At 51.8% G+C, this 143,879-nt stretch overlaps 3 protein-coding genes across 6 annotated transcripts; 2 read left to right on the top strand and 1 right to left on the bottom strand.

The window, feature by feature from the left end:
• The first annotated feature begins 45,448 nt into the window (after window positions 1-45,448).
• Window positions 45,449-58,773, top strand: PREB (prolactin regulatory element binding). 3 transcript variants are annotated; one of them, XM_073557761.1, is made up of 10 exons: window positions 45,449-45,603; window positions 47,090-47,242; window positions 47,329-47,515; window positions 49,525-49,745; window positions 53,829-53,909; window positions 53,999-54,123; window positions 55,784-55,957; window positions 56,151-56,223; window positions 57,633-57,792; window positions 58,152-58,773. In XM_073557761.1, exons 2-10 carry the CDS (start codon window positions 47,105-47,107, stop codon window positions 58,244-58,246), a joined length of 1,254 nt encoding a protein of 417 aa, XP_073413862.1. In that variant the 5' UTR covers window positions 45,449-45,603; window positions 47,090-47,104; the 3' UTR covers window positions 58,247-58,773. The 3 variants fall into 3 exon arrangements, with proteins under 3 accessions (XP_073413862.1, XP_073413863.1, XP_073413864.1); XM_073557762.1 differs by having other exon boundaries at window positions 45,471-45,608; XM_073557763.1 differs by lacking the exon at window positions 45,449-45,603 and adding an exon at window positions 46,386-46,395.
• Window positions 57,624-81,191, bottom strand: ABHD1 (abhydrolase domain containing 1). Of its 2 annotated transcripts, none has more exons than XM_073557764.1 (10): window positions 81,098-81,191; window positions 68,823-68,940; window positions 67,173-67,333; window positions 66,897-67,079; window positions 66,768-66,813; window positions 66,586-66,698; window positions 64,123-64,296; window positions 63,281-63,329; window positions 62,583-62,748; window positions 57,624-60,631 (listed from the first exon to the last, which is right to left on the bottom strand). In XM_073557764.1, the coding sequence occupies exons 2-10, from the start codon at window positions 68,925-68,927 to the stop codon at window positions 60,432-60,434; spliced, it is 1,197 nt and encodes a 398-aa protein (XP_073413865.1). In that variant the 5' UTR covers window positions 68,928-68,940; window positions 81,098-81,191; the 3' UTR covers window positions 57,624-60,431. The 2 variants fall into 2 exon arrangements, with proteins under 2 accessions (XP_073413865.1, XP_073413866.1); XM_073557765.1 differs by having other exon boundaries at window positions 81,087-81,187.
• Window positions 81,192-89,911: 8,720 nt separating this feature from the next.
• Window positions 89,912-124,117, top strand: CGREF1 (cell growth regulator with EF-hand domain 1). The gene is made up of 6 exons (XM_073557760.1): window positions 89,912-89,984; window positions 95,782-95,868; window positions 101,315-101,377; window positions 116,365-116,435; window positions 118,153-118,277; window positions 123,224-124,117. The coding sequence occupies exons 2-6, from the start codon at window positions 95,792-95,794 to the stop codon at window positions 123,644-123,646; spliced, it is 759 nt and encodes a 252-aa protein (XP_073413861.1). The 5' UTR covers window positions 89,912-89,984; window positions 95,782-95,791; the 3' UTR covers window positions 123,647-124,117.
• Window positions 124,118-143,879: the final 19,762 nt, after the last annotated feature.

Raw genomic sequence — 143,879 nt, 5'->3', positions numbered from 1 at the left:
CTCTGTCACTAGGGATTAGCGGATGTGTGACAGGACCCGCTCCTCTGTCACTAGGGAATAGAAGCTGTGTGACAGGACCCACTCCTCTGTCACTAGGGAATAGCGGCTGTGTGACAGGACCCGCTCCTCTGTCACTAGGGAATAGTGGCTGTGTGATAGGACTGACTCCTCTGTCACTAGGGAATAGCGGCTGTGAGAAAGGATCGGCTCCTCTGTCACTAGGGAATAGCGGCTGTGTGACAGGACCCGCTACTCTGTCACTAGGGAATAGCGGCTGTGTGACAGGACCCGCTCCTCTGTCACTAGGGAATAGCGGCTGTGTGATAGGACCGGCTCATCTGTCACTAGGGAATAGAGGCTGTGTGACAGAACCCGCTCCTCTGTCACTAGGGAATAGCGGCTGTGAGAAAGGATCCGCTCCTCTGTCACTAGGGAATAGCGGCTGTGTGACAGGACCCACTCCTCTGTCACTAGGGAATAGCGGCTGTGTGACAGGACCAGCTCCTCTGTCACTAGGGAATAGCGGCTGTGTGACAGGACCCGCTCCTCTGTCACTAGGGAATAGCGGCTGTGTGACAGGACCCGCTCCTCTGTCACTAGGGAATAGAGGCTGTGTGACAGGACCCAATCCTCTGGCCCTAGGGAGTAGCGGCTGTGTGACAGGACCCGCTCCTCTGTCACTAGGGAATAGCGGCTGTGACAGGACCCGCTCCTCTGTCACTAGGGAATAGCGGCTGTGTAAGGACCCACTCCTCTGTCACTAGGGAATAGCGGTTGTGTGACAGGACCCGCTCCTCTGTCACTAGGGAATAGCGGCTGTGTGACAGGACCCGCTCCTCTGTCACAAGGGAATAGCGGCTGTGTGAGAGGACCCGCTCCTCTGTCACTAGGGAATAGCGGCTATGTGACAGGACCCGTTATTCTATCACTAGGGAATAGCGGCTGTGTGACAGGACCCGCTCCTCTGTCACTAGGGAATTTCGGCTGTGTGACAGGACCCACTCCTCTGTCACTAGGGAATAGCGGCTGTGTGACAGGACCCGCTCCTCTGTCACTAGGGAATAGAAGCTGTGTGACAGGACCCACTCCTCTCTCACAAGGGAATAGCGGCTGTGTGACAGGACCCACTCATCTGTCACTAGGGAATAGCGGCTGTGTGATAGGACCGGCTCCTCTGTCACTAGGGAATAGCGACTGTGTGATAGGACCCGCTCCTCTGTCACTAGGGAATAGCGGCTGTGAGAAAGGACCCGCTCCTCTGTCACTAGGGAATAGCGGCTGTGTGACAGGACCCGCTCCTCTGTCACTAGGGAATAGCCGCTGTGTGACAGGACCCGCTCCTCTGTCACTAGGGAATAGCGGCTGTGTGACAGGACCCGCTCCTCTGTCACTAGGGAATAGAGGCTGTGTGACAGGATCCGCTCCTCTGTCACTAGGGAATAGCGGCTGTGTGACAGGACCCGCTCATCTGTCACTAGGGAATAGCGGCTGTGTGACAGGACCCGCTCCTCTGTCACTAGGGAATAGCGGCTGTGTGACAGGACCCGCTCCTGTCACTAGGGAATAGAGGCTGTGTGACAGGACCCGCTCCTATGTCACTAGGGAATAGCGGCTGTGTGACAGGTCCTGGTCCTCTGTCACTAGGGCATAGCGGCTGTGAGACAGGACCCGCTCCTCTGTCACTAGGGAATAGCGGCTGTGACAGGACCCGCTCCTTTGTCACTAGGGAATAGCGGCTGTGACAGGACCCGCTCCTCTGTCACTAGGGAATTTCAGCTGTGTGACAGGACCCACTCCTCTGTCACTAGGGATTAGCGGATGTGTGACAGGACCCGCTCCTCTGTCACTAGGGAATAGAAGCTGTGTGACAGGACCCACTCCTCTGTCACTAGGGAATAGCGGCTGTGTGACAGGACCCGCTCCTCTGTCACTAGGGAATAGCGGATGTGTGATAGGACTGGCTCCTCTGTCACTAGGGAATAGTGGCTGTGAGAAAGGATCGGCTCCTCTGTCACTAGGGAATAGCGGCTGTGTGACAGGACCCGCTACTCTGTCACTAGGGAATAGCGGCTGTGTGACAGGACCCGCTCCTCTGTCACTAGGGAATAGCGGCTGTGTGATAGGAACGGCTCCTCTGTCACTAGGGAATAGAGGCTGTGTGACAGGACCCGCTCCTCTGTCACTAGTGAATAGCGGCTGTGAGAAAGGATCCACTCCTCTGTCACTAGGGAATAGCGGCTGTGTGACAGGACCCACTCCTCTGTCACTAGGGAATAGCGGCTGTGTGACAGGACCCGCTCCTCTGTCACTAGGGAATAGCGGCTGTGTGACAGGACCCGCTCCTCTGTCACTAGGGAATAGCGGCTGTGTGACAGGACCCGCTCCTCTGTCACTAGGGAATAGAGGCTGTGTGACAGGACCCAATCCTCTGGCCCTAGGGAGTAGCGGCTGTGTGACAGGACCCGCTCCTCTGTCACTAGGGAATAGCGGCTGTGTGACAGGACCCGCTCCTTTGTCACTAGGGAATAGCGGCTGTGACAGGACCCGCTCCTCTGTCACTAGGGAATTTCAGCTGTGTGACAGGACCCACTCCTCTGTCACTAGGGAATAGAAGCTGTGTGACAGGACCCACTCCTCTGTCACTAGGGAATAGCGGCTGTGTGACAGGACCGCTCCTCTGTCACTAGGGAATAGCAGCTGTGTGATAGGACTGGCTCCTCTGTCACTAGGGAATAGCGGCTGTGAGAAAGGATCGGCTCCTCTGTCACTAGGGAATAGCGGCTGTGTGACAGGACCCGCTCCTCTGTCACTAGGGAATAGCGGCTGTGTGACAGGACCCGCTCCTCTGTCATTAGGGAATAGCGGCTGTGTGATAGGACTGGCTCTTCTGTCACTAGGGATTAGCGGCTGTGTGACAGGACCCACTCCTCTGTCACTAGGGAATAGCGGCTGTGAGAAAGGACCCGCTCATCTGTCACTAGGGAATAGCGGCTGTGAGAAAGGACCCGCTCCTCTGTCACTAGGGAATAGCGGCTGTGTGACAGGACCCACTCCTCTGTCACTAGGGAATAGCGGCTGTGTGACAGGACCCGCTCCTCTGTCACTAGGGAAAAGCCGCTGTGTGACAGGACCCGCTCCTCTGTCACTAGGGAATAGCGGCTGTGTGACAGGACCCGCTCCTCTGTCACTAGGGAATAGAGGCTGTGCGACAGGACCCGCTCCTCTGTCACTAGGGAATAGCGGCTGTGTGACAGGACCCGCTCATCTGTCACTAGGGAATAGCGGCTGTGTGACAGGACCCGCTCCTCTGTCACTAGGGAATAGCGGCTGTGTGACAGGACCCGCTCCTCTGTCACTAGGGAATAGCGGCTTTGTGACAGGACCGGCTCCTCTGTCACTAGGGCATAGCGGCTGTGAGACAGGACCCGCTCCTCTGTCACTAGGGAATAGCGGCTGTGACAGGACCCGCTCCTTTGTCACTAGGGAATAGCGGCTGTGACAGGACCCGCTCCTCTGTCACTAGGGAATTTCAGCTGTGTGACAGGACCCACTCCTCTGTCACTAGGGATTAGCGGATGTGTGACAGGACCCGCTCCTCTGTCACTAGGGAATAGAAGCTGTGTGACAGGACCCACTCCTCTGTCACTAGGGAATAGCGGCTGTGTGACTGGACCCGCTCCTCTGTCACTAGGGAATAGCGGCTGTGTGATAGGACTGGCTCCTCTGTCACTAGGGAATAGCGGCTGTGAGAAAGGATCGGCTCCTCTGTCACTAGGGAATAGCGGCTGTGTGACAGGACCCGCTACTCTGTCACTAGGGAATAGCGGCTGTGTGACAGGACCCGCTCCTCTGTCACTAGGGAATAGCGGCTGTGTGATAGGACCGGCTCCTCTGTCACTAGGGAATAGAGGCTGTGTGACAGGACCCGCTCCTCTGTCCCTAGGGAATAGCGGCTGTGAGAAAGGATCCGCTCCTCTGTCACTAGGGAATAGCGGCTGTGTGACAGGACCCACTCCTCTGTCACTAGGGAATAGCGGCTGTGTGACAGGACCCGCTCCTCTGTCACTAGGGAATAGCGGCTGTGTGACAGGACCCGCTCCTCTGTCACTAGGGAATAGCGGCTGTGTGACAGGACCGGCTCCTCTGTCACTAGGGAATAGAGGCTGTGTGATAGGACCGGCTCCTCTGTCACTAGGGAATAGAGGCTGTGTGACAGGACCCAATCCTCTGGCCCTAGGGAGTAGCGGCTGTGTGACAGGACCCGCTCCTCTGTCACTAGGGAATAGCGGCTGTGTGATAGGACCGGCTCCTCTGTCACTAGGAAATAGAGGCTGTGTGACAGGACCCAATCCTCTGGCCCTAGGGAGTAGCGGCTGTGTGACAGGACCCGCTCCTCTGTCACTAGGGAATAGCGGCTGTGACAGGACCCGCTCCTCTGTCACTAGGGAATAGCGGCTGTGTGACAGGACCCGCTCCTCTGTCACTAGGGAATAGAGGCTGTGTGACAGGACCCGCTCCTCTGTCACTAGGGAATAGAGGCTGTGTGTCAGGACCCGCTCTTCTGTCACTAGGGAATAGCTTCTGTGTGACAGGACCCGCTCCTCTGTCACTAGGGAATAGCGGCTGTGTGACAGGATCGGCTCCTCTGTCACTAGGGGATAGCGGCTGTGAAAGGACCCGCTCATCTGTCACTAGGGAATAGCGGCTGTGTGATAGGACCCTCTCCTCTCTCACTAGGGAATAGCGGCTATGTGACAGGACCCGTTATTCTGTCACTAGGGAATAGCGGCTGTGTGACAGGACCCGCTCCTCTGTCACTAGGGAATAGCGGCTGTGTGATAGGACCGGCTCCTCTGTCACTAGGGAATAGCGGCTGTGTGATAGGACCCGCTCCTCTGTCACTAGGGAATAGCGGCTGTGTGACAGGACCCGCTCCTCTGTCACTAGGGAATAGAGGCTCTGTGACAGGACCCGCTCCTCTGGCCCTAGGGAGTAGCGGCTGTGTGACAGGACCCGCTCCTCTGTCACTAGGGAATATCGGCTGTGTGATAGGACCGGCTCCTCTGTCACTAGGGAATAGAAGCTGTGTGACAGGACCCGCTCCTCTGTCACTAGGGAATAGCGGCTGTGAGAAAGGACCCGCTCCTCTGTCACTAGGGAGTAGCGGCTGTGTGACAGGACCCACTCCTCTGTCACTAGCTAATAGCGGCTGTGTGACAGGACCCGCTCCTCTGTCACTAGGGAATAGCGGCTGTGTGACAGGACCCACTCCTCTGTCACTAGGGAATAGCGGCTGTGTGACAGGACCCGCTCCTCTGTCACTAGGGAATAGAAGCTGTGTGACAGGACCCACTCCTCCCTCACAAGGGAATAGCGGCTGTGTGACAGGACCCGCTCATCTGTCACTAGGGAATAGCGGCTGTGTGATAGGACCCGCTCCTCTGTCACTAGGGAATAGCGGCTGTGTGACAGGACCCGCTACTCTGTCACTAGGGAATAGAGGCTCTGTGACAGGACCCGCTCCTCTGGCCCTAGGGAGTAGCGGCTGTGTGACAGGACCCGCTCCTCTGTCACTAGGGAATAGCGGCTGTGTGATAGGACCGGCTCCTCTGTCACTAGGGAATAGAAGCTGTGTGACAGGACCCGCTCCTCTGTCACTAGGGAATAGCGGCTGTGAGAAAGGACCCGTTCCTCTGTCACTAGGGAGTAGCAGCTGTGTGACAGGACCCGCTCCTCTGTCACTAGGGAATAGCGGCTGTGAGAAAGGACCCGTTCCTCTGTCACTAGGGAGTAGCGGCTGTGTGACAGGACCCACTCCTCTGTCACTAGGGAATAGCGGCTGTGTGACAGGACCCGCTCCTCTGTCACTAGGGAATAGCGGCTGTGTGACAGGACCCGCTCCTCTGTCATTAGGGAATAGAGGCTGTGTGACAGGACCCACTCCTCTGGCCCTAGGGAGTAGCGGCTGTGTGACAGGACCCGCTCCTCTGTCACTAGGGAATAGCGGCTGTGACAGGACCCGCTCCTCTGTCACTAGGGAATAGCGGCTGTGTGACAGGACCGGCTCCTCTATCACTAGGGAATAGCGGCTGTGTGACAGGACCCGCTCCTCTGTCACTAGGGAATAGCGGTTGTGTGACAGGACCGGCTCCTCTGTCACTAGGGCATAGCGGCTGTGAGACAGGACCCGCTCCTCTGTCACTAGGGAATAGCGGATGTGTGACAGGACCCAATCCTTTGTCACTAGGGAATAGCGGCTGTGACAGGACCCGCTCCTCTGTCACTAGGGAATTTTAGCTGTGTGACAGGACCCACTCCTCTGTCACTAGGGAATAGCGGATGTGTGACAGGACCCGCTCCTCTGTCACTAGGGAATAGAAGCTGTGTGACAGGACCCACTCCTCTGTCACTAGGGAATAGCGGCTGTGTGACAGGACCGCTCCTCTGTCACTAGGGAATAGCGGCTGTGTGATAGGACTGGCTCCTCTGTCACTAGGGAATAGCAGCTGTGAGAAAGGATCGGCTCCTCTGTCACTAGGGAATAGCGGCTGTGTGACAGGACCCGCTCCTCTGTCACTAGGGAATAGCGGCTGTGTGACAGGACCCGCTCCTCTGTCACTAGGGAATAGCGGCTGTGAGAAAGGACCCGCTCCTCTGTCACTAGGGAATAGCCGCTGTGTGACAGGACCCGCTCCTCTGTCACTAGGGGATAGCGGCTGTGTGACAGGACCCACTCCTCTGTCACTAGGGAATAGCGGCTGTGACAGGACCCGCTCCTCTGTCACTAGGGAATAGCCGCTGTGTGACAGGACCCGCTCCTCTGTCACTAGGGGATAGCGGCTGTGTGACAGGACCCGCTCCTCTGTCACTAGGGAATAGAGGCTGTGTGACAGGACGCGCTCCTCTGTCACTAGGGAATAGTGGCTGTGTGACAGGACCCGCTCCTCTGTCACTAGGGAATAGCGGCTGTGTGACAGGACCCGCTCCTCTGTCACTAGGGCATAGCGGCTGTGAGACAGGACCCGCTCCTCTGTCACTAGGGAATAGCGGCTGTGACAGGACCCGCTCCTTTGTTACTAGGGAATAGCGGCTGTGACAGGACCCGCTCCTCTGTCACTAGGGAATAGCGGCTGTGAGAAAGGACCCGCTCCTCTGTCACTAGGGAATAGCGGCTGTGTGACAGGACCCGCTCCTCTGTCACTAGGGAATAGCGGCTGTGTGACAGGACCCACTCCTCTGTCACTAGGGAATAGCGGCTGTGACAGGACCCGCTCCTCTGTCACTAGGGAATAGCCGCTGTGTGACAGGACCCGTTCCTCTGTCACTAGGGGATAGCGGCTGTGTGACAGGACCCGCTCCTCTGTCACTAGGGAATAGAGGCTGTGTGACAGGACGCGCTCCTCTGTCACTAGGGAATAGTGGCTGTGTGACAGGACCCGCTCCTCTGTCACTAGGGAATAGCGGCTGTGTGACAGGACCCGCTCCTCTGTCACTAGGGCATAGCGGCTGTGAGACAGGACCCGCTCCTCTGTCACTAGGGAATAGCGGCTGTGACAGGACCCGCTCCTTTGTTACTAGGGAATAGCGGCTGTGACAGGACCCGCTCCTCTGTCACTAGGGAATTTCAGCTGTGTGACAGGACCCACTCCTCTGTCACTAGAGATTAGCGGATGTGTGACAGGACCCGCTCCTCTGTCACTAGGGAATAGAAGCTGTGTGACAGCACCCACTCCTCTGTCACTAGGGAATAGCGGCTGTGTGACAGGACCCGCTCCTCTGTCACTAGGGAATAGCGGCTGTGTGATAGGAATGGCTCCTCTGTCACTAGGGAATAGCGGCTGTGAGAAAAGATCGGCTCCTCTGTCACTAGGGAATAGCGGCTGTGTGACAGGACCCGCTCCTCTGTCACTAGGGAATAGCGGCTGTGTGACAGGACCCGCTCATCTGTCACTAGGGAATAGCGGCTGTGTGATAGGACCGGCTCCTCTGTCACTAGGGAATAGCGGCTGTGTGATAGGACCCGCTCCTCTGGCCCTAGGGAGTAGCGGCTGTGTGACAGGACCCCCTCCTCTGTCACTAGGGAATAGCGGCTGTGTGATAGGACCGGCTCCTCTGTCACTAGGGAATAGAAGCTGTGTGACAGGACCCGCTCCTCTGTCACTAGGGAATAGCGGCTGTGAGAAAGGACCCGTTCCTCTGTCACTAGGGAGTAGCGGCTGTGTGACAGGACCCACTCCTCTGTCACTAGGGAATAGCGGCTGTGTGACAGGACCCGCTCCTCTGTCACTAGGGAATAGCGGCTGTGTGACAGGACCCGCTCCTCTGTCACTAGGGAATAGAGGCTGTGTGACAGGACCCACTCCTCTGGCCCTAGGGAGTAGCGGCTGTGTGACAGGACCCGCTCATCTGTCACTAGGGAATAGCGGCTGTGACAGGACCCGCTCCTCTGTCACTAGGGAATAGCGGCTGTGTGACAGGACTGGCTCCTCTATCACTAGGGAATAGCGGCTGTGTGACAGGACCCGCTCCTCTGTCACTAGGGCATAGCGGCTGTGAGACAGGACCCGCTCCTCTGTCACTAGGGAATAGCGGATGTGTGACAGGACCCACTCCTTTGTCACTAGGGAATAGCGGCTGTGACAGGACCCGCTCCTCTGTCACTAGGGAATTTCAGCTGTGTGACAGGACCCACTCCTCTGTCACTAGGGAATAGCGGATGTGTGACAGGACCCGCTCCTCTGTCACTAGGGAATAGAAGCTGTGTGACAGGACCCACTCCTCTGTCACTAGGGAATAGCGGCTGTGTGACAGGACCGCTCCTCTGTCACTAGGGAATAGCGGCTGTGTGATAGGACTGGCTCCTCTGTCACTAGGGAATAGCAGCTGTGAGAAAGGATCGGCTCCTCTGTCAATAGGGAATAGCGGCTGTGTGACAGGACCCGCTCCTCTGTCACTAGGGAATAGCGGCTGTGTGACAGGACCCGCTCCTCTGTCACTAGGGAATAGCAGCTGTGTGATAGAACTGGCTCCTCTGTCACTAGGGATTAGCGGCTGTGTGACAGGACCCACTCCTCTGTCACTAGGGAATAGCGGCTGTGAGAAAGGACCCGCTCCTCTATCACTAGGGAATAGCGGCTGTGTGACAGGACCCACTCCTCTGTCACTAGGGAATAGCGGCTGTGTGACAGGACCCGCTCCTCTGTCACTAGGGAATAGCCGCTGTGTGACAGGACCCGCTCCTCTGTCACTAGGGGATAGCGGCTGTGTGACAGGACCCGCTCCTCTGTCACTAGGGAATAGTGGCTGTGTGACAGGACCCGCTCCTCTGTCACTAGGGCATAGCGGCTGTGAGACAGGACCCGCTCCTCTGTCACTAGGGAATAGCGGCTGTGACAGGACCCGCTCCTTTGTCACTAGGGAATAGCGGCTGTGACAGGACCCGCTCCTCTGTCACTAGGGATTAGCGGATGTGTGACAGGACCCGCTCCTCTGTCACTAGGGAATAGAAGCTGTGTGACAGCACCCACTCCTCTGTCACTAGGGAATAGCGGCTGTGTGACAGGACCCACTCCTCTGTCACTAGGGAATAGCGGCTGTGTGATAGGACTGGCTCCTCTGTCACTAGGGAATAGCGGCTGTGAGAAAAGATCGGCTCCTCTGTCACTAGGGAATAGCGGCTGTGTGACAGGACCCGCTCCTCTGTCACTAGGGAATAGCGGCTGTGTGATAGGACCGGCTCCTCTGTCTCTAGGGAATAGAGGCTGTGTGACAGGACCCGCTCCTCTGTCACTAGGGAATAGCAGCTGTGTGAAAGGATCCGCTCCTCTGTCACTAGGGAATAGCGGCTGTGTGACAGGACCCCCTCCTCTGTCACTAGGGAATAGCGGCTGTGTGACAGGACCTGCTCCTCTGTCACTAGGGAATAGCGGCTGTGACAGGACCTGCTCCTCTGTCACTAGGGAATAGCGGCTGTGTGACAGGACCCGCTCCTCTGTCACTAGGGAATAGAGGCTGTGTGACAGGACCCACTCCTCTGGCCCTAGGGAGTAGCGGCTGTGTGACAGGACCCGCTCCTCTGTCACTAGGGAATAGCGGCTGTGACAGGACCCGCTCCTCTGTCACTAGGGAATAGCAGCTGTGTGACAGGACCCGCTCCTCTGTCACTAGGGAATAGAGGCTGTGTGACAGGACCCGCTCCTCTGTCACAAGGGAATAGAGGCTGTGTGTCAGGACCTGCTCTTCTGTCACTAGGGAATAGCGTCTGTGTGACAGGACCCGCTCCTCTGTCACTAGGGAATAGCGGCTGTGTGACAGGACCGGCTCCTCTGTCACTAGGGAATAGCGGCTGTGAAAGGACCCGCTCCTCTGTCACTAGGGAATAGCGGCTGTGTGACAGGACCCGCTCCTCTGTCACTAGGGAATAGCGGCTATATGACAGGACCCGTTATTCTGTCACTAGGGAATAGCGGCTGTGTGACAGGACCCGCTCCTCTGTCACTAGGGAATTTCGGCTGTGTGACAGGACCCACTCCTCTGTCACTAGGGAATAGCGGCTGTGTGACAGGACCCGCTCCTCTGTCACTAGGGAATAGAAGCTGTGTGACAGGACCCACTCCTCTCTCACAAGGGAATAGCGGCTGTGTGACAGGACCCGCACCTCTGTCACTAGGGAATAGCGGCTGTGTGACAGGACCCGCTCATCTGTCACTAGGGAAGAGCGGCTGTGTGATAGGACCCGCTCCTCTGTCACTAGGGAATAGCGGCTGTGTGACATGACCCGCTCCTCTGTCACTAGGGAATAGAAGCTCTGTGACAGGACCCGCTCCTCTGGCCCAAGGGAGTAGCGGCTGTGTGACAGGACCCGCTCCTCTGTCACTAGGGAATAGCGGCTGTGTGACAGGACCCGCTCCTCTGTCACTAGGGAATAGCGGCTGTGTGACAGGACCCGCTCCTCTGTCACTAGGGTATAACGGCTGTGTGACAGGACCCACTTCTCTGTCACTAGGGAATAGCGGCTGTGTGACAGGACCCGCTCCTCTGTCACTAGGGAATAGAGGCTGTGTGAAAGGACCCGCTCCTCTAGCCCTAGGGAATCGCGGCTGTGACAGGACCCTCTCCTATTTCACTAGGGAATAGCGGCTGTGTGAAAAGACCTGCTCCTCTGTCACTAGGGAATAGCGGCTGTGTGACAGGACCCGCTCTTCTGTCACTAGGGAATAGCGTCTGTGTGACAGGACCCGCTCCTCTGTCACTAGGGAATAGCGGCTGTGTGACAGGACCAGCTCCTCTGTCACTAGGGAATAGCGGCTGTGAAAGGACCCGCTCCTCTGTCACTAGGGAATAGCGGCTGTGTCACAGGACCCACTCCTCTGTCACTAGGGAATAGCGGCTGTGTGACAGGACCCGCTGCTCTGTCACTAGGGAATAGCGGCTGTGTGACAGGACCCGCTCCTCTGTCACTAGGGAATAGCGGCTGTGACAGGACCCGCTTCTATGTCACTAGGGAATTTCGGCTGTGTGACAGGACCAACTCCTCTGTCACTAGGGAATAGCTGCTGTGTGACAGGACCCGCTCCTCTGTCACTAGGGAATAGAAGCTGTGTGACAGGACCCACTCCTCTGTCACTAGGGAATAGCGGCTGTGTGACAGGACCCGCTCCTCTGTCACTAGGGAATAGCGGCTGTGTGACAGGACCCGATCCTCTGTCACTAGGGAATAGCGGCTGTGTGATAGGACCGGCTCCTCTGTCACTAGGAAATAGCGGCTGTGTGACAGGACCCGCTCCTCTGTCACTAGGGAGTAGCGGCTGTGTGACAGGACCCGCTCCTCTGTCACTAGGGAATAGAGGCTGTGTGACAGGACCCGCTTCTCTGGCCCTAGGGTGTAGCGGCTGTGTGACAGGACCCGCTCCTCTGTCACTAGGGAATAGCGGCTGTGTGACAGGACCCACTCCTCTGTCACTAGGGAATAGCGGCTGTGTGACAGGACCCGCTCCTCTGTCACTAGGGTATAACGGCTGTGTGACAGGACCCGCTCCTCTGTCACTAGGGAATAGCGGCTGTGTAACAGGACCCGCTCCTCTGTCACTAGGGAATAGAGGCTGTGTGAAAGGACCCGCTCCTCTGGCCCTAGGGAATAGCGGCTGTGACAGGACCTGCTCCTATTTCACTAGGGAATAGCGGCTGTGTGAAAAGACCCGCTCCTCTGTCACTAGGGAATAGCGGCTGTGTGACAGTACCCGCTCCTCTGTCACTAGGGAATAGCGGCTGTGTGACAGGACCCGCTCCTCTGGCCCTAGGGAATAGCGGCTGTGTGACAGGACCCGCTCCTCTGTCACTAGGTAATAACGGCTGTGTGACAGGACCGGCTCCTCTGTGACTAGGGAATAGCGGCTGTGTGACAGGACCCGCTCCTTTGTCACTAGGGAATAGCGGCTGTGACCGGACCCGCTCCTCTGTCACTAGGGAGTAGCGGCTGTGTGACAGAACCCGCTCCTCTGTCACTAGGGAATAACGGCTGTGTGACAGGACCCACTCCTCTGTCACTGGAATAACGGCTGTGTGACAGGACCGGCTCCTCTGTCACTAGCGAATAGCGGCTGTGTGACAGGACCAGCTCCTTTGTCACTAGGGAATAGCGGCTGTGTGACAGGACCCGCTCCTCTGTCACTAGGGAATAGCGGCTGTGTGACAGGACCCGCTCCTCTGTAACTAGGGAATAGCGGCTGTGACAGGACCCGCTCCTCTGTCACTAGGGAGTAGCGGCTGTGTGACAGGACCCGCTCCTCTGTCACTAGGGAATAGCGGCTGTGACAGAACCGCTCCTCTGTCACTAGGGAATAGCGGCTGTGTGACAGGACCGGCTCCTCTGTCACTAGGGAATAGCAGCTGTGAGACAGGACCCGCTCCTCTGTCACTAGGGAATAGCGGCTGTGTGACAGGACCGGCTCCTCTGTCACTAGGGAATAGCGGCTGTGACAGAACCGCTCCTCTGTCACTAGGGAATAGCGGCTGTGTGACAGGACCGGCTCCTCTGTCACTAGGGAATAGCGGCTGTGACAGAACCGCTCCTCTGTCACTAGGGAATAGCGGCTGTGTGACAGGACCGGCTCCTCTGTCACTAGGGAATAGCAGCTGTGAGACAGGACCCGCTCCTCTGTCACTAGGGAATAGCGGCTGTGTGACAGGACCCGCTCCTCTGTTACTAGGGAATAGCGGCTGTGTGACAGGACCTGCTCCTCTGTCACTAGGGAATAGCGGCTGTGTGACAGGACCGGCTCCTCTGTCACTTGGGAATAGCGGCTGTGACAGGACCCGCTCCTCTGTCACTAGGGAATAGCGGCTGTGTAACAGGACCCGCTCCTCTGGCCCTAGGGAATAGCGGCTGTGTGACAGGACCCACTCCTCTGTCACTAGGGAGTAGCGGCTGTGTGACAGGACCCGCTCCTCTGTCACTAGGGAATAGCGGCTGTGTAACATGACCCGCTCCTCTGTCACTAGGGAATAGCGGCTGTGACAGGACCCGCTCCTCTGTCACTAGGGAGTAGCGGCTGTGTGACAGGACCCGCTCCTCTGTGACTAGGGAATAGCGGCTGTGTGATAGGACCCGCTCCCCTGTCACTAGGGAATAGCGGCTGTGAGAAAGGACCCACTCCTTGTCACGTCGCCGTCAGATTCAGGGCCTGCTGTCCCGACCTCGGCCACTAGGAGGCGCCGGACTGTCCCATCACCGTCTGACTCAGGGCCTGCCATTCCGACCTCAGCCACTAGGAGGCGCCGTGGCTCGCGCCCGAGTGATGGCAGCGGCAGTGGAGGGGCTTCTGCGCAGGCGTCTAGTGGACGCAGACTCCGCTCCGCTGTCAGTCTTCAAGGGGTTGGTGCATCATCATCTGGTCTGGTCCTAGGTGCGGTTCTGATGACATCATCAGCCCGGGAGCCTGTGAGGGAGGACATGATCCCTCAAATACCTTGGGACTGGGCTTGCAAGCCGCCGGATATATTCTTGGTTCCCCTGCGTGTTACTGTGTGAATTGCTATAGTTGACTGACTCTGACCTTGGCCTGGACTTCTGACTCTGCTTCTGCCTAACGATTCTGTACCTCTGCTGCCCTCCTGGTTTATGACTCTGACCTTGGCCTGGACTTCTGACTATGCTTCTGCCTAACGATTCTGTACCTCAGCTGCCCTCTTGGTTTATGACTCTGACCTTGGCCTGAATCTGACTCTGCTACTGTCTACTGTTTCTGTACCTTGCTGCCCGACTGGTTTAGACCCGGATACCACAACGTTTTTGTCCTGTATTGGAACACCTTTCTGGCGACCGTCCTGCTCCGGCCACTGCTCCTATTCAGACAGCGCCTCCTGGGCTCTGCTATAAATCCAGATCCCTGTATAGGGGTAAAGGGTATCAGTGTTTCTCGGGGTGTTGTCTGGCTGCAGCCCAGACCGCAGACGGACGTCACATTCCTCTGTCACTAGGGAATAGCGGCTGTGTGACAGGACCCGCTCCTCTGTCACTAGGGAATTAAGGGCTGTGTGACAGGACCCGCTCCTCTGTCACTAGGAAATAGCGGCTGTGTGACAGGACCCGCTCCTCTCACTAGGGAATAGCGGCTGTGTGACAGGACCCGCTCCTCTCACTAGGGAATAGCGGCTGTGTGACAGGACCCGCTCCTCTGTCACTAGGGAATAGCGACTGTGTGACAGGACCCTCTCTTCTGTCACTAGGGAATAGCGGCTGTGTGACAGGACCAGCTCCTCTGTCACTAGGGAATAACGGCTGTGTGACAGGACCCGCTCCTCTGTCACTAGGGAATAGCGGCTGTGTGACAGGACCCGCTCCTCTGTCACTAGGGAATAGCGACTGTGTGACAAGACCCACTCCGCTGTCACTAGGGAATAGCGGCTGTGTGACAGGATCCGCTCCTCTGTCACTAGGGAATAGAGGCTGTGTGACAGGACCCTCTCTTCTGTCACTAGGGAATAGCGGCTGTGTGACAGGACCCTCTCCTCTGTCACTAGGGAATAACAGCTGTGTTACAGGACCCTCTCCTCTGTCACTAGGGAATAGAGGCTGTGTGACAGGACCCGCTGCTCTGTCACTAAGGAATAATGGCTGTGTGACAGGACCCGCTCCTCTGTCACTAGGGAATAGGGGCTGTGTGACAGGACCGGCTCCTCTGTTACTAGGGAATAGCAGCTGTGTGACAGGACCCGCTCCTCTGTCACTAGGGAATAGCGGCTGTGAGAGAAAGGACCTGCTCCTCTGTCATTAGGGAATAGCGGCTGTGTGACAGGACCCGCTCCTCTGTCACGAGGGAATAGAGGCTGTGTGACAGGACCCGCTCCTCTCACTAGGGAATAGGGGCTGTGTGACAGGACCCGCTCCTCTGTCACTAGGGAATAGAGGCTGTGTGACAGGACCCGCTCCTCTGTCACTAGGGAATAGCGGCTGTGTGACAGGCCCCGCTCCTCTGTCACTAGGGAATAGCGGCTGTGACAGGACCTGCTCCTCTGTCACAAGAGAATAGCGACTGTGAGAGAAAGGACCTGCTCCTCTGTCACTAGGGAATAGCGGCTGTGTGACAGGACCCGCTCCTCTGTCACTAGGGAAAAACGGCTGTGTGACAGGACCCGCTCCTCTGTCACTAGGGAATAGCGGCTGTGTGACAGGACCCGCTCCTCTCACTAGGGAATAGCGGCTGTGTGACAGGACCCGCTCCTCTGTCACTAGGGAATAGCGACTGTGTGACAAGACCCACTCCGCTGTCACTAGGGAATAGCGGCTGTGTGACATGACCCGCTCCTCTGTCATTAGGGAATAGCGGCTGTGTGACAGGAACCGCTCCTCTGTCACTAGGGAATAGCGGCTGTGAGAAAGGACCCGCTCCTCTGTCACTAGGGAATAGCGGCTGTGTGACAGGACCCACTCCTCTGTCACTAGGGAATAGCGGCTGTGTGACAGGACCCGCTCCTCTGTCACTAGGGAATAGCGGCTGTGTGACAGGACCCGCTCCTCTGTCAATAGGGAATAGCGGCTGTGTGACAGAACCCGCTCCTCTGTCACTAGGGAATAGCGGCTGTGTGAAAGGACCCGCTCCTCTGGCCCTAGGGAATAGCGGCTGTGACAGGACCCGCTCCTATTTCACTAGGGAATAGTGGCTGTGTGAAAAGACCCGCTCCTCTGTCACTAGGGAATAGCGGCTGTGTGACAGGACCCGCTCCTCTGGCCCTAGAGAATAGCGGCTGTGTGATAGGACCCGCTCCTCTGTCACTAGGGAATAACGGCTGTGTGACAGGACCCGCTCCTCTGTCACTAGGGAATAGCGGCTGTGACAGGACCCGCTCCTCTGTCACTAGGGAATAGCCGCTGTGTGACAGGACCCGCTCCTCTGTCACTAGGGAATAGCGGCTGTGAGAAAGGACCCGCTCCTCTGTCACTAGGGAATAGCGGCTGTGACAGGACCCGCTCCACTGTCACTAGGGAGTAGTAGCTGTGTGACAGGACCCGCTCCTCTGTCACTAGGGAATAGCGGCTGTGACAGGACCAGATCCTCTGTCACTAGGGAATAGCGGCTGTGTGACAGGACCGGCTCCTCTGTCACTAGGGAATAGCGGCTGTGAGACAGGACCCGCTCCTCTGTCACTCGGGAATAGCGACTGTGTGACAGGACCCGCTCCTCTGTTACTCGGGAATAGCGGCTGTGTGACAGGACCCGCTCCTCTGTCACTAGGGAATAGCGGCTGTGTGACAGGACCCACTCCTCTGTCACTGGGGAATAGCGGTTGTGTGACAGGACCCACTCCTCTGTCACTAGGGAATAGCGGCTGTGTGACATGACCCACTCCTCTGTCACTAGGGAATAGCGGCTGTGTGACAGGACCCGCTCTTCTGTCACTAGGGAATAGCGGCTGTGACAGGAGCTGCTCCTCTGTCACTAGGGAATAGAGGCTGTGTGACAGGACCCACTCCTCTGTCACTAGGGAATAGCGGCTGTGTGACAGGACCCGCTCCTCTGTCACTAGGGAATAGAGGCTGTGTGACAGGACCCGCTCTTCTGTCACTAGGGAATAGCGGCTGTGACAGAAGCTGCTCCTCTGTCACTAGGGAATATCGGCTGTGTGACAGGACCCACTCCTCTGTCACTAGGGAATAGCGGCTGTGTGACAGGACCCGCTCCTCTGTCACTAGGGAATAGAGGCTGTGTGACAGGACCCACTCCTCTGTCACTAGGGAATAGCGACTGTGTGACAGGACCCGCTCCTCTGTCACTAGGAAATAGCGGCTGTGTGACAGAACCCGCTCCTGTCACTAGGGAATAGCGGCTGTGTGACAGGACCCGCTCCTCTGTGACTAGGGAATAGCGGCTGTGTGACAGGACCCGCTCCTGTCACTAGGGAATAGCGGCTGTGTGACAGGACCGTTTCCTCTGTCACTAGGGAATAGCGGCTGTGTGACAGGACCCGCTCCTCTGAGACTAGGGAATAGCTGCTGTGTTACAGGACCCGTTCCTCTGTCACTAGGGAATAGCGGCTGTGTGACAGGATCCGCTCCTCTGTGACTAGGGAATAGCGGCTGTGTAACAGGACCCGCTCCTCTGTCACAAGGGAATAGCGGCTTTGTGACAGGACCCGCTCCTCTGTCACTAGGGAATAGCGGCTGTGTGACAGGACCCGCTCCTCTGTCACTAGGGAATAGCGGCTGTGAGAAAGGACCCGCTCCTCTGTCACTAGGGAATAGCGGCTGTGTGACAGGACCCACTCCTCTGTCACTAGGGAATAGCGGCTGTGTGACAGGACCCGCTCCTCTGTCACTAGGGAATAGCGGCTGTGTGACAGGACCCGCTCCTCTGTCACTAGGGAATAGCGGCTGTGTGACAGAACCCGCTCCTCTGTCACTAGGGAATAGCGGCTGTGTGAAAGGACCCGCTCCTCTGGCCCTAGGGAATAGCGGCTGTGACAGGACCCGCTCCTATTTCACTAGGGAATAGTGGCTGTGTGAAAAGACCCGCTCCTCTGTCACTAGGGAATAGCGGCTGTGTAACAGGACCCGCTCCTCTGGCCCTAGGGAATAGCGGCTGTGTGATAGGACCCGCTCCTCTGTCACTAGGGAATAACGGCTGTGTGAAAGGACCCGCTCCTTTGTCACTAGGGAATAGCGGCTGTGACAGGACCCGCTCCTCTGTCACTAGGGAATAGCCGCTGTGTGACAGGACCCGCTCCTCTGTCACTAGGGAATAGCGGCTGTGAGAAAGGACCCGCTCCTCAGTCACTAGGGAATAGCGGCTGTGACAGGACCCGCTCCACTGTCACTAGGGAGTAGTGGCTGTGTGACAGGACCCGCTCCTCTGTCACTAGGGAATAGCGGCTGTGACAGGACCAGCTCCTCTGTCACTAGGGAATAGCGGCTGTGTGACAGGACCGGCTCCTCTGTCACTAGGGAATAGCGGCTGTGAGACAGGACCCGCTCCTCTGTCACTGGGGAATAGCGGCTGTGTGACAGGACCCACTCCTCTGTCACTAGGGAATAGCGGCTGTGTGACATGACCCACTCCTCTGTCACTAGGGAATAGCGGCTGTGTGACAGGACCCGCTCTTCTGTCACTAGGGAATAGCGGCTGTGACAGGACCCGCTCCTCTGTCACTAGCGAATATCGGCTGTGTGACAGGACCCACTCCTCTGTCACTAGGGAATAGCGGCTGTGTGACAGGAACCGCTCCTCTGTCACTAGGGAATAGAGGCTGTGTGACAGGACCCACTCCTCTGTCACTAGGGAATAGTGACTGTGTGATAGGACCGGCTCCTCTGTCACTAGGGAATAGCGGCTGTGAGAAAGGATCGGCTCCTCTGTCACTAGGGAATAGCGGCTGTGTGACAGGACCCGCTCCTCTGTCACTAGGGAATAGCGGCTGTGACAAGACCCGATCCTCTGTCACTAGGGAATAGCGGCTGTGTGACAGGACCCGCTCCTCTGTCACTAGGGAATAGCGGCTGTGTGACAGGACCCGCTCCTCTGTCACTAGGGAATAGCGGCTGTGACAGGACCCGCTCCTCTGTCACTAGGGAATAGCGGCTGTGTGACAGGACCCGCTCCTCTGTCACTCGGGAATAGCGGCTGTGTGACAGGACCCGCTCCTCTGTCACTAGGGAATAGCGGCTGTGTGACAGGACCCACTCCTCTGTCACTGGGGAATAGCGGCTGTGTGACAGGACCCACTCCTCTGTCACTAGGGAATAGCGGCTGTGTGACATGACCCACTCCTCTGTCACTAGGGAATAGCGGCTGTGTGACAGGACCAGCTCTTCTGTCACTAGGGAATAGCGGCTGTGACAGGAGCTGCTCCTCTGTCACTAGGGAATATCGGCTGTGTGACAGGACCCACTCCTCTGTCACTAGGGAATAGCGGCTGTGTGACAGGACCCGCTCCTCTGTCACTAGGGAATAGAGGCTGTGTGACAGGACCCACTCCTCTGTCACTAGGGAATAGCGACTGTGTGATAGGACCGGCTCCTCTGTCACTAGGGAATAGCGGCTGTGAGAAAGGATCGGCTCCTCTGTCACTAGGGAATAGCGGCTGTGTGACAGGACCCGCTCCTCTGTCACTAGGGAATAGCGGCTGTGACAGGACCCGCTCCTCTGTCACTAGGGAATAGCGGCTGTGTGACAGGACCCGCTCCTCTGTCACTAGGGAGTAGTGGCTGTGTGACAGGACCCGCTCCTCTGTCACTAGGGAATAGCGGCTGTGACAGGACCCGCTCCTCTGTCACTAGGGAATAGCGGCTGTGTGACAGGACCCGCTCCTCTGTCACTAGGGAATAGCGGCTGTGACAGGACCCCCTCCTCTGTCACTAGGGAATAGCGGCTGTGTGACAGGTCCCGCTCCTCTGTCACTAGGGAATAGCGGCTGTGTGACAGGACCCGCTCCTCTGTCACTGGGGAATAGCGGCTGTGTGACAGGACCCGCTCCTTTGTCACTGGGGAATAGCGGCTGTGACAGAACCCGCTCCTCTGTCACTGGGGAATAGCGGCTGTGTGACAGGACCCGCTCCTCTGTCACTGGGGAATAGCGGCTGTGTGACAGGACCCGCTCCTCTGTCACTGGGGAATAGCGGCTGTGTGACAGGACCCGCTCCTCTGTCACTAGGGAATAGCGGCTGTGTGACAGGTCCCGCTCCTCTGTCACTAGGAAATAGCGGCTGTGTGACAGAACCCGCTCCTGTCACTAGGGAATAGCGGCTGTGTGACAGGACCCGCTCCTCTGTGACTAGGGAATAGCGGCTGTGTGACAGGACCCGCTCCTCTGTCACTAGGGAATAGCGGCTGTGTGACAGGACCGTTTCCTCTGTCACTAGGGAATAGCGGCTGTGTGACAGGACCCGCTCCTCTGAGACTAGGGAATAGCTGCTGTGTTACAGGACCCGCTCCTCTGTCACTAGGGAATAGCGGCTGTGTGACAGGATCCGCTCCTCTGTGACTAGGGAATAGCGGCTGTGTAACAGGACCCGCTCCTCTGTCACTAGGGAATAGCGGCTGTGTGACAGGACCCGCTCCTATGTCACTAGGGAATAGCGGCTGTGTGACAGGACCGTTTCCTCTGTCACTAGGGAATAGCGGCTGTGTTACAGGACCCGCTCCTCTGTCACAAGGGAATAATGTCTGTGTGACAGGACCCGCTCCTCTGTCACTAGGGAATAGCGGCTGTGTGACAGGACTGTTTCCTCTGTCAGTAGGGAATAGCGGCTGTGTGACAGGACTGTTTCCTCTATCAGTAGGGAATAGCGGCTGTGTGACAGGACCGGCTCCTCTGTCACTAGGGAATAGCGGCTGTGTGACAGGACCAGCTCTTCTGTCACTAGGGAATAGCGGCTGTGACAGGAGCTGCTCCTCTGTCACTAGGGAATATCGGCTGTGTGACAGGACCCACTCCTCTGTCACTAGGGAATAGCGGCTGTGACAGGAGCTGCTCCTCTGTCACTAGGGAATATCGGCTGTGTGACAGGACCCACTCCTCTGTCACTAGGGAATAGCGGCTGTGTGACAGGACCCGCTCCTCTGTCACTAGGGAATAGAGGCTGTGTGACAGGACCCGCTCCTCTGTCACTAGGGAATAGAGGCTGTGTGACAGGACCCACTCCTCTGTCACTAGGGAATAGCGACTGTGAGAAAGGATCGGCTCCTCTGTCACTAGGGAATAGCGGCTGTGAGAAAGGATCGGCTCCTCTGTCACTAGGGAATAGCGGCTGTGTGACAGGACCCGCTCCTCTGTCACTAGGGAATAGCGGCTGTGAGAAAGGATCGGCTCCTCTGTCACTAGGGAATAGCGGCTGTGTGACAGGACCCGCTCCTCTGTCACTAGGGAATAGCGGCTGTGACAGGACCCGCTCCTCTGTCACTAGGGAATAGCGGCTGTGTGACAGGACCCGCTCATCTGTCACTAGGGAGTAGTGGCTGTGTGACAGGACCCGCTCCTCTGTCACTAGGGAATAGCGGCTGTGACAGGACCCGCTCCTCTGTCACTAGGGAATAGCGGCTGTGTGACAGGACCCGCTCCTCTGTCACTAGGGAATAGCGGCTGTGACAGGACCCCCTCCTCTGTCACTAGGGAATAGCGGCTGTGTGACAGGTCCCGCTCCTCTGTCACTAGGGAATAGCGGCTGTGTGACAGGACCCGCTCCTCTGTCACTGGGGAATAGCGGCTGTGACAGGACCCGCTCCTCTGTCACTAAGGAATAGCGACTGTGAGAGAAAGGACCTGCTCCTCTGTCATTAGGGAATAGCGGCTGTGTGACAGGTCCCGCTCCTCTGTCACTAGGGAATAGAGGCTGTGTGACAGGACCCGCTCCTCTGTCACTAGGGAATAGCGGCTTTGTGACAGGACCCGCTCCTCTGTCACTAGGGAATAGAGGCTGTGACAGGACCTGCTCCTCTGTCACAAGGGAATAGCGACTGTGAGAGAAAGGACCTGCTCCTCTGTCACTAGGGAATAGCGGCTGTGTGACAGGACCCGCTCCTCTGTCACTAGGGAATAACGGCTGTGTGACAGGACCCGCTCCTCTGTCACTAGGGAATAGCGGCTGTGTGACAGGACCCGCTCCTCTCACTAGGGAATAGCGGCGGTGTGACAGGACCCGCTCCTCTGTCACTAGGGAATAGCGACTGTGTGACAAGACCCACTCCGCTGTCACTAGGGAATAGCGGCTGTGTGACATGACCCGCTCCTCTGTCACTAGGGAATAGCGGCTGTGTGACAGGAACCGCTCCTCTGTCACTAGGGAATAGCGGCTGTGAGAAAGGACCCGCTCCTCTGTCACTAGGGAATAGCGGCTGTGTGACAGGACCCACTCCTCTGTCACTAGGGAATAGCGGCTGTGTGACAGGACCGGCTCCTCTGTCACTAGGGAATAGCGGCTGTGTGACAGGACCCGCTCCTCTGTCACTAGGGAATAGCGGCTGTGTGACAGAACCCGCTCCTCTGTCACTAGGGAATAGCGGCTGTGTAAAAGGACCCGCTCCTCTGGCCCTAGAGAATAACGGCTGTGACAGGACCCGCTCCTCTGTCACTAGGGAATAGTGGCTGTGTGAAAAGACCCGCTCCTCTGTCACTAGGGAATAGCGGCTGTGTGACAGGACCCGCTCCTCTGGCCCTAGGGAATAGCGGCTGTGTGATAGGACCCGCTCCTCTGTCACTAGGGAATAACGGCTGTGTGACAGGACCCGCTCCTCTGTCACTAGGGAATAGCGGCTGTGACAGGACCCGCTCCTCTGTCACTAGGGAATAGCCGCTGTGTGACAGGACCTGCTCCTCTGTCACTAGGGAATAGCGGCTGTGAGAAAGGACCCGCTCCTCTGTCACTAGGGAATAGCGGCTGTGACAGGACCCGCTCCACTGTCACTAGGGAGTAGTGGCTGTGTGACAGGACCCGCTCCTCTGTCACTAGGGAATAGCGGCTGTGACAGGACCAGCTCCTCTGTCACTAGGGAATAGCGGCTGTGTGACAGGACTGGCTCCTCTGTCACTAGGGAATAGCGGCTGTGAGACAGGACCCGCTCCTCTGTCACTCGGGAATAGCGGCTGTGTGACAGGACCCGCTCCTCTGTCACTCGGGAATAGCGGCTGTGTGACAGGACCCGCTCCTCTGTCACTAGGGAATAGCGGCTGTGTGACAGGACCCGCTCCTCTGTCACTGGGGATTAGCGGCTGTGTGACAGGACCCACTCCTCTGTCACTAGGGAATAGCGGCTGTGTGACATGACCCACTCCTCTGTCACTAGGGAATAGCAGCTGTGTGACAGGACCCGCTCTTCTGTCACTAGGGAATAGCGGCTGTGACAGGAGCTGCTCCTCTGTCACTAGGGAATATCGGCTGTGTGACAGGACCCACTCCTCTGTCACTAGGGAATAGCGGCTGTGTGACAGGACCCGCTCCTCTGTCACTAGGGAATAGAGGCTGTGTGACAGGACCCACTCCTCTGTCACTAGGGAATAGCGACTGTGTGACAGGACCCGCTCCTCTGTCACTAGGAAATAGCGGCTGTGTGACAGAACCCGCTCCTGTCACTAGGGAATAGCGGCTTTGTGACAGGACCCGCCCCTCTGTGACTAGGGAATAGCGGCTGTGTGACAGGACCCGCTCCTCTGTCACTAGGGAATAGCGGCTGTGTGACAGGACCGTTTCCTCTGTCACTAGGGAATAGCGGCTGTGTGACAGGACCCGCTCCTCTGAGACTAGGGAATAGCTGCTGTGTTACAGGACCCGCTCCTCTGTCACTAGGGAATAGCGGCTGTGTGACAGAATCCGCTCCTCTGTGACTAGGGAATAGCGGCTGTGTAACAGGACCCGCTCCTCTGTCACTAGGGATTAGCGGCTGTGTGACAGGACCCGCTCCTCTGTCACTAGGGAATAGCGGCTGTGTGACAGGACCCGCTCCTCTGTCACTAGGGAATAGCGGCTGTGAGAAAGGACTCGCTCCTCTGTCACTAGGGAATAGCGGCTGTGTGACAGGACCCACTCCTCTGTCACTAGGGAATAGCGGCTGTGTGACAGGACCCGCTCCTCTGTCACTAGGGAATAGCGGCTGTGTGACAGGACCCGCTCCTCTGTCACTAGGGAATAGCGGCTGTGTGACAGAACCCGCTCCTCTGTCACTAGGGAATAGCGGCTGTGTGAAAGGACCCGCTCCTCTGGCCCTAGGGAATAGCGGCTGTGACAGGACCCGCTCCTATTTCACTAGGGAATAGAGGCTGTGTGAAAAGACCCGCTCCTCTGTCACTAGGGAATAGCGGCTGTGTGACAGGACCCGCTCCTCTGGCCCTAGGGAATAGCGGCTGTGTGATAGGACCCGCTCCTCTGTCACTAGGGAATAACGGTTGTGTGACAGGACCCGCTCCTCTGTCACTAGGGAATAGCGGCTGTGACAGGACCCGCTCCTCTGTCACTAGGGAATAGCCGCTGTGTGACAGGACCCGCTCCTCTGTCACTAGGGAATAGCGGCTGTGAGAAAGGACCCACTCCTCTGTCACTAGGGAATAGCGGCTGTGACAGGACCCGCTCCACTGTCACTAGGGAGTAGTGGCTGTGTGACAGGACCCGCTCCTCTGTCACTAGGGAATAGCGGCTGTGACAGGACCAGCTCCTCTGTCACTAGGGAATAGCGGCTATGTGACAGGACCGGCTCCTCTGTCACTAGGGAATAGCGGCTGTGAGACAGGACCCGCTCCTCTGTCACTAGGGAATAGTGGCTGTGTGACAGGACCCGCTCCTCTGTCACTCGGGAATTGCGGCTGTGTGACAGGACCCGCTCCTCTGTCACTAGGGAATAGCGGCTGTATGACAGGACCCACTCCTCTGTCACTGGGGAATAGCGGCTGTGTGACAGGACCCACTCCTCTGTCACTAGGGAATAGCGGCTGTGTGACATGACCCACTCCTCTGTCACTAGGGAATAGCGGCTGTGTGACAGGACCCGCTCTTCTGTCACTAGGGAATAGCGGCTGTGACAGGACCCGCTCCTCTGTCACTAGGGAATATCGGCTGTGTGACAGGACCCACTCCTCTGTCACTAGGGAATAGCGGCTGTGTGACAGGACCCGCTCCTCTGTCACTAGGGAATAGAGGCTGTGTGACAGGACCCACTCCTCTGTCACTAGGGAATAGCGACTGTGTGATAGTACCGGCTCCTCTGTCACTAGGGAATAGCGGCTGTGAGAAAGGATCGCCTCCTCTGTCACTAGGGAATAGCGGCTGTGTGACAGGATCCGCTCCTCTGTCACTAGGGAATAGCGGCTGTGACAGGACCCGATCCTCTGTCACTAGGGAATAGCGGCTGTGTGACAGGACCCGCTCCTCTGTCACTAGGGAATAGCGGCTGTGTGACAGGACCCGCTCCTCTGTCACTAGGGAATAGCGGCTGTGACAGGACCCGCTCCTCTGTCACTAGGGAATAGCGGCTGTGTGACAGGACCCGCTCCTCTGTCACTCGGGAATAGCGGCTGTGTGACAGGACCCGCTCCTCTGTCACTAGGGAATAGCGGCTGTGTGACAGGACCCACTCCTCTGTCACTGGGGAATAGCGGCTGTGTGACAGGACCCACTCCTCTGTCACTAGGGAATAGCGGCTGTGTGACATGACCCACTCCTCTGTCACTAGGGAATAGCGGCTGTGTGACAGGACCAGCTTTTCTGTCACTAGGGAATAGCGGCTGTGACAGGAGCTGCTCCTCTGTCACTAGGGAATATCGGCTGTGTGACAGGACCCACTCCTCTGTCACTAGGGAATAGAGGCTGTGTGACAGGACCCACTCCTCTGTCACTAGGGAATAGCGACTGTGTGATAGGACCGGCTCCTCTGTCACTAGGGAATAGCGGCTGTGAGAAAGGATCGGCTCCTCTGTCACTAGGGAATAGCGGCTGTGTGACAGGACCCGCTCCTCTGTCACTAGGGAATAGCGGCTGTGACAGGACCCGCTCCTCTGTCACTAGGGAATAGCGGCTGTGTGACAGGACCCGCTCCTCTGTCACTAGGGAATAGCGGCTGTGTGACAGGACCCGCTCCTCTGTCACTAGGGAATAGCGGCTATGACAGGACCCGCTCCTCTGTCACTAGGGAGTAGTGGCTGTGTGACAGGACCCGCTCCTCTGTCACTAGGGAATAGCGGCTGTGACAGGACCCGCTCCTCTGTCACTAGGGAATAGCGGCTGTGTGACAGGACCCGCTCCTCTGTCACTAGGGAATAGCGGCTGTGACAGGACCCCCTCCTCTGTCACTAGGGAATAGCGGCTGTGTGACAGGTCCCGCTCCTCTGTCACTAGGGAATAGCGGCTGTGTGACAGGACCCGCTCCTCTGTCACTGGGGAATAGCGGCTGTGTGACAGGACCCGCTCCTTTGTCACTGGGGAATAGCGGCTGTGACAGGACCCGCTCCTCTGTCACTGGGGAATAGCGGCTGTGTGACAGGACCCGCTCCTCTGTCACTGGGGAATAGCGGCTGTGTGATAGGACCCGCTCCTCTGTCACTGGGGAATAGCGGCTGTGTGACAGGACCCGCTCCTCTGTCACTAGGGAATAGCGGCTGTGTGACAGGACCCGCTCCTCTGTCACTAGGAAATAGCGGCTGTGTGACAGAACCCGCTCCTGTCACTAGGGAATAGCGGCTGTGTGACAGGACCCGCTCCTCTGTGACTAGGGAATAGCGGCTGTGTGACAGGACCCGCTCCTCTGTCACTAGGGAATAGCGGCTGTGTGACAGGACCGTTTCCTCTGTCACTAGGGAATAGCGGCTGTGTGACAGGACCCGCTCCTCTGAGACTAGGGAATAGCTGCTGTGTTACAGGACCCGCTCCTCTGTCACTAGGGAATAGCGGCTGTGTGACAGGATCCGCTTCTCTGTGACTAGGGAATAGCGGCTGTGTAACAGGACCCGCTCCTCTGTCACTAGGGAATAGCGGCTGTGTGACAGGACCCGCTCCTCTGTCACTAGGGAATAGCGGCTGTGTGACAGGACCGTTTCCTCTGTCACTAGGGAATAGCGGCTGTGTTACAGGACCCGCTCCTCTGTCACTAGGGAATAATGTCTGTGTGACAGGACCCGCTCCTCTGTCACTAGGGAATAGCGGCTGTGTGACAGGACTGTTTCCTCTGTCAGTAGGGAATAGCGGCTGTGTGACTGGACTGTTTCCTCTATCAGTAGGGAATAGCGGCTGTGTGACAGGACCGGCTCCTCTGTCACTAGGGAATAGCAGCTGTGTGACAGGACCCGCTCCTCTGTCACTGGGGAATAGCGGCTGTGTGACAGGACCGGCTCCTCTGTCACTAGGGAATAGAGGCTGTGACAGGACCCGCTCCTCTGTCACTAGGGAATAGAGGCTGTGACAGGACCCGCTCCTCTGTCACTGGGGAATAGCGGCTGTGTGACAGGACCCCCTCCTCTGTCACTGGGGAATAGCGGCTGTGTGACAGGACCCGCTCCTCTGTCACTAGGGAAGAGCAGCTGTGTGACAGGACCCGCTCCTCTGTCACTAGGGAATAGCCGCTGTGTGACAGGACCTGCTCCTCTGTCACTAGGGAATAGAGGCTGTGTGACAGGACCCGCTCCTCTGTCACTAGGGAATAGCGACTGTGTGACAAGACCCGCTCCGCTGTCACTAGGGAATAGCGGCTGTGTGACATGACCCGCTCCTCTGTCACTAGGGAATAGCGGCTGTGTGACAGGACCCGCTCCTCTGTCACTAGGGAATAGCGGCTGTGAGAAAGGACCCGCTCCTCTGTCACTAGGGAATAGCGGCTGTGTGACAGGACCCACTCCTCTGTCACTAGGGAATAGCGGCTGTGTGACAGGACCCGCTCCTCTGTCACTAGGGAATAGCGGCTGTGTGACAGGACCCGCTCCTCTATCACTAGGGAATAGCGGCTGTGTGACAGGACCCGCTCCTCTGTCACTAGGGAATAGAGACTGTGTGAAAGGACCCGCTCCTCTGTCACTAGGAAATAGCGGCTGTGTGACAGAACCCGCTCCTGTCACTAGGGAATAACGGCTGTGTGACAGGACCCGCTCCTCTGTCACTAGGGAATAGCGGCTGTGTGACAGGACCCGCTCCTCTGTCACTAGGGAATAGAGACTGTGTGAAAGGACCCGCTCCTCTGTCACTAGGAAATAGCGGCTGTGTGACAGAACCCGCTCCTGTCACTAGGGAATAGCGGCTGTGTGACAGAACCCGCTCCTGTCACTAGGGAATAGCGGCTGTGTGACAGGACCCGCTCCTCTGTCACTAGGGAATAGCGGCTGTGTGACAGGACCGTTTCCTCTGTCACTAGGGAATAGCGGCTGTGTGACAGGACCCGCTCCTCTGAGACTAGGGAATAGCTGCTGTGTTACAGGACCCGCTCCTCTGTCACTAGGGAATAGCGGCTGTGTGACAGGATCCGCTCCTCTGTGACTAGGGAATAGCGGCTGTGTAACAGGACCCGCTCCTCTGTCACTAGGGAATAGCGGCTGTGTGACAGGACCCGCTCCTCTGTCACTAGGGAATAGCGGCTGTGTGACAGGACCGTTTCCTCTGTCACTAGGGAATAGCGGCTGTGTTACAGGACCCGCTCCTCTGTCACTAGGGAATAATGTCTGTGTGACAGGACCCGCTCCTCTGTCACTAGGGAATAGCGGCTGTGTGACAGGACTGTTTCCTCTGTCAGTAGGGAATAGCGGATGTGTGACAGGACTGTTTCATCTATCAGTAGGGAATAGCGGCTGTGTGACAGGACCGGCTCCTCTGTCACTAGGGAATAGCGGCTGTGTGACAGGACCGGCTCCTCTGTCACTAGGGATTAGAGGCTGTGACAGGACCCGCTCCTCTGTCACTAGGGAATAGAGGCTGTGACAGGACCCGCTCCTCTGTCACTGGGGAATAGCGGCTGTGTGACAGGACCCGCTCCTCTGTCACTGGGGAATAGCGGCTGTGTGACAGGACCCGCTCCTCTGTCACTGGGGAATAGCGGCTGTGTGACAGGACCCGCTCCTCTGTCACTAGGGAAGAGCAGCTGTGTGACAGGACCCGCTCCTCTGTCACTAGGGAATAGCCGCTGTGTGACAGGACCTGCTCCTCTGTCACTAGGGAATAGAGGCTGTGTGACAGGACCCGCTCCTCTGTCACTAGGGAATAGCGACTGTGTGACAAGACCCGCTCCGCTGTCACTAGGGAATAGCGGCTGTGTGACATGACCCGCTCCTCTGTCACTAGGGAATAGCGGCTGTGTGACAGGACCCGCTCCTCTGTCACTAGGGAATAGCGGCTGTGAGAAAGGACCCGCTCCTCTGTCACTAGGGAATAGCGGCTGTGTGACAGGACCCACTCCTCTGTCACTAGGGAATAGCGGCTGTGTGACAGGACCCGCTCCTCTGTCACTAGGGAATAGCGGCTGTGTGACAGGACCCGCTCCTCTGTCACTAGGGAATAGCGGCTGTGTGACAGAACCCGCTCTTCTGTCACTAGGGAATAACGGCTGTGTGACAGGACCTGCTCCTCTGTCACTAGGGAATAGCGGCTGTGTGACAGGACCCACTCCTCTGTCACTAGGGAATAGAGACTGTGTGAAAGGACCCGCTCCTCTGGCCCTAGGGAATAGCGGCTGTGACAGGACCCGCTCCTATTTCACTAGGGAATAATGTCTGTGTGACAGGACCCGCTCCTCTGTCACTAGGGAATAGCGGCTGTGTGACAGGACTGTTTCCTCTGTCAGTAGGGAATAGCGGCTGTGTGACAGGACTGTTTCCTCTATCAGTAGGGAATAGCGGCTGTGTGACAGGACCGGCTCCTCTGTCACTAGGGAATAGCAGCTGTGTGACAGGACCCGCTCCTCTGTCACTGGGGAATAGCGGCTGTGACAGGACCCGCTCCTCTGTCACTAGGGAATAGAGGCTGTGACAGGACCCGCTCCTCTGTCTCTGGGGAATAGCGGCTGTGTGACAGGACCCGCTCCTCTGTCACTGGGGAATAGCGGCTGTGTGACAGGACCCGCTCCTCTGTCACTGGGGAATAGCGGCTGTGTGACAGGACCCGCTCCTCTGTCACTAGGGAAGAGCAGCTGTGTGACAGGACCCGCTCCTCTGTCACTAGGGAATAGCCGCTGTGTGACAGGACCTGCTCCTCTGTCACTAGGGAATAGAGGCTGTGTGACAGGACCCGCTCCTCTGTCACTAGGGAATAGCGACTGTGTGACAAGACCCGCTCCGCTGTCACTAGGGAATAGCGGCTGTGTGACATGACCCGCTCCTCTGTCACTAGGGAATAGCGGCTGTGTGACAGGACCCGCTCCTCTGTCACTAGGGAATAGCGGCTGTGAGAAAGGACCCGCTCCTCTGTCACTAGGGAATAGCGGCTGTGTGACAGGACCCACTCCTCTGTCACTAGGGAATAGCGGCTGTGTGACAGGACCCGCTCCTCTGTCACTAGGGAATAGCGGCTGTGTGACAGGTCCCGCTCCTCTATCACTAGGGAATAGCGGCTGTGTGACAGAACCCGCTCTTCTGTCACTAGGGAATAACGGCTGTGTGACAGGACCCGCTCCTCTGTCACTAGGGAATAGCGGCTGTGTGACAGGACCCACTCCTCTGTCACTAGGGAATAGAGACTGTGTGAAAGGACCCGCTCCTCTGTCACTAGGAAATAGCGGCTGTGTGACAGAACCCGCTCCTGTCACTAGGGAATAGCGGCTGTGTGACAGAACCCGCTCCTGTCACTAGGGAATAGCGGCTGTGTGACAGGACCCGCTCCTCTGTCACTAGGGAATAGCGGCTGTGTGACAGGACCGTTTCCTCTGTCACTAGGGAATAGCGGCTGTGTGACAGGACCCGCTCCTCTGAGACTAGGGAATAGCTGCTGTGTTACAGGACCCGCTCCTCTGTCACTAGGGAATAGCGGCTGTGTGACAGGATCCGCTCCTCTGTGACTAGGGAATAGCGGCTGTGTAACAGGACCCGCTCCTCTGTCACTAGGGAATAGCGGCTGTGTGACAGGACCCGCTCCTCTGTCACTAGGGAATAGCGGCTGTGTGACAGGACCGTTTCCTCTGTCACTAGGGAATAGCGGCTGTGTTACAGGACCCGCTCCTCTGTCACTAGGGAATAATGTCTGTGTGACAGGACCCGCTCCTCTGTCACTAGGGAATAGCGGCTGTGTGACAGGACTGTTTCCTCTGTCAGTAGGGAATAGCGGCTGTGTGACAGGACTGTTTCCTCTATCAGTAGGGAATAGCGGCTGTGTGACAGGACCGGCTCCTCTGTCACTAGGGAATAGCAGCTGTGTGACAGGACCCGCTCCTCTGTCACTGGGGAATAGCGGCTGTGTGACAGGACCGGCTCCTCTGTCACTAGGGAATAGAGACTGTGACAGGACCCGCTCCTCTGTCACTGGGGAATAGCGGCTGTGTGACAGGACCCGCTCCTCTGTCACTGGGGAATAGCGGCTGTGTGACAGGACCCGCTCCTCTGTCACTAGGGAATAGCGGCTGTGTGACAGAACCCGCTCTTCTGTCACTAGGGAATAACGGCTGTGTGACAGGACCCGCTCCTCTGTCACTAGGGAATAGCGGCTGTGTGACAGGACCCACTCCTCTGTCACTAGGGAATAGAGACTGTGTGAAAGGACCCGCTCCTCTGGCCCTAGGGAATAGCGGCTGTGACAGGACCCGCTCCTATTTCACTAGGGAATAATGTCTGTGTGACAGGACCCGCTCCTCTGTCACTAGGGAATAGCGGCTGTGTGACAGGACTGTTTCCTCTGTCAGTAGGGAATAGCGGCTGTGTGACAGGACTGTTTCCTCTATCAGTAGGGAATAGCGGCTGTGTGACAGGACCGGCTCCTCTGTCACTAGGGAATAGCAGCTGTGTGACAGGACCCGCTCCTCTGTCACTGGGGAATAGCGGCTGTGTGACAGGACCGGCTCCTCTGTCACTAGGGAATAGAGGCTGTGACAGGACCCGCTCCTCTGTCACTAGGGAATAGAGGCTGTGACAGGACCCGCTCCTCTGTCACTGGGGAATAGCGGCTGTGTGACAGGACCCGCTCCTCTGTCACTGGGGAATAGCGGCTGTGTGACAGGACCCGCTCCTCTGTCACTGGGGAATAGCGGCTGTGTGACAGGACCCGCTCCTCTGTCACTAGGGAAGAGCAGCTGTGTGACAGGACCCGCTCCTCTGTCACTAGGGAATAGCCGCTGTGTGACAGGACCTGCTCCTCTGTCACTAGGGAATAGAGGCTGTGTGACAGGACCCGCTCCTCTGTCACTAGGGAATAGCGACTGTGTGACAAGACCCGCTCCGCTGTCACTAGGGAATAGCGGCTGTGTGACATGACCCGCTCCTCTGTCACTAGGGAATAGCGGCTGTGTGACAGGACCCGCTCCTCTGTCACTAGGGAATAGCGGCTGTGAGAAAGGACCCGCTCCTCTGTCACTAGGGAATAGCGGCTGTGTGACAGGACCCACTCCTCTGTCACTAGGGAATAGCGGCTGTGTGACAGGACCCGCTCCTCTGTCACTAGGGAATAGCGGCTGTGTGACAGGACCCGCTCCTCTATCACTAGGGAATAGCGGCTGTGTGACAGAACCCGCTCTTCTGTCACTAGGGAATAACGGCTGTGTGACAGGACCCGCTCCTCTGTCACTAGGGAATAGCGGCTGTGTGACAGGACCCACTCCTCTGTCACTAGGGAATAGAGACTGTGTGAAAGGACCCGCTCCTCTGTCACTAGGAAATAGCGGCTGTGTGACAGAACCCGCTCCTGTCACTAGGGAATAGCGGCTGTGTGACAGAACCCGCTCCTGTCACTAGGGAATAGCGGCTGTGTGACAGGACCCGCTCCTCTGTCACTAGGGAATAGCGGCTGTGTGACAGGACCGTTTCCTCTGTCACTAGGGAATAGCGGCTGTGTGACAGGACCCGCTCCTCTGAGACTAGGGAATAGCTGCTGTGTTACAGGACCCGCTCCTCTGTCACTAGGGAATAGCGGCTGTGTGACAGGATCCGCTCCTCTGTGACTAGGGAATAGCGGCTGTGTAACAGGACCCGCTCCTCTGTCACTAGGGAATAGCGGCTGTGTGACAGGACCCGCTCCTCTGTCACTAGGGAATAGCGGCTGTGTGACAGGACCGTTTCCTCTGTCACTAGGGAATAGCGGCTGTGTTACAGGACCCGCTCCTCTGTCACTAGGGAATAATGTCTGTGTGACAGGACCCGCTCCTCTGTCACTAGGGAATAGCGGCTGTGTGACAGGACTGTTTCCTCTGTCAGTAGGGAATAGCGGCTGTGTGACAGGACTGTTTCCTCTATCAGTAGGGAATAGCGGCTGTGTGACAGGACCGGCTCCTCTGTCACTAGGGAATAGCAGCTGTGTGACAGGACCCGCTCCTCTGTCACTGGGGAATAGCGGCTGTGTGACAGGACCGGCTCCTCTGTCACTAGGGAATAGAGGCTGTGACAGGACCCGCTCCTCTGTCACTGGGGAATAGCGGCTGTGTGACAGGACCCGCTCCTCTGTCACTGGGGAATAGCGGCTGTGTGACAGGACCCGCTCCTCTGTCACTGGGGAATAGCGGCTGTGTGACAGGACCCGCTCCTCTGTCACTAGGGAAGAGCAGCTGTGTGACAGGACCCGCTCCTCTGTCACTAGGGAATAGCCGCTGTGTGACAGGACCTGCTCCTCTGTCACTAGGGAATAGAGGCTGTGTGACAGGACCCGCTCCTCTGTCACTAGGGAATAGCGACTGTGTGACAAGACCCGCTCCGCTGTCACTAGGGAATAGCGGCTGTGTGACATGACCCGCTCCTCTGTCACTAGGGAATAGCGGCTGTGTGACAGGACCCGCTCCTCTGTCACTAGGGAATAGCGGCTGTGAGAAAGGACCCGCTCCTCTGTCACTAGGGAATAGCGGCTGTGTGACAGGACCCACTCCTCTGTCACTAGGGAATAGCGGCTGTGTGACAGGACCCGCTCCTCTGTCACTAGGGAATAGCGGCTGTGTGACAGGACCCGCTCCTCTGTCACTAGGGAATAGCGGCTGTGTGACAGAACCCAATCCTCTGTCACTAGGGAATAGCGGCTGTGTGACAGGACCCACTCCTCTGTCACTAGGGAATAGAGACTGTGTGAAAGGACCCGCTCCTCTGTCACTAGGGAATAGCGGCTGTGTGACAGGACCCACTCCTCTGTTACTAGGGAATAGAGACTGTGTGAAAGGACCCGCTCCTCTGGCCCTAGGGAATAGCGGCTGTGACAGGACCCGCTCCTATTTCACTAGGGAATAGTGGCTGTGTGAAAAGACCCGCTCCTCTGTCACTAGGGAATAGCGGTTGTGTGACAGGACCCGCTCCTCTGTCACTAGAGAATAGCGGCTGTGTGACAGGACCCGCTCCTCTGGCCCTAGGGAATAGCGGCTGTGTGATAGGACCCGCTCCTCTGTGACTAGGGAATAACGGCTGTGTAACAGGACTCGTTCCTCTGTCACTAGGGAATAGCGGCTGTGACAGGACCCACTCCTCTGTCACTAGGGAATAGCCGCTGTGTGACAGGACCCGCTCCTCTGTCACTAGGGAATAGCGGCTGTGAGAAAGGACTCGCTCCTCTGTCACTAGGGAATAGCGGCTGTGACAGGACCCGCTCCACTGTCACTAGGGAGTAGCGGCTGTGTGACAGGACCCGCTCCTCTGTCACTAGGGAACAGCGGCTGTGACAGGACCAGCTCCTCTGTCACTAGGGAATAGCGGCTGTGTGACAGGACCGGCTCCTCTGTCACTAGGGAATAGCGGCTGTGAGACAGGACCCGCTCCTCTGTCACTAGGGAATAGCGGCTGTGTGACAGGACCCGCTCCTCTGTCACTAGGGAATAGCGGCTGTGTGACAGGACCCGCTCCTCTGTCACTAGGGAATAGCGGCTGTGTGACAGGACCCACTCCTCTGTCACTGGGGAATAGCGGCTGTGTGACAGGACCCACTCCTCTGTCACTAGGGAATAGCGGCTGTGTGACATGACCCACTCCTCTGTCACTAGGGAATAACGGCTGTGACAGGACCCGCTCTTCTGTCACTAGGGAATAGCGGCTTTGACAGGACCCGCTCCTCTGTCACTAGGGAATATCGGCTGTGTGACAGGACCCACTCCTCTGTCACTAGGGAATAGCGGCTGTGTGACAGGACCCGCTCCTCTGTCACTAGGGAATAGAGGCTGTGTGACAGGACCCACTCCTCTGTCACTAGGGAATAGCGACTGTGTGATAGGACCGGCTCCTCTGTCACTAGGGAATAGCGGCTGTGAGAAAGGATCGGCTCCTCTGTCACTAGGGAATAGCGGCTGTGTGACAGGACCCGCTCCTCTGTCACTATGGAATAGCGGCTGTGACAGGACCCGCTCCTCTGTCACTAGGGAATAGCGGCTGTGTGACAGGAACCGCTCCTCTGTCACTAGGGAATAGCGGCTGTGTGACAGGACCCGCTCCTCTGTCACTAGGGAATAGCGGCTGTGACAGGACCCGCTCCTCTGTCACTAGGGAGTAGTGACTGTGTGACAGGACCCGCTCCTCTGTCACTAGGGAATAGCGGCTGTGACAGGACCCGCTCCTCTGTCACTAGGGAATAGCGGCTGTGTGACAGGACCCGCTCCTCTGTCACTAGGGAATAGCGGCTGTGACAGGACCCCCTCTTCTGTCACTGGGGAATAGCGGCTGTGTGACAGGTCCCGCTCCTCTGTCACTAGGGAATAGCGGCTGTGTGACAGGACCCGCTCCTCTGTCACTGGGGAATAGCGGCTGTGTGACAGGACCCGCTCCTTTGTCACTGGGGAATAGCGGCTGTGACAGGACCCGCTCCTCTGTCACTAGGGAATAGAGGCTGTGACAGGACCTGCTCCTCTGTCACTGGGGAATAGCGGCTGTGTGACAGGACCCGCTCCTCTGTCACTGGGGAATAGCGGCTGTGTGACAGGACCCGCTCCTCTGTCACTGGGGAATAGCGGCTGTGTGACAGGACCCGCTCCTCTGTCACTAGGGAATAGCGGCTGTGACAGGACCCGCTCCTCTGTCACTAGGGAATAGCGGCTGTGACAGGACCCGCTCCTCTGTCACTAGGGAATAGAGGCTGTGTGACAGGACCCGCTCCTCTGTCACTAGGGAATAGCGGCTGTGTGACAGGACCCGCTCCTCCGTCACTAGGGAATAGCGGCTGTGTGACAGGACCCGCTCCTCTGTCACTAGGGAATAGAGGCTGTGACAGGACCCACTCCTCCGTCACTAGGGAATAGCGGCTGTGTGACAGGACCCACTCCTCTGTCACTAGGGAATAGCGGCTGTGTGACAGGACCCGCTCCTCTGTCACTAGGGAATAGCGGCTGTGTGACAGGACCCGCTCCTCTGTCACTAGGGAATAGCGGCTGTGTGACAGGACCCGCTCCTCTGTCACTAGGGAATAGCGGCTGTGTGACAGGACCCGCTCCTCTGTCACTAGGGAATAGCGGCTGTGTGACAGGACCCGCTCCTCTGTCACTAGGGAATAGCGGCTGTGTGACAGGACCCGCTCCTCTGTCACTAGGGAATAGCGGCTGTGTGACAGGACCCGCTCCTCTGTCACTAGGGAATAGCGGCTGTGACAGGACCCGCTCCTCTGTCACTAGGGAATAGCGGCTGTGTGACAGGACCCGCTCCTCTGTCACTAGGGAATAGCGGCTGTGTGACAGGACCCGCTCCTCTGTCACTAGGGAATAGCGGCTGTGACAGGACCCGCTCCTCTGTCACTAGGGAATAGCGGCTGTGTGATAGGACTGGCTCCTCTGTCACTAGGGAATAGCAGCTGTGAGAAAGGATCGGCTCCTCTGTCACTAGGGAATAGCGGCTGTGTGACAGGACCCGCTCCTCTGTCACTAGGGAATAGCGGCTGTGACAGGACCCGCTCCTCTGTCACTAGGGAATAGCGGCTGTGACAGGACCCGCTCCTCTGTCACTAGGGAATAGAGGCTGTGTGACAGGACCCGCTCCTCTGTCACTAGGGAATAGCGGCTGTGTGACAGGACCCGCTCCTCCGTCACTAGGGAATAGCGGCTGTGTGACAGGACCCGCTCCTCTGTCACTAGGGAATAGAGGCTGTGACAGGACCCACTCCTCCGTCACTAGGGAATAGCGGCTGTGTGACAGGACCCACTCCTCTGTCACTAGGGAATAGCGGCTGTGTGACAGGACCCGCTCCTCTGTCACTAGGGAATAGCGGCTGTGTGACAGGACCCGCTCCTCTGTCACTAGGGAATAGCGGCTGTGTGACAGAACCCGCTCTTCTGTCACTAGGGAATAACGGCTGTGTGACAGGACCCGCTCCTCTGTCACTAGGGAATAGCGGCTGTGTGACAGGACCCACTCCTCTGTCACTAGGGAATAGAGACTGTGTGAAAGGATCCGCTCCTCTGGCCCTAGGGAATAGCGGCTGTGACAGGACCCGCTCCTATTTCACTAGGGAATAGTGGCTGTGTGAAAAGACCCGCTCCTCTGTCACTAGGGAATAGCGGTTGTGTGACAGGACCCGCTCCTCTGTCACTAGAGAATAGCGGCTGTGTGACAGGACCCGCTCCTCTGGCCCTAGGGAATAGCGGCTGTGTGATAGGACCCGCTCCTCTGTGACTAGGGAATAACGGCTGTGTGACAGGACTCGTTCCTCTGTCACTAGGGAATAGCGGCTGTGACAGGACCCACTCCTCTGTCACTAGGGAATAGCCGCTGTGTGACAGGACCCGCTCCTCTGTCACTAGGGAATAGCGGCTGTGAGAAAGGACCCGCTCCTCTGTCACTAGGGAATAGCGGCTGTGACAGGACCCGCTCCACTGTCACTAGGGAGTAGCGGCTGTGTGACAGGACCAGCTCCTCTGTCACTAGGGAATAGCGGCTGTGTGACAGGACCGGCTCCTCTGTCACTAGGGAATAGCGGCTGTGTGACAGGACCGGCTCCTCTGTCACTAGGGAATAGCGGCTGTGAGACAGGACCCGCTCCTCTGTCACTAGGGAATAGCGGCTGTGTGACAGGACCCGCTCCTCTGTCACTAGGGAATAGCGGCTGTGTGACAGGACCCGCTCCTCTGTCACTAGGGAATAGCGGCTGTGTGACAGGACCCACTCCTCTGTCACTGGGGAATAGCGGCTGTGTGACAGGACCCACTCCTCTGTCACTAGGGAATAGCGGCTGTGTGACATGACCCACTCCTCTGTCACTAGGGAATAACGGCTGTGACAGGACCCGCTCTTCTGTCACTAGGGAATAGCGGCTTTGACAGGACCCGCTCCTCTGTCACTAGGGAATAGCGGCTGTGTGACAGGACCCACTCCTCTGTCACTAGGGAATAGCGGCTGTGTGACAGGACCCGCTCCTCTGTCACTAGGGAATAGAGGCTGTGTGACAGGACCCACTCCTCTGTCACTAGGGAATAGCGACTGTGTGATAGGACCGGCTCCTCTGTCACTAGGGAATAGCGGCTGTGAGAAAGGATCGGCTCCTCTGTCACTAGGGAATAGCGGCTGTGTGACAGGACCCGCTCCTCTGTCACTATGGAATAGCGGCTGTGACAGGACCCGCTCCTCTGTCACTAGGGAATAGCGGCTGTGTGACAGGAACCGCTCCTCTGTCACTAGGGAATAGCGGCTGTGTGACAGGACCCGCTCCTCTGTCACTAGGGAATAGCGGCTGTGACAGGACCCGCTCCTCTGTCACTAGGGAGTAGTGACTGTGTGACAGGACCCGCTCCTCTGTCACTAGGGAATAGCGGCTGTGACAGGACCCGCTCATCTGTCACTAGGGAATAGCGGCTGTGTGACAGGACCCGCTCCTCTGTCACTAGGGAATAGCGGCTGTGACAGGACCCCCTCCTCTGTCACTGGGGAATAGCGGCTGTGTGACAGGTCCCGCTCCTCTGTCACTAGGGAATAGCGGCTGTGTGACAGGACCCGCTCCTCTGTCACTGGGGAATAGCGGCTGTGTGACAGGACCCGCTCCTTTGTCACTGGGGAATAGCGGCTGTGACAGGACCCGCTCCTCTGTCACTAGGGAATAGAGGCTGTGACAGGACCTGCTCCTCTGTCACTGGGGAATAGCGGCTGTGTGACAGGACCCGCTCCTCTGTCACTGGGGAATAGCGGCTGTGTGACAGGACCCGCTCCTCTGTCACTGGGGAATAGCGGCTGTGTGACAGGACCCGCTCCTCTGTCACTAGGGAATAGCGGCTGTGACAGGACCCGCTCCTCTGTCACTAGGGAATAGCGGCTGTGACAGGACCCGCTCCTCTGTCACTAGGGAATAGAGGCTGTGTGACAGGACCCGCTCCTCTGTCACTAGGGAATAGCGGCTGTGTGACAGGACCCGCTCCTCCGTCACTAGGGAATAGCGGCTGTGTGACAGGACCCGCTCCTCTGTCACTAGGGAATAGAGGCTGTGACAGGACCCACTCCTCCGTCACTAGGGAATAGCGGCTGTGTGACAGGACCCACTCCTCTGTCACTAGGGAATAGCGGCTGTGTGACAGGACCCGCTCCTCTGTCACTAGGGAATAGCGGCTGTGTGACAGGACCCGCTCCTCTGTCACTAGGGAATAGCGGCTGTGTGACAGGACCCGCTCCTCTGTCACTAGGGAATAGCGGCTGTGTGACAGGACCCGCTCCTCTGTCATTAGGGAATAGCGGCTGTGTGACAGGACCCGCTCCTCTGTCACTAGGGAATAGCGGCTGTGTGACAGGACCCGCTCCTCTGTCACTAGGGAATAGCGGCTGTGACAGGACCCGCTCCTCTGTCACTAGGGAATAGCGGCTGTGTGACAGGACCCGCTCCTCTGTCACTAGGGAATAGCGGCTGTGTGACAGGACCCGCTCCTCTGTCACTAGGGAATAGCGGCTGTGACAGGACCCGCTCCTCTGTCACTAGGGAATAGCGGCTGTGTGATAGGACTGGCTCCTCTGTCACTAGGGAATAGCAGCTGTGAGAAAGGATCGGCTCCTCTGTCACTAGGGAATAGCGGCTGTGTGACAGGACCCGCTCCTCTGTCACTAGGGAATAGCGGCTGTGACAGGACCCGCTCCTCTGTCACTAGGGAATAGCGGCTGTGACAGGACCCGCTCCTCTGTCACTAGGGAATAGAGGCTGTGTGACAGGACCCGCTCCTCTGTCACTAGGGAATAGCGGCTGTGTGACAGGACCCGCTCCTCCGTCACTAGGGAATAGCGGCTGTGTGACAGGACCCGCTCCTCTGTCACTAGGGAATAGAGGCTGTGACAGGACCCACTCCTCCGTCACTAGGGAATAGCGGCTGTGTGACAGGACCCACTCCTCTGTCACTAGGGAATAGCGGCTGTGTGACAGGACCCGCTCCTCTGTCACTATGGAATAGCGGCTGTGTGACAGGACCCGCTCCTCTGTCACTAGGGAATAGCGGCTGTGTGACAGGACCCGCTCCTCTGTCACTAGGGAATAGCGGCTGTGTGACAGGACCCGCTCCTCTGTCACTAGGGAATAGCGGCTGTGTGACAGGACCTGCTCCTCTGTCACTAGGGAATAGCGGCTGTGTGACAGGACCCGCTCCTCTGTCACTAGGGAATAGCGGCTGTGAGAAAGGACCCGCTCCTCTGTCACTAGGGAATAGCGGCTGTGTGACAGGACCCACTCCTCTGTCACTAGGGAATAGCGGCTGTGTGACAGGACCCGCTCCTCTGTCACTAGGGAATAGCGGCTGTGTGACAGGACCCGCTCCTCTGTCACTAGGGAATAGCGGCTGTGTGACAGAACCCGCTCTTCTGTCACTAGGGAATAACGGCTGTGTGACAGGACCCGCTCCTCTGTCACTAGGGAATAGCGGCTGTGTGACAGGACCCACTCCTCTGTCACTAGGGAATAGAGACTGTGTGAAAGGACCCGCTCCTCTGGCCCTAGGGAATAGCGGCTGTGACAGGACCCGCTCCTATTTCACTAGGGAATAGTGGCTGTGTGAAAAGACCCGCTCCTCTGTCACTAGGGAATAGCTGTTGTGTGACAGGACCCGCTCCTCTGTCACTAGAGAATAGCGGCTGTGTGACAGGACCCGCTCCTCTGGCCCTAGGGAATAGCGGCTGTGTGATAGGACCCGCTCCTCTGTGACTAGGGAATAACGGCTGTGTGACAGGACTCGTTCCTCTGTCACTAGGGAATAGCGGCTGTGACAGGACCCACTCCTCTGTCACTAGGGAATAGCGGCTGTGAGAAAGGACCCGCTCCTCTGTCACTAGGGAATAGCGGCTGTGTGACAGGACCCGCTCCTCTGTCACTAGGGAACAGCGGCTGTGACAGGACCAGCTCCTCTGTCACTAGGGAATAGCGGCTGTGTGACAGGACCGGCTCCTCTGTCACTAGGGAATAGCGGCTGTGAGACAGGACCCGCTCCTCTGTCACTAGGGAATAGCGGCTGTGTGACAGGACCCGCTCCTCTGTCACTAGGGAATAGCGGCTGTGTGACAGGACCCGCTCCTCTGTCACTAGGGAATAGCGGCTGTGTGACAGGACCCACTCCTCTGTCACTGGGGAATAGCGGCTGTGTGACAGGACCCACTCCTCTGTCACTAGGGAATAGCGGCTGTGTGACATGACCCACTCCTCTGTCACTAGGGAATAACGGCTGTGACAGGACCCGCTCTTCTGTCACTAGGGAATAGCGGCTGTGTGACAGGACCCACTCCTCTGTCACTAGGGAATAGCGGCTGTGTGACAGGACCCGCTCCTCTGTCACTAGGGAATAGAGGCTGTGTGACAGGACCCACTCCTCTGTCACTAGGGAATAGCGACTGTGTGATAGGACCGGCTCCTCTGTCACTAGGGAATAGCGGCTGTGAGAAAGGATCGGCTCCTCTGTCACTAGGGAATAGCGGCTGTGTGACAGGACCCGCTCCTCTGTCACTATGGAATAGCGGCTGTGACAGGACCCGCTCCTCTGTCACTAGGGAATAGCGGCTGTGTGACAGGAACCGCTCCTCTGTCACTAGGGAATAGCGGCTGTGTGACAGGACCCGCTCCTCTGTCACTAGGGAATAGCGGCTGTGACAGGACCCGCTCCTCTGTCACTAGGGAGTAGTGACTGTGTGACAGGACCCGCTCCTCTGTCACTAGGGAATAGCGGCTGTGACAGGACCCGCTCCTCTGTCACTAGGGAATAGCGGCTGTGTGACAGGACCCGCTCCTCTGTCACTAGGGAATAGCGGCTGTGACAGGACCCCCTCCTCTGTCACTGGGGAATAGCGGCTGTGTGACAGGTCCCGCTCCTCTGTCACTAGGGAATAGCGGCTGTGTGACAGGACCCGCTCCTCTGTCACTGGGGAATAGCGGCTGTGTGACAGGACCCGCTCCTTTGTCACTGGGGAATAGCGGCTGTGACAGGACCCGCTCCTCTGTCACTAGGGAATAGAGGCTGTGACAGGACCCACTCCTCTGTCACTAGGGAATAGCGGCTGTGTGACAGGACCCGCTCCTCTGTCACTAGGGAATAACGGCTGTGACAGGACCCACTCCTCTGTCACTAGGGAATAGCGGCTGTGACAGGACCCACTCCTCTGTCACTAGGGAATAGCGGCTGTGACAGGACCCACTCCTCTGTCACTAGGGAATAGCGGCTGTGTGACAGGACCTGCTCCTCTGTCACTAGGGAATAGCGGCTGTGTGACAGGACCCGCTCCTCTGTCACTAGGGAATAGCGGCTGTGACAGGACCCACTCCTCTGTCACTAGGGAATAGCGGCTGTGTGACAGGACCCGCTCCTCTGTCACTAGGGAATAACGGCTGTGACAGGACCCACTCCTCTGTCACTAGGGAATAGCGGCTGTGTGACAGGACCGTTTCCTCTGTCACTAGGGAATAGCGGCTGTGTGACAGGACCCGCTCCTCTGTCACTAGGGAATAGCGGCTGTGTGACAGGACCCGCTCCTCTGTCACTAGGGAATAGCGGCTGTGACAGGACCCGCTCCTCTGTCACTAGGGAATATCGGCTGTGTGACAGGACCCGCTCCTCTGTCACTAGGGAATAGCGGCTGTGTGACAGGACCCGCTCCTCTGTCACTAGGGAATATCGGCTGTGTGACAGGACCGTTTCCTCTGTCACTAGGGAATAGCGGCTGTGTGACAGGAACCGCTCCTCTGTCACTAGGGAATAGCGGCTGTGTGACAGGACCCGCTCCTCTGTCACTAGGGAATAGCGGCTGTGACAGGACCCGCTCCTCTGTCACTAGGGAGTAGTGACTGTGTGACAGGACCCGCTCCTCTGTCACTAGGGAATAGCGGCTGTGACAGGACCCGCTCCTCTGTCACTAGGGAATAGCGGCTGTGTGACAGGACCCGCTCCTCTGTCACTAGGGAATAGCGGCTGTGACAGGACCCCCTCCTCTGTCACTGGGGAATAGCGGCTGTGTGACAGGTCCCGCTCCTCTGTCACTAGGGAATAGCGGCTGTGTGACAGGACCCGCTCCTCTGTCACTGGGGAATAGCCGCTGTGTGACAGGACCCGCTCCTTTGTCACTGGGGAATAGCGGCTGTGACAGGACCCGCTCCTCTGTCACTAGGGAATAGAGGCTGTGACAGGACCCACTCCTCTGTCACTAGGGAATAGCGGCTGTGTGACAGGACCCGCTCCTCTGTCACTAGGGAATAACGGCTGTGACAGGACCCACTCCTCTGTCACTAGGGAATAGCGGCTGTGACAGGACCCACTCCTCTGTCACTAGGGAATAGCGGTTGTGACAGGACCCACTCCTCTGTCACTAGGGAATAGCGGCTGTGTGACAGGACCTGCTCCTCTGTCACTAGGGAATAGCGGCTGTGTGACAGGACCCGCTCCTCTGTCACTAGGGAATAGCGGCTGTGACAGGACCCACTCCTCTGTCACTAGGGAATAGCGGCTGTGTGACAGGACCCGCTCCTCTGTCACTAGGGAATAACGGCTGTGACAGGACCCACTCCTCTGTCACTAGGGAATAGCGGCTGTGTGACAGGACCGTTTCCTCTGTCACTAGGGAATAGCGGCTGTGTGACAGGACCCGCTCCTCTGTCACTAGGGAATAGCGGCTGTGTGACAGGACCCGCTCCTCTGTCACTAGGGAATAGCGGCTGTGACAGGACCCGCTCCTCTGTCACTAGGGAATATCGGCTGTGTGACAGGACCCGCTCCTCTGTCACTAGGGAATAGCGGCTGTGTGACAGGACCCGCTCCTCTGTCACTAGGGAATAGCGGCTGTGTGACAGGACCGTTTCCTCTGTCACTAGGGAATAGCGGCTGTGACAGGACCCACTCCTCTGTCACTAGGGAATAGCGGCTGTGTGACAGGACCCGCTCCTCTGTCACTAGGGAATAACGGCTGTGTGACAGGACCGTTTCCTCTGTCACTAGGGAATAGCGGCTGTGTGACAGGACCCGCTCCTCTGTCACTAGGGAATAGCGGCTGTGACAGGACCCACTCCTCTGTCACTAGGGAATAGCGGCTGTGACAGGACCCGCTCCTCTGTCACTAGGGAATAGCGGCTGTGTGACAGGATCCGCTCCTCTGTCACTAGGGAATAGCGGCTGTGACAGGACCCGCTCCTCTGTCACTAGGGAATAGCGGCTGTGTGACAGGACCCGCTCCTCTGTCACTAGGGAATAGCGGCTGTCTGACAGGACCGTTTCCTCTGTCACTAGGGAATAGCGGCTGTGACAGGACCCACTCCTCTGTCACTAGGGAATAGCGGCTGTGTGACAGGACCGTTTCCTCTGTCACTAGGGAATAGCGGCTGTGACAGGACCCCCTCCTCTGTCACTAGGGAATAGCGGCTGTGTGACAGGACCCGCTCCTCTGTCACTAGGGAATAGCGGCTGTGTGACAGGACCGTTTCCTCCGTCACTAGGGAATAGAGGCTGTGTGACAGGACCCACTCCTCTGTCACTAGGGAATAGCGGCTGTGTGACAGGACCCGCTCCTCTGTCACTAGGGAATAGCGGCTGTGTGACAGGACCCGCTCCTCTGTCACTGGGATGACGCCACATCTCTGCCGTCCCCGTCATCAGCTCCTCCGTGTCACATCCTCTAGAGCAGGGTTCCCCAACTCCGGTCCTCAAAGCCCACCAATGGGTCATGTTTTCAGGATTTCCTTAGTATTGCCCAGGTGATAATTGAATCACCTGTACAATACGAGGGAAATCCTGAAAACATGACCTGTTGGGGAACCGTGCTCTAGAGTATCTGTGACCTCACAATCAGCCAGTCTAGCGTCGCCATGTTTCCGTAGATCCCCCTCTCGCCCTGCTGTGTTGGGCTCCGGTAAGATGGCGCCGCAGTGCAGACCTTTTCAGTCTATTGTAGCTGACGTGTCAGTGGAATTTTTTTGTGGGCGTGGCTTGTTATATCCGCTTAGTAGCTGTCTGGAGATTTGACGTCTTATACGCATGCGCATCTTTCATTATTTTCTTTGTACTGAGCATGCGCTGTAGGTTCGCCGCGTAGCTTGCGCATGCGCAGTGCTTAAGTCAGTAGTCAGAAGCTGTTGTTCCGTGGATTGATGAGCGTGAAATGTAACCGGAGCTGTGAGAAGGAGCGGGACGTGGAGGGGCGGTGAGGTCCGGCGCTGTTACCGGTGGGGGGGCGGTGAGGTCCGGCGCTGTTACCGAGGGGGCGGTGAGGTCCGGCGGTGTTACCGGTGGGGGGGCGGTGAGGTCCGGCGCTGTTACCGGTCGGGGGGGCGGTGAGGTCCGGCGCTGTTACCGGTGCAGTGGCGGTGAGGTCCGACGCTGTTACCGAGGGGGCGGTGAGGTCCGGCGCTGTTACCGAGGGGGCGGTGAGGTCCGACGCTGTTACCGAGGGGGCGGTGAGGTCCGGCGCTGTTACCCGTGGGGCTGTGAGGTCCCGCGCTGTTACCGAGGGGGCGGTGAGGTCCGGCGCTGTTACCGGTGGGGGGGCGGTGAGGTCCGGCGCTGTTACCGGTGGGGGGGCGGTGAGGTCCGGCGCTGTTACCGAGGGGGCGGTGAGGTCCGGCGCTGTTACCCGTGGGGCTGTGAGGTCCCGCGCTGTTACCGAGGGGGCGGTGAGGTCCGGCGCTGTTACCGGTGGGGGGGCGGTGAGGTCCCGCGCTGTTACCGAGGGGGCGGTGAGGTCCGGCGCTGTTACCGGTGGGGGGGCGGTGAGGTCCGGCGCTGTTACCGGTGGGGGGGCGGTGAGGTCCGGCGCTGTTACCCGTGGGGCTGTGAGGTCCGGCGCTGTTACCGGTGGGGGGGCGGTGAGGTCCGGCGCTGTTACCGAGGGGGCGGTGAGGTCCGGCGCTGTTACCGAGGGGGCGGTGAGGTCCGGCGCTGTTACCGGTGGAGGGGCGGTGAGGTCCGGCGCTGTTACCGGTGGAGGGGCGGTGAGGTCCGGCGCTGTTACCGGTGGAGTGGCGGTGAGGTCCGGCGCTGTTACCGGTGGGGCGGTGAGGTCCGGCGCTGTTACCGGTGGGGCGGTGAGGTCCGGCGCTGTTACCGGTGGGGCGGTGAGGTCCGGCGCTGTTACCGGTGGGGCGGTGAGGTCCGGCGCTGTTACCGGTGGGGCGGTGAGGTCCAGCGCTGTTACCGGTGGGGCGGTGAGGTCCGGCGCTGTTACCGAGGGGGCGGTGAGGTCCGGCGCTGTTACCGAGGGGGCGGTGAGGTCCGGCGCTGTTACCGAGGGGGCGGTGAGGTCCGGCGCTGTTACCGAGGGGGCGGTGAGGTCCGGCGCTGTTACCGAGGGGGCGGTGAGGTCCGGCGCTGTTACCGAGGGGGCGGTGAGGTCCGGCGCTGTTACCGAGGGGGCGGTGAGGTCCGGCGCTGTTACCGAGGGGAGGGCGTGAGGTCCGGCGCTGTTACCGAGGGGGCTGTAAAGGCCGGTGCTGTTACTGTAGGGGGGGGATACTGAGGGAGCGGGCTGGTGCTCATAGGTGGGGGGGCAGTGGTTCCTGGTCGGCCCTCTCATCGTGGCGTGTGGTTGGCGCCGTCGGCCCTCCCGTGGCGTCTTGATTATTGTTCCCAATATGTCATCATCGCTGTCTGCCATCTTGGCACCGCTCACCTCGCAGTCTTGTGTTTTGCAGGCGGAGGTCTCTTTGATGATGGGGAGACGCCGGCACCCCGATCTGTACTGTGCGCCCTTCCCCCTCTATACTGTGCGCTTCCACCGAGACACAGGGACGGTAGTGACCGGCGGTGGGGGCGGAGCCTCTAAGACTGGCATCAAGAATGCTCTGGTAAGTGTCAGCCCTGCCTCTGATACTCCGCCCCTAACACGAGGAAGCTCCGCCCCTCTGTACTGACTTCACTGCTTTCCTCCCAGCACTTCCTGCGCCTGGAGCGAATCTCCAGCCACCTCTGCGCCTCCCTGCTCCACGCCCACGACACCGACACCAGGGCCACTATGAACCTGGCAATCACCGGAGACACTCTTGCAGCAGGACAGGACGCATCCTGCCACATCATCCGATACCAGCAGCGGGAGAAGACCGGGCGCAACCACGAGACAGGTGACTGTTACCGGAAGACCGAGCGTCCACCCCTCAGGACTGACCCCTGGAGAGCGAGCGTCCACCCCTCAGGACCGACCCCCCCGGAGAGCGAGCGTCCACCCCTCAGGACTGACACCCCCCCCGGAGAGCGAACGTCCACCCCTCAGGACTGACACCCCCCCCGGAGAGCGAACGTCCACCCCTCAGGACTGATGCCCCCTGGAGAGCGAGCGTCCACCCCTCAGGACTAACCCACCTGAGGATCGGGTGTCCACCCCTCTCAGGACTGAAACCCCCCCCCCCCCCCCCCCCCCCCGGAGAGCGCGTCCACCCCTCAGGACTGATGCCCCCTAGAGAGCGAGCTTGTCCCCAGACACTGATCCCCCTGGAGAGCGAGCGTCCACCCCTCAGGACCGACCCCCCCCCGGAGAGCGAGCGTCCACCCCTCAGGACTGACACCCCCCCCCCCGGAGAGCGAGCGTCCACCCCTCAGGACTGACACCCCCCCCCGGAGAGCGAACGTCCACCCCTCAGGACTGATGCCCCCTGGAGAGCGAGCGTCCACCCCTCAGGACTAACCCACCTGAGGATCGGGTGTCCACCCCTCTCAGGACTGAAACCCCCCCCCCCCCCCCCCCCCCGGAGAGCGCGTCCACCCCTCAGGACTGATGCCCCCTAGAGAGCGAGCTTGTCCCCAGACACTGATCCCCCTGGAGAGTGAGCGTCCACCCCTTAGGACTAACCCCCTGGAGAGCGAGTGTGTCCCCTGGGACTGACCCTCTGGAGAGTGAGCGTCCACCCCTTAGGACTGACCCCCTGGAGAGCGAGCGTGTCCCCTGGAGATCGAGCGTCCACCCCTTAGGACTGACCCCCTGGAGAGTGAGCGTGTCCCCTGGGACTGACCCTTTGGAGAGCGAGCGTCCACCCCTTCAGGACTGACCCCCTGGAGAGCGAGCGTCCACCCCTTCAGGACTGACCCCCCTGGAGAGCGAACGTCCACCCCTTCAGGACTGACCCCCCTGGAGAGCGAACGTCCACCCCTTCGGGACTGACCCCCCTGTAGAGCGAGCGTCCACCCCTTCGGGACTGACCCCCCTGTAGAGCGAACGTCCACCCCTTCGGGACTGACCCCCCCTGTAGAGCGAACGTCCACCCCCCTTCGGGACTGACCCCCCCCCTGTAGAGCGAACGTCCACCCCCCTTCGGGACTGACCCCCCCCTGTAGAGCGAACGTCCACCCCCCTTCGGGACTGACCCCCCCCCTGTAGAGCGAACGTCCACCCCCCTTCGGGACTGACCCCCCCCCTGTAGAGCGAACGTCCACCCCACTTCGGGACTGACCCCCCCCTGTAGAGCGAACGTCCACCCCCCCTCGGGACTGACCCCCCTGTAGAGCGAACGTCCACCCCCCCTCGGGACTGACCCCCCTGTAGAGCGAACGTCCACCCCCCCTCGGGACTGACCCCCCTGTAGAGCGAACGTCCACCCCCCCTCGGGACTGACCCCCCTGTAGAGCGAACGTCCACCCCCCCTCGGGACTGACCCCCCTGTAGAGCGAACGTCCACCCCCCCTCGGGACTGACCCCCCTGTAGAGCGAACGTCCACCCCCCCTCGGGACTGACCCCCCTGTAGAGCGAACGTCCACCCCCCCTCGGGACTGACCCCCCTGTAGAGCGAACGTCCACCCCCCCTCGGGACTGACCCCCCTGTAGAGCGAACGTCCACCCCCCCTCGGGACTGACCCCCCTGTAGAGCGAACGTCCACCCCCCCTCGGGACTGACCCCCCTGTAGAGCGAACGTCCACCCCCCCTCGGGACTGACCCCCCTGTAGAGCGAACGTCCACCCCCCCTCGGGACTGACCCCCCTTGTAGAGCGATGCCTCCTCCCTTGGACTATTCCTGAGCACTGTTTCACACTCGCTCTCCAGACCTCGTCCTACCCACAGACACTTGCGTCCAGTAGCCATTCCGCGCGGTGCTGATGGTGCCGATAATAGTTTGGTTTAATGTGTTCTCCGGTCTCAGGGATCGATGATCGGGGATCAAGGAAGAGGAAACCTTCGAAGAGTCACTCGGAGGCCTCAGGGGGTGGCATAAAAAATGAAACTCCTGAGATCTCGCTGCACCCTGTGACGGTGGTACAGACCGACTTCAGTCCTGACACTCTACAGAAGGCGGTGTGCTTTAATGTGGACTCTACCAAGCTGCTGACGGGGGGAGCCGACGGGTTTGTGCGTGTGTGGGAGGTAGGTACTCTATCCTGGAGGGGGGGTGGCATGTGAATAGTGAAGGTTCAGTAGTAGATAATGCAGGTGGAGTGGTACTCGGTGAGTGATCTGCAGGCTGAACTTAATGGCGCACACCCAGAGAGTCCTCAAAGTCTAGAAGATGCATGACCGCAACACAAGGGAAAATGCCTCCACCTCCGGGTCATAGAATCATAGAATCGTAGAGTTGGAAGGGACCTCCTGGGCCATCTGGTCCAACCCCCTGCTCAAAGCAGGATTCGCTAAATCATCCCAGTCAGATGTCTCTCCAGCCTCTGTTTGAAGACTTCCATTGAAGGAGAACTCACCACTTCTCGTGGGAGCCTGTTCCACTCATTGATCACTCTAACTGTCAGAAAGTTTTTTCTAATATCTAATCTGTGTCTCCTCCCATTCAGTTTCATCCCATTGCTTCTAGTCTTTCCTTGTGCAAATGAGAATAAAGTTGATCCTTCTACAATGTGACAGCCCTTTAGATATTTGTAGACAGCTATTAAGTCTCCTCTCAGTCTTCTCTTTTGCAAACTAAACATTCCCAAATCCTGCAACCTTTCCTCATAAGACAGGGTTTGCAGACCGGTCACCATTCTGGTCGCTCTTTTGTGAACTTGCTCCAGTTTGTTGATGTCTTTTTTTTAAAATGTGGTGCCCAAAATTGGACACAATATTCCAGATGAGGTCTGACCAAAGAGGAGTAGAGGGAAATAATGACTTCACGTGATCTAGACTGTATGCTTCTGTTAATACATCCTAGAATTGCATTTGCCTTTTTTGCTGCTGCATCACACTGTTGACTCATATTCAGTCTGTGATCTATTAGTATACCCAAGTCTTTTTCACATGTGCTGTCACTTAGCCCTATTCCTCCCATTCTGTATATGCTTTTTTCATTTTTATTGCCCAGATGTAGTACTTTGCATTTCTCCCTGTTAAAAACCATTCTGTTAGTTGCTGCCCACTTCTCCAGTTTATTTAAATCTTTTTGAATCCTCTCTCTCTCTCTTCTCTAGTATTAGCTATCCCTCCTAGCTTTGTGTCATCAGCAAATTTAATCAGTTTACCCTCAATTCCTTCATCTAAATCGTTGATAAAGATGTTGAACAATACAGGGCCCAGGACAGAGCCCTGTGGTACCCCACTTGAGACATTCTTCCAACTGGATGTGCAGCCATTTACGACCACTCTTTGGGTCCGATCACTAAGCCAGTTATGAATCCACCTAACAGTTGCCTTGTCCATTCCATACTTAGTCATTTTTTCAATAAGGATTGTATGAGATACTTTGTCAAATGCTTTGCTGAAGTCAAGATATACTATATCTACAGCATTTCCTTGATCCACCCAATCAGTGATACCGTCATAGAAGGAAATTAAATTAGTCTGACATGACTTATTAGTTACAAACCCATGCTGACTCTGTTTAATCACTTCATTCTTATCCAGGTATTGACATACATGTTGTTTAATAATTTGTTCAAAGATCTTTCCTGGTATAGAAGTCAGACTCACCGGCCTATAGTTGCCTGGGTCCACCTTCTTCCCCTTTTTGAAGATAGGAACAACATTTGCTCTTCTCCAGTCTTCTGGCACTTCTCCTGTTCTCCAAGAATTTTCAAAGATTATGGAGAGGGGTTCAAAAATTTCTTCTGCTATCTCCTTCAGTACTCTGGGGTGTAATTCATCTGGACCTGGAGACTTGAATTCATTTAGGTTAGCTAAGTGTTTCCTCACTATCTTTCTGTTTATAGATATCCTGGATTCTTCTATTCCCTTAATAGGACAGTGAATAACAGTTGATGTTACATTTCCTTTCTGAGAGAAAACAGATGCAAAATAGGAATTTAAAAGTTCAGCCTTCTCAACATCCTGTCTTACCATTTCATCATTTTCATCCTGTAAAAATCCTATAGCATCTTTGACTTTTCTTTTACTTTTGACATATCCCCAAAATCCTTTATTATTGCTTTTGACATCTCTTGCAAGTCTCAATTCATTTGCAGCTTTAGATAATCTGATTTGTGCCCTGCAGGTTCTGCAGACAGCATTATATTCTTCTTTAGATATGCCTCCCTCTTTCCATTTTATAAACATTTTTTTCTTCCTTTTTAGCATGTGCTTAAGTTCTGTGTTCATCCATCCTGGTTTCCTTAAATGCTTCCTATTCTTCCCTCTTTTAGGAATTGTTAACAATTGTGCTTGGAAAATTTCATTTTTCAAGATTTCCCATCCTTCCTGGACATTTTTGTCTTTAAGGATATCCAGCCATTGGATCCGTCCAATTCTCTTTCTGAATCCTTTAAAATCTGCCTTTCTGAAATCTAACCTTGACGTCTGAGTCTTCACAGGTCTTCCGCCTCTAGTTATCCAAAATTCTAAAATAGCATGGTCGCTACCTCCTAGGGTCCCAGCCACTTTTACCTCCTCAACCATTTCCTCCCTGTTTATAAGGATTAGATCCAAGGTAGCAGTTCCCCTTGTTTTCTCCTTTACCTTTTGGAAGATAAAGTTGTCAGCAAGAGAGGATAAGAATTTCCTTGACCTGTTAGTTTTGCCTGAGAGAGATTCCCAACGAGGTCCGCAAGCCGCTGAGCTCCACCACATGGGTCATACACTGCTCCTCCACCGTCTGTCTGGTCATGAGGCTGCAGAGTGGGTTCATACACTTCTCCACCCCAGAGTCATGAGGCTGCAGAGTAGGTTCATACACCTCTCCTCCACCCCTGAGTCATGGGCCTGCAGAGTAGGTTCATACACCTCTCCTCCACCCCTGAGTCATGGGCCTGCAGAGTAGGTTCATACACCTCTCCTCCACCCCTGAGTCATGGGCCTGCAGAGTAGGTTCATACACCTCTCCTCCACCCCTGAGTCATGGGCCTGCAGAGTAGGTTCATACACCTCTCCTCCACCCCTGAGTCATGGGCCTGCAGAGTAGGTTCATACACCTCTCCTCCACCCCTGAGTCATGGGCCTGCAGAGTAGGTTCATACACCTCTCCTCCACCCCTGAGTCATGGGCCTGCAGAGTAGGTTCATACACCTCTCCTCCACCCCTGAGTCATGGGCCTGCAGAGTAGGTTCATACACCTCTCCTCCACCCCTGAGTCATGGGCCTGCAGAGTAGGTTCATACACCTCTCCTCCACCCCTGAGTCATGGGCCTGCAGAGTAGGTTCATACACCTCTCCTCCACCCCTGAGTCATGGGCCTGCAGAGTAGGTTCATACACCTCTCCTCCACCCCTGAGTCATGGGCCTGCAGAGTAGGTTCATACACCTCTCCTCCACCCCTGAGTCATGGGCCTGCAGAGTAGGTTCATACACCTCTCCTCCACCCCTGAGTCATGGGCCTGCAGAGTAGGTTCATACACCTCTCCTCCACCCCTGAGTCATGGGCCTGCAGAGTAGGTTCATACACCTCTCCTCCACCCCTGAGTCATGGGCCTGCAGAGTAGGTTCATACACCTCTCCTCCACCCCTGAGTCATGGGCCTGCAGAGTAGGTTCATACACCTCTCCTCCACCCCTGAGTCATGGGCCTGCAGAGTAGGTTCATACACCTCTCCTCCACCCCTGAGTCATGGGCCTGCAGAGTAGGTTCATACACCTCTCCTCCACCCCTGAGTCATGGGCCTGCAGAGTAGGTTCATACACCTCTCCTCCACCCCTGAGTCATGGGCCTGCAGTGTAGGTTCATACACTGCTCCTCCACCCCGGGGCATGGGCCTGCAGAGTGGGCTCATACACTGCTCCTCCACCCCCGGGGCATGGGCCTGCAGAGTGGGTTCATACACTGCTCCTCCACCCCCGGGGCATGGGCCTGCTGACTAGGCACTCCATCTGTACAGTCCCACAAGCTGCTGTGCTCTACCACATGGGTCATACACTCTCTCCACCCCCTGGGGCATGGACCTGCAGAGTGAACTCATACACTACTCCTCCACCCTGGCTGTGATGTCACCAAGCGGATGCTGGCCGTGATGTCATCCGCCATTTATTGGAGGTTCCTGGCAGGGGGCGGGGCTCTACCTCTATTTTATTTATCCTCTTGGATATTTTCTTCTTTTAGTTTCCAGGAATGAAAAAACTGTATGATTTCAAAGCGCATGAAGGAGAAATTGAGGAAATCACTGTCAGCCCTGATAATAAGGTGACCTGGGGGGAGGTAATGGGGTCACAGTGTGAATTTGGGTTGGCCGTAACTTGAGTCTTATGGATACATAACCGTCAACTTTACAGGTGGTGACTGTCGGCCAGGATTTCCGCTGCTGTGTCTGGGAGTCTGACCAACTTTTGTCTGAGCTCAGCTGGAATGAAAATCTGCCCAATATCCCTGATAAAATGTATAAATACCGTGCCTGCAGGTGAGAAGAGGCAGCGGGATATGGGGGGAGGGCAGGGATCAGGGTGGAGTCAGTATATGAGGCGGTGGGTTATGGTTGGCATGGTCATCTTCAGAGTGGAGTCAGTATATGAGGCGGTGGGTTATGGTTGGCATGGTCATCTTCAGAGTGGAGTCAGTATATGAGGCGGTGGGTTATGGTTGGCATGGTCATCTTCAGAGTGGAGTCAGTATATGAGGCGGTGGGTTATGGTTGGCATGGTCATCTTCAGAGTGGAGTCAGTATATCAGGCGGTGGGTTATGGTTGGCATGGTCATCTTCAGAGTGGAGTCAGTATATGAGGCGGTGGGTTATGGTTGGCATGGTCATCTTCAGAGTGGAGTCAGTATATGAGGCGGTGGGTTATGGTTGGCATGGTCATCTTCAGAGTGGAGTCAGTATATGAGGCAGTGGGTTATGGTTGGCATGGTCATCTTCAGGGTGGAGTCGTCAGTATATGAGGCGGTGGGTTATGGTTGGCATGGTCATCTTCAGGTTGGAGTCAGTATGTGAGGCGGTGGGTTATGGTTGACATGGTCATCTTCAGGGTGGAGTCAGTATATGAGGCGGTGGGTTATGGTTGGCATGGTCATCTTCAGGGTGGAGTCAGTATATGAGGCGGTGGGTTATGGTTGGCATGGTCATCTTCAGAGTGGAGTCAGTATATGAGGCGGTGGGTTATGGTTGGCATGGTCATCTTCAGAGTGGAGTCAGTATATGAGGCGGTGGGTTATGGTTGGCATGGTCATCTTCAGAGTGGAGTCAGTATATGAGGCGGTGGGTTATGGTTGGCATGGGCATCTTCAGGGTGGAGTCGTCAGTATATGAGGCGGTGGGTTATGGTTGGCATGGTCATCTTCAGGGTGGAGTCGTCAGTATGTGAGGCGGTGGGTTATGGTTGGCATGGTCATCTTCAGGGTGGAGTCAGTATGTGAGGCGGTAGGTTATGGTTGGCATGGTCATCTTCAGGGTGGAGTCAGTATATGAGGCGGTAGGTTATGGTTGGCATGGTCATCTTCAGGGTGGAGTCAGTATGTGAGGCGGTAGGTTATGGTTGGCATGGTCATCTTCAGGGTGGAGTCAGTATATGTGTAGAGATGAGCGAACCTGAACTTAAAACTTAGGCATTTGTACAGGACAGTTAGTGTCCGGTGCTAAACGCCAAATACAGACTTCTCCCAGAAATCTGTTGCAATGTTTGGCGTTCTGGGGGAAGTCTGGAGAGAGAATTTTCCAGCCAAAAGTTTGGGACCCCATTACAGTTCTGATACCCGAACTTCCACGGGTCCATTCATTCCTATATATAAGGGTGTTGTTTGGTATGGTCTTCTTCTTTAAGGTGTAATCAGGATATGAGGAGGTGGGTTGTAGCTGGGATGGTCCTCTTCAGGATAGAGTCTATATAAGTTGGTGTGTTGTTGTTGGGGGTGGTCTTCTTCAGTGAGAATCAGGATATGAGGGGGTAGGTTGTGCTTTGGATGTTTCTCCTCAGGGTGGAGTCAGTATATGAAGGGGTAGATTGTGGTTTGGGATGGTCTTCTTCATTGGGGAGTCAGTCTATAAGGAGGTGGGTTGTGTTTGGGGATGGAGTTTTGTCTTCTGGGTGGAGAAAGTATACTGAGGAGAGGTTATACATCTCCAGGTTTGGGAAAGTCCTGGATCAGAAGAAAAGTCTCCGTCTCTACACAGTGCAGATCCCTCATAAAAGAGAACGCCGCCCTCCACCGTGTTACATCACCAAATGGGATGGACAGAGCTTCCTGCCACTTCTCACCGAGCCGTGCGGTAATGAGGTCATCTCCTGCCTGGCAGTAAGGTAAGACCGCTGCCTACTCGGAGTCCACAGCTCGTATTCTTGTTATTGATAACCCCTTCCACTCTGAGGGTCTTATAGGTGGGTTTTTTGTTTTTTTTGCCTATCCCCACCACGTCTTCCCGCTAATGACTTGTCCCTCACGGATCTCTTCTGTTCCATGTTTTGATAATTCCATGTTACTTGGTTGTTACAGTGATTGCGGAACGTTCCTGGGTCTGGGCTCCGTCACCGGCTCTGTCGCCATCTACATTTCTTTTTCTCTTCAGGTTTGTATGTTACAGTAGGTGAAAAGATGTTGATGGCTTTTGTAATAGTTTATGGTGGCATCGTGAGGCACTAGTGCATGTGAGCCCATATCTCAGATTGGGCTATAAATTATGGAAGTGCCTATTGGGAGGGGATCAGGAGCAGATCGAGTAGGACTGTGTGCGTGCTGTATATAGTCAGAGGTTTCCATTACTTATGATTGTGCCACCCACAGAAGGGGCAAATTACAGAGTAATACTGTAGACATCGGTCATCGTGATTTAAGATGGGGCTGAGCTCAATGGAAAGCTGGTTATTTCCAGCAATAAAGTGCAGTTTGGGGTGTATTTATGTGGTAGGGAACTGATAATGCGTTGTCCTATCTGAACTCTGGTTAAGCATCGATTCATTTTATCCCTTTATTCTCCTCAAATCCCTCTCTTTCCTTTCCCTCCACCACTCCCTATTCTTCCTCCCTTTCTTCTTCCACGATCCTCTCTTCCGCCTTTACCCCCTCCGCGCCCCTCTCTTCCGCCTTTACCCCCTCCGCGCCCCTCTCTTCCGCCTTTACCCCCTCCGCGCCCCTCTCTTCCTCCTTTACCCCCTCCGCGCCCCTCTCTTCCGCCTTTACCCCCTCCGCGCCCCTCTCTTCCGCCTTTACCCCCTCCGCGCTCCTCTCTTCCGCCTTTACCCCCTCCGCGCTCCTCTCTTCCGCCTTTACCCCCTCCGCGCCCCTCTCTTCCGCCTTTACCCCCTCCGTGCCCCTCTCTTCCGCCTTTACCCCCTCCGCGCCCCTCTCTTCCGCCTTTACCCCCTCCGCGCCCCTCTCTTCCTCCTTTACCCCCTCCGCGCCCTTCTCTTCTTCCTTTACCCTCTCTTCCGCCTTTACCCCCTTCGCGCCCTTCTCTTCTTCCTTTACCCTCTCTTCCGCCTTTACCCCCTTCGCGCTCCTCTCTTCTTCCTTTACCCTCTCTTCCGCCTTTACCCCCTTCGCGCTCCTCTCGTCTTCCTTTACCCTCTCTTCCGCCTTTACCCCCTTCGCGCTCCTCTCTTCCGCCTTTACACCCCCTCCGCGCTCCTCTCTTCCGCCTTTACCCCCTCCGCGCTCCTCTCTTCCGCCTTTACCCCCTCCGCGCCCCTCTCTTCCGCCTTTACCCCCTCCGCGCCCCTCTCTTCCGCCTTTACCCCCTCCGCGCCCCTCTCTTCCGCCTTTACCCCCTCCGCGCCCTTCTCTTCTTCCTTTACCCTCTCTTCCGCCTTTACCCCCTTCGCGCCCTTCTCTTCTTCCTTTACCCTCTCTTCCGCCTTTACACCCCCTCCGCGCTCCTCTCTTCCGCCTTTACCTCCTTTGCGCTCCTCTCTTTCGCCTCTATTACCCCTCTTCTCCCTTTTTGTCATCTTACTCATCCTGTGCGGTCTCTCTGTACAGAAGCTGTACTATGTCCAGGAAGCGCACGGCATTGTGGTCACTGACGTGGCCTTTTTCCCAGACACAATGCAAGGACAGCTTCTACGTGGTGACAATGAAGTAGCCATGCTGAGCGTGGCGGTGGACAGTCGCTGTAAACTACACGTGGTACCCAACAGACGTAGGTGTTCTCGTCTCAGTGAAGACACATGCACGTTTTTTTCAGGATGGATGGGAGGTTGTGGGGGTCAGCATGGGGTAATAATAGTGATTGTGTATGAGTCAATGCTGCCAACATGTGGTGATACTTCAGCGCCCTTGCTTTGGTGGTGACAACCCCTGGGTCATTACCTGTAGTTACAACCCTGCAACCACCATGTGGGGGATGGGCAGTGGAGAATGGTGGTCTTAAAGAATAGTGGTCTATGATCACAGAGCCTACTTATCTAAAGGCAAAGGATGGAAGGAAGGGGTGAGCCCTTGAAGCATGTGTATAGTTAGTGGTGCCTTTGCTGACGTCTCCTGCGATTTCCCTTTCAGGAACCTTCCCTGTGTGGCTGCTGTTCCTCCTTTGTGCATTGCTGGTCGTCTGCACCATCATTCTGCTCCAATACACATTTCCAGAATTCTTCTAGAAGTGTTCTCTGAGTGGAGATCCTATGACCGTCCAGGACATGACCTGGAGCCGGGGTGCATAGAGGAATGGGAGCTTCCCATGGTGGTTACAGTGTGGAGATGTCTCGCTGGCCGCTCATGTATCCGCACGTAACTTGCCTCCTGACGATGAGCAGCTGCAATCAGAAGGACCGAAGTTCTTGTCGTCTTCTCCACATTCCACGATTTATTTCTAGTCTTTGAGCTAATGATGAAACGTGACAGTTGATTATGAAGGGTCGACCTTTTATCTGGCTAGTTATGGACCATTGTGTAGTAATGTCGCCTCTGTGATACAGCTTCCTGTTGACCGATGAGCTCTGGTCCTTGGTGGTTGAGTTCCCTTCTGTAGAGGGTGAAATTCCCCACCATGACTCGCATAAGTTGCACAGACCCCACTTAGCTGCCATCCATACAGTGTTTCCATGTTGGAGACCACCCTGCATGTGCAGAGACTGCTGCTGGAGGCTGAGCCCGAGATTCATTAATAAAGGGGGATTTTACACTCGTTCAGTCTTGCATGTTCTTGGGGTCTTTAGCTTTATGGTCTTACCGTAATATTCACAGAGAAGATTTGTATGAAGGTTTACTACTAGAGTAAAGGCTACCACATGGACGTGATGAGGGTGCACAGCACTGGTAGTGTACGTATAGGTTTCAGTAGAAGAAGGTGGCGCGGAGACCAGGACTAAAAATTAAGAGTTATTCTCATTTTTTAAAGTTTAATATTCACAATCTACGTCCTCGATCTCCAGATCGCCGTGACCTCAGATCCAGGCCGGGACCGGACGTCCACATTTCCTCAGTTACTTTCATGTTGTTTGGTAAATGACCGGGACTGAGAGAAGTGAAGATCGCTGACCTGAGGGTTTGGTGTTGGCTCATGCAGGGGAGCCTCGTCTTCTGAGGCCCAGTATTCCCAGGGATGTGACTGGTTTTATATCAGCAATGCCCATTAACCAATGACTGCCGGTTCCAGAGCATCTGCATGGTGACAGGTTTACATTATTTAGCCTCAGTCAATGCACCCAGCAGTGGTCACGCTTCACGAAGGTCACATTCAGTCACAGTGACCGACAACATATCCAAACCTGGATGTTTTAGGTTACAGATTGAGTCTCGTGTGACTTTGCCACCATAGGCCATAATTTAGGTTTTGTGTGACTTTATGGACCTGTCGTGTGATTGTGTTCTTAAACCTCAATTACATCTCTAACATAATCATGTGACCGCCAAGTCTTCCTTACAAAACAGCGGTGGAACATGAGCTGGTGCATGGTGGCCACCGGGTTATGGAGTCGTTGGTGTTTAGACCCTGGATGGAGGGAGCAAGATACATCCTGAATATGTAGAGGAGGACATTCTGCTCAGGTTCAGGCACATTAAATAATGGGACAACCACTTCACTGCAACACAATGATCAAGTGAACGCAAAGACATGAACTATCCTTCAATGACTTCAACCCAACTGATTGAGAAGACAGAAAGCCACAAACAATGAGTTGGAGGGAAGCCAACCGCTTCTTATGGAAGGAAATCCCACATCCAAACAGAATTTTTCTGGCTGTCAGAGTCTGAGGTGGTAATGTAAGATTTCTGCTGTCCCATTATATTAGCACAAAGTCTGCACCTCGTTCCCATCTGATGGCTGTTACACCTTGTGTGGTGTAAAGAGGCAAAAAAATAAACTATTACTGTCCTACAACGGTAGCAATGTGTCGAGGTAAGATGGTGGAACCATTACCATGTGTGAGGACTATACAAGATGGGGTGTAGCCACGCGGTGAGTAGTCACATGGATATGCTCTGCTGACTAATGAGGTAGCGCTGGTGACCTGGGTAGATTCATTAGGTTAATACCTCTGTATATTCAGTCCATGAATGGATCCCACTACATGGAGAAGATAGATTATAGTCAATTCCTGTTGGATCTGTTCCTGGTAAATAATGAGGGGACTGTGGTATTTGTGGGACGAGAACAATTATGTAGCTGGTGACAGAATCCTTGTGTTCTGAACGGTTCCCTTCCCTGACAACTCTAAAGGCTCCTCCTGTACCCGCAGCTAATGGGAATCTGTCATAGCAAGTCTGGGTCTGAGGCTTAGTGGTTGGTGCTGGACGATGCTTTTATATTTACTGAGGTATTAGAAGAGTTCATGTTTGCGATTAGTTTTTGAGTCCATTCCCGGTAATGTTCCTGAGCTCTTCATGATGCAACAGTGTGGCACCCAAAACCTGTGAAAAAACACGATTCATGTATCGCTGGTGATGAGGAAAGGAACCTTCTAGGAAGCCAATGTGGCCACCGTGATTCAGAACCAGCAGAGCCACGTAAGGATGGGAGGAGGCTTCATCCATGGGGAGCGCTATCACAAGAGAAAAGAGATTGGAGAAATGAGTACAGTATATCAAGCCGCACCCCGATCTCAAGAGGACCAGATTTATACACTGATCTAGGATTTAGAAAAAGATCTAAAGAGGCCCTCACTATACAATCTTCTCCAAACTCTGGACCCAGACCTAAAGAGGCCCTGATTGTACACTCTGCTCCAGGAGCCAGACCAAGATCTAAAGAGGCCCTCTGTATAAAATCTCCATACTCATGACCCAAACCTAAAGATGCCCTGATTATACACTTTGCTCCATTAGCCAGACCAAGGTTTAAGGAGGCCCTTCCTATACAATCTTCTCCAAACTCTGGACCCAAACCTAAAGGCCCTGATTGTACACTCTGCTCCAGGAGCCAGACCAAGATCTAAAGAGGCCCTCCGTATAAAATCTTCTCCATACTCAGGACCCAGACCTAAAGCTGCCCTGATTATACACTCTGCTCCATTAGCCAGACCATGGTTTAAGGAGGCCCTTCCTATACAATCTTCTCCAAACTCTGGACCCAGACCTAAAGATGCCCTGATTATACACTCTGCTCCAGGAACCAGACCAAGGTCTAAGAAGTAGAGATGAGCAAATGTTTGGTTTTTGTCCCCGAATCTGATTTTGACATATTCGCCCCATATTTGAGCACTGTTTGTGCCGAATGTGTGTTTAATGATCGGTTCCGAACATATTCGGTAATTTTTACCCCCATTGACTCTAACGTTCAGCTGTGTTCTACGAATATTGCAAAAATAATATTCGATGCCGATCATATTCGGGACCGAATCCGAACAAATTCGCTCGTCTCCACTAAGGAGGCCCTTCCTATACAATCCAAACTGACCACAGACCTAAAGATGCCCTGATATACTCTGCTCCAGGAGCCAGACTAAGATCTAAAGAGGTCCTCACTATACAATCTTCTCCATACTCTGGACACAGATCTAGAGACCCTCTCTGTACAGTTTTCTCCAGGGTCCAGATCTAAAGAGACATTACAAGCAGCAGCAGGATATTAAAAATAATATGAAGGACCCTTCCCGTGTGTTCTGGGGTCTCTTTTGTCTTTGCTGTACAAGCACATTTTTGGGATGAGATTAAGAAAAGCTAGGCTAGAGTCTTGGCTGCGTCTAGAAGCAGAGCCGATTGTCCATCACATTTTAGATAAATCTTATCAGTAATGATTTGGAGATTAGATTGTTAAAGGGAATCTGTCACCTACTTTTGGCGAGCAATTTAAATGAGATCGGTCCGATGGGCGGTGTTTCCGCCCTTTGCCGCCTCCCCATCCTTGGCCGCCGTCCGCAGTTTTTTTTATGAATAGCTGTAGGTGTCCGACGTTTTTCGTGCGTGCGCTAAGCATTCATGGCTCGCGCATGTGCAGTATGCTTTGCCCAACTGCGGGCAAAGCCGAAAAGCCTGACTGCGCATGTGCCGGTTAACTAAGCCCCGGAAGTATTTTGCTGTGTTCTGGGGCCTAGTTTACCGGCACATGCGCAGTCAGGCTTTGCCCGCAGTTGGGCAAAGCATACTGTGTGTGCGCAAGCAAAGAATGCTTAGCGCATGTGCGAAAAATGGCAGACACCTACACCTATTCATGAAAAAACTGCGGACGGCGGCCAAGGATGGGGAGGCGGCAAAGATCGGAAACACCACCCATCGGACCGACCTCATTTAAATTGCCTGCCAAAAGTAGGTGTCAGATTCCCTTTAAAGGCTGACTTTTCTGCAATAACTTGTATATAGTTAACCATCCGTGGTCCTAGGATGCGTGGGTCTGTCGGTGAGTGGCACGGTTTCTCATGGGATTGACCATGTCTTTCACACCCAAAATACTGACTCATAACAGGTCTTAAATGTGAGTGTTGAAGGGGTATTAGATCATGGGCTCAATGATGGGAGTGATCGATCCGTTGCATCTTGGTTCACTTTAGGACTCACCTTCACTCGGAGAGAAGGGGTCATCAGCAGCGTTGAGGCACAGCACGGGCGTCTTGATCTTCTGCAGCTTGTCGTGAGGGCTGGCATTGCGGTAATACTCATCACATGAGCCGTAACCAAACACGACAGATGTGTAACGCTCATCAAACTCCCGGATGGAGCGAGACTGAAACAAAACCAGGAGATCAATGATGTAGCGAAGATCATTGTGTGTAGGACTCTGCTCTGGGATGTGGCTCCTTAGCAGGACATCTCTCTACTTTTTCTCACACCTGATTCCTTTACAGTCCATATTTCATGCATTTACAATACTGTCTATGGGCACAACCTGCTCTGAGAGCCCAGATTATATACATGACTCTACAGTTTTTCTTATATTTTCAATTATTTTGTAATTTTTGCAAAAATATATGTATAAACTGTTGTGAGTTGAGCCAGGCTGAATCTGTGCAGGTACCATCTATTAGTGAAGGATACAAGGATCACCTAAGGCCCCGTTCTCACATCTCCACTGTGGACCTCGAAGAGCAGCATTTACCACTGTGGATATTGTGAAAAAGAAGCTGGGGAGCCGCATTGCAAATCCGCACGGTGGGAGCTGAGCCGAAATCTAAGGAAATCATACCTTAACAACAGGTGTGTATTATTGACCAGATAGTGGTAAGATACCCAGAACATTCTGACGTGAGGCTTCTCACCTGTAAGATATGGTCCACATCAAGGACTTTTCCAATAATGTCACGGAACCTAGAAAAGAAAAGACGCTGAGAGAGGGGGGAAGGGAAGAAGAAAGGCCAATGGCAGAGGACATGATGGAGATGGTGAGAGGTAGGGAAAAAGAGAGGCCAGGTGCTGATGACCCGATCAGAAAAGGGAAGAAGAGACCAGGGGATCCGGACGCTGAGAGTTGGGGAAATGTAATAAGACCAAAGACATGATGAAGAAAATGACTGAGAGGTGGGAAAAGGGAAGAAGAGATGCCAGGGGCCCAAGGACACGTTGGAGAGATGGGGAATGGGATGAAGAGAGGCCAATGGCCGCGGACATGATAGAGACACAGAGATGAAGAAAAGAGGCCTGGGGCCAAGAACACAATGGAGACAGAGGTGATTAAAGGGAAAAAGAAGAGCCAGGGGCCAAATACATCATGGAAACCATGAGAGATGGGAAAAGGGACGAAGATAGGCCAGAGGAAGAGGACACGATGGAGAGACCCTGAGAAATTGGGAAAAGGAAGAAGGCCAGTGGCTGAGGACACGATGGAGAGATGCTAAAAGGTGGGGAAAGGAAAGGAGCGAGGGCTGAGGACACAATGAAGATGCTGAGAGATGGGGAAATGGAAGAAAAGAAGCCAGGGACTGAGGACACGATGGACAGAGTGAAAGGTGGAAAAAGGGAAGAAGAAAGCCCAGGAGCCAAGGACACAATGGAGATGGGGAAAGGGAAGAACTGAGGCTAAGGACAAGGTGGAGAAGCTGAGAGGCGGGAAAGGGAAATAAGGAGGACAAGATGGAGGCGCTGCTGCTCAGATAAATCTTACTTGTTCACTGTATCCCGGAGAGTAATAACCAGCGAGCGATTGAATAACCGGTAGTTCAGTGGTTGCTCCAAGGAGGCGGTAGACACAAAGACGTTCCACGGGGTGGAGAAGACAAGAGCTGCACAGAGCTGAGATTTGTGACCAGTGGCAGCCAAATAATTTAAAAGCAGCATACTAAAAAAATAAGAAAAGAGATTGTTGATGTTCGTGAAAAGAGGAATGATAGGAAGTGGGGTAGTATCTGTGATGTCGGTCAGGAGTGGAGTTAGTGTCGGCCATCACACTCAGGAGCGGGCTCAGTACGGGTTATGACGGTCAGGAGGTGGGTCAGTACGGGTTATGACGGTCAGGAGGTGGGTCAGTACGGGTTATGACGGTCAGGAGGTGGGTCAGTACGGGTTATGACGGTCAGAAGGTGGGTCAGTACGGGTTATGACAGTCAGGAGGTGGGTCAGTACGAGTTATGGACAGTCAGGAGCTGGGTCAGTACGGGTTATGACAGTCAGGAGGTGGGTCAGTACGGGTTATGATGGTCAGGAGGTGGGTCAGTACGAGTTATGACAGAAGCTGGGTCAGTATGGGTTATGATAGGAGCAGGGTCAGTACACATTGACTTTCAGAAGTGAGGTTAGTACTGGTAATATGGGTCTGCGGGGTCAATACAGGTTATAACGGTTAGGAGTGGGGTCAGTACAGGTAATGAGGGTTAATAGCGGGGTCAATATACAGGTATGAGGTTTAGGAACGGGGTGAGTACAGGTTATGATGGTCAGGAGCGGGGTCAGTACACATGAAGGTCAGAAGTGAGGTTAGTACTGGTGATAACGGTCAGGAGCGGGGTCAATACAGGTAATGAGGGTCAGGAGCGGGGTCAGTACAGGTTATGACGGTCAGGAGGGGGGGTCAGTACACATGACTGTTAGAAATGAGGTCAGTACTGGTGATAAGGGTCAGCGGGGTCAATACAGGTTATAACGGTCAGGAGCGGGGTCAGTACAGGTTATGACGGTCAGGAGCAGGGTCAGTACACATGACTGTTAGAAATGAGGTCAGTACTGGTGATAAGGGTCAGCGGGGTCAATACAGGTTATAACGGTTAGGAGTGGGGTCAGTACAGGTAATGAGGGTTAATAGCGGGGTCAATACAGGTAATGAGGGTCAGGAGCGGGGTCAGTACAGGTTATGACGGTCAGGAGTGGGGTCAGTACACATGACTGTTAGAAATTAGGTCAGTACTGGTGATAAGGGTCAGCGGGATCAATACAGGTTATAACGGTTAGGAGTGGGGTCAGTACAGGTAATGAGGGTTAGGCTGAGTGCAGAGGTACTTTTTGGCCCTGCGGATTTTTCCGCGCAGAATGGAAGAAATCCGCAGGTCAAATGACCTGCATTTTTCCCCCTGCGGATTTGGTGACAGGGGAGATGGAAAACCGCACAAAAGAAGTAACATGCTGCGGATTTTGTACCGCGGGAAAACCGTGTGGAAAAATCTGCAGCGTCTGCACAGCGTTTTTTTTTTTACATTGATTTTAAGGCTACTGTACATCACAATGCGGATATGCAACGTTTCTGCGCGGTAAAATCCGCTGGGGATCCGCTGCAAATCTGCATCGTGTGCACACAGCCTTAATAGCGGGGTCAGTACAGGTTATGATGGTCAGGAGCGGGGTCAGTACGCATTATGAAGGTCAGAAGTGAGGTTAGTACTGGTGATAACGGTCAGGAGCGGGGTCCATAGAGGTAATGAGGGTCAGGAGCGGGGTGAGTACACGTTATGACGGTCAGGAGCGGGGTCAGTAGAGGTAATGAGGGTCAGGAGCGAGGTGAGTACACGTTATGACGGTCAGGAGCGGGGTCAGTACTAGGTATGATGGTTTGGAGCAAGATCACTATTAGTTATGATGGTCAGAAACGGGGTGAGTACTGGTGAAAACGGTCATGAACAGGGTCAGTAAGGGTTATTACAGTCAGGAGTGCAGTCAGTATAATTATGATGATCAGGAGTGGGTTCAATACAGGATATGGTCAAGAGCAAGGCCAGTACAGGTTATTATCAGGAGCGGGGTCAGGACAGGTTCTATTGGTCAAATGCAGGTTCAGCAGAGGTCATGGTTGGGAGCGAGATCAGTAGTGGGGATACTGGTCAGGTTATGATGGTAAGCAGTAGGGCCAGGAGCGCATTCAGTACATATTATATTATAACGGACAGTTATCGTCACCCATGGTTATTGTGGTAAATAAGCTCCAGCTGGATCTACCGGGGTGGCAGTGCCAGGGCCTACTCGTTTCTTTTGGGTGACGCAGTGCAGCATCCATCACCACTCGAGTGTTGTCTGTCACACCCACATCTCAGATTTGCCACAAATCTAGTTGTGACTGGAGGACCCTGGAACCAGTTGAGGCCTTGTGATAAAGCACAGTCCTTTGTGTCTCCACACCCTGAAAACTTGATGCACCACTTACCCTCCAATTGACACCCCGACAGCCACTAGAGGAGCAGCTGGGAGACAGCTGTGGACATGGCTGACTACCCTGGAAAGGTCTTCTGTGTTTGCTGCACAGAAAGTGCGATGCGTCTATGGAGAGATTGAGGACGTCACCACCATTCATGGTCTCCACACGGGTCCTACAGGATGGCTACTTACCAGCAACTTCTCCCCTCCAAAGCCACGGTTATTGAATACAACACACCTGCGGGAGGGCAGAGAGATGCCATGTTACTATGTGTGGACTGTTCACCTCCCCGACCACCAGATCATCCTGTGACTACTCACCTGTAGCCATCGCTGCAGGCCTGGCTCACCAGGTGCAGGATGTAGGACTGTTGACTGTTTCCAGTAAGGCCTGGCAGTAGGATAATAGCTGGGCGAGAGGCGGAATCTGGAAATTGGGAACTCTCATCATTGTCTATCCAGTCCAATGATATCTGACCGCCATCATCAGTGCTGATGACCTCACTGCATGGAAAAACCACAGGGTGACAGCATTGATGAGGCCACAACATGGAGGAAGGAATCACACGAACAATGAATACTGGAGGGGTCACATACTTCCTGTACGAGACATGAGGTTTGGAGGCCAACATGACACGGACAATGGTCTGTAGTCGCCCTCCATGACACCAAAAAGTCGGGCAGAACTTTTCCATCACTACCGGGCAGTGTGACTCCAGGAACTGGCGCAGTGGCCCAGAGGACACAAGGTGAGGCCTCTACATGAAGAGGATAAATAAATCTACTGATGCAGCCGAGGTACAGGGATGAACAAGAGAAGTCACATAAACATCATGGATCATGCATGGAAAGTTATATAGATGGATATCTCCAGATGGGACACAGGGGTCTAAAGAAGACCGAGAGATCTGGAGTTGTTCAAAGGGATCTAGAGAGAGACTTCTGGTCACAGGGAGTGAATGATCTAAAGGTGGAGAAGTCTCAAGAGGGAGAACAAAGGAGTCTGAAGGATGAGGAGGACAGAAGCGTCTGGAGTGTAGGACAAAAGAGCTTGGAGGAGTGTGACATGAGTGCGGAGGTGAACAGTAGAGTCTGGAGGGAAGACAGAAGTATAAAGAAGACAGAGATCTGGGGATGATCAAAGCGGTCTAGAGGGACATGTCTGGGAGCAGGGAAGGAGGTGTCTAAATGAGATGAAGAGGATGGCGGAGGACAGGAGTGTGGAGCGAGAGGACAATTCTGGAGGATAGAGGAGTTTGGAGATTAGGAAAAAATAGTCTAGAGGGGTATGGAGGGAGTAGGACAGAAGAGTCTGCAAGGAAGAGGAGGACAGGCATCTGGTGAGAGGAGGGTGATGGGGAAATATAGGGGGGGGGAGAGGCTAGAGGAATGATGAGGACAAAAGGGAACAGAGGAGCCTGGGGGAGGTGGAGGATAATGGTGTCTGGAGGGAGTACAGAGAAATTTGGGTACAGGAGGACAGAGGAGAACTAAGGAGTCTGGGAGGGAGGGGTAGGACTCAGGCATCTGGAGGAAAGAGGATAACAGAGGAGTCTGAGGAGAGGTGGAAGTCAGAGGAGTCTGGGGGAAGAAGGAGAACAGAAAGATCCGAGGGGGAGGAGGACAGGTTGGTGCCTTGTTCCTGGTGTATGTTACTCTGATGCTGGAAACCAGATTTCTGGGGTAGAGGCCACGTGTGGCCGGGGGTTCTGCTGCAGTTGTGTGTGATTAAGGCTGAGTGCAGACGTACTTTTTGGCCCTGCGGATTTTTCCACGCAGAATGGAACAAAATCCGCAGGTCAAATGACCTGCATTTTTCCTGCGGATTTTTTCCATTTTTCATGCGGTTTTTGTGCGGTTTTCCCCCTGCGGATTTGGTGACAGGGGAGGTGGAAAACTGCACAAAAGAAGTAACATGCTGCGGATTTTGTACCGCGGAAAAATCCGCAGCGTCTGCACAGCGGTTTTTTTTCCATTGATTTTAAGGCTACTGTACATCACAATGCGGATATGCAACGTTTCTGCGCGGTAAAATCCGCTGCGGAACCGCTGCAAATCTGCATCGTGTGCACACAGCCTTAGGCTGTTGTAGGTTTTGTGGATCTTCACTTCTAAACACTGAGTGAAAGGTGATGACAGAAAGTGAGAAATAGAGGAGAGGGAGGGGGTCGGAGACTTTGTCCTCAGTGACAGTCGGAAGATTGAGAAGAGAGAATCGCTCACAGCCAAGAAAAAGGTGACACTGACCCGACATATCTGTGTCCAGTAATAGAGCAGCCAGCTCACCCCAACCGTCAGGAACAGGGGGGTCCAGCCAAAAGGAGGAGACCGAGGGCGAGACACCGCGGGCATGGCGCTGCCGCACCTGTGAGGACGGAAGAACCGACCGCACTGCTCAGAGAAACAATGTAACAAGGGACAGAATCATGTCACACAAAGGGGAAACAATGTAACAAGGCACAGAATCATGTCACACAGAGGGGAAACAATGTAACAAGGGACAGAATCATGTCACACAGAGGGGAAACAATGTAACAAGGGACAGAATCATGTCACACAGAGGGGAAACAATGTAACAAGGGACAGAATCATGTCACACAGAGGGGAAACAATGTAACAAGGGACAGAATCATGTCACACAGAGGGGAAACAATGTAACAAGGGGCAGAATCATGTCACACAGAGGGGAAACAATGTAACAAGGGACAGAATCATGTCACACAGAGGGGAAACAATGTAACAAGGGACAGAATCATGTCACACAGAGGGGAAACAATGTAACAAGGGACAGAATCATGTCACACAGAGGGGAAACAATGTAACAAGGGACAGAATCATGTCACACAGAGGGGAAACAATGTAACAAGGGGCAGAATCATGTCACACAGAGGGGAAACAATGTAACAAGGGACAGAATCAGGTCACACAGAGGAAACAATGTAACAAGGGGCAGAATCATGTCACACAGAGGGGAAACAATGTAACAAGGGGCAGAATCATGTCACACAGAGGGGAAACAATGTAACAAGGGACAGAATCATGTCACACAGAGGGGAAACAATGTAACAAGGGGCAGAATCATGTCACACAGAGGGGAAACAATGTAACAAGGCACAGAATCATGTCAAACAGAGGGGAAACAATGTAACAAGGGACAGAATCATGTCACACAGAGGGGAAACAATGTAACAAGGCACAGAATCATGTCACACAGAGGGGAAACAATGTAACAAGGGACAGAATCATGTCACACAAAGGGGAAACAATGTAACAAGGCACAGAATCATGTCACACAGAGGAAACAATGTAACAAGGGACAGAATCATGTCACACAGAGGGGAAATAATGTAACAAGGGACAGAATCATGTCACACAGAGGGGAAACAATGTAACAAGGGGCAGAATCATGTCACACAGAGGGGAAACAATGTAACAAGGGACAGAATCATGTCACACAGAGGGGAAACAATATAACAAGGGACAGAATCATGTCACACAGAGGGGAAACAATGTAACAAAGGGGCAGAATCATGTCACACAGAGGGGAAACAATGTAACAAGGGGCAGAATCATGTCACACAGAGGGGAAACAATGTAACAAGGGACAGAATCATGTCACACAGAGGGGAAACAATGTAACAAGGGACAGAATCAGGTCACACAGAGGGGAAACAATGTAACAAGGGACAGAATCAGGTCATACAGGTGAAACAATGTAACAAGGGACAGAATTATGTCACACAGAGGGGAAACAATGTAACAAGGGGCAGAATCAGGTCACACAGAGGGGAAACAATGTAACAAGGCACAGAATCATGTCACACAGAGGGGAAACAATGTAACAAGGCACAGAATCATGTCACACAGAGGGAAACAATGTAACAAGGGGCAGAATCATGTCACACAGAGGGGAAACAATGTAACAAGGGACAGAATCATGTCACACAGAGGGGAAACAATGTAACAAGGGACAGAATCATGTCACACAGAGGGGAAACAATGTAACAAGGGACAGAATCAGGTCACACAGAGGGGAAACAATGTAACAAGGCACAGAATCATGTCACACAGAGGGAAACAATGTAACAAGGGACAGAATCATGTCACACAGAGGGTAAACAATGTAACAAGGGACAGAATCATGTCACACAGAGGGGAAACAATGTAACAAGGCACAGAATCATGTCACACAGAGGGGAAACAATGTAACAAGGGGCAGAATCATGTCACACAGAGGGGAAACAATGTAACGAGGGACAGAATCATGTCACACAGAGGGGAAACAATGTAACAAGGCACAGAATCATGTCACACAGAGGGGAAACAATGTAACAAGGGACAGAATCATGTCACAGGTGAAACAATGTAACAAGGGACAGAATCATGTCACACAGAGGGGAAACAATGTAACAAGGGGCAGAATCATGTCACACAGAGGAGAAATAATGTAACAAGGGGCAGAATCAGGTCACACAGAGGGGAAACAATGTAACAAGGAGCAGAATCATGTCACACAGGGGAAACAATGTAACAAGGGACAGAATCATGTCACAAAGAGGGGAAACAATGTAACAAGGGGCAGAATCAGGTCACACAGAGGGGAAACAATGTAACAAGGGGCAGAATCATGTCACACAGAGGGGAAACAATGTAACAAGGGGCAGAATCAGGTCACACAGAGGGGAAACAATGTAACAAGGGACAGAATCATGTCACAAAGAGGGGAAACAATGTAACAAGGGGCAGAATCAGGTCACACAGAGGGGAAACAATGTAACAAGGGACAGAATCATGTCACACAGAGGGGAAACAATGTAACAAGGGGCAGAATCAGGTCACACAGAGGGGAAACAATGTAACAAGGAGCAGAATCATGTCACACAGGGGAAACAATGTAACAAGGGACAGAATCATGTCACAAAGAGGGGAAACAATGTAACAAGGGACAGAATCATGTCACACAGAGGGGAAACAATGTAACAAGGGACAGAATCATGTCACACAGAGGGGAAACAATGTAACAAGGGACAGAATCATGTCACACAGAGGGGAAACAATGTAACAAGGCACAGAATCATGTCACACAGAGGGGAAACAATGTAACAAGGGACAGAATCATGTCACACAGAGGGGAAACAATGTAACAAGGGGCAGAATCAGGTCACACAGAGGGGAAACAATGTAACAAGGAGCAGAATCATGTCACACAGGGGAAACAATGTAACAAGGGACAGAATCATGTCACACAGAGGGGAAACAATGTAACAAGGGACAGAATCATGTCACACAGAGGGGAAACAATGTAACAAGGGACAGAATCATGTCACACAGAGGGGAAACAATGTAACAAGGAGCAGAATCATGTCACACAAAGGGGAAACAATGTAACAAGGGACAGAATCATGTCACACAAAGGGGAAACAATGTAACAAGGCACAGAATCATGTCACACAGAGGGGAAACAATGTAACAAGGGGAAGAATCATGTCACACAGAGGGGAAACAATGTAACAAGGGACAGAATCATGTCACACAGAGGGGAAACAATGTAACAAGGGACAGAATCATGTCACACAGAGGGGAAACAATATAACAAGGGACAGAATCATGTCACACAGAGGGGAAACAATGTAACAAGGGGCAGAATCATGTCACACAGAGGGGAAACAATGTAACAAGGGACAGAATCATGTCACACAGAGGGGAAACAATGTAACAAGGGACAGAATCATGTCACACAGAGGGGAAACAATATAACAAGGGGCAGAATCATGTCACACAGAGGGGAAACAATGTAACAAGGGACAGAATCATGTCACACAGAGGGGAAACAATGTAACAAGGGACAGAATCATGTCACACAGAGGGGAAACAATGTAACAAGGGACAGAATCATGTCACAGAGGGGAAACAATGTAACAAGGCACAGAATCATGTCACACAGAGGGGAAACAATGTAACAAGGCACAGAATCATGTCACACAGAGGAAACAATGTAACATGGGACAGAATCATGTCACACAGAGGGGAAACAATGTAACAAGGGACAGAATCAGGTCACACAGAGGGGAAACAATGTAACAAGGGGCAGAATCATGTCACACAGAGGGGAAACAATGTAACAAGGGACAGAATCATGTCACACAGAGGGGAAACAATGTAACAAGGGACAGAATCATGTCACACAGGTGAAACAATGTAACAAGGGACAGAATCATGTCACACAGAGGGGAAACAATGTAACAAGGGACAGAATCATGTCACAGGTGAAACAATGTAACAAGGGACAGAATTATGTCACACAGAGGGGAAACAATGTAACAAGGCACAGAATAATGTCACACAGAGGGGAAACAATGTAACAAGGGGCAGAATCAGGTCACACAGAGGGGAAACAATGTAACAAGGGACAGAATCATGTCACACAGAGGGGAAACAATGTAACAAGGCACAGAATCATGTCACACAGAGGGGAAACAATGTAACAAGGGGCAGAATCATGTCACACAGAGGGGAAACAATGTAACGAAGGACAGAATCATGTCACACAGAGGGGAAACAATGTAACAAGGGACAGAATCATGTCACAGGTGAAACAATGTAACAAGGGACAGAATTATGTCACACAGAGGGGAAACAATGTAACGAGGGACAGAATCATGTCACACAGAGGGGAAACAATGTAACAAGGCACATAATCATGTCACACAGAGGGGAAACAATGTAACAAGGGACAGAATCATGTCACACAGGTGAAACAATGTAACAAGGGACAGAATCATGTCACACAGGGGAAACAATGTAACAAGGGGCAGAATCAGGTCACACAGAGGGGAAACAATGTAACAAGGAGCAGAATCATGTCACACAGGGGAAACAATGTAACAAGGGACAGAATCAGGTCACACAGAGGGGAAACAATGTAACAAGGGACAGAATCATGTCACACAGAGGGGAAACAATGTAACAAGGGGCAGAATAAGGTCACACGGAGGGGAAACAATGTAACAAGGAGCAGAATCATGTCACACAGGGGAAACAATGTAACAAGGGACAGAATCATGTCACACAGAGGGGAAACAATGTAACAAGGGACAGAATCATGTCAAACAGAGGGGAAACAATGTAACAAGGGACAGAATCATGTCACACAGAGGGGAAACAATGTAACAAGGGACAGAATCATGTCACACAGAGGGGAAACAATGTAACAAGGGACAGAATCATGTCACACAGAGGGGAAACAATGTAACAAGGGACAGAATCATGTCACACAGAGGGGAAACAATGTAACAAGGGACAGAATCATGTCAAACAGAGGGGAAACAATGTAACAAGGGACAGAATCATGTCACACAGAGGGGAAACAATGTAACAAGGGACAGAATCAGGTCACACAGAGGGGAAACAATGTAACAAGGGACAGAATCAGGTCACACAGAGGGGAAACAATGTAACAAGGAGCAGAATCATGTCACACAGAGGGGAAACAATGTAACAAGGGACAGAATCATGTCACACAGAGGGGAAACAATGTAACAAGGCACAGAATCATGTCACACAGAGGGGAAACAATGTAACAAGGGGCAGAATCATGTCACACAGAGGGGAAACAATGTAATAAGGGGCAGAATCATGTCACACAGAGGGGAAACAATGTAACAAGGGACAGAATCATGTCACACAGGTGAAACAATGTAACAAGGGACAGAATCATGTCACACAGAGGGGAAACAATGTAACAAGGGGCAGAATCATGTCACACAGGGGAAACAATGTAACAAGGGGCAGAATCAGGTCACACAGAGGAGAAACAATGTAACAAGGGACAGAATCATGTCACACAGAGGGGAAACAATGTAACAAGGGGCAGAATCAGGTCACACAGAGGGGAAACAATGTAACAAGGGACAGAATCATGTCACACAGAGGGGAAACAATGTAACAAGGAGCAGAATCATGTCACACAGAGGGGAAACAATGTAACAAGGGACAGAATCATGTCACACAGAGGGGAAACAATGTAACAAGGGACAGAATCAGGTCACACAGAGGGGAAACAATGTAACAAGGGACAGAATCATGTCACACAGAGGAGAAACAATGTAACAAGGGACAGAATCATGTCACACAGAGGGGAAACAATGTAACAAGGGACAGAATCAGGTCACACAGAGGGGAAACAATGTAACAAGGGACAGAATCAGGTCACACAGAGGAGAAACAATGTAACAAGGGACAGAATCATGTCACACAGAGGGGAAACAATGTAACAAGGGACAGAATCAGGTCACACAGAGGGGAAACAATGTAACAAGGGACAGAATCAGGTCACACAGAGGGGAAACAATGTAACAAGGAGCAGAATCATGTCACACAGAGGGGAAACAATGTAACAAGGGACAGAATCATGTCACACAGAGGGGAAACAATGTAACAAGGCACAGAATCATGTCACACAGAGGGGAAACAATGTAACAAGGGGCAGAATCATGTCACACAGAGGGGAAACAATGTAATAAGGGGCAGAATCATGTCACACAGAGGGGAAACAATGTAACAAGGGACAGAATCATGTCACACAGGTGAAACAATGTAACAAGGGACAGAATCATGTCACACAGAGGGGAAACAATGTAACAAGGGGCAGAATCATGTCACACAGGGGAAACAATGTAACAAGGGGCAGAATCAGGTCACACAGAGGAGAAACAATGTAACAAGGGACAGAATCATGTCACACAGGGGAAACAATGTAACAAGGGGCAGAATCAGGTCACACAGAGGGGAAACAATGTAACAAGGGACAGAATCATGTCACACAGAGGGGAAACAATGTAACAAGGAGCAGAATCATGTCACACAGAGGGGAAACAATGTAACAAGGGACAGAATCATGTCACACAGGGGAAACAATGTAACAAGGGACAGAATCATGTCACACAGAGGGGAAACAATGTAACAAGGGACAGAATCATGTCACACAGAGGGGAAACAATGTAACAAGGGACAGAATCATGTCACACAGAGGGGAAACAATGTAACAAGGGACAGAATCAGGTCACACAGAGGGGAAACAATGTAACAAAGAGCAGAATCATGTCACACAGAGGGGAAACAATGTAACAAGGGGAAGAATCAGGTCACACAGAGGGGAAACAAGGTAACAAGGGACAGAATCATGTCACACAGCGGAAACAATGTAACGAGGGACAGAATCATGTCACACAGAGGGGAAACAATGTAACAAGGGACAGAATCATGTCACACAGAGAGGAAACAATGTAACAAGGGGCAGAATCATGTCACACAGAGGGGAAACAATGTAACAAGGGACAGAATCAGGTCACACAGAGGGGAAACAATGTAACAAGGAGCAGAATCATGTCACACAGAGGGGAAACAATGTAACAAGGGACAGAATCATGTCACACAGGGGAAACAATGTAACAAGGGGCAGAATCATGTCACTCAGAGGGGAAACAATGTAACAAGGGACAGAATCAGGTCACACAGAGGGGAAACAATGTAACAAGGGGCAGAATCATGTCACACAGAGGGGAAACAATGTAACAAGGGGCAGAATCAGGTCACACAGAGGAGAAAATGTAACAAGGGGCAGAATCAGGTCACACAGAGGAGAAACAATGTAACAAGGGGCAGAATCATGTCACACAGAGGGGAAACAATGTAACAAGGGGAAGAATCATGTCACACAGAGGGGAAATAATGTAACAAGGAGCAGAATCATGTGACACAGAGGGGAAACAATGTAACAAGGAGAAGAATCATGTCACACAGAGGGGAAACAATGTAACAAGGGGCAGAATCATATCACACAGAGGAGAAATAATGTAACAAGGGAGAGAATCATGTCACACAGAGGGGAAACAATGTAACAAGGGGCAGAATCATGTCACACAGAGGAGAAATAATGTAACAAGGGGCAGAATCATGTCACACAGAGGAGAAACAAGGTAACAAGGGGCAGAATCAGGTCACACAGAGGGGAAACAATGTAACAAGGGGCAGAATCATGTCACACAGAGGGGAAACAAGGTAACAAGGGGCAGAATCATGTCACACAGAGGGGAAACAATGTAACAAGGGGCAGAATCATGTCACACAGAGGGGAAACAAGGTAACAAGGGGCAGAATCATGTCACACAGAGGGGAAACAATGTAACAAGGGGCAGAATCAGGTCACACAGAGGGGAAACAATGTAACAAGGGACAGAATCATGTCACACAGAGGGGAAACTATGTAACAAGGGGCAGAATCATGTCACACAGAGGGGAAACAATGTAACAAGGGGCAGAATCAGGTCACACAGAGGGGAAACAATGTAACAAGGGACAGAATCATGTCACACAGAGGGGAAACAATGTAACAAGGGGCAGAATCATGTCACACAGAGGGGAAACAATATAACAAGGGGCAGAATCATGTCACACAGAGGGGAAACAATGTAACAAGGGGCAGAATCATGTCACACAGAGGAGAAATAATGTAACAAGGGGCAGAATCTTGTCACACAGAGGGGAAACAATGTAACAAGGGGCAGAATCATGTCACACAAAGGGGAAACAATGTAACGAGGGACAGAATCATGTCACACAGAGGGGAAATAATGTAACAAGGGACAGAATCATGTCACACAGAGGGGAACAATGTAACAAGGGACAGAATCGTTACACAGAGGGGAAACAAGGTAACAAGGGACAGAATCATGTCACACAGAGGGGAAACAATGTAACAAGGGACAGAATCGTTACACAGAGGGGAAACAAGGTAACAAGGGGCAGAATCATGTCACACAGAGGGGAAACAATGTAACAAGCGGCAGAATTATGTCACACAGAGGGTAAACAAGGTAACAAGGGGCAGAATCATGTCACACAGAGGGGAAACAATGTAACAAGGGACAGAATCATGTCACACAGAGGGGAAACAATGTAACAAGGAGCAGAATCAGGTCACACAGAGGGGAAACAATGTAACAAGGGACAGAATCATGTCACACAGAGGGGAAACAATGTAACAAGGGACAGAATCATGTCACACAGAGGGGAAACAATGTAACAAGGGGCAGAATCATGTCACACAGAGGAAACAATGTAACAAGGGGCAGAATCATGTCACACAGAGGAGAAATAATGTAACAAGGGGCAGAATCATGTCACACAGAGGGGAAACAATGTAACAAGGGACAGAATCATGTCACACAGAGGGGAAACAATGTAACAAGGGACAGAATCATGTCACACAGAGGGGAAACAATGTAACAAGGGACAGAATCATGTCACACAGAGGGGAAACAATGTAACAAGGGGCAGAATCATGTCACACAGAGGAGAAATAATGTAACAAGGGGCAGAATCATGTCACACAGAGGGGAAACAATGTAACAAGGGACAGAATCATGTCACACAGAGGGGAAACAATGTAACAAGGGACAGAATCATGTCACACAGAGGGGAAACAATGTAACAAGGGGCAGAATCATGTCACAAGGGGCAGAATCATGTCACACAGAGGAAACAATATAACAAGGGACAGAATCAGGTCATACAGAGGGGAAACAATGTAACAAGGGACAGAATCATGTCACACAGAGGGGAAACAATGTAACAAGGGGCAGAATCATGTCACACAGAGGAAACAATATAACAAGGGACAGAATCATGTCACACAGAGGGGAAACAATGTAACAAGGGGCAGAATCATGTCACACAGAGGGGAAACAATGTAACAAGGGGCAGAATCATGTCACACAGAGGAGAAATAATGTAACAAGGGGCAGAATCATGTCACACAGAGGGGAAACAATGTAACAAGGGACAGAATCATGTCACACAGAGGGGAAACAATGTAACAAGGGGCAGAATCATGTCACACAGAGGGGAAACAATGTAACAAGGGGCAGAATCATGTCACACAGAGGGGAAACAATGTAACAAGGGGCAGAATCATGTCACACAGAGGGGAAACAATGTAACGAGGGACAGAATTATGTCACACAGAGGAAACAATGTAACAAGGAGCAGAATCATGTCACACAGAGGGGAAACAATGTAACAAGGGACAGAATCATGTCACACAGAGGAAACAATGTAACAAGGGACAGAATCAGGTCACACAGAGGGGAAACAGTGTAACAAGGGGCAGAATCATGTCACACAGAGGGGAAACAATGTAACAAGGGGCAGAATCATATCACACAGAGGAAACAATGTAACAAGGAGCAGAATCATGTCACACAGAGGGGAAACAATGTAACAAGGGACAGAATCATGTCACACAGAGGAAACAATGTAACAAGGGACAGAATCAGGTCACACAGAGGGGAAACAGTGTAACAAGGGGCAGAATCATGTCACACAGAGGGGAAACAATGTAACAAGGGGCAGAATCATGTCACACAGAGGAAACAATGTAACAAGGGGCAGAATCATGTCACACAGAGGGGAAACAATGTAACAAGGGACAGAATCATGTCACACAGAGGGGAAACAATGTAACAAGGGGCAGAATCATGTCACACAGAGGGGAAACAATGTAACAAGGGGCAGAATCATGTCACACAGAGGAGAAATAATGTAACAAGGGGCAGAATCATGTCACACAGAGGAGAAATAATGTAACAAGGGGCAGAATCATGTCACACAGAGGGGAAACAATGTAACAAGGGACAGAATCATGTCACACAGAGGGGAAACAGTGTAACAAGGCACAGAATCATGTCACACAGAGGGGAAACAATGTAACAAGGGGCAGAATCATGTCACACAGAGGAGAAATAATGTAACAAGGGGCAGAATCATGTCACACAGAGGGGAAACAATGTAACAAGGGACAGAATCATGTCACACAGAGGGGAAACAATGTAACAAGGGACAGAATCATGTCACACAGAGGAAACAATGTAACAAGGGACAGAATCATGTCACACAGAGGAGAAACAATGTAACAAGGGACAGAATTATGTCACACAGAGGGGAAACAGTGTAACAAGGGGCAGAATCATGTCACACAGAGGGGAAACAGTGTAACAAGGGGCAGAATCATGTCACACAGAGGGGAAACAATGTAACAAGGGACAGAATCATGTCACACAGAGGAAACAATGTAACAAGGGACAGAATCAGGTCACACAGAGGGGAAACAGTGTAACAAGGGGCAGAATCATGTCACACAGAGGGGAAACAATGTAACAAGGAGCAGAATCATGTCACACAGAGGGGAAACAATGTAACAAGGGACAGAATCAGGTCACACAGAGGGGAAACAATGTAACAAGGAGCAGAATCATGTCACACAGAGGGGAAACAATGTAACAAGGGACAGAATTATGTCACACAGAGGGGAAACAGTGTAACAAGGGGCAGAATCATGTCACACAGAGGGGAAACAGTGTAACAAGGGGCAGAATCATGTCACACAGAGGGGAAACAATGTAACAAGGGACAGAATCATGTCACACAGAGGAAACAATGTAACAAGGGACAGAATCAGGTCACACAGAGGGGAAACAGTGTAACAAGGGGCAGAATCATGTCACACAGAGGGGAAACAATGTAACAAGGAGCAGAATCATGTCACACAGAGGGGAAACAATGTAACAAGGGGTAGAATCATGTCACACAGAGAGGAAACAATGTAACAAGGGGCAGAATCATGTCACACAGAGGAAACAATGTAACAAGGGACAGAATCAGGTCACACAGAGGGGAAACAATGTAACAAGGGACAGAATCAGGTCACACAGAGGAAACAATGTAACAAGGCACAGAATCATGTCACACAGAGGGGAAACAATGTAACAAGGGGCAGAATCATGTCACACAGAGGGGAAACAATGTAACAAGGGGCAGAATCATGTCACACAGAGGGGAAACAATGTAACAAGGGACAGAATCAGGTCACACAGAGGAAACAATGTAACAAGGCACAGAATCATGTCACACAGAGGGGAAACAATGTAACAAGGGGCAGAATCATGTCACACAGAGGGGAAACAATGTAACAAGGGGCAGAATCATGTCACACAGAGGGGAAACAATGTAACAAGGGGCAGAATCATGTCACACAGAGGGGAAACAATGTAACAAGGGACAGAATCAGGTCACACAGAGGAAACAATGTAACAAGGCACAGAATCATGTCACACAGAGGGGAAACAATGTAACAAGGGGCAGAATCATGTCACACAGAGGGGAAACAATGTAACAAGGGGCAGAATCATGTCACACAGAGGAAACAATGTAACAAGGGACAGAATCATGTCACACAGAGGGGAAACAATGTAACAAGGGGCAGAATCAGGTCACACAGAGGAAACAATGTAACAAGGGGCAGAATCATGTCACACAGAGGAAACAATGTAACAAGGGACAGAATCATGTCACACAGAGGGGAAACAATGTATCAAGGGGCAGAATCATGTCACACAGAGGGGACAGTGTATCCAGCCCATCAGACCCTGGTGGTCACACAGCCCCCTCCTGCACCTTGTCCGTACCCCGGCTTTAGGCTCCACGTTCTGGGCTTCGGCTTTTCCCAGTGGCCTCTGAATGTGCAGCCACCTGAGCACCCACAGTGCTTCCTGCACTGCCAGGCCCCGCCCCACTGAGGTCTCTGCCGCCATCTTTGTAATGGGAAACATTGTTAACCCCTCAGGGTCCAGAGAGGAGAGGATCATGGCCGAAGGTAAAAAAAAAACATTTATGGGTTTACTATAGATCACCCTGTTATGTAATAATACAGGGGCTTCTCACAAAACTGGAATATCATCAAAAAGTGAATTTATTTCAGTTCTTCAATACAAAAAGTGAAACGCACAACACAGTAAAGGAAATAAGTATTTGATCCCTCGCTGATTGTGTAAGTTTCCCCACTGACAAAGACATGAACAGTCTGTAATATTAAGGGAAGGTTAATCTGATCCCACTGGCAAACAAGACTTAAGAGGATCAAATACTTATTTCTCACTGCAAAATGCAGATACATTTCTATCATTTATACAATGTGATTTTCTAGATTTTAGTTTTGATATTCTATCTCACAATGTTACAATTAACCTTTGTCAGCGGGCAAACTTACAAAGTCAGCAAGGGGTCAAATACTTATTTCCTTCACTGTATGTTCTATGGAGTCGTAGAATGGTAGAGTTGGAAGGGACCTCCTGGGCCATCTGGTCCAACCGCCTGCTCAAAGCAGGATTCGCTAAATCATCCCAGTCAGATGTCTGTCCAGCCTCTGTTTGAAGACTTCCATTGGAGGAGAACTCACCACCTCTCGTGGCAGCCTGTTCCACTCATTGAGCACTCACAGATCAATCATTACACACAGAGCTATCTATTTCACGTGATTATTTCTGTTCATGTTTTATGATTTATTCCATAACCCCTCAGCAGTGCCACAGGCTGATCGCCTCCATGCCACGCCGCAGTGATGCAGTAATTGATGCACAAGGAGCCCAACCCAGTATTGAGGGCATTTACTGATCATACATTTCAGGAGGACAACATTTCGGATTTTACAATCATTTTCCAAGCTGGTGTTATAAAGTATTCTAAAGTACTGAGATAATGACTTTTGGGATTTCATTGGCTGTAAGCCATAATCATCAACATCACCAGAAATAAACCCGTGACATAGATCACTCTGTGTGTAATGGCTCTAGAGAATAGAGGAGAGTCACTGTTTGTATTGAAGAACTGAAATAAATTCACTTTTTCATGATATTCTGATTATGTGAGAGGCACCTGTATAATACTACAGAGAAGGAGAAGGATCAACTTTATTCTCATTTGCACAAGGAAAGACTAGAAGCAATGGGATGAAACTGAATGGGAGGAGACACAGATTAGATATTAGGAAAAACTTTTTGACAGTTAGAGTGATCAATGAGTGGAACAGGCTGCCACGAGAGGTGGTGAGTTCTCCTTCAATGGAAGTCTTCAAACAGAGGCTGGACAGACATCTGACTGGGATGATTTAGCGAATCCTGCTTTGAGCAGGGGGTTGGACCAGATGGCTCAGGAGGTCCCTTCCAACTCTACGATTCTATGATTCTATGAGAATAATGCTACCAATATAGTAATGTAATATAAGAATATTATCAGCGATGGTGATTCTAACAACAGTAATATCTGGTATAATATGTATATAATGCTCAAAACAATAATGGGAACACTTAACGCTCTGTAACTCCAAGTCAATCACACTTCTCTGAAATCAACCTTTCTGGTTATGAAGCCACGCCGATTGTGAATCCATTTCTCCTACTGTTGTAAAAATGGGACAGACAACAGGTAGAAATGATCAACTATTAGCAAGGCAACCCCTTTAAAGAAGTGGTTCTGCAGTGGGTGTCCACAGACCATTTTTTTGTTCTCATCCTTTTTGGCTGTTGTTTTGGTCACATTTTCATTTTGTCATTACTCTCCACCCCTAGAGAAGGTACTGTACAATAGCATGAGGCGGTGTCTACAACCCACAGAGATTGCTCAGGTAGTGCAGCTCATCCAAGATGGCACTTCAATGCGAGCTGTGGCAAGAAAGGTAGCTGTGTCTGTCAGCACAGTGTCCAGAGCATGGAGCAGATATCAGGAGACATGGAGGGGGCCGTAGGAGGACAACAACCTAGCAGAAGGACTGCTACCTCTTCCTTTATGCAAGGTGGAGCAGTGCCAGAGCCCTGCAAAATGACCTCCAGCAGACCAATAACATCCATATGTCTGCTCAAAGTGTCAGAAACAGTCTTCATGAGGGTGGTATGAGGGCGCGACGGGCACAAGTGGGTGCAACAGTCCAACACTGCAGGATGATTGGCATTTGCCAGAGAACACCAAGATTGCCAGATTCGTCATTGGCACCCTGTGCTCTTCACGAATGAGTGCAGGTTCACACTGAGCACATGTGACAGACGTGACAGAGTCTGGAGACGCCGTGGAGAGCGTTCTGCTGCCTGCAATATCCTCCAGCATGACCGGTTTGGCAGTGGGTCAGTAATGGTGTGGGGTGGCATTTCTTTGGAGGGCCGCACAGCCCTCCATGTGCTTGCCAGAGGTAGCCTGACTGCCATTAGGTACCGAGATGAGATCTTAAGACCCCTTGTGAGACCATATGCTGGTGCGGTTGGCCCTGGGTTCCTCCTAATGCAGGACAATGCCAGACCTCATGTGGATGGAGTGTGTTAGTAGTTCCTGCAAGATGAAGGCATTGAAGCTATTGACTGGCCCTCCCATTCCCCAGACCTGAATCCAATCGTGAACATCAGGGACATCGTGTCTCGCTCCATCCACCAACATCACGTTGCACCACAGACTGTCCATGAGTTGGCGGATGCTTTAATCCAGGTCTGCGAGGAGATCCCTCAGGAGACCATCTGCTGCCTCATCAGGAACATGCCCAGGTGTTGTAGGAAGGTCATACAGGCACATGGAGGCCACACACACTACTGAGCATCATTTCCTTGTCTTGAGACATTTCCACTGAAGTTGGATCAGCCTGTAATTTGATTTTCCACTTTGGTTTTGAGCATCCTTCCAAATTCAGACCTCCATGGGATATTAGTTTTGATTTTCATTGATCATTTTATTCACTGATATTTAGGATGTGGGATTTTAGTGTTCCCTTTATTATTTCGAGCAGTGTGTATTATATATTGCCACTCTTAGCTGACCCATGTGGTGCAGCCATGACACCTCGGTGTCGGATCTTCTGGACTACACCTAGCAAATCACAATTTTCCAGATTACTTCACTATTAATCCCTTAAAGACCAGGAGGCTGTCTCCTCCCAGATCTTGTTATTTTCCTACCATTCGAGGGCTCGTTGTTTGTCGGACAAGTTGTAGTTTTCACCTTTCTTTGAACTATATAATGCACAGAGAAATAGAAAAGATCCAGTGTAGAGAAACCGCGCACTATAGGGTTTGGGTTGTGTTTCTGTGGCGTTTTGTCACTTTTTATTGCAGATTTTTGGGGACCGGTGGGGTTTCCTGACTTGTCCCGTGTCGGCTCCGGTGTGCACTCTATGGCAGCACTATTTCTGGACAGTTACACCTGTGCGACTCCCATATGAGCAGGGACTTATTCCGAGATCTCGCCGCTCACATCGTGACTTCTGTCTTGTTTTTTGCTCTTTTTATTACAGCCCCGGACCTTGCAGTGCAGACAGCTCCATAGGGACGTCTTATGGCAGGTCCATTGTGGCAAGCGACTGACACCTCGCCATTGCATTGTGCAGGCTGGCAATGGCCATCAGAAGACATGACCGCCATGTTCAGTCCTGCCTGACTTACTATCAGCCGCCGGATGTGTAACATGGCTCCATACAAAGACAAGCCAGCGCTGCGCTCTGCCTGACTGACAGCCTCTGTGCTGCGTGACTTCAGGCAATGGAGCTGTCAGTCATGCAGAAGGAGGCGGAGCTGGACGGGAATAGAGCTGGAGTGACAGAAGTTTCAGATCTACCATAGCACTTCAGCCTCACTTGCATATCAATTCCACCGCTGATTTCCTGGCCGAGTACAGATGTTGCTGGAATGTTTCAGAGAGCGACGTGCATATAAACAGTTTGGGGTGAAATCCTGCTGGCAGGTTCTCTTTGACAGCAGATGGTTACGGCGTCACGTTCCCCACCATTGGGGACTGTAGGATCTACTGTCAGGCAGGAGTCTCCATCAACCGGGACGCTCCTCGCCCTTGTCGCCCCATCACAGATAGGAAGAACACAGGACTGAGCTAAAGGCGCTGGCTCCATCTCAGAACAGGGGTTACAGATGATGCAGTGCTGGCTCTGATGGTGCAGGGTTTATAGATGATGCAGTGCTTTCTCTGGCAGTGCAGGGATTACAGATGATGCAGTGCTGGCTCTGGCAGTGAAGGGGTTACAGATGATGCAGGCCTGGCTCTGGTGGTGCAGGGGTTACAGAGCATGCAGTGCTGGCTCTGGTGGTGCAGGGGTTACAGATGATGCAGTGCTGGCAGTGCAGGGGGATACAGCTGATGCAGTGCTGGCAGTGCAGGGGGTTACAGATGATGCAGTGCTGGCAGTTCATGGGTTACAGATGATGCAGTTCAGGGGGTTACAGATGATGCAGTGCTGGCAGTGCAGGGGGTTACAGATGATGCAGTGCAGGGGTTACAGATGATGCAGTGCTGGCAATGCAGGGGTTACAGAGGATGCAGTGCTGGGTTTTACAGCGGATGCAGTGCTGGCAGTGCAGGGGGTTACAGAGGATGCAGTGCTGGCAGTTGCGGGGTTACAGAAGATGCAGTGCAGGGGTTACAGAGGATGCAGGGCTGGCAATGCAGGGGTTACAGATGATGCAGTGCAGGGGTTACAGAGGATGCAGTGCTGGGTTTACAGAGGATGCAGTGCTGGCAGTGCAGGGCGTTACAGAGGATGCAGTGCTGGCAGTGTAAGGTTTACAGATGATGCTGTGCAGTCAGTGCAGAGGTTACATATGATGCCGTGCTGGCAGTGCAGGGATTACAGATTATGCAGTGCTGGCAGTGCTGGGGTTATAGATGATGCAGTGCTGGCAATGCAGGGGTTACATATTATGCTGTGCAGGGGGTTACAGAGGATGCAGTGCATGGGGTTACAGAGGATGCAGTGCTGGCAGTGCAGGGGGTTACAGATGATGCAGTGCCAGCAGTGCAGTTATTACAGAGGATGCAGTGCTGACAGTGCAGGGGTTACAGATGATGCAGTGCTGGCTCTGACCGTGCGGGGGTCACCGATGATGCATTGCTGACAGTGCAGGAGTTACAGATGATGCTGTGCAGTCAGTGCAGAGGTTACAGATGATGCAGTGTTGGCAATGCAGGGGTTACAGATGATGCAGTGCAGGGGTTACAGATGCTGCAGTGCTGGCAGTGCAGGGGTTACAGATGATGCAGTGCAAGGGGTTACATAGTATGCAGTGCAGGGGTTACAGAGGATGCAGTGCTGGCAGTGCAGGATTACAGAGGATGCAGTGCTGGCAGTGCAGGGGTTACAGATGATGCAGTTCCAGCAGTGCAGGTGGTACAGAGGATGCAGGGCTGGCAGTGCAGGGGTTACAGAGGATGCAGTGCTGGCTTTGGCAGTACAGGGGTTACCGATGATGCAATGCTGGCAGTGCAGGAGTTACAGATGATGCTGTGCAGTCAGTTCAGAGGTTACAGATGATGCAGTGCTGGCAATGCAGGGGTTACAGATGATGCAATGCAGGGGTTACAGATGATGCAGTGCTGGCAGTGCAGGGGTTACAGAGGATGCAGTGCTGGCAGTGCAGGGGTTACAGAGGATGCAATGCAGGGGGGTTACAGAGGATGCAGTGCTGGCAGTGCAGGGGTTACAGATGATATAGTGCTTGCTCTGGCGGTGCAGGGGTTACAGATGATGCAGTGCAGGGGTTACAGATTATGCAGTGCTGGCAGTGCAGGGGTTACAGATGATGCAGTGCTGGCAGTGCAGGGGTTACAAATGCTGCAGTGCTGGCAGTGCAGGGGGTTTTACAGAGGATGCAGTGCTGGCGGTGCAGGGGTTACAAATGCTGCAGTGCTGACAGTGCAGGGGGGTTTACAGAGGATGCAGTGCTGGCGGTGCAGGGGTTACAAATGCTGCAGTGCTTGCTCTGGCGGTGCAGGGGTTACAGATGATGCAGTGCAGGGGGTTACAGATGATGCAGTGCTGAGGTTACAGATGATGCAGTGCTGGCAGTGCAGGGGTTACAAATGCTGCAGTGCTGGCAGTGCAGGGGGGTTTACAGAGGATGCAGTGCTGGCGGTGCAGGGGTTATAAATGCTGCAGTGCAGGGGGGTTTACAGAGGATGCAGTGCTGGTGGTGCAGGGGTTACAAATGCTGCAGTGCAGGGTTTTTTTTACAGAGGATGCAGTGCTGGTGGTGCAGGGGTTACAAATGCTGCAGTGCTTGCTCTGAAGGTGCAGGGGTTACAGATGATGCAGTGCTGGCAGTGCAGGGATTACAAATGCTGCAGTGCTGGCAGTGCAGTGGGGTTTACAGAGGATGCAGTGCTGGCGGTGCAGGGGTTACAAATGCTGCAGTGCTGGCAGTGCAGGGGGGATTACAGAGGATGCAGTGCTGGCGGTGCAGGGGTTACAAATGCTGCAGTGCAGGGGTTTTTTTTACAGATGATGCAGTGCTGGCAGTGAAGGGGTTACAAATGCTGCAGTGCTGGCAGTGCAGTGGGGTTTACAGAGGATGCAGTGCTGGTGGTGCAGGGGTTACAAATGCTGCAGTGCTGGCAGTGCAGGGTTACAGAGGATGCAGTGCAGGGGTTACAGATGCTGCAGTGCTGGCAGTGCAGGGGTTACAGAGGATGCAGTGCAAGGGGTTACATAGTATGCAGTGCAGGGGTTACAGAGGATGCAGTGCTGGCAGTGCAGGGTTACAGAGGATGCAGTGCTGGCAGTGCAGGGGTTACAGATGATGCAGTTCCAGCAGTGCAGGTGGTACAGAGGATGCAGGGCTGGCAGTGCAGGGGTTACAGAGGATGCAGTGCTGGCTTTGGCAGTGCAGGGGTTACCGATGATGCAGTGCTGGCAGTGCAGGAGTTACAGATGATGCTGTGCAGTCAGTTCAGAGGTTACAGATGATGCAGTGCTGGCAATGCAGGGGTTACAGATGATGCAGTGCAGGGGTTACAGATGATGCAGTGCAGGGGTTACAGAGGATGCAGTGCTGGCAGTGCAGGGGTTACAGATCCTGCAATGCAGGGGGTTACAGAGGATGCAGTGCTGGCAGTGCAGGGGTTACAGATGATGTAGTGCTTGCTCTGGCGGTGCAGGGGTTACAGATGATGCAGTGCAGGGGTTACAGATTATGCAGTGCTGGAAGTGCAGGGGTTACAAATGATGCAGTGCTGGCAGTGCAGGGGTTACAAATGCTGCAGTGCTGGCAGTGCAGGGGTTTTTACAGAGGATGCAGTGCTGGTGGTGCAGGGGTTACAAATGCTGCAGTGCTTGCTCTGGCGGTGCAGGGGTTACAGATGATGCAGTGCAGGGGGTTACAGATGATGCAGTGCTGAGGTTACAGATGATGCAGTGCTGGCAGTGCGGGGGTTACAAATGCTGCAGTGCTGGCAGTGCAGGGGTTTTTTACAGAGGATGCAGTGCTGGCAGTGCAGGGGTTACAAATGCTGCAGTGCTGGCAGTGCAGGGGGGTTTACAGAGGATGCAGTGCTAGCGGTGCAGGGGTTACAAATGCTGCAGTGCAGGGGGGTTTACAGAGGATGCAGTGCTGGCGGTGCAGGGGTTACAAATGCTGCAGTGCAGGGGGTTTTACAGAGGATGCAGTGCTGGTGGTGCAGGGGTTACAAATGCTGCGGTGCTGGCAGTGCAGTGGGGTTTACAGAGGATGCAGTGCTGGCGGTGCAGGGGTTATAAATGGTGCAGTGCTGGCAGTGCAGGGGTTATAGAGGATGCAGTGCTGGCGGTGCAGGGGTTATAAATGGTGCAGTGCTGGCAGTGCAGGGGTTACAGAGGATGCAGTGCATGGGTTACAGATGCTGCAGTGCTGGCAGTGCAGGGGTTACAGAGGATGCAGTGCAGGGGTTACAGAGGATGCAGTGCAGGGGTTACAGAGGATGCAGTGCTGGCAGTGCAGGGGTTACAGAGGATGCAGTGCAGGGGTTACAGAGGATGCAGTGCTGGCGGTGCAGGGGTTACAGAGGATGCAGTGCTGGCGGTGCAGGGGTTACAGAGGATGCAGTGCATGGGTTACAGAGGATGCAGTGCTGGCAGTGCAGGGGTTACAGAGGATGCAGTGCAGGGGTTACAGAGGATGCAGTGCTGGCGGTGCAGGGGTTACAGATGCTGCAGTGCTGGCAGTGCAGGGGTTACAGAGGATGCAGTGCTGGCGGTGCAGGGGTTACAGAGGATGCAGTGCATGGGTTACAGAGGATGCAGTGCATGGGTTACAGAGGATGCAGTGCTGGCAGTGCAGGGGTTACAGAGGATGCAGTGCAGGGGTTACAGAGGATGCAGTGCAGGGGTTACAGAGGATGCAGTGCAGGGGTTACAGAGGATGCAGTGCTGGCAGTGCAGGGGTTACAGAGGATGCAGTGCAGGGGTTACAGAGGATGCAGTGCTGGCGGTGCAGGGGTTACAGATGCTGCAGTGCTGGCGGTGCAGGGGTTACAGAGGATGCAGTGCTGGCGGTGCAGGGGTTACAGAGGATGCAGTGCATGGGTTACAGAGGATGCAGTGCTGGCAGTGCAGGGGTTACAGAGGATGCAGTGCAGGGGTTACAGAGGATGCAGTGCTGGCGGTGCAGGGGTTACAGATGCTGCAGTGCTGGCAGTGCAGGGGTTACAGAGGATGCAGTGCCGTCTTGCAGGGAGGAGTTGGGCTGCGCGGAGCAGATGACCGCGCTCTGCAGACAGACGGTAGGTGCCACGACTGCAGTCATTATATTCTTCTATATATATATATAGGGAGCTGTCAGGTGAGCCGTCATCAGCAGGACTGCTGCTCCCCGATACTACAACCCCCACCAAGAGCTGCCCAATACTGCTGCTGAATACTACGACCCCTATTATCACCTGATCATAACACCATCCTAGCTTACCCTATATGGCGAGGACTACAACCCCCAACATGACCCCTAGATATCACCAGAACATGTCTATTATACCCTATATAGAGAACACTACAACCCCCAACATGCCCGCCCCACTAGATATCTCCGAATACAATTTATTTCAATATTTACATCAAGTTTTTGCTTTAAATATTTAGGTTTGTTCTCCTCATCAGGGGCCTGGCTGCTGGGGGTTGTAGTCATTTACGGTTGGTAGAGGACACAGAGGAGCCGCGGGTCACAGATTGTAATGACGGGTTCCCTCTAGATTACTGTCAGGTGCAGGGATCACATCAATGCCACCTCCTGCCCTGCCGGAGTAGACCATACTGAGGACCACACTGAGGACCATACAGAGGACCACACTGAGGACCATACTGAGGACCACACTGAGGACCATACAGACGACTACACTGAGGACCATACAGAGGACCACACTGAGGATCATACTGAGGACCACACTGAGGACCACACTGAGGACCACACTGAGGACCATAATGAGGACCACACTGAGGACCATACAGAGGACCACACTGAGGACCACACTGAGGACCACACTGAGGACCATACTGTGGACTATACTGAGGACCACACTGAGGTCCATACTGAGGACCACACTGAGGACCATACTGAGGACCACACTGAGGACCATACTGAGGACCACACTGAGGACCATACTGAGGACCACACTGAGGACCATACTGAGGACCACACTGAGGACCATACTGAGGACCACACTGAGGACCATACTGAGGACCACACTGAGGACCATACAGAGGACAACACTGAGGACCATACAGACGACTACACTGAGGATCATACAGAGGACCACACTGAGTATCATACTGAGGACCACACTGAGGACCACACTGAGGACCACACTGAGGACCATAATGAGGACCACACTGAGGACCACACTGAGGACCATACTGTGGACTATACTGAGGACCACACTGAGGTCCATACTGAGGACCACACTGAGGACTATACTGAGGACCAGGGGTTGCTCACTATGGGGGGAAGAAAGGTGATTCCGGCAGCTAAATAGGAAAGGGTTCTTTACAGTTAGAGCAGTCAGACTGTGGAATGTCGACCACAAGAGATAGTAATGGCCGACACTATAACAGCTCTTATACAAGGGACGGACGATTTCCTCGATACACAGAACACTGTGGGTTATAGAAAATTAGTAACAATATGTACAAATGGTGGAGAAAGGGAGAACCTGATGGATCAGGGGCTTATTTTAACCTATGCAATGTGGACATTGATGTGGTTGGTGGAACATGATGCTCCTGGAGTCAGTGGTGTATCCTCAGGCTTTACACATGAATGGATCATAAAATATGAAGATGAATGGATCATAAAATATGAAGATGGATCAGTGGTTTCTTCAGATTTTCTGCTCAGAGATAAATCAAACATTTCTTCAGACTTTGTGTCCGAAGATGAATCAGTGGTTTCTTTAGGATTTGTGTTTAGAGATGAATCAGTGGTTTCTTCAAGATTGTTGTTTGGAGATGAATCAGTAGTTTCTTCAGGATTTATGTCAAGAGATGAATCAATGGTTTCTTCAAGTTTTGTGCCTGGATCTGTATCAGTGGTTTCTTCATGAGATGTTTGTTGATGAATCAGTAGTTTCTTCAGGATTTATGTCAAGAGATGAATCAATGGTTTGTTTCTTCAGGCTTTGTGTCCAGAGATGAATCAGTGGTTTCTTCATGATTGATGTTCGGAGATGAATCAGTGGTTTCTTCAGGATTTATGTCAAGAGATGAATCAATGGTTTCTTCAGGCGTTGTGTCCAGAGATGAATCAGTGGTTTCTTCATGACTAATGTTCAGAGATGAATCAGTGGTTTCTTCAGGATTTATGTCAAGAGATGAATCAATGGTTTCTTCGGATTTCCTGCTAGGAGATAAATCAATGATTTCCTCAGGCTTTTTCTTTGAAGATAAATCTGTGGTTTTTCAAGTTTTCTGTTTGGAGATGAATAAGTAGTTCCTTCAGGCTTTATGTTTAGGAATGAATGAGTGCTTTCTTCTGATTTTAATTTAGGAGTTAAATATGTCATTTCTTCAGGTTTTAAATTTGGAGATTAATCAGTGGTTTCATCATGTTTTGTGTTCAGAGGTGAACTAGTGGTTCCTTCAGGTTTCCTGTTTGGAGATGGATCCATGGTTTCTTTAGACTTTGTGTTTGGAGATGAATCAGTTGTTTCTTCAGGCATTGTGTCCGTAGAGTAATCAGTGGTTTCTTCATGATTGATGTTCAGAGATGAATCAGTGGTTTCTTCAAGCTTTGTGTTCAGAGATGAATCAGTGGTTTCTTCAGGATTTAAATTCAGATCTATATCAGTGATTTCTTCAAGTTTCCTGTTCAGAAATGAATCAGTGGTTTCTTCAGGCTTTGTGTTTGGAGATAAATCAGTGATTTATTCAAGATTCCAGTTTGGAGATGAATCGGTGGTTTCTTCAGGCTTTGTGTTCAGAGATGAATTAGTGGCTTCCTCAGGTTTTACATTCAGAGATGAATCAGTGTTTTATTCAGGCTTTGTGTTTGGAGATGAATCCATTGTTTCCACATTATTGATGTTCAGATTTTGTGGTCAGTGATCAATCAGTGGTTTTTTCAAATTTCCTGTTTGGAGATGGAGCCATGGTTTCTTCAGGCTTTGTGTCCATAGATGAATCAGTGGTTTCTTCAGGCTTTGTGTTCAGAGATGGATCAGTGGATTCTTCAGGTTTTGTGTCCATAGATGAATCAGTGGTTTCTTCATGGTTGAAGTTCAGAGATGAATCGGGTTTCTTCAGGCTTTGTGTTCAGATATGAATCATTGGTTTCATCATGCCTTGTGTCCGTAGATGAATCAGTGGTTTCTTCATGGTTGAAGTTCAGAGATGAATTGGGTTTCTTCAGGCTTTGTGTTCAGAGATGAATCATTGGTTTCATCATGCCTTGTGTCCGTAGATGAATCAGTGGTTTCTTCATGGTTGAAGTTCAGAGATGAATTGGGTTTCTTCAGGCTTTGTGTTCAGAGATGAATCATTGGTTTCATCATGCCTTGTGTCCGTAGATGAATCAGTGGTTTCTTCATGATTGAAGTTCGGAGATGAATTAGGGGTTTCTTCATGCTTTGTGTTCAGAGGTGAATCATTGATTTCTTCAGGCTTTGTGATCAGAGAGATGAATCATTGGTTTCTTCAGGCTTTGTTTTCAGAGATGAATCAGTGGTTTCCTCATGTTTAATGTTTAGATTTTCTGATCAGAGATGAATCAGTGGTTTATGCGGGTTTCGTGTTTGGAGATGAATCAGTGGTTTCTTCAGACTTTGTGTCCATAGATGAATCAGTGGTTTCTTCATGGTTGAAGTTCGGAGATGAATTAGTGGTTTCTTCAAGCTTTGTGTTCAGAGATGAATCAGTGGTTTCTTCAGGCTTTGTGTTCAGAGATAAATCTGTGGTTTCTTCAGGCTTTGTATTCAGAGATGAATCAGTGGTTTCCTCATGTTCAATGTTCAGATTTTGTGATCAGAGATCAATCAGTGGTTTATGCGGGTTTCGTGTTTGGAGATGAATCAGTGGTTTCTTCAGGCTTTTTGTTCAGAGATGAATCAGTGGTTTCTTCAGGCTTTGTGTCTGTAGATGAATCAGTGGTTTCTTCATGATTGATGTTCGGTGATGAATCAGTGATTTCTTCAAGCTTTGTGTTCAGAGATGAATTAGTGGTTTCTTCAGGATTTAAATTCAGATGTAAATCAGTGATTTCTTCAAGTTTCCTGTTCAGAAATGAATCAGTGGTTTCTTCAGGATTTGTGTTTGGAGATAAGTCAGTGATTTCTTCATAATTCCGGTTTGGAGATGAATCAGTGGTTTCTTCAGTCTTTGTGTTCAGAGATGAATTAGTGGTTTCTTCAGGTTTTACATTCAGAGATGAATCAGTGTTTTTTTCAGGCTTTGTGTTTGGTGATGAATCAGTGTTTTCTTCGGGTCTTGTGTCCGTAGATCAATCAGTGGTTTCTTCATGATTGAAGTTTGGAGATGAATTAGTGGTTTCTTCAATCTTTGTGTTCAGAGATGAATCAGTGGTTTCTTCAGGCTTTGTGTTCAGAGATGAATCAGTGGTTTCTTCAGACTTTGTGTTCAGAGATGAATCAGTGTTTTTTTCAGGCATTTTGTCCGTGGATGAATCAGTGGTTTCTTCATGATTGATGTTCGGAGATGAATCAGTGGTTTCTTCAAGCTTTGTGCTCAGAGAAGAATCATTGCTTTCTTCAGGCTTTGTGTCCATAGATGAATCAGTGGTTTCCTACTGATTGATGATTTTGTGATCAGAGATCAATCAGTAGTTTATGCAGGTTTCATGTTTGGAGATGTATCAGTGGTTTCTTCAAGTTTCATTTCTTGAATGTAATTGCTTTTTCCCCCAGTTTTTATGTTTGGCTTCTATTTATCATTTTCTTTTGGTCAGATAACATATTCAAGATGTCAAGAGGTATTTGTGTCTGTGGGGCAGCAGTTCATGCACAACAAAGGCATCTCCATTCATTCGGGACTATGCAAGCTCCACCATGCCCCATCCCATGGATAGAAGTGCTACTGGTGCTGGCCCAATGTATGTTCTGCCCTGCAGACTTGGTGGAGTTGTTGCGTAGTGGCACAACCCTCAATTCCTGAGCACGGAATGTGAGGTTTTCACTTTTCAGGGACCAGGAGTCTGTTTTCTCTACGTACAATCCTCCCTTTCCATGGTTGTGTCTGGCATTATATGGATGTGACTGCTGCTATGGCAGATCCTCACCGTTATTTCGAACTGGGATGGAGGGGAGTTGGATGCTGGAGGACCTGTCACTTTTTGGTCTGGTGCCTTCTCTCTGCTCTTTGGTTTGATCATTAACCATTGAAGTTGTTGGAGACTTCCCACTTCTCGTAGGCTGGTTTTAGATTTGTGTTCAGGAGGGCTGCGGATGGCAGCTTACTTCCTCCGTGAAGCTCCTCCTACACGCCGCCTACTTCTGTACGCGTTCTGCGTTTCCCTGCGTACCTATCTTTAACATTGGGTACGCAGGGACACGCGTTGTATGCGGATGCGTCCACATGTGGCGATTTGACGTGTACGGCGACCGCACGGAAACGCGGAAGTAGGAGGAGCTTCACGGAAGAAGAAAGGAGGAAGTAGGCTGCCATCCGAAGCCCTCCTGAAAGCAAATCTGAACCTAGCCTTACCTGGAAGTAAGAACCTTAGTAGACAAAGTCCAGCGTCCTTCTTTGTGCCCATTGTTTATTATGTCCTGCACTTCCTGGAACATTCTTCTGTGTAAATTTGAGGGTTGCACGCCTGTTTGCTCTGGAAAAAATACTAGATATGATTGTAGGTCAAGTTATAGTCCACCTGTCGCTGTGCACAGTGCAGTGATTATGTGACTTGTTTTCACACATTCCCTATACATTAGAATCCGGTAATTATGAGATCCGTGTCACCATACAGTCAGATGGGAGATATGTATGACTGGTTGGGGAGCTCCAGAGTGGTGGCTGGTGGACATGTCTCTTTAGTTCATGGTTCATATTTATGCATGAAATATATATTTTTTTGCTTTGCAGACACTCCATCATGAGGGGTTTGGTTCTGGTTCAGCTGCTGCCCTTGTTCTTCCGCCACAGTTTTGCAGCTCCAAGAGCAGATAGCAGGTAAGTGAGACCGTTGTGTGATATGGAGCCTCCAAAGTATGAGAAAGGATAGGCCTCAAAGTTGGCTTAGTCCTGAACTATCTGCAGCCCTCTGTACTGCAAAGTGACGCCCCGGCCATCCGCTGATCAAAGAAGTGAACGATGGGCCATGCTGCGGGGGGGGGGGGGGGGGGAACTCAGAGTGGCTGCAGAACTATACCGTGTCCTCTTCATTAAGAAGATTGGTGGGGGTGACCCTGGCTATCCTAAAATGATGGCCAGGGTCACAAGAAATAAGTCATCAACTTACAAGATGGAGACATTCCTGTAATCAGAGAGATGAAATCCTAATCTGAAGAACGCACATGACCGATCTCACTACATTTGACTTCTTTGCTCAAAATATGAACTTATAGCGATGCCAACAAAAACCGAATATAACTCCCCAAAGACTGCCCTGCCAAGCTCATCCACTCACTCACCCATCATCCTGAGTGGATGCTTATCAGTATTTACTCCTGTGCCTGCTTCATCATCGTACTCCACTGGGCCCATCTACTTCCTGCCATCAGCTGCTATCGTACCCAAGTACTGGGAAGTACGGCCTCTTCTTCTGTAATATGTCCTTCAAGAAAAGCCTTTTCTTCTTCCTACAAACACTCGTACCCTCCTGCTTCAGGATGACCCTGCCTGGTAAGGTCTGCTCTGGCTGATGAAGGCCCTGCCCGGTCAGAGCTGCTCCGGCTGATGAGGGCCCTGCCCAGTCAGGTCTGCTCCGGCTGATGAGTGCCCTTCCCGGTCAGGTCTGCTCTGGCTGATGAGTGCCCTTCCCGGTCAGGTCTGCTCTGGCTGATGAGTGCCCTTCCCGGTCAGGTCTGCTCTGGCTGATGATGGCCCTGCCCGGTCAGAGCTGCTCCGGCTGATGAGGGCCCTGCCCGGTCAGGTCTGCTCCGGCTGATGAGTGCCCTTCCCGGTCAGGTCTGCTCTGGCTGATGAAGGCCCTGCCCGGTCAGAGCTGCTCCGGCTGATGAGGGCCCTGCCCGGTCAGGTTTGCTCCAGCTGATGAGATCCCTGCCCGGTCAGGTCTGCTCTGGCTGATGATGGCCCTGCCCAGTCAGGTCTGCTCTGGCTGATGAGTGCCCTTCCCGGTCAGGTCTGCTCTGGCTGATGATGGCCCTGCCCCGTCAAGTCTATTCCCGCTGATGAGATCCCTGCCTGGTCAGGTCTGCTCTGGATGTTGAGGGCCCTGCCCGATGCGGTCTGCTCCAGCTGATGAGGGCCCTGCTCAGTCCAGTCTGCTCCGACTGATGGGAGCCCTGCCCGGTCTGGTCTTCTCCGGCTGATGAGGGTCCTGCCCGGTCAAGTCTGGTCCTGGCTGATGAGATCCTTGCCCCGTAAGGACTGCTCGGCTGATGAGATCACAGCCTGGTCAGGCCTGCTCTGACTGATGAGGGCCCTGCCCTGTCAGGTCTGCTCCAGCTGATGAGGGCCCTGCCTGGTCAGATCTGCTCCGGCTGATGAGGGTTCTGCCAGGTGCAATGTGCTCTGGCTGATGAGGACCCTGCGCTGTCAGGTCTGCTCCAGCTGGTAAGGGCCCTGTCTGGTCAGGTCTTCTCCGGCTGATGAGATCACTGCCCGGTCAGGTCTGCTCTGACTGATGAGGGCCCTGCCCGGTCAGGTCTGCTCCGGCTGATAAGGTCCCTGCCCGGTCAGGTCTGCTCTGTCTGATGAGGGCTCTGCCCGGTGCAATCTGCTCCAGCTGATAAGGGCCCTGCCCAGTCCTACCTTGGTGGGATATTTGTCTGTCTTCTGATGTCAAGTCTGGTCCTAGATGATGAGATCCCTGCCTCGTCAGGACTGCCCTGGCTGATGAGGGCCTTGCCTGGTAAGATCTGCTCCGGCTGATGAGGGTCCTGCCAAGTCAGGTCTATTCCACTGAAGAGATCCCTGCCTGGTTAGGTCTGCTGCGGCTGATGAGGGCCCTGCCCGGTCAGGTCTGCTCCTGCTGATGAGGGCCCTGCCCGGTCAGGTCTGCTCCGGCTGATGAGGGCCCTGCCCGGTCCTACCTCGGTGGGATATTTGTCTGTTTTCTGAGGCGAGGTCTGCTCTGGCTGATGAGGGCCCTGCCCGGTCAGGTCTGCTCTGGCTGATGAGGGACGTGCCCAGTGCAGTCTGCTTTGGCTGATGAGGGCCCTGCTCTGTCTTACTTCTGTGGGATATTTGTCTGTCTTCTGAGGTCAGGTCCAGGTTTTCTGCTATGGACTCAGCATATGTCTGCCCCAGCTTTAACTCCTTGGGGTTGTCTTGTCACATGTCTTGTTATGGAGGCTCTTGGATTTGGCTCAGATGGTGTTGATTTCTCCAACGGTTTTTCTCCTCAGTAGTGCTGGAGTCGCCGATGAGTGCAGTGATCGTGTGATTACTCTCCACTGAAATGCCACAGTAATGCATCAGATCAGACAGAGGGATCTGCTGATTACTGTGAGTGGGGAGCAGCTGGCACCTGTAGAGTGAGGGCCCATGTCACTTGGGGCCCTCATTTCTTGGCCCTGCCTCTAGTCTAGAGTGTTTGGCTTGTAGCAAGCAGCCAAGTGATCCAGAAAAACATCAGCCTCATTCCTGATGCTCCACCATAGAATCATAGAATCATAGAATCATAGAATCGTAGAGTTGGAAGGGACCTCCTGGGCCATCTGGTCCAACCCCCTGCTCAAAGCAGGATTCGCTAAATCATCCCAGTCAGATGTCTGTCCAGCCTCTGTTTGAAGACTTCCATTGAAGGAGAACTCACCACTTCTTGTGGCAGCCTGTTCCACTCATTGATCACTCTAACTGTCAAAAAGTTTTTTCTAATATCTAATCTGTGTCTCCTCCCATTCAGTTTCATCCCATTGCTTCTAGTCTTTCCTTGTGCAAATGAGAATAAAGTTGATCCTTCTACAATGTGACAGCCCTTTAGATATTTGTAGACAGCTATTAAGCCTCCTCTCAGTCTTCTCTTTTGCAAACTAAACATTCCCAAATCCTGCAACCTTTCCTCATAAGACAGGGTTTGCAGACCGGTCACCATTCTGGTCGCTCTTTTCTGAACTTGCTCCAGTTTGTTGATGTCTTTTTTAAAATGTGGTGCCCAAAACTGGACACAATATTCCAGATGAGGTCTGACCAAAGAGGAGTAGAGGGAAATAATGACTTCACGTGATCTAGACTGTATGCTTCTGTTAATACATCCTAGAATTGCATTTGCCTTTTTTGCTGCTGCATCACACTGTTGACTCATATTCAGTCTGTGATCTATTAGTATACCCAAGTCATAGAATCATAGAATCATAGAATCGTAGAGTTGGAAGGGACCTCCTGGGCCATCTGGTCCAACCCCCTGCTCAAAGCAGGATTCGCTAAATCATCCCAGTCAGATGTCTGTCCAGCCTCTGTTTGAAGACTTCCATTGAAGGAGAACTCACCACTTCTTGTGGCAGCCTGTTCCACTCATTGATCACTCTAACTGTCAAAAAGTTTTTTCTAATATCTAATCTGTGTCTCCTCCCATTCAGTTTCATCCCATTGCTTCTAGTCTTTCCTTGTGCAAATGAGAATAAAGTTGATCCTTCTACAATGTGACAGCCCTTTAGATATTTGTAGACAGCTATTAAGTCTCCTCTCAGTCTTCTCTTTTGCAAACTAAACATTCCCAAATCCTGCAACCTTTCCTCATAAGACAGGGTTTGCAGACCGGTCACCATTCTGGTCGCTCTTTTCTGAACTTGCTCCAGTTTGTTAATGTCTTTTTTAAAATGTGGTGCCCAAAACTGGACACAATATTCCAGATGAGGTCTGACCAAAGAGGAGTAGAGGGAAATAATGACTTCACGTGATCTAGACTGTATGCTTCTGTTAATACATCCTAGAATTGCATTTGCCTTTTTTGCTGCTGCATCACACTGTTGACTCATATTCAGTCTGTGATCTATTAGTATACCCAAGTCTTTTTCACATGTGCTGTCACTTAGCCCTATTCCTCCCATTCTGTATATGCTTTTTTCATTTTTATTGCCCAGATGTAGTACTTTGCATTTCTCCCTGTTAAAAACCATTGTGTTAGTTGCTGCCCACTTCTCCAGTTTATTTAAATCTTTTTGAATCCTCTCTCTCTCTTCTCTAGTATTAGCTATCCCTCCTAGCTTTGTGTCATCAGCAAATTTAATCAGTTTACCCTCAATTCCTTCATCTAAATCGTTGATAAAGATGTTGAACAATACAGGGCCCAGGACAGAGCCCTGTGGTACCCCACTTGAGACATTCTTCCAACTGGATGTGTAGCCATTTACGACCACTCTTTGGGTCCGATCACTAAGCCAGTTATGAATCCACCTGACAGTTGCCTTGTCCATTCCATACTTAGTCATTTTTTCAATAAGGATTGTATGAGAGACTTTGTCAAATGCTTTGCTGATGTCAAGATATACTATATCTACAGCATTTCCTTGATCCACCCAATCAGTGATACCGTCATAGAAGGAAATTAAGTTAGTCTGACATGACTTATTAGTTACAAACCCATGCTGACTCTGTTTAATCACTTCATTCTTATCCAGGTATTGACATACATGTTGTTTAATAATTTGTTCAAAGATCTTTCCTGGTATAGAAGTCAGACTCACCGGCCTATAGTTGCTTGGGTCCACCTTCTTCCCCTTTTTGAAGATAGGAACAACATTTGCTCTTCTCCAGTCTTCTGGCACTTCTCCTGTTCTCCAAGAATTTTCAAAGATTATGGAGAGGGGTTCAAAAATTTCTTCTGCTATCTCCTTCAGTACTCTGGGGTGTAATTCATCTGGACCTGGAGACTTGAATTCATTTAGGTTAGCTAAGTGTTTCCTCACTATCTTTCTGTTTATAGATATCCTGGATTCTTCTATTCCCTTAATAGGACAGTGAATAACAGTTGATGTTACATTTCCTTTCTGAGAGAAAACAGATGCAAAATAGGAATTTAAAAGTTCAGCCTTCTCAACATCCTGTCTTACCATTTCATCATTTTCATCCTGTAAAAATCCTATAGCATCTTTGACTTTTCTTTTACTTTTGACATATCCCCAAAATCCTTTATTATTGCTTTTGACATCTCTTGCAAGCCTCAATTCATTGTCAGCTTTAGATAATCTGATTTGTGCCCTGCAGGTTCTGCAGACCGCATTATATTCTTCTTTAGATATGCCTCCCTCTTTCCATTTTATAAACATTTTTTTCTTCCTTTTTAGCATGTGCTTAAGTTCTGTGTTTATCCATCCTGGTTTCCTTAAATGCTTCCTATTCTTCCCTCTGTTCGGAATTGTTAACAACTGTGCTTTGAGAATTTCATTTTTCAAGATTTCCCATCCTTCCTGGACATTTTTGTCTTTAAGGATATCCAGCCTCTGTACATTCACCGATCTCCTCTTATTTAATCTCCACTGTTTATTCCCAGGTCCGGACCATCTGACAACATCGACCTAGCCAACCCATTCACCCTGGGAGAAGAACAGCTCAGGTGATGGACATTTCTTTGTGGTTCTTGTGTGACCTAGTATTATGGAGGCAGCAGATATTTGTCTGCAGTCCCCGAGGGCAGGAGACATCACGCAACATCATAGAGATCATTCTACAATGATAGAAAAGTCTACACGCCCCTGTAATATCCCAGGCATTATCCTGTAAATAATCCTCCAAGAAGAAACCTTCCAGGACTGTTCACCCTTTACTGTCACCATAATCTGTACAAACCCTGAGGGAAACAAAGTGAAATCTTTTTTGTTGGAAAAATAAAAATAAAGCAGTAAAATCATGTGGTTGCACAAATTTGCACACTCGCACACTGATGCTTTGTTGCAGTCCCCTGTGAGTTTCTGGCAGGGCTGCCACCAGAAATTTCAGGGCTCCATACTGGTAAAATTTTCGGGGCCCCCTTGAGACTCCGCCCAGGCTCCACCCCAGCCCCGCCTCCACCCCTCGAATTGTCCAAAGTCCCACCGCTCTCTCTTGGAAATGCTCCACTTCTCACCAATCACACATTAACAGTTCCCATCACCAGATCACACATATAGCCGGCAGCTTTTGTTTTGGTCAAAAGATTTTTTAAGCCGCCACCATAACATGGTAGCAAAAAAGGAAGCACACTGTAGTGCCAAACCATGCAAACATGGAAAATGAATAATGAATTGCATTACTGCATTAGAAGTATGAAAAATTGAGAAAGTTTAGTGCATAAAATGGCCAAGATATGCGTACCTGGAAGCCACGTTAAGGCATTTCTCGTTTTCCAGGTCCCTATTCTATGCCAATCCTCACTAAGACTGTAGTCTCCATCTGAATGGGAGCCTATGGTAAATCCCGTGTTAGGACTGAAGTCTATATCTCTGTGGAGGGGAAATGGCCCTGGTTTGATTAAAAACGCCTGCAGTGAGGATTGGCATAGAATAGGAACCTGGAAAACGAGAAATGCCTTAACGTGGCTTCCAGGTACACATAACTTGGCCATTTTATGCGCTAAACTTTCTCACTTTTTCATACTTCTAATGCAGTAATGCAATTCATTATTCATTTTTCATGTTTGCATGGTTTGGCGCTACAGTGTGCTTCTTGCTTGAATGTATATGAGTTGGTGACTCTAGGTTAAGCACCTGTTCACACTATGCTTATGCTTGGATGTGACGGTCAGTTTTTGAAATTTATTACCATAACACGGTAGACTCTTTTGGCCGTGCCCTAATCTACTGTAATCTATTAAATATTTGTTAAAATATGTGATACAATTTAGGTATATTTTTATTTTTCAATTTTTAAAATGACCAATATCATCCCATACAAGGGAAAAATACCACTGCACCATGTCCAGACCACATAGTGACCTATAATACCACACAGAAGGAACAAATACCGCCAGACCATGACCAGACCACATATTACCACCACAGTGACCGAATAATATCACATACAAGGAACAAATACCACCGCACCATGACCAGACCACATATTACCAACATAGTGACCAAATACTACAATACTGATCAGTAATAAAAAAACACGATATTATCACCATAAGTGCCATTATACACAGGAGATCTGTACTTAGTATGCAGTGTCTGTGTATAGGTAATACAGTGATCAATGACATTATACGCAGGGCCTCTATACAGTGTATAGTGTCAGTGTATAGGTGACACACTAACTCACCAGTGACGTCTCTAGGTGAAGTCCTTCATCTTTGTTTTTCATATTTCATCCAGCACAGACCGCCATCACGTCTTCCAGCCAGGGCTCGTCTCTGCAGGAAATAACACAGTTACGTAGAGCTCCGCTTGCAGAACACATTACTTATTTTTCCCAACTTCTACATTACACCACATGAAGAAAAAAAGGCAACACAGTGTCGCTCTACACAGTAACAGTACGGCCCCCCCATTTAAAACAGTATACTTAAAAAATAAAGTAAATACATCACTACAGTAATAATATCCCTTAATTAGACCCTGTGGTAATAATATCCCCCATCCTGGCCCCCGTGTGCCTCATTCCTGGCTTCAGCCATACGTTCTCCCATCCCACCATAATGAGTATGCATTGTGCCCCATACGATCTCTCCATCCTGCCCCATGATCCTGCATGATCTGTCTCCAACCCTGCCCCATCTGTCTCCGATCCTGCCCCCAGTGTCTCCAGTCATGCCCCCATGTCTTTGATCCTACCCCCTGTGTCTCCAATCATGCCCCGTGTCTCCAATCATGCCCCGTATCTCATTCTGCCCCTTCCCGTGTCTCACTGTCACATTCCGCCCCCATCGTGTCCAGCATTCTGCCCCCATCATGACCAGCAATCTGCCCCATCGTCACCAGCATTCTGCCCCATCGACACCAGCATTCTGCCGCAACGTGTCCAGCATTCTGCAGCAACGTGGCCAGCATTATGCCCCCATCGTGGCCAGCATTATGCCCCCATCGTGGCCAGCATTCTGCCCCCATCGTGCCCAGCATTCTGCCCCCATCATGCCCAGCATTCTTCCCCCATCGTCACCAGCATTCTGCCCCATCGTCACCAACATTCTGCCCCATCGTGTCCAGCATTCTGCCCCATCATCACCAACATTCTGCCCCCCGTGTACGGCGCCCTCTTCAGCTCACCACAGAATGCGGGGACATCTCCTGTGTACAGCGCCCTCCTCAGGTCACCACAGATTGCGGGGACACCTCCTGTGTACGGCGCCCTCTTCAGGACACCACAGATTGTGGGGACATCTCCTGTGTATGGCGTCCTCTTCAGGACACCACAGATTGCGGGGACATCTCCTGTGTACAGCGTCCTCTTCAGGACACCACAGATTGCGGGGACATCTCCTGTGTACGGCGCCCTCTTCAGGATACGACAGATTGCGGGGACATTTCCTGTGTACAGCGTCCTCTTCAGGTCACCACAAATTGCGGGGGCATCTCCTGTGTACAGCGTCCTCTTCAGGTCACCACAGATTGCGGGGACATCTCCGGTGTACGGCGTCCTCTTCAGGAGACCACAGATTGCGGGGGCATCTCTTGTGTACAGCATCTATTCAGGTGTCTCCACAGACTGCGGGAACATCTTCTGTGTACAGCGCCCTCTTCAGGACACCAGAGATTGCGGGGGCATCTCCTGTGTACGGCGTCCTCTTCAGGACACCACAGATTGCGGGGACATCTCCTGTGTACAGCGTCCTCTTCAGGTCACCACAGATTGCGGGGGCATTTCCTGTGTACGGCGTCCTCTTCAGGTCACCACAGATTGCGGGGGCATTTCCTGTGTACGGTGCCCTCTTCAGGTCACCACAGATTGCGGGGGCATCTCCTGTGTACAGCGTCCTCTTCAGGTCACCACAGATTGCGGGGGCATTTCCTGTGTACGGTGCCCTCTTCAGGTCACCACAGATTGCGGGGACATCTCCTGTGTACGGCGTCCTCTTCAGGAGACCACAGATTGCGGGGGCATCTCTTGTGTACAGCATCTATTCAGGTGTCTCCACAGACTGCGGGAACATCTTCTGTGTACAGCGCCCTCTTCAGGACACCAGAGATTGCGGGGGTATCTCCTGTGTACGGCGCCCTCTTCAGGACACCACAGATTGCGGGGACATATCCCGTGTACAGCGTCCTCTTCAGGACACCACAGATTGCGGGGACATCTCCTGTGTACAGCTCCCTGTTCAGGTCACCACAGATTGCGGGGACTTCTCCTGTGTATGGCGCCCTCTTCAGGTCACCACAGATTGCGGGGACATCTCCGGTGTACGGCGTCCTCTTCAGGAGACCACAGATTGCGGGGGCATCTCTTGTGTACAGCATCTATTCAGGTGTCTCCACAGACTGCGGGAACATCTTCTGTGTACAGCGCCCTCTTCAGGACACCAGAGATTGCGGGGGTATCTCCTGTGTACGGCGCCCTCTTCAGGACACCACAGATTGCGGGGACATATCCCGTGTACAGCGTCCTCTTCAGGACACCACAGATTGCGGGGACATCTCCTGTGTACAGCTCCCTGTTCAGGTCACCACAGATTGCGGGGACTTCTCCTGTGTATGGCGCCCTCTTCAGGACACCACAGATTGCGGGGACTTCTCCTGTGTATGGCGCCCTCTTCAGGACACCACAGATTGCGGGGACTTCTCCTGTGTATGGCGTCCTCTTCAGGTCCCCACAGATTGCGGGGACTTCTCCTGTGTATGGCGCCCTCTTCAGGACACCACAGATTGCGGGGGCATCTCCTGTGTACAGCATCCTCTTCAGGTCCCCACAGATTGCGGGGACATGTCCCGTGTACAGCGTCCTCTTCAGGTCACCACAGATTGCAGGGACATCTCCTGTGTACGGCGCTCTCTTCAGGACACCACAGATTGCAGGGACATCTCCTGTGTATGGCGCCCTCTTCAGGACACCACAGATTGCAGGGACATCTCCTGTGTACGGCGCTCTCTTCAGGTCACCACAGATTGCGGGGACCTCTCCTGTGTACGTGCCCTCTTCAGGTCACCACAGATTGCGGGGACATCTCCTGTGTACAGCGCTCTCTTCAGGTCACCACAGATTGTGGGGACATCTCCTGTGTACGGCGCCCTCTTCAGGACACCACAGATTGCGGGGACATCTCCTGTGTACGGCGCCCTCTTCAGGACACCACAGATTGCGGGGACATCTCCTGTGTACGGCGCCCTCTTCAGCACACCGCAGATTGCGGGGACATCTCCTGTGTACGGCGCCCTCTTCAGGACAACACAGATTGTGGGGACATCTCCTGTGTATGGTGCCCGCTTCAGGTCACCACAGATTGCGGGGACATCTGTGTAAAGCGCCCTCTACAGGACACCACAGATTGCAGGGACATCTCCTGTGTACAGCGCCCTCTTCAGGTCACGACAGATTGCGGGGACATCTCCTGTGTACACGTCCTTTTCAGGTCACCACAGATTGCAGGGACATCTCCTGTGTACAGCACCCTCTCCAGGTCACCACAGATTGCGGGGACATCTCCTGTGTATGGCGCCCTCTTCAGGACACCACAGATTGTGGGACATCTCCTGTGTACGGCGCCCTCTTCAGGACACCACAGATTGCGGGGACATCTCCTGTGTACAGCTCCCTGTTCAGGTCACCACAGATTCTGGGGACATCTCCGGTGTACAGCGTTGTTATGATTGGGTCACCGAGGAGGAAAGCAAGACCAAGCTGAGCCACAGAAAACCAGAGAGGTTGGTAACTAAGAGTATTGCAGACCCCTGATCCTATCCACACAACTAGCAGTAGCCGTGGAGCGTGCCTACGATGATCCTAGACGCCTCGACACAGCCGGAGAACTAAATAAGCCTAAAGCAAGAAAGAGGAAATCTAAACTGCCCCAGAGCAGACCCCAAAGGAATAGACAGCCCCCAAACATATATTGTCGGTGAGACATGATGAAAACACAAATGCAGGTAGGAATATAGACTGAGCAAATGATGGGGCCCACACTGAATAGACAGGACAGGAAAGGAAAGACACTGTCTGCAATCACACAGAAAACCCTGCAAAAAATGCCCAACACGTCTGATAGAAAAAACACTGAAGTCAATAAAATTCACCCACTATATCAGCTCTCTGGTATATTCTGAACGCAGAGCAAAAAGAGGCCAATCTAATAAGGGACAAAAACAAACTGGCACAAGCAGTAACATATGGATGGAAATTCAGCACAGCCCCAGCCGGAGCTGGGTGTCCACACAAAACTGAAATAGACAAAACCAGATCAAATGTGAAGAAAAGCAAAAGAACACTTAGCTGAGCATACAGGGACTGAGCTGGAAACTAAGACCTCAGGAGGCAGGAAAAAATCACCAGCAGGGATAGAGGGAGTCGGCTGTCTTAAAGGGGTTGTCCGGGCTTTTCACATAATCTCAGTACATATCTGGGCTGCAGAATTATGACAATAAGTAATTTCCTTTCTGTCAGTAGTTTGCACGGTTTTCTAGACATTCTGAACAGAACGTCCAAGGTGGGGTGTGTTATGGCATTGAAATGAGAACTAGTCATAACCTCCTACTCTACTCCAAACATGCCCTCTATAGCAACAACCCCACCCTCCATAGCTACAGGCCCTCCCCGTCCACATGAAGAAGCCCTCATCACACAGTAACAAATCCTCCCCCTCCAGCAGCCTCAGTGCAGAGAGCAGCTGCTCCTCCCCCAGACACACGCTGAACAGTGATCTATGGAAAGTGAAACCAGTGAGGAGCGAAAATCGTCCTGTATTCTGGGACAGGCTGCTCCCATCAGTATTTGTGTCATCAGAGACACAGTGCTCACACATACACTGCACCAAATCTGCTGCTGTGTGAAGACATCAGTGACACAGAGCATTCACACAGCAGAGGCTTTGTCACACAACAGATTACATCAGTGACGGCCATCCCCTGTGCAGATTAGAAGCTGCAGATCCCCATCACTGGCCATCACACAGTCTGTTCTCACTGCTGCCAGCAGCCTGGGACAGTGAGGGAAGGAATCACTGATAATGAGTTATGTATTGTAATCATGGAGTGGCCCAGAATACAGGACGATTTTCCCTCCTCACTAGTTTCACTTTCCATAATAATAATCTTTATATAGCGCCAACATATTCCGCAGCGCTTTACAGTTTAACAGTTTCAAAACACAAGTCATAAGTAACAACGTTATCAATACAATAATTAAAGTAAAATCAGCCGCCCCTGCTGGTGAGAGCTTACACTCTACAATGAGGTGGGGGAGATACAGAGGACAGGGGTGTATATACAATGGTGCATTTACAATGATGGTCCAGCCATCTTGAGAAGGTGGGGGACAGAGATAGTGAATGGGCTACATACTCACACTTGCACATAGAATGAGTGATTAGTGAACGTGATAGGCCGCTCTGAATAGATGTGCTTTGAGAGAGCGCCTAAAACTGTGCAAATTGTGGATAGTCCTAATTTCTTGGGGTAGAGCATTCCAGAGGATTGGGGCAGCGCAGGAAAAGTCTTGGAGTTGGGAGTGGGAGGTGCGGATTAGTGCAGAGGTTATTCGAAAGTCTTTTGAAGAGCGCAGCGGTCGGCTAGGCTCATAGACAGAAATGAGGGAGGAGATGTAGGGGGTGCTGCACTGTGGAGAGCTTTGTGGGTGAGAGCAAGTACTTTGAATTGGATCCTATAATGATTGGACAGCCAATGTAAGGACTGGCGAAGAGCGGGCGCATCCGAGTACCAATTAGCCAGGTAGATGACCCTGGCTGCTGCATTAAGTATGGACGGGAGAGGGGATAGTCGAGTAGCGGGGAGGCCAATTAATAGAGCATTGCAGTAATCCAGGCGGGAGTGGATCAATGCTACAGTGAGGGTTTTTGTTGTTTCCATGGTGAGAAAAGGGCGAATTCTGGAGATGTTCTTTAGGTGTAGGCGGCAAGAGTGGGCAAGCAATTGTATATGGGATGTGAAGGAGAGATTGGTGTCAAACATAACACCCAGACAGCGTGCCTTCCATAGAACACTGTTCAGCGTGTGTCTGGGGGAGGAGCAGCTGCTCTATGCAGTGTGGCTGCTAGAGGGGGAGGATTTGTTACTGTGTGAGGAGGGCTGCTTCATGTGGACGGGGAGGGCCTGTAGCTATGGAGGGTGGGGTTCTTGGTACAGAGGGCATGTTTGGAGTAAAGTAGGAGGTTACGACTAGTTCTCATTTCAATGCCATAACACCCCCCCTTGGACGTTCTGTTCAGAATATCTAGAAAACCGTGCAAACTGTCATAATTCTGCAGCCCAGATACAGTGGGGCAAGAAAGTATTTAGTCAGTCAGCAATAGTGCAAGTTCCACCACTTAAAAAGATGAGAGGCGTCTGTAATTTACATCATAGGTAGACCTCAACTATGGGAGACAAACTGAGAAAAAAAAATCCAGAAAATCACATTGTCTGTTTTTTTTTTCCTTTTATTTGCATATTATGGTGGAAAATAAGTATTTGATCAGAAACAAAATTTCATCTCAATACTTTGTGATATATCCTTTGTTGGCAATGACAGAGGTCAAACGTTTTCTGTAAGTCTTCACAAGGTTGCCACACACTGTTGTTGGTATGTTGGCCCATTCCTCCATGCAGATCTCCTCTAGAGCAGTGATGTTTTTGGCTTTTCGCTTGGCAACACGGACTTTCAACTCCCTCCAAAGGTTTTCTATAGGGTTGAGATCTGGAGACTGGCTAGGCCACTCCAGGACCTTGAAATGCTTCTTACGAAGCCACTCCTTCATTGCCCTGGCGGTGTGCTTTGGATCATTGTCATGTTGAAAGACCCAGCCATGTTTCATCTTCAATGCCCTTGCTGATGGAAGGAGGTTTGCACTCAAAATCTCACGATACATGGCCCCATTCATTCTTTCATGTACCCGGATCAGTCGTCCTGGCCCCTTTGCAGAGAAACAGCCCCAAAGCATGATGTTTCCACCACCATGCTTTACAGTAGGTATGGTGTTGATGGATGCAACTCAGTATTCTTTTTCCTCCAAACACGACAAGTTGTGTTTCTACCAAACAGTTCCAGTTTGGTTTCATCAGACCATAGGACATTCTCCCAAAACTCCTCTGGATCATCCAAATGCTCTCTAGCAAACTTCAGACGGGCCCGGACGTGTACAGGCTTAAGCAGTGGGACACGTCTGGCACTGCAGGATCTGAGTCCATGGTGGCGTAGTGTGTTACTTATGGTAGGCCTTGTTACATTGGTCCCAGCTCTCTGCAGTTCATTCACTAGGTCCCCCCCGCGTGGTTCTGGGATTTTTGCTCACCGTTCTTGTGATCATTCTGACCCCACGGGGTGGGATTTTGCGTGGAGCACCAGATCGAGGGAGATTATCAGTGGTCTTGTATGTCTTCCATTTTCTAATTATTGCTCCCACAGTTGATTTCTTCACTCCAAGCTGGTTGGCTATTGCAGATTCAGTCTTCCCAGCCTGGTGCAGGGCTACAATTTTGTTTCTGGTGTCCTTTGACAGCTCTTTGGTCTTCACCATAGTGGAGTTTGGAGTCAGACTGTTTGAGGGTGTGCACAGGTGTCTTTTTATACTGATAACAAGTTTAAACAGGCGCCATTACTACAGGTAATGAGTGGAGGAAAGAGGAGACTCTTAAAGAAGAAGTTACAGGTCTGTGAGAGCCAGAAATCTCGATTGCTTGTTTCTGACCAAATACTTATTTTCCACCATAATATGCAAATAAAATGAAAAAAAAACAGACAATGTGATTTTCTGGATTTATTTTCTCAGTTTGTCTCCCATAGTTGAGGTCTACCTATGATGTAAATTACAGACGCCTCTTATCTTTTTAAGTGGTGGAACTTGCACTATTGCTGACTGACTAAATACTTTTTTTCCCCACTGTATGTACTGAGATTATGTGAAAAGCCCAGAAAACCCCTTTAAATACAGTCAGAAACTCCAGATCTCCAGTCATCCTCATTATCAGGTGGCAGGCCTCTGTTAATTAGATCAGCTCCATTACCTCCAGTAACCACCAGAGGGAGCCCGGAAAGAGAACTCGCGACCCCTCTGTCAATATAACCAGCTCCTCTACATTCACTAGTAACCAGAGGTAGGCCAGAAAGCGAATTCACAATAAAGCGTCCTCTCCAGGACACCACAGTACGGCGTCCTCTCCAGGACACCACAGATTGCGGGGACATCTCCTGTGTACAGTTCCCTGTTCAGGTCACCACAGATTCTGGGGACATCTCCGGTGTACAGCGTTGTTATGAATGGGTCACCGAGGAGGAAAGCAAGACCAAGCTGAGCCACAGAAAACCAGAGAGGTTGGTAACTAAGAGGATTGCAGACCCCTGATCTTATCCACACAATTAGCAGTAGCCGTGGAGTGTGCCTACGATGATCCTAGACGCCTCGACACAGCCGGAGAACTAAATAAGCCTAAAGCAAGAAAGGGGAAATCTAAACTGCCCCAGAGCAGACCCCAAAGGAATCGACAGCCCCCAAACATATATTGTCGGTGAGACATGATGAAAACACAAACGCAGGTAGGAAAACAGACTGCGCAAATGATGGGGCCCACACTGAATAGACAGTACAGGAAAGGAAAGACACTGTCTGCAATCACACAAAAAACCCTGCAAAAAGTCTAACACGTCTGATAGAAAAAACACTGAAGTCAATAAAATTCACCCACTATATCAGCACTCTGGTATATTCTGAACGCAGAGCAAAAAGAGGCCAATCTAATAAGGGACAAAAACAAACTGGCACAAGCAGTAACATAAGGATGGAAATTCAGCACAGCCCCAGCCGGAGCTGGCTGACCCACACAAAACTGAAATAGACAAAACCAGTTCAAGTGTGAAGAAAAGCAAAAGAACACTTAGCTGAGCATGCAGGGACTGAGCTGGAAACTAAGACCTCAGGAGGCAGGAAAAAATCACCAGCAGGGATAAAGGGAGTCGGCTGTCTTAAAGGGGTTGTCCGGGCTTTTCACATAATCTCAGTACATATCTGGGCTGCAGAATTATGACAATAAGTAATTTCCTTTCTGTCACTAGTTTGCACAGTTTTCTAGACATTCGGAACAGAACGTCCAAGGGGGGGGGGTTATGGCATTGAAATGAGAACTAGTCGTAACCTCCTACTCTACTCCAAACATGCCCTCTATAGCAACAACCCCACCCTCCATAGCTACAGGCCCTCCCTGTCCACATGAAGAAGCCCTCATCACACAGTAACAAATCCTCCCCCTCCAGCAGCCTCAGTGCAGAGAGCAGCTGCTCCTCCCCCAGACACACGCTGAACAGTGATCTATGGAAAGTGAAACCAGTGAGAAGGGAAAATCGTCCTGTATTCTGGGACAGGCTGCTCCCATCAGTATTTGTGTCATCAGAGACACAGTGCTCACACATACACTGCACCAAATCTGCTGCTGTGTGAAGACATCAGTGACACAGAGCATTCACACAGCAGAGGCTTTGTCACACAACAGATTACATCAGTGACGGCCATCCCCTGTGCAGATTAGAAGCTGCAGATCCCCATCACTGGCCATCACACAGTCTGTTCTCACTGCTGCCAGCAGCCTGGGACAGTGAGGGAAGGAATCACTGATAATGAGTTATGTATTGTAATCATGGAGTGGCCCAGAATACAGGACGATTTTCCCTCCTCACTAGTTTCTCTTTCCATAATAATAATAATAATAATCTGTATATAGCGCCAACATATTCCGCAGCGCTTTACAGTTTAACAGTTTCAAAACACAAGTCATAAGTAACAACGTTATCAATACAATAATTAAAGTAAAATAAGCCGCCCCTGCTGGTGAGAGCTTACACTCTACAATGAGGTGGGGAGATACAGAGGACAGGTGTGTATATACAATGGTGCATTTACAGTGATGGTCCAGCCATCTTGAGAAGGTGGGGGACAGAGATAGTGAATGGGCTACATACTCACACTTGCACATAGAATGAGTGATTAGTGAACGTGATAGGCCGCTCTGAATAGATGTGTTTTGAGAGAGCGCCTAAAACTGTGCAAATTGTGGATAGTCCTAATTTCTTGGGGTAGAGCATTCCAGAGGATTGGGGCAGCGCAGGAAAAGTCTTGGAGTCGGGAGTGGGAGGTGCGGATTAGTGCAGAGGTTAGTCGAAAGTCTTTTGCAGAGCGCAGCGGTCGGCTAGGCCTGATAGACAGAAATGAGGGAGGTGATGTAGGGGGGTGCCGCACTGTGGAGAGCTTTGTGGGTGAGAGCAAGTACTTTGAATTGGATCCTATAATGAATGGGCAGCCAATGTAAGGACTGGCGAAGAGCGGACGCGTCCGAGTACCAATTAACCAGGTAGATGACCCTGGCTGCTGCATTAAGTATGGACGGGAGAGGGAATAGTCGAGTAGCGGGGAGGCCAATTAATAGAGCATTGTAGTAATCCAGGCGGGAGTGGATCAATGCTACAGTGAGGGTTTTTGTTGTTTCCATGATGAGAAAAGGGCGAATTCTGGAGATGTTCTTTAGGTGTAGGCGGCAAGAGTGGGCAAGCGATTGTATATGGGATGTGAAGGAGAGATTGGTGTCAAACATAACACCCAGACAGCGTGCCTTCCATAGAACACTTTTCAGCGTGTGTCTGGGGGAGGAGCAGCTGCTCTCTGCAGTTTGGCTGCTAGAGGGGAAGGATTTGTTACTGTGTGAGGAGGGCTGCTTCATGTGGACGGGGAGGGCCTGTAGCTATGGAGGGTGGGGTTCTTGGTACAGAGGGCATGTTTGGAGTAAAGTAGGAGGTTACGACTAGTTCTCATTTCAATGCCATAACACCCCCCCTTGGACGTCCTGTTCAGAAATCTAGAAAACCGTGCAAACTAGTGACAGAAAGTAAATTACCTATTGTCATAATTCTGCAGCCCAGATATGTACTGAGATTATGTGAAAAGCCCGGAAAACCCCTTTAAATACAGTCAGAAACTCCAGATCTCCAGTCATCCTCCTCATTATCAGGTGGCAGGCCTCTGTTAATTAGATCAGCTCCATTACCTCCAGTAACCACCAGAGGGAGCCCGGAAAGAGAACTCGCGACCCCTCTGTCAATATAACCAGCTCCACTACATTCACTAGTAACCAGAGGTAGGCCAGAAAGCGAATTCACAATACAGCGTCCTCTCCAGGACACCACAGTACGGCGTCCTCTCCAGGACACCACAGATTGCGGGGACATCTCCTGTGTACAGTGTCCTCTTCAGGTCACCACAGATTGCAGGGACATCTCCTGTGTACAGCGCCCTCTTCAGGTCACTACAGATTGCGGGGACATCTCCTGTGTACGGCGCCTTCTTCAGGTCACCACAGATTGCAGGGACATCTCCTGTGTACGGCGTCCTCTTCAGGACACAACAGATTGCGGGGACATCTGTGTACAGCTCCCTGTTCAGGTCACCACAGATTGCAGGGACATCTGTGTACAGCGCCCTCTTCAGGTCACCACAGATTGCGGGGACATCTCCTGTGTACAGCGCCTTCTTCAGGTCACCACAGATTGCAGGGACATCTCCTGTGAACGGCGTCCTCTTCAGGACACAACAGATTGCGGGGATATCTGTGTACAGCTCCCTGTTCAGGTCACCACAGATTGCGGGGACATCTCCTGTGTATGGCGCTCTCTTCAGGTCACCACAGATTGCGGGGACCTCTCCTGTGTACGGTGCCCTCTTCAGGCCACCACAGATTGCGGGGACATCTCCTGTGTACAGCGCTCTCTTCAGGTCACCACAGATTGTGGGGACATCTCCTGTGTACGGCGCCCTCTTCAGGACACCACAGATTGCGGGGACATCTCCTGTGTACGGCGCCATCTTCAGGACACCACAGATTGCGGGGACATCTCCTGTGTACGGCGCCCTCTTCAGGACACCACAGATTGCGGGGACATCTGTGTACGGCGCCCTCTTCAGGACACCACAGATTGCAGGGACATCTCCTGTGTACAGCGCCCTCTTCAGGACACCACAGATTGCGGGGAAATCTCCTGTGTACGGCGCCCTCTTCAGGACACCACAGATTGTGGGGACATCTCCTGTGTATGGTGCCCTCTTCAGGTCACCACAGATTGCGGGGACATCTCCGGTGTATAACGCCTTCTTCAGGTCACCACAGATTTCGGGGGCATCTCCAGCGTACAGCGCCTTCTTCAGGTCACCACAGATTGTGGGGCCTCTCCTGTGTACGGCGTCCTCTTCAGGTCACCACAAATTGCTGGGGCATCTCTTGTGTCCAGCGCCCTCTTCAGGTCACCACAGATTGTGGGACCTCCCCTGTCTACAGCGCCCTCTTCAGGTCGCCACAGATTACCCCATGGTTCAGGTCTGGGCTCGGCCTCTCCATAACTTCCAACTTCTTCTGGTGACACTGTTCTCTTGGCGATTTTGAGGTTGCTTAGGGTCGTTGTAGCCTAGAGGTGAAATTCCTCCTCATCTTCAGCTTTTTAGATGAGGCCGGAAGGTGCTAATGTAAAATTGTCTGATATTTGTTCTGTCCATAATCCCCTCCCCTTTGGCTAAAGCCCCAGATCCAGCTTCCGAAAACCAGCCGAGACCACAATACTGCCACCACCATGCCTCACTGTGGGGATAGTGGTCTTCTGGTCATGATCGGTGTCAGCTTTGTGTCTTCTGGAATTACGGCCACAGAGGTCCTCCTCGCCCTCATCATACAGATCGCGTTTCTGCTTCTCGAGACTCTGGCAGAACATCGCCGGCCCGGAGGATTTATATGTAAGAAAAGGCTCTGTCTTCTCCCCGACCCCACAGGCCGCAGATATGGAGAATACTGGTCACAAGCCGAACACAACCAGGACTGGACAGAGATTCCTGCAGCTCCTCTAATGTTGCTGTCATCTCTTGCTGCCTCCAGGGATATTGTCTTCTTGTCTTTTCATAAGTTTTTGAAGTTACGTCCAGACCTTGGTGATGTCGCTGTGGTGCCAGATTTCAGCCCCTTCTTGGTGATGTCTTCACGGTGTCCCTGGTGGATCTGATGTCTGGGAAATGTTCTTGTCCCTTCTCATGACTGACAACTTTCCACACTGAGATCCTTTGCTGTGTTGTCAGCTTTTTACAGATCAGAAAATGCCAGGAAAATCCTCCTAGAGCAGCGACACTTTGTCTGGGGCTAATCAGAATCACTGTACATGACAATGGCTGAGCGCTGACTGTGAGGGAAAATGTGATAGTCTGACTCTGAACACAACCACAACCCCAGTTATAAGGGAATATGCACACTTATGCAACCGCATTATTGCCATTTTGTTATTTTTACTTCCCCTCACAATTATCATATTTCTCTTTGTTTCTCAGGGGATTTGTTCAGATTTTGGGTGACATTGAAGGAGAAAAATTCCTGAAATGATTGTTCTTCATATGATCTTTCACATGACAAAATCCCAGCATTACAGGGGTGTGCAGACTTTTTATATACTATGTACATTTTCTCTTCTCAGCATTTTGCACGGATATCTACAGGAGAAAGATCCCTTGGGAGAAAATGGCTCAAATATGAGCCGAGAGACAGGTGAGAATACGAGGGATTTCCATCACATCCCTCGTCAGATGATATATGGGGTCTCCTCCATTACCAGAGTCCCTGATATTGTCCTCATCCTCCACTCTCCTGATATATGGGGTCTCCTCCATTACCAGAGTCCCTGATATTGTCCTCATCCTCCGCTCTCCTGATATACGGGGTCTCCTCCATTACCAGAGTCCCTGATATTGTCCTCATCCTCCACTCTCCTGATATATGGGGTCTCCTCCATTACCAGAGTCCCTGACATTGTCCTCATCCTCCGCTCTCCTGATACACGGGGTCTCCTCCATTACCAGAGTTCCTGATATTGTCCTCATCCTCCGCTCTCCTGATATACGGCGTCTCCGCCATTACCAGAGTTCCTGACATTGTCCTCATCCTCCGCTCTCCTGATATACGGGGTCTCCTCCATTACCAGAGTCCCTGACATTGTCCTCATCCTCCGCTCTCCTGATATACGGGGTCTCCTCCATTACCAGAGTTCCTGACATTGCCCTCATCCTCCGCTCTCCTGGTATACGGGGTCTCCTCCATTACCGGAGTCCCTAATATTGTCCTAATCCTCTGCTCTCCTGATATATGGGGTCTCCTCCATTACCAGAGTCCCATGACATTGTCCTCATCCACCGCTCTCCTGATATACAGGGTCTCCTCCATTATCAGAGTCCCTGATATTGTTCTCATCCACAGCTCTCCTTATATACGGGATCTCCTATGTTGTCCATATGTCTGTTCATATGGTCCTTGGTTTGCTTGTAGTCCCTGATCATTGTCATCCTATGTTGTCCAGGTGTCCGTTAATATGGTCCTTGATTTGGTTGTAGTCCCTGATCTTTATAATCCTATGTTGTATCGGTGTCCGTTGATATGGTCCTTGGTTTGGTTGTAGTCCCTGATCGTTGTCATCCTATGTTGTCCAAGTGTCCGTTGATATGGTTCTTGGTTTGGTTGTAGTCCCTGATCTTTATAATCCTATGTTGTCCAAGTGTCCGTTGATATGGTCCTTGATTTGGTTGTAGTCCATGATCTTTGTCATCCTATGTTGTCCAGGTGTCCGTTGATATGGTTCTTGGTTTGGTTGTAGTCCCTGATCTTTATAATCCTATGTTGTCCAGGTGTCCGTTGATATGGTCCTTGATTTGGTTGTAGTCCATGATCTTTGTCATCCTATGTTGTCCAGGTGTCCGTTGATATGGTTCTTGGTTTGGTTGTAGTCCCTGATCTTTATAATCCTATGTTGTCCAGGTGTCTGTCGATATGGTCCTTGGTTTGGTTGTAGTCCGTGATCGTTGTCATCCTATGTTGTCCAGGTGTCTGCTGATATGGTCCTTGGTTTGGCTGTAGTACCTAATCGTTGTCATCCTATGTTGTCCAGGTGTCTGTTGATATGGTCCTTGGTTTGGTTGTAGTCCGTGATCGTTGTCATCCTATGTTGTCCAGGTGTCCGTTGATATGGTCCTTGGTTTGGTTGTAGTACCTGATCGTTGTCATCCTATGTTGTCCAGATGTCTGTTGATATGGTCCTTGGTTTGGTTGTAGTACCTGATCGTTGTCATCCTATGTTGTCCAGGTGTCTGTTGATATGGTCCTTGGTTTGGTTGTAGTACCTGATCGTTGTCATCTTATGTTGTCCAGGTGTCTGTTGATATGGTCCTTGGTTTAGTTGTAGTCTCTGATCATTTTCTTTTTCTTCTTTTCTCAGCCATCTTACATCTCTTTGTTCTCCATGACTATGACAAGAGTGGTCTTCTGGATGGTCTGGAGCTCATGCAGATGATATACGGGATCTTGACAAAAGGAATGCAGGAGAAAGCAGCTGAAGAGTCGGTAAATGTCTCCACCATATAGAAGTTGGGCTTAACATAGCGGCCTGGCATTCATGAGAAAAACTGAGTACACCCCTGAACTCCAAGGTTTTACCTATCAGTACATAATAGTAAAACATCTTATGCTTTAGATCTTGAATTGAGGTCAATACAACCTCAAGTGAAAAACAAGACAGATTACGCCAGGTCATTAATAATCTACCAAGTACTAAGCCAAAATGCAGGAGCAGAGTGTGATAAGTAAGTACACCCCATGAATCGGCAGCTTGTAGGAGCCTTTTAGCAGCAGTAGCCATTTTCTGGGTGACGCTCAGTCTCGTCGCTCTTCAGCTCGTTGTGGTCGGTTGTTTCTGCACCAGTCTCTTACGGTCCGGCCACGGCCATTCTGCTGGGCTGAGGTCTGGACCACAATACTTTTCTTTTTCATCCTTTCTGATGGAGATTTGCTGCTGGTGATCGTCGCCCTGTGACATGGCCCAGGTTTGGGTTTTGGATCGGCAGCCTCACATCTGACTCAAGGAGTAGGATTCATAAGCGACTCAGTGATCAGAAGGTACCCGGGTCCTGAGGACACACATCGAGCCCAAATCTACCTCCTCCCCCACCAAACTGACTGTCTTTGCTGAGATGCTGGGTTTGGTTTTCAGCAGATGTGGTGCAAGACATTAAGGCCCATATCTCCACTGTGGTCTCATCTGCCCCAAAGACATTATCCAGAAGTCTTGTGGTTTGTCCAGATGCAGTGTGTGAATGGAGGCCACTGCCATGTTCTTTTGAACAGAGGCTTTCTCCTGACAACCTTCCCACACAAGTCAGACTTGTTTGGTCTTTTTCTAATTGTATTGCCAATGAACTTGAACATTTAACATATGAACGGAGGCCTTTAGAGTCTGAGCTGTAGCTCTTGGATTTTTTTTTTTTAATTTTGACGAGCATTGAACTTTCTGACCTTCAGATGAATTGGCTGGGAAGTCTTCTCCTGGGAAGTTGTCAGTTGTCAGGGGTGTACATAGAAATCATGGAGACCCTTAGCAAAAGTCCATATAGGCTCCCCCAAAAAAATAATATTTTGTGGAGTCAGTGGTGGAAGGGCACGCAGGCACAGTACATTAGCAGCATTTCTCGCAACTTTAAGCACAGGGAGAAGGAAATGTATTCTGGCATGTACACATGTAGTGTTCTCTACGATACCTTTTTATAGCCTCCATACAATAATGGCTGCAAAAATGATCCCAAAAAACAGTATAAGGCTAAGTTCACACTATGCATTTTTTATGCAAATTTTCAGCGGCATTACCAGCAAAGTCTGAGATTTCAGAAATCTCCTGCACACATATTGGGTTTTTGTCTTCAGGATTTTGTGCTTTGCATGTTTTTTTTGCACAATGGAGAATGTCGCTTCTTTCAGCGGTTTCAGCGTTTTTCACCCATTGACTTGAATTGGTGGTGTAAAAACGCTGAAAACATGCACCAAAAATGCAGGTGTCAGGTTTTTGCTGCTTTTTTTTGTGCCAAAACCTGATTCTATAAAAAGGATTTTTTTCTTCAGCACTAAATTTTATCACACAAGAGACAAATCTAGCATGGCAAAACTGCAGCAAAAAATGCAAGAAAATCATGGAAAACCTTTATTCTGCAGCTTCTTTCCTACCAAGAGATCAAGTTTTACAGCAGAAAAAAAAAAACGCTGAAAAAATGCCTAGTGTGAACTCACCCTAATATTCAACAGTGAAATCTCCCACAAAATGCATCCTACACACACATAATAATAATAATAAATTTTATTTCTATAGCGCCGACATATTCCGCAGCACTTTACATTTCAGAGGGGACTTGTACAGACAATAGACATTACAGCATAACAATAATCACATAGATCATAACAGATACCAAGAGGAGTGAGGGCCCTGCTCACAAGCTTACAGTCTATGAGGAAAGAGGGAGACACGAAAGGTGGGTGGTAACAGTTGCCCTGATTGTATGGACCAGCCATAATGTTAAGTGTGTAACAGTACAGACGCAGAGGGCTAATGGATGCATAAAGCATGTGGGAACATGATGCGGGGAACCTGGTTATGGTAAAACTTTTGGCTCTGCCACACAGGGATAGGTTAGGTTAATGTGTTGAGGCGATAGGCCAGTCTGAATAAATGAGTTTTCAGGGCAAGCTTAAAAGTGTGGGGATTGGGGACTAATCGTATTGACCTGGGAAGTGCATTCCAAAGAATTGGCACAGCACGTGTAAAGTCTTGGAGACGGGAGTGGGAGGTTCTGATTAGTGAGGATGCTAACCTCAGGTCATCAGCAGAACGGAGGGCGCGGGTAGGGTGGTATACTGAAACAAGGGAGGAGATGTAGGGTGGAGCTGAGCCATGGAGGGCTTTGTGGGTGAGGGTAATAAGTTTATACTGAATTCTGGAGTGGATGGGTAGCCAGTGTAATGACTGGCACAAGGTAGAGGCATCGGTGTAACGATTGGTGAGGAATATGATCCTGGCTGCAGCATTCAAGACAGATTGGAGAAGGGAGAGTTTGGTAAGAGGGAGACCGATTAGAAGAGAGTTACAATAGTCGAGACGAGAATGAATAAGAGAAACAGTAAGAGTTTTTGAGGAATCAAAAGTAAGAAAAGGTCGAATTCTAGAAATGTTTTTGAGGTGCAGATGACAAGAGCGAGCCAGTGATCGAATGTGGGGGGCAAAGGAAAGCTCGGACTCAAGTATGACCCCAAGACAGCGGGCCTGTTGCTGGGGAGTAATAGTGGAACCACACACGGAAATGGCAATGTCGGGTATAGGTACATTAGTAGAGGGAGGAAACACCAGGAGTTCAGTCTTTGACTGGTTCAGTTTCAGATATAGTGAGGACATGATGTTAGACACAGCGTTTAGACAATCGCCGGTGTTTTCTAGAAAGGCTGGCGTGATGTCAGGAGAAGAAGCGTATAATTGGGTGTCATCAGCATAGAGATGGTACTGGAAACCAAATCTACTGATTGTTTGACCAATAGGGGCAGTGTACAAGGAGAAGAGGAGGGGGCCTAGAACCGATCCTTGAGGAACCCCAACAATAAGGGGAAGATGAGAGGAGGAGGAACCGGCAAAAGATACAGTAAAGGAGCGGTCGGAGAGATAGGAGGAGAACCAGGAGAGAACGGTGTCCTTGAGGCCGATGGAGCGGAGCATAGTGAGGAGGAGCTGATGATCCACAGTGTCGAAAGCTGCAGAGAGATCCAGGAGAATTAGCATGGAGTAATGACCATTTGATTTAGCTGTTAGTAGCTAATGACAATCCCACAGCAAGCCCTCGCAGTGTGATGCCCTCTAGTTCTCATTATCCCCCACACAGCATGATGGCCCCTACAGATCCTCCTCACACAGCATGATGGCCCCTACAGATCCTCCTCACACAGTATGATGGCCCCTACAGATCCTCCTCACACAGTATGACATACTACAGATCCTCCCAACAAAGTATAAAGCTGCCACACAGTGTGAAGCCCCCGAAGTTTCCTCCATACAGTATTATGCCTCCACAGCTCACCACACAGTATGATGTCCCCTAGCCCATACACAGTATGGTGGTCCCAAAGCCTCCCAACCCAGCGTGATGGTTCCCCTCTGCTCCCACACACAATATGATGCCCCCACAGCTCCCACACAGTATGATGGCCCCACAGCTCCCACACACAATATGGTAAACCTACAGCCAACACACATTATGATGCCATAACAGCCTTCACTCAGTATAATGGTCCCACAGCTCTCACACAGTATGATACCCCTACAGCTCCCACACACAATATGATGCCCCCACAACTCCCACATAGTATGATACCCCTACAGCTCCCACACACAATATGATGCCCCCACAACTCCCACATAGTATGATACCCCTACAGCTCCCACACAGTATAATGGTCCCAAAGCTCCCACACACAGTATGATGCCCCCACAACTCCCACATAGTATGATACCCCTACAGCCATCACACAGTATAATGGGCCCACAGCCACCACACGTTATGATGCCCCCGCAGCTTCAAACACACAGTATGATTGACTCACAGCTCCTCACACAGTATGATGTCTTGCCCCCACATCCCCTACACAGTATTCATGTCCCGACAGCTTCCACACAGTATGATGGACCACATTGCTCCATACAGTATAATGACTTTCACTCCACAGCCCTCCACACAAAAAGATCGTTCCACTGACTCCACACAGTATTATGTTCCTATAAATTCCACACATTATGATGGACCACACAGCCCCACCCAATATGATAATTTCACTGACCCCCATACAGTATGATGTCCCTCCAGCCTCCACACCGTATGATAACCTTGAGCCAACACAGAATGATAGTTCCACTGACCCCACACGGTATTATGGTCCTATAGTTTCCACACAGTATAATGTCTCCACAGCCCCTACACAGTATGATGTTCCCACGGCCACCACACATTATGATGGACTCCTTAGCCTCCCCACTGTATGTTGTTACAGCTTCCCACACTGTGTAATGCCCCCACAATCCCCACACAGTATGATGTCCCCATCGAAACACAGTATGATGGACCAAACAGCCACACACAGTGTGATGTCTCATCAGCCCCCACACAGTATGATGTACCCCACAGCCTCATACAGTGTGATTGACCTTACAGCCCCCCACACAGTATGACGCTCTCACATTCCCAACAGAATCGTGACATGTCACAGTTCTTAATCAGATTACTGGTCCATCCATGTCATCTTTGAATCGGCCCCGTCTCCTTCCTTGCTAATCCGGGTCCAGAGCTTTCCTAACAAGGTATTTGAAGATGGTTTCCTATCCCCTTTTAGGAAAAAGAGTCATGTCAAGTAATGACTCTAGTAATGACTAAGTGCAGAGCGGGTTAATTACTTGGACTGAGTCAAATAAGTTCTTGCTCCTTCCTTAGGTTATTTCTGTGGTCGATGATGTGTTGGAGAAACAAGATGTGAACCTGGACGGACTCCTCAGTGCCGAAGAACTGGTGAATTCTGTCGTCTATAAGCAGGGGGAGAGCCAGTATTCTGCTCACGTTGTGATTCCTCCTCCTATGGGAGTCCCAGCTGAAGAGCTGCATGGTCCTGGGGACAGCGACCTCTCTAATAAAGAGGACTCTGAGAAACCAGAACTGAACCAGGAAGCAGCAGAGGTCCTCAACATACACCCAGACCCATCCAATAACCCGGCCCCTCCATCTGCAGAGGCCATAAGCAGTCAGGAGGACACTGATGTGGTCCATGATGAGGATGTGGTGGAGGAGGTCCCCACTGAGGTAGAAGCAGTGGAGATGCCAGGAGAAGAAGAGGATGAAAAAATAGATGAGGAGAATTAAAGACTATGTAACTCTCATGATCAAATACTTGAAATTAAAGAGCATTCCCCCTCAAAATATACAGACCTCCAGTAAACCCTGCAACCAGCCTGTTCTCGAAGGTGACAGAACACCTTCCGTAGGTCAATAAAAGTGCAAGTAGGTGATGTTCTGTCACCGTGCTACCTATAAGACCTAGCAATGAATGTAAAATAGTGGAAGAAAGGGAAAAATCAGGGTTAATACTTACTGGGGATTCCGTTATTTTAAGGGAGAAGGCCTGAGCTCGCTGATTGTGTTGTGACCCTTCACAGCATGACCACAAGGAGATGCCTTATACTGCCGAAGACGTGTCACTGTCTCTGATCAGGTGTTGTCCATCTTCCGTGATGAAATCATTAACTTATTGTCTGATACAAGATGTAAAGATTCTGCTCCTCGACCTTTGTCCTTTCATTATGGGGATGAGTATAAATACCACTTTATACAGAATTCTGGAAATCTCTGGTGGCTTTCTTCGCATCCTCTGTTGCATCAGATCGTGTCCACGAGGAAACAGGTCATCCCTGCTGGAAAGTTGTATTTAGACCTAATTCATTTAGGACACTGAATTTAGCTCCTCTTTAATGACCCTCACCCCAAAATCAGGCTTGTTCCAGGAAAGTTCCCTGTTCTCCTGGCCTGATGCCTGATGGTGGAGGATTAAAGAATAGGGCAGGAAAAAATAAGTAGCCAGGTGGCTTTGGAGGAGAAACTAAGGGGCCTGGTGGAGAAACCATAGGAGTATAGGATGGAGCATTCTGGGGGAGTACAGGACAGAGCGGTCAGGAGGAGAGTGAGGACCTCAGAATCTGGAACAATTAGGACAAAGGAGTCAGGAGCAGGACAGGGAGGGTTATTCTGAGTGAGGGCAAGACAGAGGCGTTTGGTGGAGGGTGAAGACACAGAAGTCTGCAGGATAGAGGAATCTAGATAGAAGTCAAAAGTAAGAGCTCGCCATGTTTACTTGTAGTAAGAGGTCTGATAGAACTGGAACCAGGAGATACCGAATCCTGGTGGTCACCAAAATCACAGAAGGGAGGTGGCCTGACACAACCATGAGTAAAGGTCACACTTAGCGATGCACCAGCGATCCCGACCAGCGATATGATGCGGTCAGGATTGCTGGTGCATCGCTAAGTGGTCGCTAGTGAGCTGCCACACAGGCAGATCTCACCAGCGACATCGCTGGGGTCGGGGGTCGCTACTTACCTGTCACACTAGGCGATCCTGACGTCCTCCCACCCGCGTCCACGCGTCGCTCGTCGGCGCCACAGGAAGCCCAGCAGGAAGCCGACGATGAGAAACGGCCCAGGACGTTCCCGCGCGATCAGCGATAATCAGCGGGGGAGCGGTCGGAGGTAAGTATCAGACATAGCGATGTCGCTAGCAATATCGCTATAACGTCACAAAACCTGTGACGTTATAGCGATATTGCTAGCGATATCGCTTAGTGTGACAGGCCCTTTAGAAGTGCATTTTTAATATGGTCAGTCCCAATATGGAAAAATATTCAGAATTGAGCGTCCTCAGTGGTTGATACCTTTTAATGGCTAACTGAAAAGATGGTGACACATTGCAGCTTTCTAGACACCTCAGGTATCTTCATCAGGCATTGACTAATACAACATCTGAAGAGTCACATATTTATACACAAAACAGCACAGAAATAACGCAATAGATAAGACAAGTGACGTGAAGCGGAACTATCATTATGGGAGAGGGATAAACATAAATATTGGAACAGTTCATAGATAAGGAGTCCGGATGTTTTATTGCCCTCTGATTGGGGTCTGGTTCTGTGTTGTGATGACCCCAGAAGGTCTTAGGAGCAAATTCCTTAATTGATGTAAAAAGTCATAAATCCATGCGACACATTCATTCCTGCACTGAGTGTGTCAAAGGTCATCATGAGCTTGTACTCCCAGACTCTTCTCTCTCTCTGAGATGTGAAGTTACTTTTCAATACCAGTAATTTCATATCCATGATGTTGTGACCGGGGATACAAAAATGTTTTGCCACAGGTAGATCCATTCAGTCCCAATATGGACTTCTTTTTGTAATTTTTGGGCTGCATAGCAGACATGCCGGACTTCATCGCCTATCTTAATACTAATAACTGTGATTTTAGTTTCACTCACTCTTCTCCAGGTCTACATATCCCATTTTTGGACATTTATCTATTGGAAGACCCCAGTACTGGCAGGGTCCATGCACTTCTTTTTAGGAAGGACGTCGCTAATTTTCAGTCATCTAGTTGCCACCCTCACCATACATTAAAAGTCATACAGTGAATTTATAAGGTCAAGATGTGCATGTTCTGTTGATGGCACCTTCCTTCTGAGGGTGCCGTCATCAGGACCAGACTTTATAGTAGAGGACACAACAAACATCTAATTAAATCTGTATTTTACAGGGTGAAAATCCAGTCTGGAAAATCGACTTTACAAAGCAACATTAAAAATACAAAACAGCCAGCAGCCTCCTCGGTCACATCCGGGCACCTGTCAGCTTACAGTTTAGCAGATCAAACACGTGCTCTGCAAATACTTGGCAAAAGTTAGTCAAGATTAGGTACTTAGAGAGATTACGGAGGGGGTTGCGGGTGTGTGGCCAGGAGAGGCCGTTCCTTGGGAAATATTCTTCCGCCATCTTTTCCAAGGATTTTCTGCCACCCCGACCTGGCTTCCATCTCAAGCGTGCAGGCAGCCGCTGCAATGTATGGATATTCGCTGACAATAAGTCATATCCGTTCCGTGTGCCGCATGGTGCAGATCGCATGATTGATACTTTTATCCGCTGCGACTCGCGCCATGTGGTTTTCTGTATTGAATGCAGTGCTTGTAACATGCATTTACCACCAGAAAACAAAAATGGTGTCAGGCATTTCGCATCCTCACATTATGGAGACACCACATAAAGTATGTAAAGTTCTATGGTATTGAGAACTACCATAACCTAAAAGAGGATAAATGATAAGTATGCACTGCTAAAATACAACTGCGTCCATAGCCACACCCCCTTATTATCAAAGCCCCGCCCCTGTCACACCTCCATCCCCGCCCTGCCGGGCCATGGAAGAATGGTGTTGCTTGAAGCCGGTCCCTGGTGCAAAAAAGGTTGGGGACCACTGGTGTAGGGGATCCGGGGCCCCGGCGGAAAAAAATGTACACTATGAATGATTTCGCACTGCGTCTTGAAGGGGGTGTGTCTTTGAGGGGGTCCCGTTTAAAAGTTTGCTATGGGGCCCAATCAGTTCTAGTTATGCCCCTGGACAGGATAGACCATTCTGGGTCTGGACAAGATGAAACATTCTGTGTGTGGACAGGAGGGAACATTCTGGGTCTGGACAAGATAAAACATTCTGGGTGAGGACAGGAGGGAACATTCTGGGTGAGGACAGGAGGGAACATTCTGGGTGAGGACAGGAGGGAACATTCTGGGTGAGGACAGGAGGGAACCTTCTGGGTGAGGACAAGAGGGAACCTTCTGGGTGAGGACAAGAGGGAACCTTCTGGGTGAGGACAAGAAGGAATATTCTGGATGAGGGTGTGGGAGAGAGGGTCCCCGTCGAGTGTCCGGGTCGGAACCAAGGGGGCCGTCACCTGGGTTCCGGAGGAAACTGTTTCCGGGGGACAGAGTTCGAGGACGGACTGTTGTGACGGACAGATGGGCTGTGGGAGGGACCAGTATAAAGGAGGAGGGGAATTCCCGGGACGATGAGTCAGCAGAACGAGACAGAAGGAGCAGGAGATCGTGGGAGCGACTGAGAGCCAGAGCGACTCACCAGAGCCAGGAAGGAGGCCAGAGACAGGAGGGATACTTCCCCTGGACATCAGTGGGACAGCGCCGAGACGACCGTCCTACAACCGCTGCCCCGCGTCGACCAGCGGCCACCGCCTCCTTCCTGCCCGCGGTCATTTGCGGCCGTTGCCGCCCTGCTCCAGCCCACGGCCACTGCGGCCCCAGTTCAACCCGCGGCTGCTGCCGCCTCCCCTCAGCCCGCGGCTGTGGCCTACCCGCTGCCGCTGCGGTCTCGCTCCAGCTCACGGCTGCGGCCTGTTCCCCGCCACCTGCAGCCGCCCTGTTCTCACCAGTGGCCGCGGCAAGTACAGTACCGCCGGCGGCCACCACTGTCCCGCTCCAGTCCGCAGCACGGACCGGGCCTCTGCTGACCGCGGACTCCCCGTCGCAGCTGTTAGCTGCGCAGGTGGCCTGTCATTCACCACCACACAGCGCCGCCGCTTGCCCCAGGCCAGGGGCTGCGGCCCAACCGTCCAAGGACTACGCCGGAGCCTGTGGGGCGCCAGTGTCATCAGCGTGCCGGAGTGCGCGAAGCCTTCGTCATCGCCTCAGCAACTGGGCCCAGCAACTACTACGCCGAAAGACCACCAACCCGAACGGCGAGGGACGTCTGGACTTTATAATTAAGGACCCGTAGTCGGCCATACCGTGGCCCTATAGTGACCGGCTGTTGCCGGAAGTAGTCGTGTTCTACCCGTTTGTGTGTGCTTGTATAGAACCCCCTGCGAGGGCAACGCATGTTACCCCTTTGGTGATCAGGGCGGGACTGAGGAAAGTTCCCTCTGGTCTTATAAATGTTAATATAGAAAGCACCAACTTGTCTCGCGACTCGTCACTGCATCCTGCGTACCTGCAAACACCACATTTGGCATAATCGTCAGGATGCAGTCTCCGAGCGCAGACAACGGGGGCCCCCGGCTCAACATTTCTTTGGGGGCTATGCTAAGCAATCTACCCAGGTTCTCTGGCAGCAATACTATGCTGTGGAATTGGACGGACCGAATGCGTGGGTTATTCAGGATGCATCCGCTTACCCCTGACTTAGAGGCAGAAGTGGCCCTGATGGCGTTGGACGGTGAAGCTCGGGATACCGTAATGTTGAGGCCCCGGGGGCAGCGAAACACCTTCGTCAGGGTGTTACGGATCTTAGAAGAGACCTATGGGGATCCGACCGACGTGGGGGAACTGAGAACCCAGATGTTTGGACGCATGCAGAAAGAGGGGGAAACAGTGACCCAGTATATGAATGTTTTGCAGGAATTGGTTTTAGCCATTGAAAGGAAGGATGGAGTTGGCATGGGGACCGTGGACGTAACGTTACGTGACCTGTTAGTGACCGGGTTACGAGACACCCTGACAAGACAGGCTTTGCGAGAGCGGGTGCGAGTGGACCCATGTTATGAATGGGTCACCGAGGAGAAAAAAAACAAGCTAGGTCACAGAAAACCAGAGAGGTTGGTAACTATGCAGACTGCAGAACCCAGATTCTAACCACACAACTAGTAGCAGTCATGGAATGTTCCTACGTTGGTCCTAGATGCCTCGTCACAACCGGAGAGCTACATAAGCCTAAAGCAGGAAAAGAAGAAAACTAACTGCCCCAGAGCAGACCCCAAAGGAAAGACAGCCCCCCACATGTATTGACTGTGAAACAAGATGAAAACACACACAAAGGCAGGAAAATAGGCTGAACAAACGATGGGGCCCGACTAACTAGAAAGGACAGGAAAGGACAGCCACTGTCTGCAATCTGCCAAAAATAATGTCCAACACAACTGATAGCAAAATTAACCCTGAAGTCACTAGACTTCTCCCACTATATCAGCACTCTGAAATATTCTGAGACAGAGCAAAAAGAGGCCAATCTAATAAGGGATAAAAAAAAGGCAAATTGGCAAATACAGATAAATAAGAGTGGAAATTCAGCACAGCCCAGCCGGGCTGGCTGACCACACAAAAAACTGAATTGACCAACATGAGCAAGTGTAAACATTAGCAAAAACAAATTTAACTTGAAAAGACTGGAACAGAGCTGAGTCCAAGACCTGAGAAGCAGACTGAATCACCAGCAACAGGATAGGGCGACGGCTGTCTTATATCCAGTGCGATACTCCAGAGATCCAATCACCATCTTCCTCATCAGGTGGCAGATCACTACCAATTAAACCAACCTCACTACCTCCTGTCACCACCAGAGGGAGAACGGAAGGAGAGCTCTCAACTGATGGAGCAGAAAATGAGCTCATAACAGTCCCCCCCCTTGAGGAGGGGTCACTGAACCCTCATCCATGCCACCAGGCCGACCAGGATGGGCCCGGTGAAAAGCACGAACCAATTTATTGGCATGAATATCAGAGGCAGAGACCCAAGTGTTACAGAACCACTCAGCACCCAGAATATGTTGCGCAGTTATATGTATGTATAATAGGTTCCATGGGAGATGCATGTCCCTAATGCATCAGCCCACAGGCTGCGCCCAGCCGCCCCCCCACCTTTGTAATTCCCACAGTAAATATCGGCAGGCTCCGGTCACCTGCGGCTATTGTAATGTATGTCTGGCCTGCCGCTTTTCTATTGGCCTGCCCTCTGTATCTGTGTGATATATTCTGTGTCCTGTGAGTAAAGTGTTGTCAGACTGGAAATACGTGGAGAAGCAGTGATCTTTTATATGCGCCCATGTAACCAAGGAATTCCAGCCAGCGTCCTTCATTCAGACTCCAGCCAAAGCAGAGTGGACCTCCGGAAACACGGGGTGGTACGGAAAGAGGTACCCGAGATTGGAAGACGCCGTTACACTGGTGGCAGCAGTGGGATATGATACCCCTTCTACAGGAGGAAAGGAATGAATGGAAAACAACTACCAGAAGTTAAAGAGGACTACATTAAAAGATCTGGTGGAAGCCCGAGGGTTGATCGCCAGCAACAAAACAAAAGCGGATTTGATAGCAGCCATCATGGAACACGACAGTGCAGCGCCCTGAACGTGAACGTGGAGGAGACTGAATTCCAGAGGGAGGTAAAGAACAGACTGGCGTTCTATGGCCTGAACCCTGCAGTAGAGATCATACGAGAGGTGATGGCTGATTTGCGTACTGATCTGAAGGAAAAGATGGCCGAGCGGACCAGGATAGAGCTAGCCAAGATGGAGATGGCAGAGCGGACCAAAATGGAGCTGGCCAAGATGGAGATGGCAGAGCGGAGAGAGGAGAGTCAGGGAACAGGGGGAGCTCTGGCCTTCGACCAGGTACCTTCAACAGTAAGCCACAAAAATATCCAGTATAATGCCTTCTGACAGTTGGGGGAGGCAGAGGAAGACATTGATGGCTTTCTGCAGGACTTTGAGCGGCAGTGTGCTCTTCATCAAGTAAAGCCGGAGGAACGGGTTCAGATTCTGGCCAGCAAGCTGACAGGCCGGGCAGCGGACGCCTATCGCACGGTACCTGATGAGGACTGTATGGACTATGAGCGGATCAAAGAAGTGATCTTGGCCCGGTATGCGCTGACACCAGAGACATACCGCCAAAAGTTCCGTGGACTTATAAAACGCGTAACCGATACCCACGCTGAATGGGCCTGTAAATTACGGCGGTCACTGCTACAGTGGGTACAAGGAAGCCAAGCAACCACTAAGGAGGACGTCCTTCAGCTCTTCTTGTTAGAACGATTTGTTAATGGACTAACCCCCGAGACACAGGAATGGCTTCGGGACAGGAGGCCTCAGCTGTCCGGATCAAAGATGTTTACTAGGGGCCCGCCCATGGACATGGAGGGCCCCAAACAACCGAAGATTGTAGGGGGACCAGCTAGAAACCCGGCCTACCACAGTCCCCCTGGGGCGCGATGCCACACCTGCCGTCAGCTGGGCCACCAGCAAAGACAATGTCCCAACCTGACTCAGCATACCCAGTGGCCAAAGGCGGGCTACGACTAACCAAGGGGTGGAAGAGATGGAGGAAGTGCTGCATGAAGTAGACCCCGTGCAGGCAGCCCGGGCAGATAATCGACAACAGCATCGACAGGTCGTGTGGGTTAATGGGAAACGTATGCAGGGACTAAGGGATTCGGGGCAACTTTTACCCTTGTGAAGCCTCATCTCGTCCGGGACCAAGAGAAGACGGACCGGACAGTGGCAGTCCGTGTAGCAGGGGGAGCTATACATCGACTGCCCACTGCCAGGATTCACCTGAACTGGGGAGTCGGGGATGGCCTTGTTGAGGTCGGCTTGATGGAGGATTTGCCTGCAGACGTCTTGCTGGGAAACGACTTGGGGCCCATGTTGTCTGCATTCTCGGTGGCCCCTCTGGCTGAGACATATCCTGTGACCACCCGGAGACAAGCTCGAGCTGCGGAGGCGGAATCACACTCAGAGGAGGCCCAGGTAAGACATCCCAGCCCTACATGTATTCCCATAGCCAGACACATTTCTTGGGCCACCCCAGATGAATTTAAGAGGGAGTTACTTGAGGGATATCCTTGAGGGATATCGTGGGAAGGAACAGGAGGGGAGAGGAGTACTGGAAGGGGAACAGTTTGTATGGAAGCAGGGACTCCTCTACCGGATCACAGAGCAGCACCACACAGGGACGAGCTCCACTATAAAACGACAGCTGGTAGTTCCCAAGAAGTATAGGCAGGAGTTACTGTGAATCTCTCATGATATACCCTTGGCCGGGCACTTCGGCGTCAGTCGCACCAGGCATCGTCTGACACAAAACTTCTTTTGGCCGGGGGTAACCTATGATGTTCGTCAGTACTGCCAGACCTGTGACAGTTGCCAGCGCATTGGCAAGAGGGGGGATCGATGCAAGGCCAAATTACGCCCCCTCCCCATTGTGGAGGAATTATTTAGCCGAGTAGCGGTCGATCTGATAGGGCCGTTAGCCAAACCCAGTCCATCAGGGAAAAGGTATATATTGACAGTGGTAGATTATGCCACACGGTATCCAGAAGCGGTTGCGTTACCTAACATACCGGCAGAGACGGTGGCGGCCACCCTGCTCCAGGTTTTCTCACAGGTTGGATTTCCCCGGGAGATTATCTCGGACCAGGGTACCAAGTTTACAGCAGAGGTGACCAACCAACTGTGGAAGCTGTGTGGCATAAAGTCCATTAGAAGCGCCCCGTACCACCCGCAAACCAATGGGTTGTGTGAACGCTTTAACGGGACATTAAAACAGCTCATTGGGACTTTTACCAGGACCTACAGAGACTGGGAGAAATTCTTGCCACACCTACTGTTTACCTATCGGGAGGTGCCCCAAGAATCCACGTGGTTCTCCCCGTTCGAGCTGGTATACGGGAGACAGGTAAGGGGTATTGTACCCCATGTGCTGGAATTCCGGGACCGCCTACAGGAGCTGGCCCAGGCTGTACGTGAGAACATGCAGGCGACCCAGCGGCGCCAGCGCGTATGGTACGATCAGAGGGCCAGAGAGCGCACCTTGGAAATAGGACAGAAGGTCCTGGTGTTAGAACCCACTAAGCAGAACAAGTTCCAAGCTGCATGGCAGGGGCCCTACCAGGTAGTGGGGATGTAGTAGGGGGCCGGGCTAGGGGGGTGGACCACTGCTTACCAGACGAGGCAAAGACGAGACGGAGACAGCTTCCACTTGTAACAGTTCCGGATTTATTTGTCGTCCTCCTGACGACCACCAAACATGCACCGCAGATTCTTTACACCACTGTATCGCCAGGCCCGGGTACCTATTCTTCAGCTCCAGTCGCAGTAACACACCTCGCGGATCTTTCACTGGGGGCTGTCCTAGACCAATCTACCCCCAGCGCTTCACCTGCCCGAGGTCGTCTTCCAATCGGTACCCCCGGGGCCTCGTCTGTTCTGCGGTCCGTTAAGTCAGGGCCTCCCCCTGGCTGCCTCTTCTCCTTGCCTGTCCTGCAGTCCGTTGGGTCAGGGCCACCCCCCCGACTGTCTCTCCTTTGTCCGTCCCCCTGGCCGAGCTCTTCTCACTTTCTCCGTCTTCTTCTGAGCTCCTCCCGGGACTAAAAACTCTCCTGGAGCCCCGCCTTCTTCTATTTATCCCCTCTCTCACAGGGGAATTTCCCACCCGGGCTCCTATCTCCCCGCCCCCCATGACTAAGTTGATTCCTAAGCCCTAAGCTGATGTTAAGTCCTGTACTACTCTCCCCTGCCATCTTGTGGTCATTTCACGGTACTGCACTCCCTTTTCTGTCTTTCCCTGCTGTTATCTTTCTAACCTGTCAATCTCTGTCCCTAGTGCACAAACCGTCCCCTCCTTCTACCAGTCACGTCTGTCCGTCAAGTCACCTTCCCCACACTCTCCCATCCTTTGTCCATTGTCGTCCCGACAATCGTACGTCCTACCTATGTCGTTCTGAATCTTATCCACAGTCTGTTTTCGGACCGGTCGCTGAGCCACACCCACCACGGGGACCGAACTAAACCAGGAGCACCATGCTCCGAGCAGCCTACTGCTACCCGCCAGCGCACACGCCACGTGACAACTTCTTTTGGGTTGGCGAGGTCCACCCGGACTACTCTACGGCGTGTACCTCCCACTGCTCCCACTGCTCTCCCCTTCCACTACCTTCAACCATTTCTTCCTTTTTGGGGTGTCCGTGGTGTCGCGGATCTGACTTGGGACCACTGTCTGGTTCGATATCTCTCATCTCCTCGTCCTTCATTAAAAGAATCATGGTCGGCGTCTTTGTCACAACTACCTCGTACCCGGAACCTGTTACATACATTTTTTGTTAAACACACTACTTATTAAATCAACTTTAACATACCGTATATATGATTACCACTATTCTAATAACAATACGAGTTACTCAACCGGAGCAACCCCCCCCTTCTCTTTCTCTTTTTTTCTCTCTTTTTTTCCCTAAGGCTGGTTTCACATTAGCGCTTTTGTGCGCAGCGCATCGTGCGCACCCGTGCGCATGCGCACTGCGCACCTATGTTTAACATGACGTGCGCATGGTCTTGCGCACACTTGCGTTTTCGTGCGCATGCGTTTTTTGGTCTTTCGCGCCAGGCGCGCCAGACGCAACATGTTGCATTTTTTGGTGCGCCCTGTCTCGGCAAAAAAACGCATGCGCACGGAATGCGCAAAAAAACACATTGAAGTCTATGGGAACGCATGCATGCGCATGGTCTTGCGCACGCTTGCGTTTTTTTGCGCATGCGTTTTTGAGTTTAACAAGTCTAGAATGTTCTCTAGACAATGGAAAAAATGTCACACCTAAAAACGCATGTGCATAAAAAACGCAAACGCATACAAAAACGCATGTAAAACGCAACAACGCTGCTTTTTTTGACGCATCAGCGAACGCATGACGCTAAAAAACCGCGCGTTTGTATTGCGTTTGCATGCGTTTTTCGTTGCGTTTTTTATGCGCACGATGCGCTGCGCAAAAAAACGCTAATGTGAAACTAGCCTAACTCCTTCATTAAACACATTATTTTCAAACATAAAATGGAACTACTCCCCCTCCCTTTAACATTAGCACTTTTTCCCACATCCCTGCTGTATCAGGAGTAAACAATAAACCTTTTCCTCAACTTTGGACGCATAACTGTCCTCTTTAGGCCTGCATAACGGTGCAACAAAATCCCAACAGTCCGGGCCATCTCCTGACAGCGGATGTTGCGCCAGTCCAGCAGGGGAACCCCACAGCCGTGAGATTCCCGGGATGTCTCGACTGTTCCCGAGCCCTGAGTGTTTTTCTTGCCCAGGGCTCAGGGGCCATCTCCCTCCTGAGAGATGAGTTAAAAGGGATAGAAGGGGCCGAAAGTGGTTCCACGGCGCGTGTTCCGTGCCTGTTCTCTGCTTGGGAACCAGCAGTCCACCACCGGTGGCGGCGTGGACGCACTCATCTCTGTTGATGTGGTGGCTTCGCTCCGTCCGGCCCCCAGCTCCTGCAGCTCCTACCGCAGGTGAGGGACTGGGGTCGTGGACTGATGAGAAGCGGAGCGGCGACGCTGGGGCCTGCTAGCGTGGTTAGCAGACGGCTCCGCAGAGGTGGCGGAGCCTGATGACCCGGCCGAAGCCGCAATCCGGAGCAGGGCCGGAGCAGCCGGGGACCTTGATGGGCAGGACACAGCCGCGGTATGGCGTGCGGCAGAGGCGGCCGCGGGCATCGGTGAGCAGGCCGCAGCTGGAACCATGAGCGAGGCGGCCGCGGGTGCCGCCGGGTAGGCCGCGGCCGGTGCCGCAATCGAACCAGGGGCGGCCGCGGAGCAGGCCGCAACCGGAGTTGCAGACGGGGCCGGAGTAGCGGCCGGCTTCATGGACGGGGCCGCTGCTGAAAGGGGGAACGCAGCAGCGTCGGCCGCGGACTGGCTCCACACCGGCAACACCGGATGTGGCGCCGCCGGGCGGGGTGGTTCGGGGACGTGGCAGTTCCGCATCGGCGACACCGGACATGGCGCCGCCGGGTGGGGTGGTTCGGGGATGGGAGCAGGGGCATCGATCAGCCTGGCAGAGGCCGCCAAGTCCTCCGCCGCCGAGCTTCCAGTAGCACAGGAGGCTGCGCGGTGCGGCCGGGTGGTGAGCCGGGGGAACTCTCACCTTCCCCAGCACTGCGGCCTCCGACACGTCATCCCGTGGCTCCTCCCGCAGCCTCCGTTCTTCACCTCGCCGTCTGGCGGGGCTAGCCTCCAGGCTGGGGATCGCGCGGGGAGGCTCCCTGGCGATATCTTCAGCGGCCGCTCCTGCGGCCCCGCAGTCACTCCCCCTCTCCGCCCGTTATCTGGCTTTCGTACCACCCCAGATCCTCCGATGACAAGCAAGGATCCGGAACACAGTCTCCAAATTATAATCCACAGGTCAGCGATTTGTAATCCACAGGTGTTTGTAATCCACAGGCACTTGTAATCCACAGAGGAACAGTCCAAGTCCTTCTAGGTTCTTCAAACGCAGGCCTGCCGCGGAAGGTGTCGTATTAGCGGCGGCGATCCTGCCGACTACGCCAAATGTAGTAGGGGGCCGGGCTAGGGGGGTGGAACACTGCTTACCAGACGAGGCAAAGACGAGACTGAGACAGCTTCCACTTGTAACAGTTCCGGATTTATTTGTCGTCCTCCTGACGACCACCAAACACGCACCGCAGCTTCTTTACACCACTGTATCGCCAGGCCTGGGTACCTATTCTTCAGCTCCAGTCGCAGTAACGCACCTCGCGGATCTTTCACTGGGGGCTGCCCTAGACCAATCTACCCCCAGCGCTTCACCTGCCCGAGGTCGTCTTCCAATCGGTACCCCCGGGGCCTCGTCTGTTCTGCGGTCCGTTAAGTCAGGGCCTTCCCCCTGGCTGCCTCTTCTCCTTGCCTGTCCTGCAGTCCGTCGGGTCAGGGCCACCCCCCTGACTGTCTCTCCTTTGTCAGTCCCCCTGGCCGAGCTCTTCTCACTTTCTCCGTCTTCTTCTGAGCTCCTCCCGGGACTAAAAACTCTCCTGGAGCCCCGCCTTCTTCTATTTATCCCCTCTCTCACAGGGGAATTTCCCACCCGGGCTCCTATCTCCCCGCCCCCCATGACTAAGCGGATTCCTAAGCCCTAAGCTGATGTTAAGTCCTGTACTATTCTCCCCTGCCATCTTGTGATCATTTCACGGTACTGCACTCCCTTTTCTGTCTTTCCCTGCTGTTACCTTTCTAACCTGTCAATCTCTGTCCCTAGTGCACAAACCGTCCCCTCCTTCTACCAGTCACGTCTGTCCGTCAAGTCACCTTCCTCACAGGGAAAATAGCCGACACAACCTATAATGTCGCCGATTGTGATGACCCCAGGGTTATCCGCATGTTCCACGTGAATATGCTGAAGCCCTACCGGGAGCGCCCTGAAGAGGTAGTGGCCATCTGTGCACCTGAAGCAGAGGATTTAGCCGGACTTCCCTTGCCGGATGTCTTAGGGGAAAGGACTCAGTCTAAAACATGGGACCAGGTACACTTGGGTGAAGACCTAGGCCCCGGAGAGACAGCAGGCGGAGGAGTTGTTCAGGCTGCGTCAGAGGATGTTTTCGGGGAGACCAGGGTACACTCGCCTGGCACAACACAAGGTTGAGACCCAGGATCAGATCCCCCTGCGACAAATCCCTTCCGCGTCCCTGAGTTTGTACGAGAGGGGATGTGACGAGAGATACAAGAGATGTTGCGTTTAGGGGTCATTGAAGAGTCAGATAGTCCCTGGGCATCCCCCGTAGTGTTAGTGCCCAAGAAGGATGGGACTACACGGTTTTGTGTAGACTATTGTAAGCTCAATGAGAAAACAGTGACGGATGCATACCCCATGCCGCGTGTGGATGAGTTGTTAGACCGGCTGGCGGGGGCAAAGTATTTGACCACCATCGATCTATGCAATGGCTACTGGCAGATTCCCCTTAGTCCTGACGCTATTCCCAAGTCGGCATTTGTCACCCCATTCGGCTTATTCCAGTTCCGAGTTATGCCATTCGGGATGAAGAATGCCCCAGCGACCTTCCAAAGGCTGGCTGACCGGCTTCTGGATGGTCTCCAGGACTATGCTTGTGCCTACCTGGATGACAACGCCATCTACAGTGCGACATGGGAAGAGCATCTAAATCACCTAGAGACAGTATTGGACAGGATCCACCAGGCCGGAATCACCCTGAACCCAAACAAGTGTCACGTGGGCAAAGCAGAGGTTCAGTATTTAGGGCATTGGGTGGGAAGTGGGAAACAGCAACCAGAACCAGCCAAGATTGAGGCCATAGCCAAATGGCCCACCCCACGCACTAAAACCCAGGTCATGGCGTTTCTAGGGACAGCGGGGTATTACAGGAAATTCGTTCCCAATTACAGCAGCGTAGCCAAGCCCCTCACTGATCTGACCCGTAAGAAACAACCCTGCCACGTAACCTAGACCCCAGAGTGTGAGGAAGCCTTCCGCCAACTAAAGGACGCCCTCACCAATACCCCTGTATTGGCAACACCCGATCCAACTATATGTTTCCTGGTTCACACAGACGCTTCTATGTTTGGATTGGGGGCAGTGCTGATCCAAGTCGGGCCGGACGGCCAAGAACACCCGGTAGCTTACCTGAGTCGGAAACTACTGCCCCGTGAAGTAAACTATGCGGCCATCGAGAAGGAGTGCCTGGCGGTAGTATGGGCACTCAAAAAGTTGCAACCATATTTGTATGGACGACAGTTTTCCCTCCTAACGGACCATAATCCCCTAGTCTGGCTTAATCGGGTCTCCGGAGACAACGCCAGATTGCTGCGGTGGAGTTTAGCCCTACAACCTCTGGACTTCACCATCCACCACAGACCCGGCAAACAAAACGGTAACGCCGATGGACTAAGTCGACAAACGGAACTTGTACCAACCCCATAAACTTCGGTCATCCCCAAACCGATCCGTTAATGATCAGACTGTGTATGCCGATCGCGTCGCTGAAAAGGGGAGCCGTGTTACGTGTTACAGAACCACTCAGCACCCAGAATATGTTGTGCAGTTATATGTATGTATAATAGGTTCCATGGGAGATGCATGTCCCTAATGCATCAGCCCACAGGCTGTGCCCAGCCGCCCGCCCCCCCCCACCTTTGTAATTCCCACAGTAAATATCGGCAGGCTCCAGCCACCTGCGGCTATTGTAATGTATGTCTGGCCTGCCGCTTTTCTATTGGCCTGCCCTCTATATCTGTGTGATATATTCTGTGTCCTGTGAGTAAAGTGTTGTCAGACTGGAAATACGTGGAGAAGCAGTGGTTAGCGCTGCAGCCTTGCAGCGCTGGGGTCCTGGGTTCGAATCCCACCAAGGACAACATCTGCAAGGAGTTTGTATGTTCTCCCCGTGTTTGCGTGGGTTTCCTCCGGGTACTCCGGTTTCCTCCCACACTCTAAAGACATACTGATAGGGAATTTAGATTGTGAGCCTCATCGGGGACAGTGATGAAAATGTGTGCAAACTGTAAAGCGCTGCGGAATATGTTAGCGCTATATAAAAAATAAAGATTATTATCTTTTATATGCGCCCATGCACTCAGAGGAATTCCAGGCAGCGTCCTTCATTCAGACTCCAGCCAAAGCAGAGCAGACCTCCGGAAACACGTGGTGGTACTGAAAGAGGTCCCGAGATTGGAAGACCCCGTTACTCCAAGAATTATCCTCCTGACCATAACCCTTCCATTTGACCAAATACTGGAGTCTCCTTCTAACCAAACGAGAATCCAATATTTTCTCTACCTCATATTCCACATTGCCTTTAACCAATACGGGGTCAGGAGGTGCCGCCACAGGAACTACTGGCTCAACAAACCTCTTAAACAGTGACTTGTGAAATACATTATGGATTTTGAACGTAACTGGAAGAGCCAATCGAAAAGAAACAGGATTAAGAATCTCCAAAATCCAATAAGGTCCAATAAATCTTGGCTTAAATTTTGGAGATGCAACCTTCATAGGAATATTCTTAGACGACAACCAAACCATATCACCCACTTTAAACCGGGGACCACTGGTCCTATGCCGGTTGGAAAAACGCTGGGCCTTTTCCTGAGAGAGTGACAATTTATCCACTACTTGTTCCATATCTGCTGCATTCTCTTAACCACAGCGTCCACACCTGGGCAGGACGAAGATTCCACTAGCCCTGAAGAGAATCGAGGATGAAACCCAAAATTACAGAAAAAGGGTGACATCAAAGTGGCAGAACTAGCTCTATTGTTCAGCGCAAATTCGGCAAAGGGCAAAAATGAGACCCAATCATCTTGATCAGCAGATATAAAACATCTTAAATAAGACTCCAGGGTCTGGTTTGTTCTCTCAGTCTGCCCAATGGTCTGAGGATGAAACGCGGAGAAGAAGGATAACTGAATTCCCAGATTGGAACAAAAGGCTTTCCAGAATCTGGAAACAAACTGGACTCCTCTATCCGACACAATGTTCTCAGGAATCCCGTGTAACCGAACCACCTGTTGTAAAAACAAGGGCACCAACTCAGCGGAAGATGGCAACTTTGGGAGTGGTACAAGATGGACCATCTTCGAAAATCTATCACAAATTACCCAGATAACAGTCATTCTCTGAGAGACAGGAAGATCAGAAATAAAATCCATTGAGATATGGGTCCATGGCCTCTTGGGCACTGGCAGGGGCATCAGCAACCCACTAGAACGAGAACAAGGTTTAGACTGAGAACAAGTCCCACAGGACTGTACAAAATTCCTGACATCACGAGATAAGGCGGGCCACCAAAACGACCGACTCACCAAATCTCTGGTACCAAAAATACCTGGATGACCAGCCGATGCAGAGCAATGGACTTCAGACATCACTCTCTTTCTCTACTGGTCAGGAACATACAATCTTCCCATAGGGCAACGCTCAGGTTTATCCTCCTGAAATTCCTCCAGGGCGCGTCTCAAATCAGGCGAAATGGCAGAAAGAACTACCCCCTCACCTAGGATGGTAGTAGGCTCGGTCACATTAAGAGAATCAGCAAAGAAACTCCTAGAAAGGGCGTCTGCCTTAACATTCTTAGTGCCCGGAAGAAAAGAGACCACAAAATTAAAACGCGTGAAAAACAAGGCCCATCTAGCCTGTCTAGGATTCAAGCGTTTGGCCGACTCCAGATAAGTCAGATTCTTGTGATCGGTGAGGACCACAAATTGATGTCTAGCTCCCTCCAACCAATGTCTCCACTCCTCAAATGCCCATTTCATGGCCAACAATTCCCGATTCCCCACGTCATAGTTGCGTTCAGATGGGGAGAACTTTCGAGAAAAGAAGGCACAGGGATTCATCTTAGAAGTCACAGGGTCTTTTTGGGACAAAAGAGCTCCTGCACCAATCTCAGAAGCGTCTACCTCCACTTGAAATGGAAGTGAGACATCAGGTTGCCGTGAAACTGGAGCTGAAGTAAATCTCCGCTTAAGCTCCTGAAATGCTGAGACAGCCTCAGGAGACCAATTCAGCACATCAGCTCCCTTCTTGGTCAGATCATTCAGTGGTTTGACAATACTAGAAAAATTACCTATAAATTTACGATAGAAATTAGCAAAACCCAAAAACTTCTGAAGAGCCTTCAAAGAATTAGGCTGAACCCAATCATAAATGGCCTGTACCTTGGCCGGGTCCATTTCAATAGTCGATGGAGATAAGATAAATCCCAAAAATGAAATCCTCTGTACACCAAAGAGGTACTTCGATCCCTTAACAAACAGGGAATTCTCCCTCAAAATCCGGAACACAGTCCGGACATGTTCCACATGGGAATCCCAATCACTAGAAAAGATCAAAATATCATCCAGATAGATGATCAAAAACTTATCCACAAAGTCTCGGAAAATATCATTCATAAAGGACTGGAAGACAGAAGGGGCATTAGAGAGCCCAAAAGGCATCACCAGGTCCTCAAAATGCCCTTTCCATTCATCCCCGTGCTTAATGCGAATAAGATTATATGCCCCCCTGAGGTCAAGCTTGGTAAACCAGCAGGCACTCTTAACTCTGGAGAATAAATCAGACATCAGAGGTAACGGGTACTGATATTTAACCGTTATCTTGTTAAGGGAACGATAATCAATACACGGTCTTAATGAACCATCTTTCTTGGCCACAAAAAAAACCCCAGCACCTAAAGGTGACAAGGATGGTCTAATATGCCCCTTCTCCAACGACTCCTTAATATAGGATCGCATAGCATCATGTTCGGGTACAGATAAGTTGAAAAGCCGACCCTTGGGAAATTTACACCCAGGCATCAACTCAATTGCACAGTCATAACTCCTATGAGGAGGCAAAGACGCAGACTTACTCTCACTAAATGCATCAGAGAAATCAGCCAGATAATCAGGAATATCATGAGACTGAGGAGAGGTGGAGAACACAGGAGTGTCCCTAAGAACACACTGACAACCCCAACTCACCACAGAGACAGATCTCCAATCCAAAACTGGGTTATGAGTTTGCAACCAGGGGAAACCCAGAATAATAGTATCATGTAAATTATGCAGCACAAAAAATTTACAATTTTCTTGATGGTCTGGGGCAACTCGCATTATCACCTGGGTCCAAAACTGAGGTTTATTCTCCGCCAAAGGAATGGCATCAATACCCCTCAAAGGAATAGGCGTCTGCAGAGGCGTCATGGACAAACCACAACGTTTAGCAAAGTCCAAATCCATCAGATTCAGAGCTGCTCCTGAATCCACAAAAGCCTTAGTGGAAAACGTGGACAAGGAGCAGATCAGAGTAATTGCCAAAAGGAACTTAGGTTGTACACTGCCCACAGCAAATGTGTGTGCAAAACGTTTCTCTCGTTAAGGGCAGACAGAAATAGTATGCGAGGCATCTCCACAGAAAAAACAAAGCTTATTACGCCTTCTAAACTCCTGACGTTGCGCCCTAGACAAAACCCCATCACATTGCATAGGTTCAGACGTTTGTTCAAAAGGTGGCAGCGCCTCCCGTGTAGTTTTACGTTCCCGTAAACTCCGATCAACTTGAATGGCTAATGACATAGAGCAATCCAGACCAAAGGGAACAGGAAATCCCACCATAGCATCTTTTACGGTCTCTGATAAACCTTTCCGAAAGAGGGCTGCCAATGCACTATCATTCCATGTAGTAAGGACGCCCACTTTCGGAATTTTTGACAGTATAACTCTGCAGGATCCTGACCCTGGTTTAATGCCAACAGGGTTCTCTCAGCTTGATCAACGGCATTAGGTTCATCATACAACAACCCCAAGGCCTGAAAAAATGCATCCACATTAGTCAGAATAGGGTTTTCAGGTGTCAGAGAAAACGCCCAATCCTGGGGATCGCCGCGCAGCAAGGAGATGACAATTTTAATCTGCTGCACAGAGCTCCCCGATGAGTTAGGCTTCAAGGCAAGAAATAATTTACAATTATTCTTAAAATTCAGAAATTTAGACCGATCCCCAGAAAACACATCAGGAGTAGGGATCTTAGGTTCAGCAGCATGTGTCTGAATGAGGTAGGTGGAAATTCCCTGCACTTCAGCAGCAAGTTGCTGCACACGATCAGACAATTGCTTAATCTCCATTAGGAGAAAAAAAAAAAAAGAGGAAAAAATAAATAAATTAAAAAAAAAAAAAATTCTGACACTTTTTCTTTCTTTCTTTCTTTTTTTTTTAACAATTTTTTCCTGTTTTTGAGTACCCTTCGATCTGCGGTATGGCTGGTGATTCTGTTATGAATGGGTCACCGAGGAGAAAAAAACAAAACAAGCTAGGTCACAGAAAACCAGAGAGGTTGGTAACTATGCAGACTGCAGATCCCAGATTCTAACCACACAACTAGTAGCAGTCGTGGAGCGTTCCTACTTTGGTCCTAGACGCCTCGTCACAACCGGAGAGCTACATAAGCCTAAAGCAGGCAAAGAGGAAAACTAACTGCCCCAGAGCAGACCCCAAAGGAAAGACAGCCCCCCACACGTATT

This window comes from Dendrobates tinctorius, unplaced genomic scaffold (assembly GCF_039654945.1).
Source record: "Dendrobates tinctorius isolate UK_male_01 unplaced genomic scaffold, ASM3965494v1 ptg000251l, whole genome shotgun sequence".
Taxonomy (NCBI): Eukaryota; Metazoa; Chordata; class Amphibia; order Anura; family Dendrobatidae; genus Dendrobates; species Dendrobates tinctorius.
The sequence above is the reverse complement of the archived record's forward strand: the minus strand, read 5'-3'. Positions and strand labels throughout refer to the sequence as shown.

Bases quoted from the DNA above. Each gene is read 5' to 3' on its own strand.
- ABHD1 (XM_073557764.1), bottom strand. From the start codon at position 68,927: ATGCCCGCGGTGTCTCGCCCTCGGTCTCCTCCTTTTGGCTGGACCCCC. The intron at 66,814-66,896 runs GTGAGTAGTCAC...GCCCTCCCGCAG, and splicing joins GCCTGCAGCGATGGCTACAG to GTGTGTTGTATTCAATAACC. The intron at 63,330-64,122 runs GTAAGATTTATC...TTTCTTTTCTAG, and splicing joins CTCCGGGATACAGTGAACAA to GTTCCGTGACATTATTGGAA.
- PREB (XM_073557761.1), top strand. From the start codon at position 47,105: ATGATGGGGAGACGCCGGCACCCCGATCTGTACTGTGCGCCCTTCCCC. The intron at 47,243-47,328 runs GTAAGTGTCAGC...CTTTCCTCCCAG, and splicing joins CTGGCATCAAGAATGCTCTG to CACTTCCTGCGCCTGGAGCG. The intron at 54,124-55,783 runs GTGAGAAGAGGC...ATACATCTCCAG, and splicing joins TATAAATACCGTGCCTGCAG to GTTTGGGAAAGTCCTGGATC.
- CGREF1 (XM_073557760.1), top strand. From the start codon at position 95,792: ATGAGGGGTTTGGTTCTGGTTCAGCTGCTGCCCTTGTTCTTCCGCCAC. The intron at 95,869-101,314 runs GTAAGTGAGACC...GTTTATTCCCAG, and splicing joins GCTCCAAGAGCAGATAGCAG to GTCCGGACCATCTGACAACA. The intron at 101,378-116,364 runs GTGATGGACATT...TTCTCTTCTCAG, and splicing joins CTGGGAGAAGAACAGCTCAG to CATTTTGCACGGATATCTAC.